The 144,179-nt window shown below is 43.7% G+C and overlaps 3 protein-coding genes across 8 annotated transcripts; 2 read left to right on the top strand and 1 right to left on the bottom strand.

Moving 5' to 3' along the window:
• The first annotated feature begins 246 nt into the window (after positions 1 to 246).
• On the top strand, positions 247 to 40,713 carry cdip1 (cell death-inducing p53 target 1). 5 transcript variants are annotated; one of them, XM_078558366.1, is made up of 6 exons: positions 247 to 327; positions 9,680 to 9,742; positions 26,920 to 27,013; positions 28,098 to 28,241; positions 30,215 to 30,497; positions 39,216 to 40,713. In XM_078558366.1, exons 3-6 carry the CDS (start codon positions 26,929 to 26,931, stop codon positions 39,325 to 39,327), a joined length of 624 nt encoding a protein of 207 aa, XP_078414492.1. In that variant the 5' UTR covers positions 247 to 327; positions 9,680 to 9,742; positions 26,920 to 26,928; the 3' UTR covers positions 39,328 to 40,713. The 5 variants fall into 5 exon arrangements, with proteins under 5 accessions (XP_078414492.1, XP_078414495.1, XP_078414493.1 ...); XM_078558369.1 differs by having other exon boundaries at positions 311 to 327; positions 9,680 to 9,747; XM_078558367.1 differs by lacking the exon at positions 247 to 327 and adding an exon at positions 334 to 693 and having other exon boundaries at positions 9,680 to 9,747.
• Positions 40,714 to 45,214: 4,501 nt separating this feature from the next.
• On the bottom strand, positions 45,215 to 54,121 carry polr3k (polymerase (RNA) III (DNA directed) polypeptide K). Its single transcript, XM_078558373.1, has 4 exons — positions 53,991 to 54,121; positions 50,001 to 50,088; positions 45,423 to 45,623; positions 45,215 to 45,286 (listed from the first exon to the last, which is right to left on the bottom strand). The coding sequence occupies exons 1-3, from the start codon at positions 54,099 to 54,101 to the stop codon at positions 45,496 to 45,498; spliced, it is 327 nt and encodes a 108-aa protein (XP_078414499.1). The 5' UTR covers positions 54,102 to 54,121; the 3' UTR covers positions 45,215 to 45,286; positions 45,423 to 45,495.
• Positions 54,122 to 54,292: 171 nt separating this feature from the next.
• On the top strand, positions 54,293 to 102,808 carry snrnp25 (small nuclear ribonucleoprotein 25). Of its 2 annotated transcripts, none has more exons than XM_078558372.1 (7): positions 54,293 to 54,409; positions 66,402 to 66,611; positions 82,933 to 83,023; positions 84,389 to 84,494; positions 91,453 to 91,527; positions 93,510 to 93,569; positions 102,550 to 102,808. In XM_078558372.1, exons 2-6 carry the CDS (start codon positions 66,423 to 66,425, stop codon positions 93,565 to 93,567), a joined length of 519 nt encoding a protein of 172 aa, XP_078414498.1. In that variant the 5' UTR covers positions 54,293 to 54,409; positions 66,402 to 66,422; the 3' UTR covers positions 93,568 to 93,569; positions 102,550 to 102,808. The 2 variants fall into 2 exon arrangements, with proteins under 2 accessions (XP_078414498.1, XP_078414497.1); XM_078558371.1 differs by having other exon boundaries at positions 54,299 to 54,425.
• The last annotated feature ends 41,371 nt before the right edge of the window (positions 102,809 to 144,179 follow it).

Below are 144,179 nucleotides of genomic sequence, written 5' to 3' on the forward strand. Positions count from 1 at the left end.
ACATCAATGCATTTTGTTTTCAGAGATATACCTTGTTCGTAAAATTGGTAAAAGTACACGACATAACAATTCAAATTGACATTACTTGAGTGCAATGCGGTTCAATTTCTTTCAATACGGCATGTGGCACTTTTTGGTGCCTCACTGCGCTTACAATTACAGGTTATATTTGCAGAAACATTAATGCTGCATTTTGTAAGCGAATGCATCAGTATTTAAGGAGTTGCACATGAACAATGTCATGCAGGTGGGGATTTGTGGGCGCATGCGCGGACAGCACATCTGCGGCTCCAGAGTCTCGGACGCTGAGGGCAGGAGAGCGGCTCGGTGAGGAAACTTAGACTGTAGGGAATATGAAATGACTTTCTTTAAAAAAAAGCACATAATCGTTTGGGGGTTCTGTTCCTTTTATCATCGGGACCAAGATTACCAAAAGAGGAACCGTTAACTGGAATGAGCGGCTCATAACCGTGTTGGGTTCCGTAAGTGTTTTGCTGGCGGTGTGTTCTGGGGGTTGTAGTCCTCGGTCCCGAGCCTCTCCGTAACTTTCTGCGGCCAGGGGCGGCCGGGAGAACTACAACTCCCAGAGGGCCCCGCGCCGCTGTACCCAGCCAGCCGGGGCCTGCCTCCTCCTGCTGCCACTAGTTCGATTCCTGAGGCCCCGGAGGAAAGAAGCGGCTCTCGGAGTAGGAGGTAAATAATTCCCGTCTGTTGGTGCACCAAGCTTCAGCAAAGCGACCTTTATCCTTCTGGAGGAGAAATGTAGCTGCATTACTTCATTAGTTATACAGGAGTGTTCAATATCTTGTACACCAGCCCTCAAATCAACACCAATGGGAAGATTTTAATCGATGAAATGCAAGTTAAAACCTCTAAAGCAAATTCTCTAATTAGAATAATTAAATGTCAGATTTTTAGGTGTAATAGGTGTAAACAGGATGATGTAGTAATGCAAAATTGGTCATTTGCTGGTGTTTGTAAACAAAACATGTCTGCCAGTACTTTTCCGTGAAAACAATACCCCTTTAACTTGATGCAGAATTTTATATTTCTGGTTTTGAGTACTGTAGGTTGATAGCCATAATATCTATTTCTAGATCTTTTTTAAAACCAAGTATAGCAGAGGCTTGGCTTTTTATTGTACGTCTATGCGTATTTCATGTCTAAATTAATGTGACTGACTACTTTTCCATCTGGCATTTTCAGTTGGGGATGTACACCTGAATGTAAAAATTGGATGAACATGTGGAATTGCAATCTCTGTGTGAAATGGATTTTCTTTGTGGATATTGTAGTTGATTTTGAATGTTTCAGTTTTAAAGGTTGCTACGTATTCTAGGACATTTCAGAGGTTTGAATCAAAATTGTATAGATAGCTGCCCTTATTCTGTTTTTGTCACTTACATGTTGGTTGTTCTTCAAGCCTTTAAGATTCTTGGTAAATGATTTGCATAAATACATTTTGATTTACAGTATAAAGTTGTTTTCGAGCTGAATAGTTGCTACTTAATGACATATTACCCTTCAGTATTGCTGAAGAAAGACATTTTGTCAAAGCTTTTCATCTTGCACTCATCAAGACAAGAATACCAATGTCGGGAAGCAACAACTTTTACTGCATGAGAAGAGAGTGCTGATTGGTTGGCAAGTGGACTCTGACTGGTAGAGGCATTGCCTTGGAGAATGCACCAGTTAATGGTGACTGACTGTTAACTGCCAAGCATTGTTTGAAATTTAAACCAGGCAGCTTGACTCTGATTGGTCAAGGCATTGCCCAGAGGAATGAACCAGCGAATGGCTATCACTTGTTTTGTTTAGCTGAAACAGATGCAATGTGTGTACATGTTTTTTCTGTTTGCAAAGAGTAGGGCCCTGTATACTAACATGTGTAGCTTCCAGTACATGCAAATATGCCACACTGCACAATCACAATCTTAAATTGGTTGTCAGTGTAATTTTTAACACAGGATTATTTAGCAAATGTTGTCCAATCGCAGAACCACATCTAATGTTGGACACTGTGTTTTGAGTTTTGCAAGCGCAGTCTGGTTGGGTACAGTCTGTTACTGCCTGTTACAAACAGCGGAAGGGACATGCTGTTTGATACGATCTGCCAGTTTTTGGGACGTACGGTTACTACATACCTAGCATCACGCTGGTACTTAAATTCATATATCCTTCAGCTTTAAATTTTTCATCCTCATTTTCGAATCCCTCCATGGCCTCATTTCCTCCATATCTCTGTAACCTCCTCCAGCTCACTAAGATATCTGTGCTCCTATAATTTGGCCTGTAACGCATCCTGTTTTGTTTTGTTTTTTAATTACTCCACCATTGGTGGCCATACCTTCAACTGCCTAGACCCTGGCCTGAGCTCTGGAATTCCCTTCCTAAACGTGTGTCTCTCTCTTTCCTCTTTTAAGATGCTGCTTACAACTTAGCACTGTGACCTCCTGTCCGAATAGCTCCTTATATGCCTCATTGTCCAATTTTGTGTGGTAACACACTTGTGAAATGTCTTAAGTTTTGCTACATTTACGGTACTATATAAATGTATCATAATGTTGCACATTTGAAAAGAAAGACTTACATTTATATAGTGTCTTTTTATGACCACAGGAAGTCCCAAAGAGCTTTACAACCAATTAATTTTTTGAAGTGTGAATATATGTTGTAATTTGTTATACTTCGAAAGTACTGTAAAGTGCTTTGGAATGTTCCAAGGTCTGTTGCTGCTATTTAAAAGCAACTCTTGTCTGTGTTGCACCTTGTGTCCATCCCAAATTCACAATCGTTTAAGTACTTTTGATTAGCAGTCATTAACATGTAGGCAAATGCAGCAGCCAGTTTGTGCAGGGCAGCGACTAAAATATGTAAACAGTGAATTAAAGATTCATCAATTTATCTGTGGAGAAAAATTTGCTGTTCAGGACTCTTAAAAGCCTCTCCACTATCTACAAAGCACAAGAAAGAGTATAACAGAATAGGGATGACATTATAGTGTGGGAAAGAGAGGGATACCCTTGAGAGGGCAAGGACAGAATCCATTTGGTCAGAGCTGAGAAGCAAAAAGGGTGTGATCACACTACTGGGTCTGTTCTGTTGGCCCCCAAGTAGTAAGAGAGAGAGATAGAGGAGCAAATCTGCAGGGAAATCAGATATGCAAGATCTACAGAATGGTGATATTGGGGGACTTTAATTGCTTAAATATCTAATGGAATAGTGTTAGAGTAAAGGGCAAGGAGGGGGAGAAATTTCTGAAATGTGCTTAGGCGAACTCCCTTGACCAGTATGTTCTCGGCCCAACTAGGAAGGAGACATTGCTGGATCTCGTACTGGGGAATGAGGTGGACCAAGTCTCAGTTGGGGAGCACTTGGGTAAGAGAGATCATTGTATCATAACTTTTAGACTAATAATAGAGGAGTGCAAGGAACAATCTAAAGTAAAATGTGTAAATTGGAAGAGGGTTAACTTTTTAATAGGGTGAAAGGGGAGCTAGCCAAGGTAAAATGGAACAAAAGACTTGCAGGCGAAACTGTAATGGAACATTGGGTGATCTTCAAGGAGGAGATGCTTCATATACAAGCTAGGTACATTTCAATAAGGATGGAAAGTAGAGGAATTAAAGCCAGAGCTCCTTAGATGATGAGGGAGATAGAGAATGTGATTAAATAAAAAGAGGGCCTATGATGCATGCCAGGTGAATTGTTCAAGCAAGAACCAGGTCAAATACATCAGCTTGAGAGGGAAAGTGAAGAGGAAAATAAGATTAATAAGAGAGAATATGAGAATAGAATGGCAGTCAACAAAAACGGGAACCCAAAAATCATCATCTGAGGTGTAAATGGCAGGCATCAGTCCACCTCGGGAGGCTATGGTGTATGTCACTTCTGGATTGAACAGGCTGACTTGAATGGCAGTCCCTTCTGTAGATGGCACAGGTGAATAATGTTGAGCCAAGGTCGACTGATGTTTTTTCTCTCTTTTCTGCCATCTAGTTGTTTCTTTTGTCCTCTGCTTTTTCCATGCCCTTCTTAACTGCTTGCCTCCAGGCACTCTGGTCAGCAGTGAGGACTTCCCATGCATCTTTCACCTTGAGGTCTCACTTGCAGGCATCCTTAAATTGCAGATGTGGACAAATTGTTGATCTCATGCCGAAAGCAAGCTCACCATAGAGCATATCTTTGGGAATGCGGCCATCATCCGTTCAGCTCATGTGACCCAACCAACAGAGTCACGAGTGACTTGAAGGGCAAACATGTACTATGTCCTGCCAGAAGATGCCCAATATTCATTTGAGGCAGTGGATTTGGAAGCTGTATCATGGCTTGCATAAATTGTCCATGCCTCGCTACAGTAAAGAGGGTGCTGAGAACCCAAGCCTGGTACACACGGAACTTTGCATTTTTGTTTGTTTGCTGTTGGTCCACACTCGCCATCACAACTTTGATAAGACAGCTGTGGCCTTGGCAATCCTGGTGCTGATTTTTGGCATTGAGGGACAGGCTGCTGGCAATTGTTGATCCAATCTGTCAACGACCGCCAGAGTGAGGTTGTCATTGTTGATGGAAGATAGAGTCCCTAAGCTCTGGCCCATAACTTTTCTCTTTCTGACACTGATTGTCAATCCAAGCTCCTTATAGGCATGGAAGAACCGATCTACAAGCTGCTGCAAGTGAACTTTAGTATGGGAAGCCACAGCACAGTGTCATCAGCAAACAGCAACTCATGGACTAGGACTTTATGCACTCTGCAGCCTTGCCAAGTTGAACAACTTGTTGTCAATTCTAGTATGCAGATAGACACCCTCATTTGAGTCACCGATAGCTTACAATAGCAGCATGGAGAAGAACTTGCCAAAGAGAGTTGGCGCCAGGGTCCAACCCTGCTTTACCCTGCTACTGATCTTGAAAGCATCTGATACAATGGAGAAATAACTACTGGAACTGTGCATGTTCTCATGGAAAGTGGAAATGATGCTCAGGAGTCCAGTTTTTCGCAGCAGTTTGAAGAGTCTGTCTCTGCAAGCTAGGTTGAAGGCCTTGAGGTCCATGAAGTCAATGTAGAGTGGTCTGTGCTGTTTGCAACACTTTTGCTGTAACTGCCAAAGTGAGAAACTCATGTCTACTGTTGATCGGCCAGCTCTGAAACTGGACTGAAACTCAGGATAGATGTGTAATGCCAGGGTCTGCAATTTGGTCGGAGCAATGCAAACAAAGGCCAAAGAAGAGTCATACAGACTCAAAACGTTAACTCTGTCTTCCTTTCCACAGATGCTGTCAGACCTGCTGAGTTTTTCCAGCAGTTTTTGTTTCAGATTTCCAGCACCCACAGTATTTTGTTTTTAAAGTTCATGAAGATGTGGCAGTGCTAGTTTTCCATTTTTGATTTCGGGTGGAATGTCATCATTTACTGGGCTTTACCAGTGGCCTTGTTGAGCTCTACTACACTGCCAATATTCATTTGAGGCAGCGGAGTTGGAAGCAGGAAAGTCTGGAATGGTGCTGAGAACTTCTTTAGTGACAACGTTCTCTGTTGCGTAGAGCTCGAGGTAGTGCTCCACCCACCTTTCCGTCTGCTTGCTAGGTTCAGTGATAAGCACCCCTGTGTTTGTCTTGAAGAGAGCTGATTTGATTGCTGCTGGATCTGTTGCTTTCATTTGGTAGAAGGAATAGGGGGAGGCAATGTCGACTTAATGGCACCATTCCGGAGTGTTCAGCGGCAGAGAGACCTGGGGATGCATTTGTGTAAATCTTTGAGGGCGGCAGAACATAATGAGTGTGGTTAGTAAAGCATATAGGATCTTGGGCTTCATAAAAAGAGGTATCGAGTACAAAAGCAAGAAAGATATGCTGAACCTTTACAAAGCTCTGGTTAAGCTAGAGCCACACTTTAGGAAAGATGTGAGGGGTTCCAGAGATGAGAGATTTTCGTTACAAAGTTAGGCTGGAGAAGCTGGGGTTGTTTTCCTTGGAGCAAAGGAGATTGAGGGGAGATTTGATGGTGTACAAGATTATGACGGGCTTGGATAAGGTAAAAAAGGAAAAACTGTTCTCATTAGCTGATGATACAAGGACTAGGGGCACACAGGTTTAAGGTTTAGTGCAAGAGCTGCAGGTGGAATGTGAGGAAGAACTTTTTTATGCAGCGAGTGGCAATGATCTGGAACTCGCTGCCCACAAGGATGATGGAAGCAGAAACAATTGATGGCTTCAGAAGGAAATTGGATGGGCACTTGAAATACACTCGTAGGGCAACAGAGACCAGGGGAATGGGACTTTGTGGTTTGATATACAGAGAGCTGGCATGGACTTAATGGGCAGAATGGTTGGACAAATATTTGGACCAAGGCATCTGGACCATTTTTTACTACAACCATTGCCACTTCCTTTGCCTTTTGTTCGATGACATCATTGCCATTTAATCTCTCCTGCCCTCTAACATACCCCTGACCTTTCCTGTAGTTGGCTTGGTACCCCATCCACCAGATGAAACATCCATTCCCTGCACAATCACCATTCTGTAGTTACTTTCTACACTTTCACGGGATCCATTGTGGCAAGTCACCAATGCTTCTTCAGATTTTGCCAAACCTGTGACCTGCACCACCAAGAAAGAAACACTTTCATTTATATAGCTCTTTTTTCATGTGCTTTGTGATGTATTAAGATCTTTACAGCTAATGAAACACTTTTGAAGTGCAGTTATTGTTGTAATAGTGTAGGAAGGGCAAGGACTGAATTTGCATGGGAACATCATCCACTCCAAGTCACATTGTGTTTTCTTCATCGTTGCGAGCATTCTCTTCCTAATAGCATTGCGAGGTCACCTTCACCTTCCGGAAGGAGGGGTTGGAGTGTAAAAGCAGGAAAGTCTTGCTACGACTGTACAGGCCATGGATGAGACTACATCTGGAATACTTATGTACAGTTTTGCTCTCATCATTTAAGGAGGGATATACTTGCGTTGGAGGTAGTTCGGAGAAGTTTCACTGAGTTTATTCCTGGGGTGAAAGGGTTGTCTTTTGAGCAGGTTGGCCCTATACTCATTTTAGTTTAAAAGAATGAGAGGTGATCTTATTGAAACATGTAAGATTTTGAGGGGGCTTGATTGATTTGAGGTGGTTACTGAGAGGATGTTTCCCCTTGTGGGAGTAGCTAGAATTTGGGGGCACGGTTTCAAAATAAGGGGTCTCCATTCAAGAGTGAGATGGGAGGAATTTCTTCTCTGAGGACCTTTTAGTCCTTGGAATTCTTTATCCCAGAGAGCAGTGGAAGCTGCATCATTGTCTAACTCCACCTTGAATATATTCAGATTTTTGATCTACAGGGGAGTCTAGAATTGTGGGAATGGCGTGGGAGGGAAGTGGGTGAGGAGGCAGGCAGGAAAGTGGAATTAAGCCCTCAATCAGATCAGCCATAATCTTATTGAATGGTGGAGTAGGCTTGAGGGGCCAAATGATTAGTGCTGCTTCCATTTATTACATCTTTATGCTTATGAGATCTTTTACATTCACTTAAAGAGGAAGTTTAACATTTCAAAAATCTGTGGCAAATGCAGCACTCCGTATTGCACTGAAGGGTTAATACAGAATATGTGGCCATGCCCTGAAGTTCAGCTTTAGAGAATGATATTAACCAAGTCAAACTATTTTAAAATTATTACATTTAATTTGGAAGCTAGAAATATAATTCCATGTCTATTAGGACTCTCCAGCAGTCAATTGGAAACATTACTTTCTGTGATAGAGCAATTAATGATTTCCACTTTTTTTATGTTCATATAAAAGTTTATTTATTTTCTAAGGTTTATACTATGGGCTTCCCAGAGTTGTAATTCAGATTATTTATGTGTTGTTTATCTTGCCAAAATTGCATCTTGTGTGATCTGAATCACTTGCTTCACTGTCTCTGATAACTCTCTGAAGTCAAGCAGAAATAAGAACAAAGAAAAGTACAGCACAGGAACAGGCCTTTTGGCCCTCCAAGCCTGTGCTGATCATATTGCCTGTCAAACTAAAACATTTTGCACTTCCGGGATCCGTATCCCTCTATTCCCATCCTATTCATGTATAAAGAACAAAAAGATCCATGGTGAAGCTGCTGCACTGTTTGTATTTGGCCAATTACTTAAAATCTACCACAGATGTGATTATACAGCACAAACATAAATAGGTTATAAACCGAACTCCCAATAAACATCACTTTTGCAATTATGTAATGTGAGCAATTGACAGTGTTCATAAACAGACTGCCTCATGAACGGCATGTAAAAATTGGCAATTTGGTGAGTGTAGAACTTGGTGGTAAGTAGTAGGTCAGTAGTCTCAAACTGAAATTTAGTTTAACCTTTTGAATTTAACTTGGAACTTCAACAACTAAAAAGAACTGCAAGTTAACATTTGACAAACTGCCTGTCATGGCAGTAAAGAGTTCAGTTGATCAGGTGTAAGTGCTTGTCGAAATGGGGGCTAGATTGGGAAGCTGTGTGAGCACTTGTAAGTTGGGTAAGGCTCAAAGTGTATAAAAATAAACATTATCTGCTGATACAGTGTACATGAATGAAGTACAGTGTATAAAAGTTGAGAAATAAGAGGTGAAAGGGGGTGCAGCTTTTTGCCTCATACTTGTGGTTTTGTATTTAATCTGCCTGTAACTTAAATTAGAACAAGTAATTTGTTAAAAGCTAAATTGATTACATACACAAACTTTAATTAAATGAAACAAGATTGAATACAGATAGCAGTTCAGGTGGTGTGCTGCAAATGCAGCATGTGGATATTTGTGGAGAGCATTACGATCCCACACGACCACCTTTTTCATCTTGAACTTCACCTCAATGTTGCTGTAGAATCTTTAGAATAGTTGCAGCACAGAAGGAGGTAATTCAGTCTGTGGAATCCACGCGAGCTCTCTGGAAGCATAATTCAGCTCGTCCTACCCCCTGCACTCTTTTTCCTGTAACCCTGCACATTTTAAAATCAAGTGCTTATCTAATTCTCCTTTTTAAGCGTCACAATTGGCCCTGCCTCCTCCACCCCCTCAGGCAGTGCATTCAAGATCGTAACCACACTGCGTAGAAAAAAAAATTGTTTTAATCTTGTCATCTTTGGTTTGTTTGCTAATCTCCTTAAATCAGTGGTCCTCTGGTTCTCCATCCCTCCACCAATGGGAACAGCTTCTCTCTTATCTACCCTGTCCAGATCCCTCTTAATTTTGGACATCTCTAAATCTCCTCTTGATAAGAGGAAAAATTAGAATGAGAGTAAGCTAGCAAGAAATATAAAAAACAGATTATAAGAACTTCAAGTATGCAAGAAGGAACAGCACAGTGAAAGTAAATGCACACCCCTTAGGGATTGAGATGAGAGAAATTGGAATGGGAATAAGGAAATATTGTTTGTCTCAAATCAAGATCTTAAGCAGTCACTGGAATATGTTAAAATTGCAATTCTCTCTGAAGGCTGATTCAACATGCTCTATGTTTAAAGACCTGGTAGTTTTTTTGTTATTGCTATAAACTTGTGCAACTTTGTATATGTTCTGCTTGCTAAACTTTTATAAATAGAGCTCAACTGAAGTGTTGTATACTGCTATCAGCGGCTGGAGGAGAAATATAGTGCAAAGGGCACTGCAAATCTATGATTTTGAAATCCTAAAACATATATCATCTCTGCAGGGGTGAAATACGACAGCACAGAAGATTCTGGTCCACAGAGGGCACTACGTCCACTTACGGGAGGTGAGGTGGGACTGTTACAAGAGGAAACTGTTCACTAAAGTGACATCACACAGGGTGGCTGCGAGCTGTGTCAAATACTGCAGTTGATGATATCATAATGGAAGAGTCGAGGCCTCAAGCACCTTAAGCTGATCACAAAATGACATACGACTATTTTCCATTTCCAAAACTAAAATATGTTTTGCAATCGCGTATGCTCGTGAAATGATGTTCTTTTCAAATAATGGCAGAAAACCTTGTTCTTTTTAACCAATTTGGATGGATAGTTTTTGTTGTATATCATTGGACATTTTCAGGAAAAATCTGTTTATTGGATGGAAATGCCAGTAAATTTGGCAGAAATGTGAGTAGGTTATCTGTTTTCCTCTTGACTGCAGAATGTTACCTTTGGAAAGGAGGAGAACAGTGAGGAAGTGGGGTAAATGCAGCTGTCCCTTAGTGTAATGTTTTGAAAACTTGTAGCATTGTTCTGGAAAAATGTGCTGCGTTTGTCCAGAAGGCAGTGAATCACCATTCATAATTTGGAGCTAAAATGATAAGACCTGTATTTCATTCTGCTGGAGTTGACTATCATCTTCAGCTACAGCTCTCAAATAGGTTTAAGCAAACAAATTTTACTTAACGCTTTTTAGCACAATCTGCATTTTTTGGATAATTTTTGACAGTATAACCATAGTTATTTGGATATTACCAATGCTGAGATTAATCATAGATGTTAGTGCTTATATTTACAGTTTTTAGAACATTGAACATTGAATGTTGCAAAAGTCATGCTATAAATAGATCTGTGACATGCTCAGCTTTTAAATAGCTAAATGTATTGGAAAACCAAGGGTCCTAAAGGACCCGATGTGAAAACCTAACTTACGCACAAGGTAACCAAGCACACATGACCATAGGAAGCAAATGTGTTGATACATGTTAATTAACCACTTGAATTGCATTGCAAATAAACAAGTCAGCGTGGAATTTTGCTGCAATGAATAGTTAAGGTGCTGTATTTATGCTGTATCCCACTGTCATAATTTGCTTAAACGACTGCAATGCTGAAGTGCCTATTTATAATATAGAAGCAAACGGGTTAGCTCCTTTCTGAAGACACTAGCTTAGTAACTAAATCTTCATCACTGAGATCAGGAATAAATTGAAGATTAATGCCTTGCATTTAGGATGGTTACTTTAAAGGGCACGGATGATTTACAAGGGGATTTGGATATTAAGCAGGATTTGGAAGACGTTTTAGTGTGAAGGCTGCTGGTTGAAAGAGGTAATTTTGCAGACTTTTGAATGTTGGATTTAGGAAGAAATGTGAGAGCAGCAACGTGATGGCTGATGGAGGAAGGGAATGCGCACTAAACCAGAAGGAGCAGAAGGTGATAGCTAGTATGTAGGCTTGGAAGATGTTTCACAGATTGGGTGGAGTAAGATGTCAAATTTGTTAATTTAGCCAAAAGTAATGAAATCATTGTACTGGTGGCAGAGAGCCAGTCAGAGATGGTATGCTAGCAGGAATAATATAGCCTAGGATAAAGGCAGTGAACAGAAAAAGAATACAGTTGGTTGGTAAAACTTCCAATTTAATTGATAAGCATTTACATGGTCTTCTGGGGGAAAAAAGTTGAAATCATTTAAGATGCTGCTGAATACTGTGATGAGTGGTTGTTTGAGGAGTCACAGATTTTCTTTCTGGATGTATGAATTTGGATGGGCTGCATGGCTTGTCTCTATCTTGTGATGTTGATTACGAAAACATGAAATACAGAAAAATTCATGTTGAACTACTGTAGGATTGGAGTACAATAAATTTCTCATGCACTCCCTGGTCATTATCTCTTGCACAATTTCTCTCTTGTGTACATGTGCTTTCCTCATTTCTTTTTCTATCTCTCTCCCTCCCTCCCTCACGCACACCTTATTTCATAAAAATGAATGGAAGTACAACATGGAAATAAACGGCCTATTTGTGTTTACCCTCTGCAAGTAAGTAGTTCTAATTACATTTACCCATCCAAATTCTTTCAACTCATTTTCCTTCGTGCACCAGTCTAATCTTGAATGTAGACAGTTTCAACTTCAACCATTAACCATTAACCTTGGAAATGAATTCCACAAGTACTTGAAACAGTCTGCTTCCATCTACCTTGCTCACGCCTGTCAGAATCTGACAAAGGGCCTACAAACCTGAAATGTTTTGCCTGACCTAATGACCTGCTTCTGTATTAACAGTATGACAAAAAAGGAAGTCTATGCACCTAGATGCTTACAAGTAGGGTATCTATCAGGGACTTCAAATTATTAGCCAATCGAGCTGATTCTCAACAGGAAATACTAAATAACTACTGAAAGTGATCCTTTTTAGATACTTGGATGGGCAATGGCAGATAGCTTGTTCTGAAAAATCTATTCAATTCATATGTTGCTATGTAATCTTAGTCATGTACTGTACCCTAATTGATAGCATTGTTGCACCACGTATACAGTAAGTCCCTGCTTTAAGTTATTTCAGTTAACGTGATTCCACTTTAATAGCACATTTATAATGGAGCTGGTGTGCGCCCTGAAAGTTGGGACATTCATGTTAGGCCTTATGTAGCGTCTTGTGAACTGATCCGCGTCATCTTGGAGCAAGAACGAGTGAAAGGCATTTGATCGCATTCAAGGGAACAACGGCCTTTACTGAAAATTATAGAGTATTGTGCTGTACAAAGAAACACTATGCCCACTGTAGTTTCCTCAGGGTAAAGTGGAAGTGTGGACTGTTAACTTTTGTGCATTGCAAGTGCAGTTCCTGACTCTGCAATCCACTTTAATTTTGAAGCCCCCAGGTGTGCCTACTGTGGTACTCTGCTTGCATCAGGTGAGGCAAGAGGCCATTTTAACATTGGTGAGAGAGGCATTTGCTGCAGGTAAAATTGTTTTCCTTCGCTTGGATGATTAGTTTGGGCAAAAAATACAGTATTCGTTACTTGCCGTTTAGGAGCTTGCTTCTACAATCTTATGATTAATTTTGGAGCTCGTAAGTGTGACACTTGTTCAACTTTGCATTGGGTGGAGGCAGGGAGGCCATTGTAAAGTCATTTGAAATTGTTTCCAGCTTGTGACTTAGTGTTTCAATCCCTAGGAATCACCCTCAAACATGTGTCCGAGATACCCAATAAGTGATGGTAGTGAGTATGCTGCTGCTGAGAAAACAAGAAAAACTATCACTTTAGAAAGGAAATTCGAGGTTTTAAATTGTTTTGAGGCCAAAGAATGAGCATTCAGTTTTGGTATAGCACTTGTTTTTTTTAATTCGTTCATGGGATGTGGCGACGCTGGCTAAGCCAGCATTTATTGCCCATCCTTAATTGTCCTTGAGAAGGTAGTGGTGAGCTGCCTTTTTGAACCGCTGCAGTCCATGTGGTGCAGCTACACCCACAGTGCTGTTAGGGAAGAAGTTCCAGGATTTTGACCCAGCGGCAGTGATGGAACGGCGATATTTTTCCAAGTCAGGATGGTGAATGGCTTGGAGGGGAACTTGCAGTTGGTGGCGTTCCCATGTGTCTGTTGCCTTTGTCCTTCTATATGATAGAACTCCTCCAGTGAGTTGTTTAATTGCCCACCACCATTGATGACTGGATGCGACAGGACTGCAGAGCTTAGATCTGACCCGTTGGTTGTGGAATTGCTTAGATCTGTCTATCACTTGCTGCTTATGATGTTTGGCACGCAAGTAGTCCTGTAGCTTCACCAAGTTGGCCGTGGATTTGGAAGATGCTGTCTAAAGAAGTTCCTGCAGTGCATCTTGTAGATGGTACACACTGCTGTCACTGTGCGTCGGTGGTGGAGGGAGTGAATGTTTGTGAATGGGGTGCCAATCAAGTGGGCTGCTTTGTCCGAGATGGTGTCAAGCTTCTTGAGTGTTATGGGAGCTACACTCATCCAGGCAAATGGAGAGTATTCCATCACACTCCTGACTTGTGCCTTGTAAATGGTAGACAGACTTTGGGGAGTCAGGCGGTGGGCTACTTGTCGCATGATTCCTAGCCTCTGACTTGCTCTTGTAGGAACAGCTTGGCTAGTCCAGTTCAGCTTCTGGTCAATGGTAACCCCCAGGATGTTGATGGTGGGGGATTTCGCCATAGTAATACCATTGAATGTCAAGGGGCGATGGTTAGATTTTCTCTTGTTGGAGATGGTCATTGCCTGACAATTGTGTGGCACAAATGTTCCTTGCCACTTGTCAGTCCAAACCTGGATATTGTCCCGGTCTTGCTGCATTTGGACATGGACTGCTTCAGTATCTGAGGAGTCGTGAAAGGTGCTGAACATTGTGCAACCATCATTGAACATCCCCACTTCTGACCTTCGGATGGAAGGAAGGTCATTGATGAAGCAGCTGAGGGTGGTTGGGCCTAGGACACTACCCTGAGGAACTCCTGCAGTGATGTCTTGGAACTGAGATGATTGACCTCCAACAACTACAACCATTTTCCTTTGTGCTAGGTATGGCTGCAACCAGCAGAGAGTTTTCCCCTTGATTCCCATTGACTCCAGTTTTGCTAGGGCTCCTTGATGCCACGCTTGGTCAAATGCTGCCTTGATGTCAAGGGCAGTTGGTCTCATCTCACTTCTGGAGTTCAGCTCTTTTGTCCATGTTTGAACCAAGGCCAAGCTGAGTGGCCCTGGCAGAACCCAAAATGAGCATCGGTGAGCAGGTTATTGCTAAGCGAGTGCCACTTGATAGCACTGTTGATGACTCCTATCACTTCACTGATATTGGAGAATAGACTGATGGGTCGGTAATTGGCTGGGTTGGACTTGTCCTCCTTATTGTGTACAGGACATACCTGGGCAACTTTCCACATTGCCAAGTAGATGCCAATGTTGTAGCTGTACTGGAACAGCTTGGCTAAGTGTGTGGCAAGTTCTGGAGCACAAGTCTTCAGTACTAATGCTGGAATATTGTCAGACCCCATAGCCCTTATAGTATCTGGTGTCTTTAGCCATTTCTTGATATCACCTTGGAGTGAATCAAATTGGCTGAAGATCGGCCTGTGAGATGCTGGGGACCTCTGGAGGAGGTCAAGATGGATCATCCAATCATTCTCCTCCACTGAAAATTGTTGCAAATGCTTCAGCCTTATTTTTTGCACTGATGTGCTGGGCTGAGGATGGGGATATTTACGGAGCTGCCTCCTCCAGTGAGTTGTTTAATTGCCCACTGCCATTGACAACTGGATGCAACAGGACTGCAGAGCTTGGATCTGATCCATTCGTTGTGGAATTGCTTAGTCTGTCTATCACCTGCTGCTTATGTTGTTTGGCATGCAAGTAGTCCTGTAGATTCACCAAGTTGATACCTCATTTTTTAAGTATGCCTGTTGCTGCTCCTGGCATACCCTCCTGCACTCTTCATTGAACCAGGGTTGTCTTGGTGGGAATGGTAGAGTGGGGGATATGCCAGGCCATGAGGTTACAGATTGTGGTTGAGTACAATTCTGCTGCTGCTAATGGCCCACAGTGCCTCATGGATGCCCAGACTTGGTTGCTAGATCTGTTTGAAATCTATCCCATTTAGCAAGGTGGTAGTGCCACACAACATGATGGAGGGTATCCTCAATGTGAAGACAGGACTTCGTCTCCACAAGGACTGTGTGGTGGTCACTCCTACTGGATACTGTCATGGGCAGATTCATCTGTGGCAGGCAGGTTGGTGAGGACGAGGTCAAGTATGTTTTTTCCCTCATGCTTGGGCTTCTCCCTACAATGGTGAGAACAATCCATGGTAATGCTGATGGAATCAAACAAGATGAAATCAAACAAAATGCACAATGTGTTACACTTTTAACTGCTGCAGGGTAAGCCAGACTAGAAGCAGCATCATGGAAAGCTTGGAAAAACTCTTGGCAGCCTGTATCAAAGACCAAAAGCAAAGCAAGTCGCCTCTAGTTTGATGGTCATCCAAACAAAATATATGGGCTTGTATGACAACTTGCAGAATGAGAAGGGCAAGAGCTCACAGCTTCAGTGCTAGTTGTGGTTCATTTAAGCGTTTCGAAAAACGTTGCTACTTGCAAAACACTGAAATAACCAACAAAGTGGCAAATGCTGATACTGAAGCAACTGACTGATTTTCTACCTATTTGAAGAAAACCATTGAAGAAAATGGTTACTCACTGAAAGTCTTTGTTGATGGCAGCTTCATTGGAAGAAGATGCTACAGAAAACGTACATCTCCAAAGAGGACGTGGTGCTGCCAGGATTTGAACCTGCCAAAGATCACCTGACTGTTCTGCTTGATGGGAGCACTGCAGGAAATTTCAAATTTAAGCCCTTGGTGCCTCAAACTGTTACACCACTAAGGGCTTTGATGTGTTATTCCAAGGAACATTTTTGCCTCATTTACCATTTTAATATCGCCTTCAAAATATTTCTTCACTTAGATAATACCCAGGTCATCCTATCAACCTTGATGACTTTTCTGAAAATGTGAAGGTAATTTTCCTGCCACCCAACACGACTTCATTGCTACAACCCATGATTCAGGGGACAATAGCGGCACTCAAGGCTGACTGCCTGTGCTGTACCTTCTCCCAGCTCATCAAGGCAGCAGATGGTGAGAATGCACCAACAGTCAGAATTTTGGTGTGCCAACAACATCCTTGAGGGTATCGACAATATTGCTGTTTCATGGGATAAAATTACATCATTGTGCATGAATTCTGTGGGGTAAAGCCTGGCCCGTGTGTGTTAGCAACCAGAGGAGCTCTCACAATGCTGTCCCTGAAGTTGAGCGTGAAATCAGCCTGGCAAGTGAAGTTGGCTTTGAAGTGGAGGAGGGTGATGTGGTGGAATTGCTCGAGCCCCACAGAGTGGAATTGTCCAATGAAGATTTAATGCAGCTAGAGAGTCAACAAGCTGAAGAGGAGGATCAAACTGAAACACCACCCCCTCGGATTTTGCCAATGAAACGACTGTCAAGAGCGTGCCAACACATCGGAGAGGCAATGAAAATCTTCACTGAGGATGATCCAAACAGAGCGCCGTGCTAAAGTGAACAGGTTAATTGATGATGGCATTAACTGCTACAAGGAGATCTACCAGCAGAAGGAAAAAGAAAACCACCCAGCTGTCCTTGATACATTTTTCAAGGTAATTGACGATCCTGGCCCTTCGTCCCATTAACTCCACCAGGAGCAAACTGTTCACCCTATACCACCTTAAATCAAAACCAATCCAATTTCAGTCATTGAGCTCCTGTATGCAGCAAGTTCTTGATTGTGAAGTTGAAAGTTTGAGAAAGTGGGCCTTCCACTAAACAAGTGGAGAACGAAAAGGTCTCTTTCAACCAGCTCCCACAGAACAACACCTCCACCTTTTGATTTAAGATCAGTGGCAAGCTTCTGGAAAGTGTGGACCATTCTCCATATCTTGCAAGCTGCATCTTGACAAAGGCAAATGTCGACAACGAAATTCATCATTGTCTCTGTTGTGCCAGCTCAGCCTTCAGCCAACTGAGGAAAAGAGTATTTAAGGACCAGGGTCTGAAACCAGAGACTAAGGTCATGGTTCACAGGGCAGCAGTGATCTCCACACTCCTACCTATATTTCTGACACATGGACAATCTGCAGCAGGCACAGAAAAGTACGACCAGTGGTGCCTTTGCAAGATCCTCCAAATTCAGTGGAAAGAGCAGCTCCACAGCCAAATCCTATCTCAAGTCAACATGCTCCGCATCGAGGCGCTAATCACTGAAATCCATCTCCATTGAAATGCTTTAGCATTTAAAACATCCCTGAAAAGGTCAAACATCCCCACCAACGCGTGGGACTCCCTGGCTTGTGACCGACCAAAATAGAGAAAGTTGATTTGGGAAGGCACCGAATGCAGAGACTTTGACAACATGTAGACGCAAAGTCAAGGGTCGGAGAAAGTGCATAAAGCTCCAAACAACTCAACTACCTGAGCCCCCCAAGTAACACGTGCCCCACGTGTGGCAGAGTCTGCAGATCGCACATTGGACATCCTCAGAACTCATCGAACTGGAGTGGAAGCAAGTCATCCTCAACCCAGAGGGACTGCCTAAGAAAAAAGAGAGGTGAATGTTATCTAATTTGGATTTATACAGTATTTCTTTTATATTTTATTTTAAAGGTTATTTCATTTGGGAATATACTGTACAGTATTTCAACTTGTGATTAGTTTTTCCAGAAGAGAAACGCCCAAAGGAACCTAACTCCTGCTTACACATTGATTCCTATGGGAACCTCAGATTCACTTAAAGTTGTGATTTTAAAGAACACAACTAGGACTTTTAGTTAGGAGTTACTGTACCCCATTTTCATTGCAATGCACTGCATCTAGTTGAAACCGTGCAATCTATAACAGTTTGCTGTAATTTGTATATTAAATTAAAAATTTGTACTAAAAATCAATTTATTATCAGGTCCCTCTTAATTCAAAACTACTCTAACCATTGAACTTCTGAGAACTTTCATATGCCTTATCTATTCAGTACTTCTGGTATTTTTAAAAATTTCCTGTGTGACTTCAGTTCACACTTCATTTCAGCTACTTTTGCTAGATATTGTTTTACAAAACATATTGTGTTTAAGTTAACAGTTCTATCTGAAATTATTTTGTTTCTGCAACTAAAGGTAGTATTGCATATGCTACCTAATGCTGGCTATTCCCAATTTTCAACAATAGCTTTAAACTGCTATCATCTGCTTTTTTTAATATCCCCCCCCTCCCCCTGCATTAGAAATTTTTGTGTCCATGTTTATAAAAGAAACTGTAGTTATACTAAAATAAAACAACATGCTGGAAAAACACAGGTCTGACAGCATCTGTGGAGAGAGAAGCAGAGTTAACATTTCAAGTCCGTATGACCCTTCAGAGCTAAATAGAAGTAGAAATGTGATGAAGTTTATACTGTTAAGGGGGGTGGGGCAGGTGAAGCTCAATAGAAGGCCAGTTATAGGTGGGGGCTAAGGAGAGATTGACAAAGGTGTCATGGACAAAAAGCCCACCAACTCCTAGAGCTACCTCGACTACAGCTCCTCACACCCTACTTCCTGTAAGGACTCCATCTCATTCTCTCAGTTCCTCGCATCCGTCGCATCTGTTCTGATGCTGCCACTTTCCAAAATGGCACTTCTGACATATCTTCCTTTTTCCTTAACCGAGGTTTCCCACCCACTGTGGTTGATGGGACCCTCAACTGTGTCCAACCCATCTCCCGCGCCTCTGCCTTCACACCTTCCCCTCCCTCCTAGAACCATGATAGGGTTCCCCCATCCTCACTTTTCACCCCACCAGCCTCCGCATTCAAAGGATCATCCTCCGCCATTTCCGCCAACTCCAGTATGATGCCACCACCAAACACATCTTCCCCTCACCTCTTGACAGCATTCCGTAGGGACTGTTCCCTCTGGGACACACTGGTCCACTCCTCCATCACTCCCAACACCTCATCTTCTTACCATGCAATCGCAGAAGGTGCAACACTTGCCCCTTTTACCTCCTCCCTCCTCAATGTCCAAGGACCCAAACACTCCTTTCAGGTGAAGCAGTGCTTCACTTGCACCTCCTTCGATTTAGTCTACTGCATTCGCTGCTCCCAATGCGGTTTCCTCTACGTTGGAGAGACTAAACGCAGACTGGGTGACCGCTTTGCAGAACACCTTCGATTTGTCCGCAAGCATGACCCAGACCTCCCTGTCGCTTGCCATTTCAACACCCGATCCTGCTCTCATGCCCACATGTCCGTCCTTGGCCTGCTGCAATGTTCCAGTGAAGCCCAATGCAAACTGGAGGAACAACACCTCACCTTCCGATTAGGCACTTTACAGCCTTCTGGACTTAACGTTGAGTTCAACAGCTTCAGACCATGAACTCTTTCCTCTATCTTCACCCCTTTTTTAATCCCTTTTTTAAAAAAAAAATTTATTCATTGTTTATTTTTTTTAATCCCTCTTCTATCCCTTTTCCCCCAACCACTGCTTCCTCCCCCACCCCACCCCAATAGGGCCATCTGTCACTTGTTCCATGTTATTCTTTCACAGAGTACTGACCCTTGTTCTGCTATTAACACATTCTGCTTTCTTACCTTTATGCCACTATCAGCACCTTCTTCGGCCCTTACCACCACCATTAACACTCCCTTTGTCTTTTTGTCCATGACATCTTTGTCAACCTCTCCTTAGCCCCCACCTATCGTTGGCCTTCTATCCAGCTTCACCTGCCCAGCTCCCCTTAAACAGTATAAATTTCATCACATTTCTGCTCCTATTTAGCTCTAAAGAAGGGTCATACGGACTTGAAACGTTCATTCTGTTTCTCTCTTCACCGATGTTGTCAGACTTGCTGAGTTTTTCCAGCATTTTTTGTTTTTATTTCAGATTTCCAGCATCTGCAGTATTTTGCTTTTATCTGTAATTATACTAATCCTGCTAATGCCATTAGAGAGTGACAAGATAACACTAGCACTTTTTGTTATAGATTGGACGTAGGCATTTATATTGGAAAAAGGTGACTGGAAGTAAAAGGGAAGTTGAAACTAAATGTAGTCTTTAATGACCAGGACAAAGAGAATATTGCAGCAGAGGCCAGAAGAGATCTGGAGTGAGTAAGCAGAGTAGTATGGGAGTTGAGAGAGAAAGTAGAGTGGGGTTGCAGGACAGGAGGCAAGGTGGCACAGCGTTAAGAGGCTTGGGTTGAGAGGCAGGAAGAGTACAGTTAGTAACTTAGGGAGGAATGGGAAGGATGAGTGGGGTTAGAACTCAGGAGAAGATGGAGATGAGAAGAGTTTCAGAAGGGGTAGAATTAAAGGTGCTGAAGCTTAGAGGAAGTGCCACATTACGCTGTGCTCACTGGTGCACAGTAATTCTGGCAGGGGTGGGGGTCATATAGAGGACAGGAGAAATGGAGGGGGATGATGGAAGAGTGGCAGGATGGAAAAGTGAAGGCAGAGAGGCCACTGAGACTGCAGGGGAGGTAGGGCAATAATGGAGGAGAAGTGGGAAATGGGTGAGGGGAGGTTGTGGATTTGAGCCTCACTACTCCTGTGATTTGAGCACACAATTTCTAAGCTTGTATTTCAAAGGACAGTACAGAGAGAGTACTTCAGTTTGAGGTGTATTGGGTCTAGGTGGCTGGAAACAATCGCCAGTAGTGGGACAAAGGGAGCTAGGAGGTGAGAGTACAGGAGGACGGTTGTTGGGATGGAGCTAGGAATCAAGGCCATGGGAAGATTTGAGTACAAGAATGAGAATTTTAGCTCCATCATCAATGCCTCATATTTAATGCAGTTCAACAAATTAAGGTGTGATGTGCTAGCTGAATTGGTGTGGGGTAGATGCATCAACAGAACTTTGGACCAGCTGAAATTTCTGGAGGATGGAGGTCAGCATTGGAATAATCGATTGTGGAGGTGACAAAAGCATGGTTGAAATTTTCAAAGGCTATTGGCTAAGATAGGTACAGAGTAGGTTGTCCTTGTAATAGAGTGGCTGTAGAGTCAGAATCTTGGCTTGGGATTGAGCAGGGCGTTCAAATTGCATTTACTTTGCTTTAGCCTATAATATTGGCCAGGAAGGGGAGTAAGTTTTATGCAAAAGGTGCTTCAGGGAACAGAACCTCCAGAATCATAATATCTGGATTACTTCCAATGCCACATGCTGAACCAGACAAGTAGAAGAAGATTAGTATTACCAATGTGTGGCTGGAAGCATGGTGTAGAAAGGTCAGGAGGGTTTAAGACTATGGGACATTGTTGGGGCCAGGGAAGGCTGCATAGACCTGATGCTCTTCATCATCTGTGTTCTTGCCAAAAGGGTAAATAGGACAATAGGGAAAGATTTAGACCAGGAAGGTGGGAGGGAAAATCCACATTGCATGAAATTAGGAGAAAAAGATCAACAGGACATGTGGGCTGTTTAGGGACAGTAACCCAAGCAAGGGTTCTGAAGGAAATGCACATAGCTCAAGAAAAAATACTAGTTAACTTGAAGCAGGAATTAAGCTTAAAGGGTTTGCTGGAGTGGCCATTAGAGAGACCTGGCTACAACGTGGGTGTGATTTTAACTCATTCAAAACCCATCCATTTGCAAAGTTAAAATCGGGCCCCATGATCGAGAGCTAAATATTCCAGACTGTAGGATCTTTAGGAAGGGTGGCGATGTTACATGAAAAGAGTGGACGTAACTATTGCATAATCACCGAAGTGGAAAGAAGGGATTTCATTAAACATAATTGGTGAGTGTAATCAGTGAGTCAAATTAAGAGATAAAAAAGGATGCAAGTCTTTGGTAGGAGCTGCCTGCTGACCTGATCATATTGATGATATGGGGGGATATTCTAGAGATTGCGTAAGTATGTAGCAAAACAAAATGGTTATAATACTTTCAAACTGGAAGAAGCAAAGCAGATTGTCATAAATGTATGGAATGTATTTAGATCATTTTTCTAGAATAAAGGAACATGGTTTACATTGAATTTAATGATGGGTAACAAATCGTAGTTAGTTAACAATCTGATGGTAAGAGAGCATCTTGCAAAAGGCAGCCTCAGGAGGACTGAATTTGATATTGAATTTGAGAAGAAAGGGAAGGCACAAACCAAGGTTTCAAACTTAAGGTAAACGTTTAAGGTATGAGACTGTTCATGGGCAAACCCACACACTGGGAAGTATTCAAATCAATATTGGTACGTTACAAAGAGCAGCTTGTTTTTATATAACATCAACATAATCAAGCACCCCAAGGTGTTTACAGAGGCACCATAAAACAAGATATGACACCCAGCCACATGAGATATTGGAGCTGATGGTCAAACAGGTACCGTAAGTTTTAAGGGCATTTTAAAGGAAGAAAGTGAGACAGAGAAGCAGAGGTTTATGGAGGGAATTGCAGAACTTGGGGTCTTTGCAGCTGAAGGCACAGCCACGAGTGATGCGGCGATTAAAACCAGGCATGCACAAGGGGCTGGAATTAGAAGAGCGTAGATAGTTTGGAGGGTTGTAGCGCTGGAGGAGCTTACAGAAATAGGAAGGGGCTAGGCCCTAGGCCCTAGTGGGTTTTGAAAACCAGGATTAGAATTTTAAAATCGAGACATTGCTTAATTAAGAGCCGGTGTAGGTCAGCATGGATAATGGATGAACAGGATTTGGTGCAAGTAAGGTTATGGAGAACAGAGTCTTGAGTAACTTCAAGTTTATGGAAGGTAGAAAATGGGAGGCCAGCCAGAGGTGTGTTGTAACAAGCGAGTCTGGAGGTAGCAAAGGCATGCAGCAGAAAATCTGAGGCAGGGGTGGAGTTGGACTGTATTATGGAGATGGAAATAGGCAGTCCTAGTGATGGCATAGAGACGTGGTTGAAAGATCAACTCTGATAAATATGATATTGAGGTTGCGGACAGTCTAATTCATTCAACCCAACAGTTGCCTCGAGCCAGTGGCAAGGGAGTGAAATTTGTGATGGGGACCAAAGACAATGGCTTTAGTCTTCCAAATATTCAGTTGAAGAAAATTTCTCTTTATCCAGCTTGATATCAGGCAAGTAGAGAGACAGTGGAGGGGTTGAGTGAGGTGGTGAGGTAAAGCAAGGCACTGATGGAAACTGGAGTGTTTTTTGATGAGAGGCAGCATATAGATGAAAAGTAGGAGGGGACCAAGGATAAGACCCCTGGGAGATGCCTGAGTTAACTGTGCAACAATGGGAAGAGAAGCCATTGATGGCAATTCTCTGGCTGCAAATATTTGGATAAGAATGGTACCAGGCAAGTTCAGCCCCAACCAGCTGGATCAGTGCGGAGAGGTACTGGAGGATGATGGTGTATATCAATGCAAAATCAGTACCCTAAAAGGCAAAGGTTCAAAATATGTAGTTCAGCACCATGAGACAGTTATGGAAAAAAAACTTGAGATTTATTAAACCTAACAGCAAACGTTTTGTAACCCTCTATTACTCTCTCAATATAGTTATGTGGACTGATTAAAAATTAGTATGTGAGACTATCTTGGCCAGGTAAAAATGAGAGACTTGTTAAATTAGTCCTTTGCATCTGGTTTCATAACGGAGACAGAGAACATAGTACCAAGGTATGGGCCAAGGGCAAGAAATTGGTGAATTTAACGAGTTTTCTTTTAAAAATGGTACTGGGGAAAATAAATAGGACGAATCTTAAGGGCCTGATGATTTCCTCATCAGGGTATTAAATAGATGAGGGAATTGCAGGTACCTCAGCCAGAATTTTTCATCACATTCTAGATTCGGGAATTGTACCTCTGGATTGGAAATGAAATGATTATACTTCAAATGTAATTCATTGGTTTCAACGTGTTCAAGGATGCCTTAAGGTCATTTAAAGTTGCTACATAAATGCAAGTTTATTTTTTCTCTCTCTCTCTCTCTCTCTCTCTCTCTCTCTCTCTCTCTCTCTCTCTCTCTCTCTCTCTCTCTCTCTCTCTGCCTCCCTACCACTCAAGCACACGCGCAGGCGGGCCCTCTGCCAGCCTCCAGTGGGACCCCCCCACCACCACCACCTCTGGGTCCCCCTCCCCTGCAACCAATGACCCTCCAAGGCACGCCGCCCCCCCCCCCCCCCCCCCCCCCACCCTGCACCTCACTCCTCCCTCGCCCCCTGGCTCCTCCCCTGTCGCATCACAGCTAATTAGCTGTTGTATAGAATTGGAGGGAAGTGTGATAGTGTGTAATCACCTCGCATGTAGAAGTTTACATGTACTGCTAAGACTATTGATATTCTGCATGTTTGAAGATATTCCTGTCCTGTTGCTCAAATCCTTCTGCTCTCTTAGTACCTATCCAGGCTGAACAGCTATTCACATTTTCCAATTTCAACATGGCACTTCTTCTGAGTGGTTTGTAATAGTGATAATAAACTGTTAAACCCCAACATATCCACATGTTGTTCTTATCCTTTGTTAATGAATCAAAGTAGGCTTAATGTGAATGTTAGCTTGATCCTGTGGCAGATAGTATTTAAATAAGAGAAGTGTGAAGCGGTGTGTTTTGAAGGGGAAAAATAAGAGACAGTATAAATTAAATAGTACAATTTTAAGGTAGATGTAGGAATAGAAGGAAAGAGACCTTTGGGTGTACAAACACGTCTTTGAATGTGGCAGGACAATTTTGATGAGGCTGTTTTCTTAAATGTATACTAGAGCAGGACGCTCTATATATAGACATAGAGTACAAAAGCAAGGAAATTATGCTAAGCGTAGGTAGGCTCACCTCGGGTATTGTGTCCAGTTCTGGGCACCAACCTTCAGGAAGGATGTCGAGGCCTTGGAGATGGGCCAGGGCAGATATATCAGAATGGTACCATGGTGAGGGGCTTTAGTTATGTGGAGAGACTAGAAAAGCTGGTATTGTTTTTCCTTGGAACAGAGCAGGCTATGGGAGATTTAATAAAGTGTTTAAAATTGGGGGATTTTGATAGAGCAGGTCAAATGGCCTCCTGTTCTTTATGAACGTGTATGACGTGGTGTCATGAAGCTATAAATGTATATAATATTATTGGAAATTATTTTTCTTTTTAAAAACAGGTTTAGTCTGTGGATGTGTCTTAATTGGATTAAAGCCAGCTAGGTGCTTTGATGTGTACTAGTTTTGAGATGCAAACAGAGAAGTAGAGGTATATTTGCATTTTGTTGAATAGAGCATTCAAGAAGTGGGGTGAGTGGCACCTAGCTAGCAGAGGCCAAGAAATATGTTCATATTACTAATAAAATTGGTACTATCACAGAATCTCACAGTGCAGAAGAGGCCCTTCAGTCCATCGAGTCTGCACCGACACATGAGAAACACCTGACCTACCTACCTAATTCCATTTACCAGCACTTGGCCCATAGCCTTGAATGTTATGACGTGCCAAGTGCTCATCCAGGTACTTTTTAAAGGATGTGAGGCAACCTGCCTCCAACACCCTCCCAGGCAGCGCAATCCAGACTGTCCCACCCTCTGGGTAAAAAGGTTTTTACTCACATTCTCTCTTTTCCCCCCCCCCACCCCCCCCCCCCACCAAACCTCCTACCCCTCACCTTGAACTTATGTCCCCTCGTGACTGACCCTTCAACTAAGGGGAACAGCTGCTCCCTATCCACCCTGTCCATGCCCCTCATAATATTGTACGCCTCGATCAGGTCACCCTGCAGTTTTCTCTGCTCCAACGAAAACAACCCAAGTTTATCCAACCTCTCTTCATAACTTAAATGTTTCATCCCAGGTAGCATCCTAGTGAATCTACTCTGCACCCCTTCCAGTGCAATCACATCCTTCCTATAATGTGGCGACCAGAACTGCACACAGTACTCCAGATGTGGCCTCACCAAGGTTCTATATGAGTCCAACATGACCTCCCTACTTTTGTAATCTATGCCTCGATTGATAAAGCCAAGTGTCCCATATGCCTTTTTCACCACTCCACTAACATGCCCCTCCACCTTCAGAGATCTATGGACACACACGCCAAGGTCCCTTTGTTCCTCAGAACTTCCTAGTGTCATGCCGTTCATTGAATACTTCCTTGTCAAATTACTCCTTCCAAAGTGGGTCACCTCACACTATGAAAGGGGTTTATTGTTAGAAGAGGTGGAGTTCAAAGAGGCTGGTGATACAATGAGAATTTGCATTCAATGAGATGTGCTGGATATAACTGATAGCAGTTATCATGTGTTCAGGGCAGAGGAAGATCAAAGCAGCTGTAAGCCTCCAGCTGTCTCCGTGGGAACCAAACTGAAAAGAACCTGGTTTGAATTTGTAAGGTGAAAATGCTTTGCCCGGTGTCTGGTTAAGCCTATGGGTGCTGTTACCTTAATGGAGATTAGTTTGGGAATTTGTTAAAAGTTATGATAGTAATTTGTAACCATGTGTATATACTTGTGTAAATTACTAAATGTCTTATGTATTTTAATATAAAACCTCTTGAGAACTGGTGGTCTGATTCCTGAATTTAGAGTTGCATCTCAAACATACCAATTAAAAATATAGGTTATGACAGTTGTTTAATGTTTCCCTCTGGGATTTTTAAATAACTCAGCTTTACCAACTGCTGGGTCATAACTGGTGGTTACCTATATAAATTTGAGAATCCTTGTTTATAAGGACAGAACTGTAACCTAAAGTCTACAAGATTTTGGTTTCCTGGTTAATTTATTTACTTTTATCAACAGTGCTGAACAATGTCGGAAGAACCGCCTCCTCCGTATCCTGGGGGTCCTTCTGCTCCGTTACTTGAAGAGAAAGCCAGGCAGCCACCATCAACAGGTAGAAACAACGTCTTGGCTAAAATATTTCATGGAAATACATGCTGAGAACCATATGCTGAAAACATCTTTAATCAAGACTTTCGAAACTTAAATTGTTTTGTGTGATCTGAATTATTAATGTTATCAACATTCTTTACTTTGTTTACAATATTTTCATTTACGAAGTATAGAAATCAATGCTAAAATGTATAGGTTAGACCTAGAGTACAATTAAAATGTGTTACAAATTTATTTTATGATGGAAGCTTACTATACCTTGCAAATCTATATTGTGTATTTAAATTTGTTTATTTCATGTATTTAAATGATTTTAAGGCATGCTGAATAACCGTCCATGTATAGTTTTTAATTTATTTAAAGTCTTGTTCAACGTACAATCAACATGTTGTTCAATGTTCAATGCAGAATGGTAGCAACTCAGTAGAGGCAGAAGGAAAATAAAAATTAAAAGCAAAGCAAATTGCTAGAAAACTATTACTGGGAAACAATTAGACATCCAAAAGCCATAAATCCAAAATGATTTTACAATTTTTAAAAAAAAATCTTGAATGTAATTAAGAAAAATGTTGATTTTTCTCAGTAAATGAAAATGCTCATAAATTGCGGTTTTAGACAATATAGAAGGATCAAAAATATTTTACAATATTGGTCCACTTAATTGATTTAAAAAAAAAATTCTTTCATTTCAATAATTCCACCCAGAACAGTAAATGTAGATCCTGCAGTTTGAATGTGTGCATTGTGGCCAATAGGTAGGTGGGAGATGAGTGGATGGAGGGGTTACTGTTTGTTTCCAAAGTATGTACTTCTAGCTTAACCTAAATCTCAAGGCAAGAATCAATCTCTCAAAAGGTATGGGTAGTTGGGATTCACTCACAAATACAATAATCTTGGTTGCATGTTTTATTTTTTGGTTCTTAAGCAGAACCTGAGAGACAGAGACAGACAGACAGGGAGATTAGAGTTGCCAACAGTATTTCTCCTTGATAAACAAGTACTTCCTAAGTTCATAGTTTACACTATTATTTGTATCAGTTGTACTTTTGTTACAATGTAGAAAATATTTTCCCTTGTTTCTTTAGTGTATGTGCCACCTATTACCACTCCACCTCAAGGATATTCCATCCCACCAGATGGTGGACCACCTCCTTATGAGCCAATGGCACAACCAGGATTTGTACCTCTTCACACGCCAGCAGAAGGTGGTATACCCATGCCACCACATGGTAATTAAACTTCAAAAACATTGGTGTGATTGCTGAATTTGTGGATATAACTTGACTGCTGATCGTCATGCCCATGTAAATATTAAATGATTTTGGGTGTAAAATGGGGTCATTTGCAGTTGATGTATGTAAGGTTCAGGTGTTGCTGTTCAATGAGAACTTGGTCATAAATGTTTCTGTGGAATGATCCTGCTGCTTTGTTTGAATCCAACCTTGTGTTGACCAGAAATAGAATTAATGAAGAGCAAAGTACTGTGGATGCTGGAAATCTGAAGTAAGAGAAACAGAGTTAATGTTTCAGGTCGGTGACCCTTTGTCAGAACTCTGTTTTTCTCCTCACAGATGTTACCAGACCTGCTGAATATTTTCAGCATTTCTTTTTGATAGGATTAATAATTTTAAGAAGAAAATCATTCCTGCATCATTTTTAAAATATGCATTGGCAATATTTGCTGTGTCATTGACTAGATAACGTGAGATCAATTAATTTGTTTTCTGGCACTCCAGCCTCATCTCTTGTAATATGTGGAGCATGCACCCGATCTGTCAGGTGCTGCAAATAAATTATTGACTACGTATAACTCCTGCACTTTCCTTCAAGCACTCGGCAAGGCATTGGATTATGTGGTTCTGGTGTTTGGGATAGAATTCTGTCCAAACCAATGGGATGACAGCTGTAGAGTTCCTATGTAAAATGAATAATCTCAAGCTAATTCCATGCACTCATAAATCCGTAGCATTGAGTTGGTCCTGTTTCAGGGCAGATTGACACTATGCAAATTCACTCAGATTGGCTGTTGTATATCAGATGTACAACACAGAAGGGGGACATTTTATTCCAGAGTCTGTGCCAGCTTTTTTGAAGAACAATCCAGTTAATCCCACTCTTCACTCTTTTCCCATATCCCTGCAATTTTTTTTCTCCTTCTGGAATTTATCTAACTTCTTTTTGAGGGCTACTATAGAATCTGTATCTACCACCCTGTTGGTTAGTACATTTGAAACCCAAGCCACATTTTACATAATTCTTTTCCTCATGTTGCCCCCAGTTACTGTGACAATCACAAATGACTGCCCTTCAGTTACTGACCGTTCAGCTTTCGGAAATAGTTTCTCTTTATTTGGTCTATCTCAGCCCTTCTCCAATTAAACGCCTCTAACAAATCTCCTACCTACCTTCTCACCTTGAAGGAGGAAAAACCCCAACTTCTGCAATCTATCCAGGTAACTGTAATCCTTCATCCCTGGAACCATGGTGCCCAGAGTGAGACAAATTTTAGATGCAATTGCTGTTGAGAATTATCTGTTGCTCCGTGCCATACACTGGTTTCTTTGAACCCATCTTGTGGCCACATCTCAGGCAGCACCTTACTTCATGGTGCCTTTTGCTGAATACAGCTGTAATGTTCTGCCTCAATCTGTACTGCACAATCACACTCAACCTGAAATAAACTAAGTATCCTAGTGAAAAACAAGCCACAACTCATCATTATTGTGGAAAAGGAATTCTGGAAGGCAGTAGGCCATCCATAGCTATTCTAATGGTTTTATTTTTTGTAAACAGTAGTGTACAAGGATAACAACACTAACATAACTAGTTTCCCATCAGTGAGCAGGTATGGGCATTTTAGAATGTCAATGTTGTTAACCTTGGGATTTCTTAATTTTTTTGTTAATCTATTGTATTTAATAATATGCAAGTCTGTAGACGACCATTGTGGTTCAAGTAAGTTCAAAATACCACCTCTTCTATACCTCAATCACGTTTCACATTCATGTTGGTTGTGTAGATATAGGAATGTAAGCATCTCCACAAGATTCAGAAAGTTACAGTTTTTAGTGTGAACTGAGTCAGAAGTTTTTAATTTATTGCTTAAAAACATATTTGTGCAAAGAAAGATAATAGAAATTCAGTAGCCTTTAACATGTATTGACAACTTTGTTTTTTTTTTTGTTTTTGTATTCCCTGACAGGTTACTATCCATCAGCTGGACAGTACCCACCTCCAGGCCATTATATACCCCCAGGGCATTATCCCCCCCCTCCCGGACACTATGCTCCTCAGAGTGGTCAAACAGCGACTGTTATAGTTCCCCCAGGCGCTGCAACAACAGTGACAGTGCTGCAAGGGGAGATGTTTCAAGCAGCACCGGTGCAGACCATGTGCCCTCACTGCCAGCAGACCATCACAACCAAGATCACCTATGAAGTAGGCTTACTGAATACTTTATTCTGCCTCTTCTGCTGTTTTGTGGGGTAAGTAGCTGCCACAGCAGCATGATATGAATGAAAGCTTATGGAAATATCTTGGTTTGTTTAGTTACAAAGAAGTCTGAATTAAATTGAACATTATTAAATTTCATGTGCAAATTTGTGGCCCATTCCACTATCATATTAACGTAGTCTTCGGTCCTCCAATTATTTACCATGCCATCTATTTTAGCATTGTCTGAAAACGTGATTGGCGTTCCTTTCAGTCCTATATCCAAATCACTGGACACAATAATAACCAGAAGTGGTCACAGGACAGAATCTTGTGGGACACTGCTCGTATTTTCCACCACTCTTTAGATGCTCAGGGCAGTTTCTCACTCTATTTACTCCCATCTAACCATTTTTTAATCCTTGCCTTTCTGCTAATCCTATACCAGTTAATGTTCTCCAGTAGTCTCCTATCAGGTACCTTTTCAGCCATTTTCTGTGCACATCCACCGTCATTTTCCTCATTCAACATATCTATCATATCATCTCAAAGAGCTCAACATGTTTGCCAAACAATATCTTCCATTCTGAAATCTGTGTTGGCTAATTCTAATTATTTTCTCCATTTAGATATTTAGTAATTTCCCCTTTAATTAAAAAATTCCAAAACTTCCCCTCCTACAAACGGTAAAATAATTGATGAAGGATTCAAAATGGTGATTATATTGGCCACAATACTCTAAATAGAACACCTGAAGTATAATTTCTAAGGCTTCTGGTATATCTCCCGGTTCCCTCAGGATCCTTGGGTGTATCCCATCAAATTCTGATACTTATTCCTCCTTTGGCTTAACTAACCATTAGGATACTTTTCCTTTTATACGGTCTCTCCTCAAATTTTCAACCAAGTCAGTATTTAGCCTCCTTCCCTAATATTCTTCTTGATTGTAAATGCTGAAGTGAAGTAGCTGTTAACTATAATAAAAGCAGAAAATGTTGGAAACAGCAGGTTAGGCAGCATCTGTGGAGAGACTGTTAACATTTTGTGTCAATAACCTTTCATCAGAACTTCTGAAACTTTGACTGTTTCTCTCTCCACGGATACTGCCTGGCCTGCTGAGTATTTCTGACATTTTTCTGTTTTTATTTCTGATTTCTAGCGTGTGCATTATTTTATTTTGTTTTAGTTAACAACACACATCCCTTGTCACTTATCCTGCTCTTGGGGTTCCTGTTTTAACAATTCTCTTTTTATCATCTATATCTGCCAAAAATTTTATTGTCATTTTGAGATTCTTAACCTATCTGCTTATTTTATAACCTCTTATTTTTATCATTTTGTTCTTGCCTCAGGCATCATTTGTCCTTCTCTTCAATTTTCATTTACTTCTAATATATTCATTTATCCATTGCACTCTGGGACTGGAAGTAGTCATTGAGTAGTAAATATTTATTCTGCAACTTTAGAATATCCTTAAAAAATATCTCATTAATGATCATAGTCCTATCTGCTAATTTCTCATTCCACTTCAATTCACCTGGGGGTAAAATCTACCCTGTTCCAAACTGGCAGCTTTTGGTCTGAGGGTTTTCTCCTTTCCTTTTTGGACCAACCTTTATCATCATTACTGCCTCTGAGACTGTCACCCACACTTGTTTATATCCTCTCCCTGATCTATTTCATGACTCATAACTGCAGCAGCAGCAATCACTCTCATTTCATAGGAATTTGGGCACGCTGCTCAAGTCTTGAATGCATTTAGGATTTCCATTTCTTTCTGTTAATTCCCTCACAACACAGTCAATGAGTACACAGAGTCACAGCACAGGAGGTCATCATTCAGTCCATTGAACCTGTGTTGGCTCTTTGCAAGTCCTATTCACGCCATTTCTTTGTAGTCCTGCAATTTTGTTCCCTTCAGGACTCATCCAATTCCTTTTTGAAGGCCAAGATTGAGTTTGCATCTGCCACTTTTTTTTTTGCCTTTCTTCTTAAACATGTGCCCTCTTGTTCTTGATCTTTTCATCAATGGGCACAGTTTATCTCAATTTGCTTTGTTTAGATGCCTCATGATTTTGAACACTTCTATCAAATCTCCCCTCAACTTTCTCAAAGGAGAAAACTACAGCTTCTCCAAACAAACCATGTAACTAAATCTCTGGAACTGTTCTCATAGACCTTTTCTGCACCTTCTCTAATGCCTTCATGTCCTTCCTAAAGTGAGTTGCTCAAAATTGGACGTAATACTCCAGTGTTTTATAAAGGTTCATCATAATTTTCTTACTATTATCCTCCATGCCTCTGTTTATAAAGTACTGTCTGGGAAATAGCCATTCACCGCTGCACACTGTTTCCTGTCACTGACCAACTTCGTATTCATGCTGCCACTGTCCCTTTTATTCCATGGCCTGCAACTTTGCTGGCAAACTTATAATGTGGCACTTATCAAACAGCTTTTGGAAGTCCATATTTACCACATCACTCTCATCAACCCTGATTCTTACTTCATAAAAAAAATTCAGTCAAGTTAGTTAAACACAATTTGCCTTTCACAAACCTGTGTTGGCTTTCCTTAATTAATCTACACTTGTCCAAGTGATGGCAAATTTTGTCCCGTAATTTCCCACCGCTGAGGTTACACTGACTGGCCTATAACTGGTGGGCTAATCCTTACACACTCTTTTGAACAAGGGTGACACATTTGTGGTTCTCCAGTCCTCTTGCACCATCCACATATCTAAGGAGGAGTTGAATGTTATGGCCAATGCTTCTCTCAGCATCCTTGGATATATCCCACCTAGTCCTGGTGAGTTATCAACTTTAAGTGCAGCCAGCCTTTCTAAAACCTCTTTATCAGTATTTAACCATCCAGGATCTCAACTACCTCACTATTGCTTTGGCAATATCATCTTCCTTAGTAAAGACAGATGCAATGTGCTCATTTAGCACCTCAGCCATACCTCCTGTCTCCATCCGCTGGTCTCCTTTTTGGTCCCTAATTGACCCTCCCCCCTCCTTGTACTGCATTTTCATTTAATTATATGCCTATAGAAGACTTTTGAATTCCCTGTTAAGTTAGCTGCCAGTCTCTTCTGTCTTTGCCCCTCTTATTAACTTTTCCACTTCCCTCTGAGCTTTCTATATTCAGCTTTTTCCTCACTTGTATGAGATGTCAGGTTGATAATACGCCTCCTTTTTCTGCTTCAACTTATTCTTTCCTCATTCAGGGCACTCTGGCTTTGGTTGTCCTACCTACCCCCCTTCATGGGAATGTATCTTAACTGTACCCAAACTATCTCCTTTAAAGCAAACCCATTGTTCAGTTAGTTTTGGCTGTTAGCCTTTGATTCCAAATTACGTGAGACTGATCCATTCTCAACCTGTTGAAATTGTCCCTCCTCCAATTAAGTGTTCTTACTCTACATTAAGCTCAGGTAATTAAAATCTCCTGGAACAATTATTATTTCTTATTCTTTTCTCTGATTTGTCTACACATTTACTGCTCTACAGGGAGTCCTCACGATAAGTGGTGGTTGTGTTCCTGCAAATCGTGGACTTGAAGTGAATCATGGGTTCCCATAGGAATCAATGTTCAAGCCAGAGTTGGATTCCTTCAGGCATTCCTCACCCAGAAAAACCAATGTTCAAGTTAAAATACTGTGCCTTACATGTGCAGCACTGTGCATTCCTAGGTGAAATAACTTTCAAAATAAAATAAATCACTAAATATAAAAGAAATAACATACATGATATAATTTTTAAAAATTCCACTCACTTCAGTAGTCATTTCAGATTAACCAGGCTCCATCTAGTGGCAGATGTTGGACGGTGCAGGAAGCTGCTGGAATCCTGGGATAATCTGCACCGATTTAACTTCTGCCACGGGATGGAGCCCAGGAGCTTCAATTCAGAACCAAAGCTAGCAGCGAAGTCAGGAGCAGACAGCTGAAAATAGCCCTTGGTAAAAGCAGAGGACGGGAGGTAAGGCTGGAGAGCAATGCAGGCGGAGTGTGTGGGGTGGGGCGGGGTGGGGGGGGGGAGGAGTGGAGGCCCGACAGTAACATTGGAGGCGAGGCGAGGGGCTGAGGGTGAGTGTGGAAGTGTTGTGGGAAAGATTTTGTGTACATGCAGGACACATGAGGAAGCCTGTGGCAAATGGCTTTAAACTGGCAGCGTTAAATTGATGTACTGACAGTACTTTGTTAACAACGTTAAAGTGAAACAGCATTAAATGAGTGAACATTAAGCAGGGACTTGCTGTCTTTTCCCACAGTTGGGGAAGAATTAAGAATATCACTTTTTTATATAACTTTAAAAAAAATTTTGCTCATGGGATGGTAACCTCGTTGGCTAGGCCAACGTTTATTGCACATTCCTAGTTGCCCTTGAGAAGGTGGTGGTGAGCTGCCTTCTTGAACCGCTGCAGTCCATGTGGTGTAGGTACATCCACAGTGCTGTTAGGGAGGGAGTTCCAGGATTTTCACCCAGCGACAGTGAAGGTACTGTGATATATTTCCAACTCAGGGTGGTGAGTGGCTTGGAGGGGAACTTCCAGGTGGTGGTGTTCCCATGCATCTGCTGCCCTTGTCCTTCCAGGTGGTAGCGGTCATAGGTTTGGAAGGTGCTGTCGAAGGAGCCTTTAGTGAGTTGCTGCAGTGCATCTTGTAGATGGTACACATTGCTGCCAATCTGCGTCGGTGGTGGAGGGAGTGAATGTTTGAGATGGTGGGATGGGGTGCCGATCAAGCAGGATCAGTATTATTCCACCAATACAACAATTGCTATATATTTAAGATAATTGGTAAAAGAACCAGAGGGGAAATGAGAACTTGCTTTATGCAGCAAGTTATGATGATCTGGAATGTACTGCCTGAAAGGCAGAAAACAGAATTGAACAAATACCTGAGAAAGAAACATCTGTAGCACAATAGGGAAAGAGCAGAGTGCACGACTAATTAGATATTGACTCAAGCTTTTTTTAGGAAACCCGTGTTCTCTGTAGCATATATTTTTCTTCAATATAAATTATAACCTATTTATTTTCCAGTCATTTCCAGTTTCTATTAGTGCTATTAGATCCATATCTTCTTGTGACATAATTTCTGCTAATTCTTGGTTTATTTCCTGCACGTTGTACATTACAATACATGCACTTTATTTTTCTTGTATTTAATGCTCTTCCTTTTCCCTTGGATGTTGTTTTGTCCTAGCTAGCATCTTGTCCCTTCATCCCTGGTTAAATGGGTTTTCCACCTGTATTCCTTTTTATTATTTCTGAATTACTTAATTTAATCCTACTTTCTCCTTGGTATTTCTGGTTGCTTTTGTTTTACCTGTCCTCATTTCTTGTTTTAAGTGACTGTTCACTTCCCTATTTATACCTGGGTTGCTAATCCATTAGCTCCCTCTCTGTCCAGATGTAGTCAAGGGAGTAAAAGGGAAGTCCTCTTTTTGACCCACCCTTTCAACCGTGTTGGGCTTCCTGATCTTCCTGTCTATCTCTATTCTAGCACATTGGAGATTATCAATAGTTTAACATCTTTTAAGCCCCATTTTGTAATCTAAACTCCGTTTGCAGAACTTTGGGTCTTTTGTCTATTGTTGGCTTTCATGTGAACTCACAAAGACATATTGTTCTGGAGCCCTTTCCATGATCTTTTCCAGCCTTTCTGAAAAGTCCCTTGCCCCCTCACTTTAGATTGCAGAAAATGGTGCTGAGTCCTCTTAACAATGAAGTCTTCCAATTTTACTGCATTCTTAACCGATTTGCTGATGAGCCTCACCAGCATCCTCGAGGCATGTCACGTTTGTTGGTGCTATTTTAATCCATTTGATGGCCCTGCCTAGAATTGCCTCCTCCACAGAAAGCCAGTGCTGCAAGTATGATAGAGAAGATAATGTGCTCTGGACATTTAATCTGTCCCACCTCACTTTCTCTGTGAATGGCCACTGCAGCTTCCTCCAGCACTGCAACTCCGCAGTGGGGATGACTACCTTCAAACTGTTGCCTCATAACTCTCACTTCGCTCCATGATATGGTAGATTATCTACAACTCTACCTCAAGTTGAGTTCTTGAGTTTAAGTAATCTCAGTTGCAGACATTTCCTGCAAATATGCTTGTCTAAGTTAACATCTGCTACCTGATACTTCTCTCATCCTACAGGAGCCATGCACCACTGCTCCTTTCTGTGCTGTGATATCTACAATAATTGATAGTTAAGTTGTTATTTTTACCTACTTTCAACTGAATGACTTTGTTCCCCCTCCCCACGGCCCTACTTTAAATTCACACTCAAGTCAGATCTCCATTTTCATTTGGTCGCCCTCCATCAATTAGCAGCGTATAACTTCAATCACAAATAATTGTACCTAGTAATGATATCTGTTTTTTAAAAAAACAGCCAATTAGCTCAGTTGGCTAGTGTGTGGATCAGATTAATGTCAATAGCACAGGGTCGATCCCCATTCCAGCTGAGGTACACTAGGGGCCTGCCTCTGCACCCTACCCATAATAAAGAAAAAAATCACACTGCTTTGCTGTGGTTTGCCTAATAATCGCCAAGGACCAGCAGAGAACTCAATAAGAAAATTAAATAGGTATTTGTTCTTGCCCAGTTTGATTTATTATTGGTTTGTTAATGCTCATCGGAGATAGGTTTAGACCCACTATGTAACTGGGCAGAAAATGAATTTTACACATTGATTGGAAAAATACGCAACACATAAGAAATGAAAGGGAAACTTTGAGTGTGATGAGTCTATTATTCTAGGTCCAATTCTATGTAAAGTAAATATGGTGAAACAATTTTTTAAAAAATCAAATAGAATTCTTGGGTTTGTTCAGTAGAAGACCAGTAGCAGAGGATATGTCACACCTGAAGCACTGTTTGATTTTAGCAACCATTGATGACAATGATGTATTTGAAGGGGTGTTGCAGAAAAAATGATTGAATGTTAAAAATGAAGTATAGGAACAAGTTAAGAGAAGCTTAAGCTTGAAACAATTAGTGAAATACAAAATAGTGTAGCTGAATATTACTTTAAAGTTAAGTCCGACCCATTGGACCAAATGGTATAAGTTTACTTTTGTGGAAAGTATTTGAGATTTTGTTTTGCTGTGAAGGATAATAAATGTGTGGAATTGTTTCCTAGATAAGGTAGCAGAGAATGTATTATTTAGAATGTAGTTAGATGCCTGGCTGGTGAAAGTTGGACGCTGGGGGGACAGGTTTGATGTGTCAGCTACTTCTTGGACTGCTCAGAACAGTATCCATCACATTTATGAGGTGTACAGGATTAAAATATTGGGACCTTGTGACAAATGTAATTGGGGAATATATATATAAATTTGTTTTTCTCAGTTTAAGCGAACTGATATTTAGGGGAAATTCTAAGCAGATTGTTGAAGCGAGCTCTGCTTTTATGAATTGCTATTACTGTCATTCTTTGGTTGTGGCATGGGAGCCTGTTAATAAATGTTTGTTATAATGCAGTTTATCACAGACCCTCAAAAACCAAGTTGTCACCACCAAAATGTAACAATGGAAAAAGTACCCATGCATTAGCTAGTAGATGGAAAGCGGCCTCGTATTACTAAAACTGGCGAGGTACCTTTTTAATCTTTACATATCTTGCTGCTATGATGGAGCATTTAAAATATATTTTCATCCTTAAGAAAAAATTGTAAAATAAAAGTCAAAAATTGGGTGGGGTTGGGTCTCGGGGGAGGTCGGGTTGGGCCAGAAGGGAGCTGGTTGGGCCTCGGGGGTCGTGTTGGGGGGGGGGGGGGGGGGCAGGGGCAGGGAGGTTGGGCCGGGCCTTGTTGGGGGGCAGAATTGGACCTGGCCCGGGGTCAGCGGGGTTGGGGTTAGGTGGGGTGCGGGTGGGGTGAAAGTCAGGCCTGGCTGATTGAGGGGTGAGGGTACTTTAATTTGCAAACTTTGGATGGCTCCAACCATGTTCAATCAATAGTTACCCAGAAATAATTAGAAGAATTAAACTATTTCTTTACAAGACTGATTTATCTCTGCATGCCTATCTCATTGTATGAAGTCAACACCACCAGAAAAGTGAATTAACCAGCGTTGGTTTTTCAGCCCACCGACCTCCATGAAGGAATACCTTATTGGACTTTGATTCTTGACTCTGGAACTCACATGAAACACTATTTCTTTTCTCTGTGGTCTCTGCACTGTAAATCTTTCTTTTCACTATCCCTCTTTTACTGTATAAATACAAAGGAGGCAACTTTGCGACCCTGCTCCCGTGTTTTGTGTACACAAATAAACTAACCCTTTGAGTTCACCCTATCTCAAGTTTGCTGTGGGGTTATTAATAGAAATTGGATCACACCAAAACCGAGAGGTTGGGAAATACGCCACCGCTTGTAAAGGGGGAAGCAAATCAAAAACACCTTTGTTTGCAGATGGGTGGTGAGAGGAGAAATTAGTGCTGTTTAAATTAGCCCCCCTCCTGTCCATAACAAATAGTGTGTTGCTGATTTTTAGTGTGGCTATGCCTACAGAATAGGCCAGTAACGTGATGTTTTTAATTTGTTAATTATACTACACAAAAGTAACGGATTTGTTTTGAACTCTGAGGCATTCCAGCCTACAGTTCTAACAAGGCTGAGAAAATTACAGGCGCAACTGATAATGCCTCTGCTTCATTTGCAACAACCTTTGATGGTACCACTGTTTGATCTGTAACAGATTAAGCCGTAGAAATATGGTTGCATAAAATTTTTACCAACTTCTTTGTTTTAATCTAGGTGTGACTTGGGCTGCTGCTTAATCCCCTGCTTAATAGATGATCTGAAGGATGTGATGCACACTTGTCCAAACTGTAAAGCCTACATATATACATACAAGCGGGTATGCTAACAGCAGTCCTGATCCTGCCCAAGTAGTGTTGGGATAACCTTAAAATGGCAAACTTAATGTTCACTTTTTATTTTAATTTACATGTTATATCCAAATGATTGTAATACTTGCAGCATTGTACTGTGCTGTAATTACAAGCAACTGTGAATGCCTTACTTGCAGAATATATGATTCAGTTGAAGAATTTATTTATGTACTAATTCTGTGTAAACAGTATAAATGTCATACCCTAGCTAACAAATCACTTCAACTTTTGAAGTTCCCAGTACAGCAAGACCTGTGGATAGTTATCTTTAAAATGGCATTCAGTTTAGAATCCTGAGCCATTTATACATCTACATTTGATTATTGTGCTGAATGGTGTTTGGGAAGTAAGGGAAAATAACTGGTTTAGGATATCTTTCAGCAATCTGCCTTCAGGCCCTAAATGTTGCACACTGCAGTGATATTTTTGCGATGCATTTGGTTTATTTTTCAATATTCAATTTAATAATTCATTAATGTGCTGTGTAGAAAATCAACACAGAAGTATGTGTGTATATGTAAAACCCCAGGGAAATTAAATGTTGTTGTCTTACACTCCTGATGCTTCTTCATGGGAGCATATATGCATGAATTTGTTCTGTATTATTTGCATTTCTGTAATAATTGTAAAACTTGCATCTTACTGAAGTATTCTGTTTTGTTCAGAAGCTGACCCTGGTACAGGTCTCTAAAGGCCACATTTCCAAAACTGATATGTAGATTGTTCAGAAAGGTACCGAGGTGGTAATGAGGGTATGTTTTAGAACAGCAGTATTTATTTTGATGAGATGAAATGTTTTGCTAAAATATGAATTTCATGCTTGTCAGTTGGTTGATGCCACACTGATGGTTTCAAACGAAGAATCAAAAAAAGTTCCGAGCTATGAAAAATGACTTTTATTGTGTTTATAGTGCAATCATAAGTCAGTCAAAAAGTCCTTTTTAACCCATATAATGGAGCTTGTACAGCAGGTAGTTTCTAAAAATTACAAATCCAATGTTTAAAAGATGAATGATGCATAGCTTATATTTTGTGCATCCATGGAAGTTTTTAATTTTTTGTCAGTTACAATACAAATAACTGTACTGGAATCTCCTGATATGTTCTTTATAGTAGTGTTTTGAAATATTGTACAGTGCAGAAATCTTGGATATATATTCAAAATATAAGTGTAATAAAAATGCTCTGATGCTTGTGCAATTTTCGGCAGCTTGCAGGTATTGCCTTTGCTGAGAACTTATGCAGCATATGTGAACTTCCACTCTGCTCTGATATTATTCGTACTGTACAACCTGCATTATGAAATTGCAAAGAATTGTTACAAAATGTATTCCGCTTTGAAAATAAGTGAATGCAACACACAAGAAATTTAATGACAGATGTATTTATCTTTTGAGGAGCAGAAGAATCTACGTGTGCCGAATCTCCATCCAGCCTGCTTTGTTTTAATGTGCCTATTACTTATGCATCAATTTAGTGCTAAAGGTAACCAGTATTATTAGACGTAGCATTTGTTGATGGTTAGGAAAACGGAAATTATTTTAGATATTAGCAATGTTTCAACCAATCTTGGTCCCTCTGTTCAGATTGCTAGTAAGTCTAACAGCAGGAGTCCAAAACATTATTTCCTCCTTTCTTAGAAGATACAACAGGAGGCAAAAGTATTGGACATAAGCAGCCTTTTCTAATTCTACCTTGTAGTAACGGTGGCATTGTCAAAAGAATGACTAGACACTTTCATGACTGCTGTAAATGCAATATATCCAGTTCCCCAATTCTATTTTGTTAATTGAAGTGAATCATTGTGAAAGGATGCCATGCAAGTCATTTTCACACATGGACTGCATTTTATGGCACTTACAAAAAAATATCTTCTGCTGTAAATTGGAGCCTTGCAGTTGAAGACTGATGAAGCTAATGGCATTTTGACAAAAGTAAAACATTCTAAGTGGGCCTCCTCACATTCAGAGAACATTTGTGAAAGCTATCGGTTATTAGAGGAAAAACAAATCATGTTTATTTACCCCAAAATTGCAGTTTAATCATCCTGATGGGTACAGGGGCACCAGATCTTTTTTACTGTGCTGGAGACCACATGGTGGGAGAGTTAATTAATCATCCGTTAATTTTTCTAACAGTTTCACAAGAATGTTGCCTGGGTAACTGTAAAATACTGGATTCCTTTTAAAAATAGGTCTACTTGGGACCATCTACTTTTTGTGGTTATATAGCAATCTATTCCTTAATGTGAAGCTTTTAAGTGCTTCTACACCAGATTATAAGTTTAGTTTAAAAATTCCACTTAATTAACTATTACTTTCTATATATTTAAGTACATCTGGCAGTACAAACTACAATTAAAGCCACAAACACAGATGGCAAATTGTTTTGCACTCTTTTTCTTTAATGCCTATCTTTTCTTTGCACACCTGCAAAGCTAACATGAATAATTTACTTAATAATTCACCCTTCACGTGGAAACGGAGGAATAATTCACCCTTCACGTGGAAACGGAGGAAGATTTGAGTATTGATGATATAATAAATGCCTGACTGCAGAACTTGGGTTTAAATCTTAACATGATCATCTTGTAGTATCTATTCACTTTTGGTGTTTAAGTGATACATGGCAGTGTTGGAAACCTGTTCCAAAAGCATTATTTGTGCTAGTTGAAGAAAGAGGCAGTATGTATAAAATGCTGAAGTTCTTGCTAGAAAGATCTGTGGCCTAATGGTTATTTTTTTATAACTCAAACCATTATTGGTTGAGTCAGCTTATGCTGTGTGCAAGCTAATTATTTAAGCATTCTATACATGTACATGCATTATCTCTTATCTAATGTACAAATGGGTATCTGCAACTTGGAAATTAATAAATGTTAATGGCACAATTGTGTTGTGAAGCTCATTCTGATGTTTTCTTAATTCAATAACAACTTATTTAGAATCATAGAATGGTTCCAGCAGTACAGGAGGCCATTTGACCTGTCTCTAAAAGCAACCCAGCCACCCCCACTGACCTTTTCTCTGCAGATGATTATCCTATTCTCTTTCCACAAGTGAATCTGCCTCCATCACACTCTCAAGCAGTGTATTCCTTTGTTCCATAATGTGACTGTGAAGCACCTTTACTATGTTAAAGGCGCAACATAAATGAGCAAGGAAAGAAAATCCTGAGCCAGCAACTTGTCCAAAACTCTATTGTCTGTGGTATTCTGTCCTGTTCGCAACAGAAACTTCTGGGTGCAGATTGGCCTTAGGTACCCACTGGAACCCTACCAAACCACCCAAATAATGTGGTCATCTTTGCCTCAAAGAACGAACAAGATATAAGTTGCAAGATGCAAGTTGTTATTTCTGCAACATTTATTTAAGTAGAAATTTTTTTCATTTAAGCCATTGTCTACATTAAACATTATCTTACAGTAAATGTGGACAATATGAAGTTCATCTTTAATGTAATAAAACATATCGAAGTGCATCGTAAAGCAAATTAGACACTGAGCCACATAAGGTGATATTAGGGCAAAAACAAAAATACCTGGAAAAACTCAGCAGGTCTGACAGCCTCTGCGGAGAGGAATACAGTTAATGTTTCGAGTCCGTATGACTCTTCACCAGAACTAAGGAAAAATAGAAAAGAGGTGAAATATAAGCTGGTTTAAGGGGGGGATGGGACAGGTAGAGCTGGATAGAGGGCCAGTGATAGATGGAGATAGCCAAAAGATGTCACAGACAAAAGGACAAAGGTGTTGATGGTGGTAATATTAGCTAAGAAATGTGCTAATGGTGACATTAAGGGTAGAAAGCAGGACGAACAAATGACAGATAGCCCTAGTGGGGGTGGGGGGAAGGGATCGAAATAGGCTAAAAGGTAGAGATAAAACAATGGATGGAAATACATTTAAAAATAATGGTAATAGGTGGGAAAAGAAAAATATATATAAATTATTGGAAAAAGGGGGTGGGGATGGAGGAGAGTTCATGATCTAAAGTTGTTGAACTCAATATTCAGTCCGGAAGGCTGTAAAGTGCCTAGGCAGAAGATGAGGTGCTGTTCCTCCAGTTTGCGTTGAGCTTCACTGGAACATTGCAGCAGGCCAAGGACTGGCATGAGAGCAGGGTGGTGTGTTGAAATGGCAAGCAACAGGGATGTCTGGGTCATGCTTGTGGACAGACCGAAGGTGTTCTGCAAAGCAGTCACCTAGTCTGCTGTTGGTCTCTCCAATGTAGAGACCACCGCATTGGGAGCAGTGAATGCAGTAGACTAAATTGAGGGAAGTGCAAGTGAAGTGCTGCTTCACTTGAAAGGAGTGTTTGGGCCCTTGGACGGTGAGGAGGGGGGGGGAAGTAAAGGGACAGGTGTTGCACCTTCTGCGGTTGCATGGGAAGGTGCTGTGGGAGGGGGTTGAGGTGTAGGGGGTGATGGAGGAGTGGACCAGGGTGTCCCGGCTCAAGTCCAGAATTAAATGATGTTATGGCATAGTGGATGGTAAATGGCGAGCTGCTTAAATCCCAGAGGGAAACTTGAAACAGCTGCCAAAATGATTTTTGCAATTTGTATAGAACAAGGAAATGATGTCCCCGACTACTTGTAATGATTTTATAGTAAAAATTAAAAGAATAAAGAAAAACAAATAAAACACATTTACACTTAAACACATGAATGACTTCACACAGTAAAATGTTTTATAAAACAGTTCCATAAATCTTAACTACCCTCAGAGCTAACCTTCCCCTTTTCTGTTCAACTATCCTTATAGATTTTGGAATCTATACCCCCTTTGAACTGAAACAACTTAAAGCAATGACAGGAATAGTTTTGAATCATGTAAAATTCTGACTGATATTCCTCTTGGTTCATTAACATATCATGTGCCTGTAAAATATAAGATTACCAACTCTAATAAAGACCCCTTTTGTAGTATAGTGAGGTAGGAAAATGTAGAAATTGGGCATAATATAAATTGATGCCAAAGTTTAAAAAGACGCTTACTGCAGCTGAAAGGTAAACCTTGAAACTGCTTGTGTAAGCTAATACAGGGGCGTTTGTCAAATAAATGGCAACAGGATGTAGCAGCCTTGGTAAGGAATAGAACAATGAATACACAGAACAAGACATGTTAAGATTAGCATTTCTCACTTAAACTGTGGATACAAAAAATTTACTCGACTAGGTGAGGCTAGCATTGCTCATGTGAACTGTGTCTGGGCACAGGGAGGGGTTAATCGTATAGTAGCCAGGATGAAAAAGACTCAAGCAGAGGAGGAGGAAAAACCAAAACTGAATAGACAGCACAGAGACCGAAAGCTGCAAGATTTGCTTTGCGCTCTTCCGTCCAGAATAATACAGGAAGTGTATATCCCGTATTAGACTGTAAATCACCGGCTGAATTTTTTGCTATCATTTATGAAACTTGTTCCAATTTTATGTCAGTCTCACAACTAAGCTTCGTGGCCAGTCCATTTCCATAACCGTAAAAGGGCTCAGGGCCGTCAAGACTACAAATATTTCATAATTTTGTTTCATATTCCTTGATAATTGAATTTCTTAGTTCTTTTCTGCCTTTCTAATTTTTTTATCCTGCATTCTATGTACTTAATGCCTCTTTCCTAACCCTCAATTGTTCCCTTATGTCTTTATCATCCATGGAGTCCCACTAGTGTTTAGTCGCTTTCATTTCAGTGGAATATATTTTCCTTGCACTCTGATGAACACCATTTTAACTATTTCCCATTGTTCTACATCATTGTTACCAATATTGCTGCTCATTTTAATTTCCCAAGTTCTATTCTCAGCCCCTCAAAATCAATTTCTAAATGCTAGCAGTTGTTCTGATCATGAGAAAAAACAAAGACGACATCCAATCAATTTCTTTTAATATACATAAAAGTAGCTTCAAAAAAGCATTTTAGAATGTTATATGGCATTAATCTCCTCCCACCAATTACAAGATGAATACAATTAACGTCTAAATTCCACTGCCACTGGATTAAAACTTCTCCAGAGAAAAAATGAAAACAATATATATACTAGTTACAAATCCAGCAATTTCAATATACTGTAGTACAGCATACGTCTTTCAACCATCACCAGTAGTTGACATGCATTCATAATTATCTGGATTCAGTGTGTTAAGAAACTTAATCCCTCCAGCGATGCCCACATTCTGGATTGCAGCACTTGTAGAATGTTGTCATAGGTTCATCAGCAGATCTGGTTTGTATTTGCATGAAGTATGCTCGAGGATGTTCACACTTGGGACAGGTTTCTGCATAAATACAGACAGGACAAAAAGTCATAACTTAAAGGATTGAAGTCTATCTCCAATTAGTACAACTAATAACCACTTCCATATGAATTATATGTAACGTAAGTCACAAATGGTGTACGTGTACAAATTTTCTCCATCCAAACTGATTTCGCCAACACGATTTTATTGTAATGCTCAGACAATAAACATTTATGCAGCACCTTTAATGTGGTAAAATGCCCCAAAGTGCTTCACAGAAGAGTTTAGAGCAAAACTAGACACAAGCCACACAAGACAATATTAGGGCAGAAGACCAAAATCTTGGTGAAAGAAGGAGATTTTAAGGCATATCTTTAAAGGAAGGTGAAGAGGTGTAGGGAGGGAATTCAAGAGCGTAGGCCCTTGACAGCTGAAAGCATAGCCACCAATGGTAGATAGATTAATGCCAGAGACTGGCATTAGACTGGGGGGGGTCTGGAAAACAAAGATGAGAAATTTTAAAATCAAGGTATTGCTTGAGCAGGAGCCAATGTAGGTCAGAGAGCATAGGGTTGACAGATGAACAGGATTTAGTGCGAGTTAGGACAAGAGCAGTAGTTTTAGATGACCTAAAGTTTATAGAGGGTAGAATGTGGGAGGCCAGCCAGGAGTGTGTTGAACATTCCCACTATGCCACCATCTCGGGGGAAAATGGTGGTGTACTGGTAATGTCACTGAATTCAGAAGCCCAGGCTAATGCTCTGGGGGCATGGGTTCAAATCCCACCACAGCAGCTGGTGGAATTTGAATTCAATTATTAATCTGGAATTATAAAGGTAGTCTCAGTAATGGTGACCATGAAACTATCATTGATTGCTGTAAAGACCCATATGGTTCACTAATGTCCTTTAGGAAGGGAAATCTGCTGTCCTTACCCAGTCTGGCCTACATGTGACTCCAAAAAAGTAGTCCAAAAAAAACAAAGGCATAGATGAGGGTTTTTAGCCAATGAGCTGAGGGGGGAGCAAAGTTACCGAAGTGGAAATAGACAGCCTGAGTGATGGCGCAGCTATGTGGTTGGAAGCCCATCAAATTCAAACATGACAGCAAGGTTAACTTTTATTCTTTCAAAGGATGTGAGAAATGGCTGGGCCAGCAATTATTGCCCATCTCTAATTGCCCTTGAGAAGGTGGTGGTGAGCCACCCTCTTGAACCGCTGCTGTCCATGTGGTGTAGGTACACCCACAGTGCCGTTAGGAATGGAGTTCCAGGATTTTGACCTAGTAACAATGAAGGAACAGCAATATGGTTCCAAGTCAGGAAGGTGAGTGGCTTGGAGGGGAACTTGCAGGCGGTGGTGTTCCCATGTGTCTGCTTCCCTTGTCCTTCTTGGTGGCAGAGGTCGTGGGTTTGGAAGGTGCTCTTGAAGGAGGCTTGGTGAGTTCCTGCTGTGCATCTTGTAGATGGTACACTGCTGTTACTTTGCGTCGGTGGTGGAAAGAGTGAATGTTTGTGGATGGGATGCCAATCAAGTGGGCTGCTTTGTCCTGGATAGTCCAGCTTCTTGAGTGTTGTGGGAGCAGCACTCATCCAGGCAAGTGGAGAGTATTCCATCCTAACTTCAGCCTTGTAGATGGACAGGCTTTGGGGAGTCAGGAGGTAAGTTACTGTTTGCAGAATTCCCAGCCTCTGACCTGCTCTTGTAGCCACAGTATTTATACGCTGGTCCAGTTCAGTTTCTGGTCACTGGTAACCCCTGGGATGTTGATAGTGGGGGATTTAGCAATGGTATTCCCATTGAATGTCAAGGGGACATGGTTAGATTCATTCTTGTTGGAGATGGTCATTGCCTGGCACGAATATTACTTGCCACCTATCAGCCGAAGCCTCAATGTTGTCCAGGTCTTGCTGCATATGGACACTGACTGCTTCAGTATCCGAGGAGTTGCTAATGGTGCTGAACATTGTGTAATCATCATCGAGCATCCCCACTTCTGACCTTATGATGGAAGGAAGGTCATTGATGAAGCAGCTGAAGATGGTTAGGCCTAGGACACTACCCTGAGGAACTCCTGCAGCGATGTACCAGGGCTGAAATGATTGACCTCCAACAAGTTTGCAACCAGTCTGATTTAATTTCAGACACTTGTCAGGGAAAGGGATAGAGTTGGTAGCTAGAGAATGGAGTTTGGAGTGGGGACTGGAGATAATAGCTTCTTTCTTCCCAATATTTAATAGTAGGAAAATTCTGCCCATGCAGTACTGGATTCCAGATAAGCAGCTTGACAATTGGGAAACAGCGGAGTAATCAAGAGAGCTGATGATGAGATAGAGCTGGGTGCCATCAGCAAACATGTGAAAACAAGGTTCGAAATACACATGGTGGTGGGTGAATTCGTCCTGCAAAAGTCACAGATAGCTCCTAGAAAACTCAATGACAGCGGCAAAAAATTCAAGGTCACCCCCTTGTACTTTGATTAGAGGGGCAATTAGCACAGGAGGCAGAATCTATGAAGAGGTGCTCTTCCAATCAGATTGTTTCTCCCATGATGCTGTTTGATTGGAGGGATTCAAACCTAGAGTTCTGGCAAAGATTTTGGAGATGGCAACATGTTAAAGGAGAGAAAAGGAAAGCTGGGAGGTGAGGCAGTAGTTTGCAAGGATGGTGGAGTCAAGGTTGAGTTATTGAGAGGGATGATGACAGCAAATTTAGAGGAGAGAGAGAAGTGAAAGAGAAATGTTAACAATATCAGCTAACATGGGGGCCAGGAGAGGAAGCTGAAAGTTCAGCAGTTTAGTGGGAATAGGATTAAAGGAGAAGGAGTTAGTCCTCATGGATAAGATGAGCTGAGAGGGGGCATGAGGGGAGACAGGAGAGAAACTGGAGTAAGATGCGAGTTCAGGCCAAGGCAGGGGGATAAACATAAGAGGAAGTTTGGCAAGATGGGCTAGTGGGAGGTAAGGAAGTGGCAGAGGCAGTGTTCGTATGGTCTAGAGCTTCATGACAAAGAAGTCCATGAGCTATTGTTGGACAAGTTAAACTCAACATTCTCCATCTATTGACTAGGATGATTGGAAAAACATGATAACACAACTAATTGCAGCAAAACTGCAAAAAAAAAACACCTATTGACAAGAGTAAATAAAATCCAGCCCATACCAGGAGCATCAAGGGATAAATATTGTCCAGGTCACCAAGAAGAGTTCCCTGTTGTTTTTCAAATCATGCTCAGAGGTCTTTTATATCCACACAGGATTTAACTTCTAAACTGAAAGATGGCACCTCTTACAAGGCAGAGATCTCTCAGTATTCTATGAAAGTGTCAGCCTAGACTATGTGCTTCCCTGAAGTGGGACTTGAAGCCACAACCTTCTGACAGAAGGTGAGTACGCTGCTACTGAATCAAGACAACTTTGTCAATCATTGTCATGTCATTTAGCCTGCTCACATGATCCTCAAAAGAAAATTAAATCCGCTATTACATTTTGTAATACTTTCCACGCAAGAATCCCAATCCTCTGGTGTAATACATGCACTTGTCTTCATTTATATATCCGAAACATCAGGCATTTTAGAACTGTAAATTATGCAATTTTAAGTAAATTTTCCAAAAGGGAAGGGAAAAAAAACTATAACTACAATGCTTTGGAATAGGAAGCTGCTATAATGAGATTTGGACTTCTGTCCTTTGGATTAATGTTGCCCATTGAGGTTTAAAAGATTGCTATATTTTGGGACTGTATCTTCAAATTTAAGATAAGGACAAAGGAAGAGAGTCATGTGACCTGTTCTGCAGCCTGCCCAGATCCGGGAGCAGCAAGAAACCAAAATGTCTCTATGGGTTACCATGCAGGAATGAGGGTGGGAACTTGCACTCGGGTGATAAAGATCAAATTCATGGGAGTCAAAACAAGGTTGGAAGTTGCCTAGCTTGTGCTAGAGGGACAGTCCCCAGGAAAAGAAAACCTCACTGTGAAAGATGGTTCTAAATTTCAAGTTATCAGATTAGAAAAGAACAGAAATAAATCCTTAGGAGCTAAGAAGCACTTTGGATTGATTCTGGAAGGGGGTGGGGTGGTTGTGTGTGTGTGGGTGGAGTGGAGGGCGATTCTGTCTTGTGGTTTTAAAGTTTGAATTCCCTACAAAGATAGTGTTTCGTCAAAAGTGGTTTTAGTCATTTGTTACAGTAAACGTCTTAAAATGTGAAATCTTGATGAGTCAGTCTTTCAGCTATTAATTAGAAGTTTGGATTTCTTTTTAAAAGTTATCGATCTCCAGGGAGATCCTAACACCATGACTACCACTACCATACAAGCACTACCCTATTATTGTAGAACAGTGCAACTTATGGTGTAACCTATATTCCCATCTTAAAACAATGCATGGTCATTTGAGAAATTAAGTCATGCCATACCTGCAGTAGAGTCAACATTTTCCCAAGCAGCAGCTCCACCCAACACATCGTCAACTTCTTTTAGTTTGGGGTATTTTCTGTTTGTTACCTACAACACAAAGGAAAAATCACCCATTATTTAGCACACAAAGTCCTTAGTTCACAGAGGAAAATTGCCTTGTACACAATTAATATCATTTTTTCCAATATATGTTAGTTTCCAGTATTCTACATATGAAAGTTATTATGGCCAATTTTAATTAACACACAAAATTACAATAATCACTGACATACTCTCTGAAGGGTATATCTCATCTGATGAAAGTTCACAGACCTGAAGCATTAACTCTCTTTTTCTGCCCACCGATATTGCCTGACCTGCTCAGTGTTTCCAGCAATTTTTGTTTTGGTTTTTATTTCAGGTTTCCAGCATCCTCAGTATTTTGATTTTGGGTCTTATCAATTGGATTCGACATGTCACGGAGTACAACACAAATCTGGCATCAAATATTTCCTTAAAACATTCAGAGACATATGGGCATTGCTTAGTGCAGCAGAAACAGCAAGAGCAGCCCATTCTATCAGATCATGGCTGATCTGTAACTCCAATGTTTCACTTTTGCTCAACAAAAAACAACCTTGCCTAACAAATATCTAATAAACCTGAATTTTGAAAATTTAAACTGACACAACCTCATGGGGGAATTCCAGATTTCCACTAGCCTTGGTGTGAAAAAGCACTTCTTAATATCATTCCTAAATCACCCCCCCTCCCTCTTGCCCCCCTACCCCTTGACCCCTCTCCCCCCTTGCCACCCCTCCCTCCTTCCACTCCTTTCCTCTCCCGCACCCCCATCTCCCCCTTTCCTCTCCCGCACCCCCATCTCCCCCTTTCCTTTCCCACCCTCCATCTCCCCCTTTCCTCTCCCGCACCCCCATCTCCCCCTTTCCTTTCCCACCCTCCATCTCCCCCTTTCCTCTCCCGCCCCCCATCTCCCCCTTTCCTCTCCCGCACCCCCATCTCCCCCTTTCCTCTCCCGCTCCCCCATCTCCCCCTTTCCTCTCCCGCTCCCCCATCTCCCCCTTTCCTCTCCCACTCCCCCATCTCTCCCTTTCCTCTCCCACACCCCCATCTCCCCCTTTCCTCTCCCACTCCCCCATCTCCCCCTTTCCTCTCCCACTCCCCCATCTCCCCCTTTCCTCTCCCGCACCCCCATCTCCCCCTTTCCTCTCCCACTCCCCCATCTCCCCCTTTCCTCTCCCACTCCCCCATCTCCCCCTTTCCTCTCCCGCTCCCCCATCTCCCCCTTTCCTCTCCCACTCCCCCATCTCCCCCTTTCCTCTCCCACTCCCCCATCTCCCCCTTTCCTCTCCCACACCCCCATCTCCCCCTTTCCTCTCCCGCTCCCCCATCTCCCCTCTTGCTCTCCCGCTCCCCATCTCCCCCTTTCCTCTCCCGCTCCCCCATCTCCCCCTTTCCTCTCCCGCCCCTCCATCTCCCCCTTTCCTCTCCCGCTCCCCGATCTCCCCCTTTCCTCCCCATTTTCCCTTTCCCCAAACTCCCCCTTTTCCCCTTTGTTTTTATTCCTTTTCCTCGCTGCTCCCTCCCTCCCTACCCCCATCTCCCCCTTTTCTTTACCCCCCACCCCCCTTTTCTTTACCCCCCACCCCCCCTTTTCTTCCTCCCCATCTCCCCTTTTCTTCCCCCCATCACCCCATTTCTTTCTTCCCATCTCCCCCTTTTCTTTCCTCCATCCTTTCTTCCTCCGCCCACCCCCTTTTCTTCCTCCCCCCACCAACCTGCCCCCCTTTCTTCCTCCCCCACACCATCCTGCTCCACCTTTTCTTCCTCCCCCACCCCACCCTCCACCCTCTCCCCACCATCCCTCCATCTCCCCCCCTCCCCAGCTGCCCCTCAATCTCCCTCCTCCATCTCCCCCCACCCCACCACACCTCCATCTCCCGACCACCCCTCCATCTCCCCCGCCACACCAGCCCTCCATCTTTCCATCTCCCCCCACCCCTCCATCTCTCCCCCACGACTCCTCCCCCATCCCTCCATCCTCCCCTTCATGCCTCCTCCCCCACCCCTCCATCTCCCCTACCTCCCCCCCACATCTACCCCCTCCCCCACCTCCCCCCCACTCTCCCAACCCTCCATCTCCCCCCAACCCCACCACCCCTCCATCTCCCCTCACCACCCCTCCATCTCTCCCTCCCCACTTATCTCCACCCCTCCCCCTTCTCTCATCTCCCCCTTCCCCTCATCTCCCCACCTCCCCCATTCCCTCAACTCCCCCCTTCCCTCATCTCCCCACTCCCCCCTTCCCTCATCTCCCCACTTCTTCCCCCTCCCCCTTCCCTCATCTTGCCCCCTCCCCTCATCTCCCCCTCCCCTTCCCTCATCTCCCCCTCCTCCTTCTCATCTCCCTCCCTCCCCCTTCCCTCATCTCCCCCCTCCCCTCATCTCCCCCATTCCCTCATCTCCCCACCTCCCCCCTATCTCCCCTTACCCCCATCTCCCCACTTCCCTCATCTCCCCCCTCCTCCTTCTCATCTCCCCCCCTTATCTCCCCCTCCCCCATCTCCCCCCTCCCATTCCCTCATCTCCCCACCTCCCCCTCATCTCCCCCCTTCCCCCTCCCCTCATCTCCCCCTCCCTCTTCCCTCATCTCCCCGTCCCTCTTCCCTCATCTTCCCCCTCCCCTCATCTCCCCCTCCCTCTTCCCTCATCTCCCCCCTTGCCCCTCCCTCATCTCCCCCCTTCCCCCTCCCTCATCTCCCCCCTCCCCTCATCTCCTCCCTCCCTCTTCCCTCATCTCCCCCCCTTCCCCCTCCCCATATCTCTCCTTCCCTCATCTCCCCCCTCCCCTCATCTCCCCCCTCTCCCCTTCCCTCATCTCCCCCTTCCCCCCATCTCCCTCCTCCCCTCATCTCCCCCCTCCCCCCATCTCCCTCCTCCCCTCATCTCCCCCCTCCCCCCATCTCCCTCCTCCCCTCATCTCCCCACCCATCCCCTCATCTCCCCCTCCCAACTCCCCCCCATATCTCCCCCATCCCTCCACCTCCCTCCATCTCCCCCACCTATCTCCCCCCCCACATCTCTCTCCCCCTCATCTCTCTCCCACCCCTCTTCCCACCACCCCTCCATCTCCCCCTCACCTCAATCTCCCTCCTCCCCTCAATCTCCCTCCTCCATCTGCCCCCACCCCACCACCCCTCCATCTCCCCACTACGCCTCCATCTCCCCACACCACCCCTCCATCTTTCCATCTCCCTCCACCCCTCCCCCACCCCTCCATCCCTCCCCCACCCCTCCATCCTCCCCCACCCCTCCATCCTCCCCCCAACGACTTCTCCCCCATCCCTCCATCTCCCCCCACTCTCCCACCCCTCCCTCCCCCTCCACCCCTCATCTCCCCCCTCCCCCCATCTCCCCCTCCCTCATCTCCACCCTCCCCGTCGCTCATCACCCCCTCCCCCTCATCTCCACCCTTCCCTCCATCTCCCCCACCTATCTCCCTCCTTCCATCTCCCCCACCTATCTCCCTCCCTCCTCCATATCTCCCTCCCTCCATCCCCCCATATCTCCCTTCCTCCAACCCTCCCCCCCCATATCTCCCTCCCGCCCCCCATATCTCCCTCCCCCCCCCCATATCTCCCTCCCCCCCATATCTCTCTCCCCCCATATCTCCCTTCCTCCAACCCTCCCCAAATCTCCCCCCCCATATCTCCCTCCCTCCCCCCCATATCTCCCTCCCTCCCCCCCCATATCTTCCTCCCTCCCCCCCCATATCTTCCTCCCTCCTCCCCCCATAATCTTCCTCCCTCCTCCCCCCATAATCTTCCTCCCTCCCCCCATATCTTCCTCCCTCCATATCTCCATCCCCCCTCCATATCTCCATTCCCCCTCCATATCTCCACTCCCCCCCCCATATCTCCCTCCCTCCCCCACCCCGCCATATCTCCCTCCTGATTTCTTGCTGAAAAGTTTCCTGGTTTTTCTCTCACTTTCCGGGTGATGTTGTGAACATAGGGACAGGTGTTACAGGCGAACCGGTAACATTTCTGTCCTTCCTCCACGATCAGGACATTCCCACAGGTCGGACAGAAGAGGAGCATCGCCGGAAACCGCAGCCTGGCTGCTCCCCCCAGACGCACAACTCCCGGAGACTCGTTCCGGCCCGGGTCCCGCTCGGTGTGGGCCGCGTTTCCGGCCCGGGTCCCGCTCGGTGTGGGCCGCGTTTCCGGCCCGGGTCCCGCTCGGTGTGGGCCGCGTTTCCGGCCCGGGTCCCGCTCGGTGTGGGCCGCGTTTCCGGCCCGGGTCCCGCTCGGTGTGGGCCGCGTTTCCGGCCCGGGTCCCGCTCGGTGTGGGCCGGGCTGTGAGGAGAACCTCCTCTCGGAACAACAGGCCCCGTCTGTCCGGCTGAGTAATTGACTGACTGAGTGAGTGAGTTGGCGCTGATGGTGGGGGTGATTTATTTTTCGGTTACACAGAGGGTGTCTTGTTACAGATGCTGCTTAACAGAGGGAGAGACAGAGAGAGGGAAGGAGCTCCGGGGGGGGGTGACAGAGGGACACACACAGGGTGAAAGAGAGGTACATACACACACAGACCAGGGGGAGAGAAACTTTCAACATCCTGGGGGGGTTACGTGTAACTCATCTCCTGACTCCCCAAAGCCTGTCCACCATCTACAAGGCACAAGTCAGGAGTGTGATGGATACTCCCCACTGGCCTGGATGACTGCAGTTCCCACAACACTCAAGAAGCTCAACACCATCCAGGACAAAGCAGCCCCGCTTCATTCGCACCCCATCCACAAACATTCACTCCACCTCCACCACCGAGGCAAGGTAGCAGCAGGTTTGAGGCATTTACTAAGTGGGGAAGAGCAGTTAACTTATTTAATGTCATTGCATTTACCTCGACCAGGCTTGTCTGACCTTTGTGCGTGAGGGGCCACATTTCCATTCTTTTCTCACTCAAGGGGCCATTGAGCAAATTTTGGAAAGATAAGGTTTGGCTCAACTTTAAACATGAATTTCAAAAACACTTAAGGTATGAAGAAAAGAAACAGCTTGAAATTTCAAGGCAATAAATTGATCATTTACAAAATGAGTAATTAATGAAGGTGACCATTAGTGTGAGAGGGTCAGAGTGTGCACGTACATCTCACTCTCAGGCAGCTCACTCACTCTCACCTACTGCGTGAGTGGGTCTGAGTGTGTGTTGGTCTGTGGGGATGAGGGTGAGTGAGCATCCTGAGACTGGACATGAGCCGGATGCACACGCACACACACACAAACAAACACTCTCAGTGTGCACACATACATTTAACACTCTCTCACAGATATACACACTTTCACAGATACACACTGTCACACACATACATACACACACTCAGACTATCTCACACAAACTCTCCCTCACACACTCTCTACATACAAACACTGTCTCTCATACACTCTTTCACAAACACACTTTCTCCCTCACACACACACACACTCCCAGACACTTTTTCACTCCCACACACACACACTCAGACTATCTCACAGGCGCCCTCCCTCAAATACACACACACACTCATACACACAGTCCCTCTCTCTCACACACACTCTCCTTCACTGTTGTGGCACAGCAGATGGTAAATGCTAAGCCGCTCAAATCCCAAAGGGAAACTCGAAACAACTGCCACAACTGTTTTGCAATTTGTATATTTAATTCGAGATGCGTGCCTTGAATTCAGTAGTAATAAATCCACCGATTCTTAGAGGGTTTTTAACAAAACTAAATTAAATATTAATAAAATAAATAATTTTAAGCACATACATAGGTCTACAAATTACTACTATGATAACTCCTAACTTTTCTAATTAATCTACACCTCCGTTAAGGCAACAGTAAAAACAAAATAGATTTTAACAGACCCAACCAAAGCAACACACAATACCCTGGACAGGGCTGTTCAAAGTGAGTTTTCTTAACTTCAATTCTTGGAGACAGCAATTTGAGCACCGAGGCTGGAGGCTTTTCACATTTGTTAGATCTTAGAATGCCTTCCTGTTACACATAACCTCATCTCCTTTATACATGTTCCTCCCTTTTTAATGTAAATCCCATTGTTTTGATATGTCTTTGGACTTTACCTTTCTAATAATAAAAATCTTTCATAGTACCAATTTTATCAGTAAGCATTGGGAAAAGTAAACACACTGTTTGGCTTCTTCTGGCTAAGTGTAACATTTCACCCTCTCTTTGAAATTCACGACTACTCTGGTTTATCTCAAAATGCAAATTTTCCTTTTACACCTCACATTCTAAATCTTTAACCATATTTACTCATTTAGCATTTCAAACCTAGCTTCTCTTCTGACACATCAAAGCCTTCAGACCAGCGGTCTTTAATTCATTTAAGTCCCACACACACACGCACACTATCCAGACCCCACTATTCCTACTTTACAATAAACCCCAATAACATCGGGGAGGATTTTCCCCTCATCGAACAGGCGCGGTGGGCGGGTTGGGGCTAGGTCGCGAAATGGTCTGCTGCCCGCATTCGGACCACGATTTCATGATGGCTGGGTGTGGTTGGGGAGGAGGGTGAGCACGGAAGGCAGCGCATACACGCGGGTGTGCTCACAGAAAGCTCCCTGAAGGCACAGAGCTGCCTCAGGGAGCTGAAGATTTTCACATTAAAAATAATGTTTTTTAACAAAGGAAAACATGTCCCCTCATATGACTCTGACACATGAGCAGGGACATGTTGAGAATGAGTTCTAAAAACTTCTATTTTTAATCAACATTGGAAACCTCATCTCGCCCGTGGATGAGATTTCCTCAAAATTCTAAAGGCTGCTTCGTCTATTTGTCCACCCGCCAACCATAAGGTTTGACAGGCGGGGAAAAGTTCAATTTGATTAATGGGCTTAACAGCCCTCTTAATTGTCGATGGGTGCGCTGCTGACTCTCATGTGCGCACACCGACCAAAATATCGCAAGTGCATGATGACGTCGGGATGCTCATGCATATATCGCGCAAAAGCCAGCCCATTATAAAAATTATTATATTTTCATGACACTTACGTACCCTCAGACACACACTCTGTCTCACACACAAAAACACACACACATAAAAACATACTCTCTCACACACACACTCCCTCAGACACACAAAAACACACACATTTTCTTTCTCAGACACATTCCCTCCCTCACATATTCCCCCTGACGTACACACACTCCCTCAGACACACACACACACACACAAAAACACTCCCTCTCTAACGTACAAACGCACTGTCTCAAACACAAACAGACGTTCTCACACAATCTCTGTCAGATACATACTCCCTCTCTCACACATTCCCCTTTCAAGCACTCCCTCACACACACACACTTCCCTCTCTCACACACACTTCCCTCTCTCACACACACACACACACACTTCCCTCACACACACACACACACTTCCCTTATACACACACATACACACACTTCCCTCACACACACACATACACACTTCCCTCACACACACACACTTCCCTCACACACACACACATCCCTCACACACACACACACTTCCCTCACACACACACACACTTCCCTCACACACACACACACACTTCCCTCACACACACACACACTTCCCTCACACACACACACACTTCCCTCACAAACACACACTTCCCTCACACACACACACTTCCCTCACACACACACACTTCCCTCACACACACACACTTCCCTCACACACACACACTTCCCTCACACACACACTTCCCTCACACACACACATACTTCCCTCACACACACACATACTTCCCTCACACACACATTTCCCTTACACACACACGCTTTCCTCACACACACATGCTTCCCTCACACACACATGCTTCCCTCACACACACAGTTCCCTCACACAAATGCTTCCCTCATACACACACTTCCCTCACACACACACACTTCCTTCACACACACATACTTCCCTCACACACACACACTTCCCACACACACACACACTTCCCACACACACACACACCCCTCACAAACACGCACTTCCCTTACACACATACTTCCCTCACACACTCACACACTTCCCTCACACACAGTTCCCACACACACACACACACTTCCCTCACACAAAAACACATTTCCCTCACACGCACACACATTTCCCTCACACACACACACATTTCCCTCACACTCATACACACACTCTCCCACACACACACTTCCCTCACACACAAGCACACTTCCCTCAGACACACATACGCACACTTCCCTCAGACACACACACGCACACTTCCCTCACACACACGCACACTTCCCTCACACACGCACACTTCCCCCACACACATTTCTCTCACACACACACTTCCCTCACACACACACTTCCCTCACACACACACTTCCCTCACACACACACTTCCCTCACACACACACTTCCCTCACACACACACTTCCCTCACACACACACACACACACTTTCCTCACACACACACTTTCCTCACACACACACGCACACACTTCCCTCACACACGCACGCACTTCCCTCACACACGCACGCACTTTCCTCACACACACACGCACACACTTCCCTCACACACACACACACACACTTCCCTCACACACATACACACTTCCCTCACACACATACACACTTCCCTCACACACATACACACTTCCCTCACACACATACACACTTCCCTCACACACATACACACTTCCCTCACACACATACACACTTCCCTCACACACACACACACACACACTTCCCTCACACACACACACACACTTCCCTCACACACACACACACATTTCCCTCACACACACACACACACACTTCCCTCACACACACACACACACACTTCCCTCACACACACACACACACACTTCCCTCACACACACACACACACACTTCCCTCACACACACACACACACACACTTCCCTCACACACACACACACACACACACACTTCCCTCAAACACACACTTCCCTCACACACGCACACACACTTCCCTCACACACGCACACACACTACCCTCACACACACACACACTTCCCTCACACACATACACACTTCCCTCACACACATACACACTTCCCTCACACACATACACACTTCCCTCACACACACACTTCCCTCACACACATACACACTTCCCTCACACACACACACACTTCCCTCTCACACACACACACACACTTCCCTCACACACACACACACTTCCCTCACACACACACACACACACACTTCCCTCACACCCACACATACACACTTCCCTCACACACACACACACTTCCCTCACACCCACACACGCACACTTCCCTCACACACACACACACAGACTTCCCTCACACACACACACAGACTTCCCTCGCGCACACACACACACACACACACACACACACACACTTCCCTCACACACACACACTTCCCTCACACTTACACACTTCCCTCACACTTACACACTTCCCTCACACACACACACTTCCCTCACACACACACTTCCCTCACACACACACACTTCCCTCACACACACACACACACACTTCCCTCACACACACACACACACACTTCCCTCACACACACACACACACACTTCCCTCACACACACACACACACTTCCCTCACACACACACACACACACTTCCCTCACACACACACACACACACTTCCCTCACACACACACACACACACTTCCCTCACACACACACACACACACTTCCCTCACACACACACACACACACTTCCCTCACACACACACACTTCCCTCACACACACACACTTCCCTCACACACACACACACACTCACTTCCCTCACACACACACACACACTCACTTCCCTCACACACGCACACTTCCCTCACACACACACACTTCCCTCACACACACACACTTCCCTCACACACACACACTTCCCTCACACACACACACACACACACTCACTTCCCTCACACACACACACACTCACTTCCCTCACACACGCACACTTCCCTCACACACGCACACTTCCCTCACACACGCACACTTCCCTCACACACGCACACTTCCCTCACACACACACTTCCCTCACACACACACTTCCCTCACACACACACACTCTTCTCTCACACAAACATACTCTCCCACGCACACACACACACTTCCCTCACACACACACTCTTCCCTCACACACACACTCTTCCCTCACACAAACATACTCTCCCACACACACGCACAGTCCCTCACACACACTCTCTCATATGCTCTGTTTTACACACACATACATACTCACTCTCTCACATGCTCTCTCTCACATACACACTCTCACACACTCACTCTCACACATTTACTTACTCACACACACGCACATGAGCGTGCGCGCACACTCTCTCTCTCTCTCTCTCACAAATGCTCTGTTTCTCACACACACGCTCTCTCCCACAATCTCTCACTAACCCAATGGCAGTATCTCTCTCCCCAAACCCACAACCCTGCTCTGGCAGGGTCTTCCCCACCCCTGGCCCTGGCAGTGTCTGCTGCCCCAACCCCCAGCCCCGGAAGGATCTCTTCCCCTCCCTCTCCCACCCTGACCCCGGCAGGGTCTGTCTGTCTCTCTCTCTGTCTCCCTCCCCTCCCTGAAATGCTCTCTTTGTCCTGAACACACTCACCACTGCCACTGTTAGCTGCTCCTCTAATCACAGCCTATGAGCAGCAAACATGGGAGTGGAACGGTCTGTGATTGGAGGAGCAGCTTGTTGGAGAATCTTCTAATCCACTTACCTGTCTTACCGGCATTTTGGACAGTGGCTGTGCGGGCCAGGATAGAGAGGTATGGCGGGCCTGAATAGAGAGGTATGGCGGGCCTGGATAGAGAGGTATGGCGGGCCTGGATAGAGAGGTATGGCGGGCCAGGATAGAGAGGTATGGCGGGCCAGGATAGAGAGGTATGGCGGGCCAGGATAGAGAGGTATGGCGGGCCAGGATAGAGAGGTATGGCGGGCCTGGATAGAGAGGTATGGCGGGCCTGGATAGAGAGGTATGGCGGGCCAGGATAGAGAGGTATGGCGGGCCAGGATAGAGAGGTATGGCGGGCCAGGATAGAGAGGTATGGCGGGCCGGATTTAGCCCACAAACCAGGGTTTGAACAAGCTTGACCTAGACTGTCAAATCATGTGTGCTAGCCTAACGCCCAGTTCATTGTGGAATTGGGCCGGGTCGGGAGGCATTTAAAAATCCGGTGGGACCGGATACTGGGATTCCTGCCCCTATTCTTGTTTCTGGCAATTATCTCCAGAATGGTATAAGGGTGCAGTTAGCGGGCCCACACAGACTGTTTCTCCATTCGGTCCTATGAAGCTGCACTGCCATTCAGTAAGATCATGGCCAATATGGTTGCGGTCTGAACTCCACTTCCCTGTCTGCCCCGCATAAACCTTGACCTGCTTGACTGTCAAAAATTCTATCTAACTCAGCCTTGAGTAAATTTGAAGTTCCAGCCCCCAATGCTTGCTGGGAAAGAGAATTCCACAGACTAACAACCCCCTTAGAGAAAAAGAAATCTCATCTCTATCTTAAGTCTGGAAGGCAGAGAGAATGTAGGCTAGATAAGAAAGAAGTGAGTTTAGCAAGGCTAAATGGAATGTATTTTAATGCAAGGAGCCTGAGGAATAAGACAGATGAGCTAAGGGCACAGATAGGCACGTGGGCGTATGATATCATAGCTATGAGCGAGTCTTGGTTATACGAAGGGCAGGATTGGCAGCTCAACATTCCTGGTTATAGGGTATTCAGACGAGGTAGAGAGGGGGATAGAAGAGGAGAGGGTTCGCAATATTGATCACGGAATCAATTATAGCAGTGAGGAGGGATGATATATTGGAAGGATCATCAAATGAGGCCATGTGGCTAGAAGTAAAAAACACAAAAGGGGCAAACATGCTGTTGGGTGTGTACTATAGGCCCCCAAACAGTCAGGGAGAGATAGAGGATCAAATATGTAATCAAATTTCAGAGAAGTGTAAGAATATTAGCGCAGTAATAGTGGGGGATTTTAGCTACCCAGATATTAACTGGGATAGTTTTAGTGTGCAAGGCAGGGAGGGAGCAAAATTCTTAAGTTGCATCCAGGAGAACTTTTTTAGCCAGTACATAGACAGCCCAACAAGGGAGGGGGCAGTTCTGGACCTAATATTTGGGAATGAGCCTGGGAAGGTGTATCAGTAGGGAAGCATTTTGGAGATAGTGACCATAACTCAGTTAGATTTAGGATAATTATGGAAAAGGATAAGGTTGGGCCGAGAATAAAAGTTCTAAACTAGGGAAAGGCTAATTTTACTAAGGTGAGATACGATTTGGCCCAGGTGACTGGGAGCAGCTACTTGCAGATAAAATTGTCAGAACAGTGTGAGGCATTCAAGGAGGAAATAGCGAGAATACAGGGCAAATATATTCCCGTAAAGACAAAGTGGTGGAGCAAGTCCGGAGAATCCTGAATGTCAAGGAACTTAAAGGTTAGGATTAAGGAAAAAAGAGAAGCTTATGGCAGATACCAAGGGCTCAGAACGGCAGAGTCCCTAGAGGACTATAAAAAGTGCGGTGGGACCTTAAGAAGGAAATTAGGAAAGCTAAGAGAGTCCCTGAGAAATCATTGGTGGGTAGAAGAAAGGAAAACCCAAAGGGGTTTTTTAAATATGTAAAGAGCAAGAGAATAACTGGGGAAAGAGTAGGGCTAATTAGGGACCATAAAGGTAATCTGTGCGTGGACCCAGAAGATGTGGGTACAGTCCTCAATGAATTCTTTGTGTCAGTCTTCACAATGGAAAAGGATAATGCAGGTATAGACATCAGGGTGGTGGACTGTGAAATATTAGAGGAAATTAACATAGAGAGAGAGGAGGTACTAGCAGATTTAGCGGCTTTAAAAGTGGGTAAATCCATAGGCCCAGATGAGATGTATCCCAGGCTGTTGAGGGAGGCAAGGGAAGAGATAACAGGGGCCCTGGCAGTAATTTTCAAATCCTCTCGGGCCACAGGTGAGGTGCCAGAGGACTGGAGGACTACTAACGTTGTCCCATTATTAAAAAAGGGAGGAAAGGATAGACCAGGAAATTACAGGTCAGTCAGTCTAACCCCGGTGGTGGGGAAGTTACTAGAAAGAATTCTGAGGGACAGAATATATCTGTACTTGGAGAGACACGGATTAATCAGGGATAGTCAGCATGGATTTGTTAAGGGAAGGTCGTGTTTGGCAAATTTGATGGAATTTTTTGAGGAGGTAACCAGGAGTGTTGATGAGGGAAATGTATTTGATGTGGTCTGCATGGACTTTAACAAGGCTTTTGATAAGGTGCCTCACAGCAGACTGGTCAAGAAAATAAGAGCCCATGGGATCCAAGGCAAAGTGGCACGTTGGATCCAAAATTGGCTGAGAGGCAGGAAGCAGAGGGTGATGGTAAAGGGATGGTTCTGTAAATAGTGAGGAGGATAGCGTAAACTGTAGGAGGATATCAATGGACTGGTCAGGTGGGCAAAGCAGTGGCAAATGGAATTCAACCCGGAAAAGTGTGAGGTAATGTACTTGGGGAGAGTTAACAAGGCAAGAGATTACAACATGAATAGTAGGACCCTGGAAAGTACTGAAAGAGGGACCTTGGTGTGCATGTCCACGGATCCCTACAGGTGGCAGGGCAGATAGATAAGGTGGCTCAGAAGGCATATGGGATACTTGCTTTTATTAGCCAAGGCATAGGTTACAAGAGCAGGGAGGTTATGCTGGAACTGTATAAAATGCTGGTTAGGCCACAACTCTAGTACTTCGTGCAGTTCTGGTCACCACATTATAGGAAGGATGTGATTGCACTAGAGAGGGTGCAGTAGAGGTTTACCAGGATGCTGCCTCGGCAGGAGGGTCTTAACTATGAGGAAAGATTGGATAGGCTGGGGTTGTTTTCCTTGGAGCAGCGAAGGTTGAGAGGGGACCTGATAGAGGCGTATAAGACTATGAGAGGCATAGCTGGGGTGGATAGGAAGACACTTTCTCCATTAGCAGAGGAGTCAATAACCAGGGGGCATAGATTTAAGGTAAGAGGTAGAAGGCTAAGAGGGGAGTTGAGGAGAAATGTTTTCACCCAGAGGGTGGTGGGAGTCTGGAACTCTCTGCCTGAAAGGGTGGTTGAGTCAGAAACTCTTGTAATGTTTAAGAACTATTTAGATTTACTTGCTTTGCCATAACCTCCAGGGCTATGGGCCAAGTGCTGGAAAATGTAATCAGATCTTTGTTGATCAATGCAGACACAATGGGCTGAATGGCCTCCCGTGCTGTAAACATCTATGAATCTAAGAGGGAGACCTCTTATTCTTAAACTTTGTCCCCTCGTTTTAGTCTGCCCACAAGAGGAAATATCCTCCGAATATCCACCTTATTAAGTCCCCTTAGGATGTTATATGTTTCAATAAGATCACGTCTGATTCTTCTAAACTCCGATGGGTATAGGCACAATCTGTTCAACCTTTCTCCATAGGATAAGCCCATTATCCCAACCATAGCCATTCTTAGGATCAATGATAAAAAGTTATTATCTGCTTCACACCCCTTAATCTTGTGTAAGTAAACACACAGGCATTGAAAAACCAGACCTAAGAATAGAATAACTTATTACAAGGTGGCAAAGATATCAATCAAACAAAATGCGCACTCCCCTGTGCAACTGTGTCAACATTGCCTACTGAGCTAAGTGGATTAGTGATTCTGGGAGCTCACCTAAGCATACATAATGAGGCCATCAGGCAACTGTACCCACAGAAGCAGGGAGCACAGATGGCCGCATTATTTATGCTTGGCTGAGCTCCAAGAGTGGATAAAGCACTTAGCCCAGCAGGCAATGTTGACACAGTTGCTCATGGGAGTGCAAGCTTTGTTTAATTGACATTTTTGTTACCTTTGTAATAGGTCATTCCTTCTGCATGGTTTTTCAATGCCTAAATGTTTATTTACACAAGGTTAAGCGGTTTAAAATGGACAATAGCTTTTTGTCATTGATCTCATGAATAACTGTCGTTGATTGACAATTTTTTGGACGTCAGAAGCTGAGTAGTTTTTTCACAGTAGATTTTCAAAGCGTCCGTGCTTATTGTGCCTGTTTCACAAGCATTTCAAAGACTTGTCCGCCTTGCAAATGACTCATTGGTTCTGTACTGGACACTGGGAGAGTAGGTATGGGGGATACATGGGGGGCATGACAGAGATGGGCGGAATGATGGGGGTATGGGAGATATGACAGGTTATGGAAATAGCTTGGGAAATATCAGGGAACATGGAGGGGGCATTTAAGGTATGAGGACTTGTAAGGGGTATTGGTGATATGAGGGAGCATAGAAGGCATGGAGGAAACATGGGAGATGTGAAGAGGCATGAGGGGTGAGTGGGCTTGAGGGTTTCAGGGGCTGACAGTCATGACAGTCCATTAGGAAAGGAAGCCTGCTGTCCTTATCTGGTCTGGCCTACATGTGACTCTGGACCCACACCAGCAATGTGGTTGACTCTTAAATGCCCTCTGAGCAAGGGCAATTAGGGATGGGCAATAAAATGCCGGCCTAGCCAGCGATGCCCACATCCCACACAATGCTATAGATTAATATAAGACAAGCCCAGAGAATTGGTGGCTCTGTGTTGGCTCCTCCACTTCAACCTGCTGGTTTGCTGATCAAGTTGTTTCTTGTCTTAATTTCAATGAGCTCTTGGTATGATGTTCCTTCAAAGTCAAGGTAGGGTCAAATATAATACCCAGATATTCAGGCATCGGATCCTGGCCCAGCCTGTGTTAAAGAAGATTTTTGTTAGCTTTGTGTGATGATTTTGATGAAAAAAGCTGCCATCTTGGCAGCTGTTTTAAGTTTCCATCTTTTTTAAACCAAAGCGGTTTTCCACATTGCCAGGAGGGTTCCAGCACTAGCTTGGCTAGTTTTGAAGCACAGGTCTACAACTGAGACATTACTGGAGTCCATAGCCTTTTTTGTGCCCATTGCACTCTGCCATTTTTTGATGTAATGTGGTGTGAATCAAATTGGCTGAAGACAGTCATTTGTTATAAGTGGAAACATTTAATGCTTTTTTAAACTTACTGTGCGTCATTAATGTTTATGAAGTTAAAAAAAGTGACGTATTTTATAGAAGCAAGAATTGAATTGTATTTTGTGGTTATTTGGAAAATGTTACTTGAAGGTTATATCCAAAAGTGTTGACTTTGTATACATTATTCTAATTCAAAGAATCACAAAATGGATACGGCATAGAAGGAGGCCATTCGGCCTGCTGTGTTTGTACTGGGTCTCCGAAGGAGCAATTTACCGAGTGCCACTCCCAGCCCTCTCCCCGTAACCCTGCAGATTCTTCCTTTTCAGATAATAATCCAATTCTCTCTTAAATTCCAGTTAAAGATTTAGTGATTGAAGATGACTGAAGACATTAAAAAGGAATCGCCGTCCATCAGCATTAAGGAGGGAGAAAGTTTTGCAGTAGACAATCAGGAAAAAGCTGCAGAAGAGGAGGAAGAGTTGTCGCATGCAGAAATCTTGGACCTGTTTCAGGAAGGTCTGGCCATGATAGTCCAGGATCCTTTGCTGTGCGATCTGCCTATTCAGGTGCGTAGGATTAGTTTTTTGTTTCATTTTAATCCTAACATTTGTGCATACATAATACTGTAATCATATTTTATTTGTGACAATGTTTAATATAAATGAAAGTAAACACTGCTTGATCAATGGAAATCTTATTCTGACACATTAAGAACTGCAGCAACGTATCTTTGTGCCTGTAATCTTTGTGAAGGATATAAACTTTTGATATAATCTAGTCAGAATTGTTTTAACTAAACATTGGAAAACACTTTCTTCGTAGATCTTTTGTATAGATTAGTAATCATATTAAATGTAAAGATCAGCACTAGCAGAGACCATTTATAATTTGCATATAATTTTAGATATATATGAAGAATGAAGAAAAAAACCTTCTTAAAAAATACAATTGAGAAATAGTATCATAAGAAGTAGGTGCAGAAGTAGGCCATTCGGCCCATCAAGTCTGCTCCGCCATTCGATCATGAAGTTCACGCTTCTCTGGATTTGATAAAACCTCATATGCAAAGCTTATTTCTTTAAACTTGTCTCCAGCGTTTGGATTTTTATCCGGATGGTATTCTTTAGCCAATTTGCGGCATGCCGCCTTGAGTTCGATCTCTATGGCTCCGGAGCTGACTCCGAGGATATCGTGATGAGATAATGGCTGACCTGATAATCCTCAACTCCACTTTCCTGCCTTTTCCCATAACCCTTGATTCCCTTACTGATTAAAAATCTGTCTATCTCAGCCTATATATACTTTAATATACTTAATATATACTTAATGACCCAGCCTCTACAGCCCTCTGCAGTAAAGAATTCCACAGATTCACTACTCTCTGAAAGAAGAAATTCCTCCTTATCTCTGTTTTAAATGGGCAACCCTTTACTCAGATTATGCCCTCTGGTTCTAGACTCTCCCACAAGGGGAAACAACCTCTCAGCATCTACCCTGTCAAGCCCCCTAAGAATCTTATATGTTTCAATAAGGTTGCCTCTCATTCTTCTAAACTCCAACGAATATAGTCCTAACCTACTCAACCTCTCCTCATAAGAAAATCCCCCCATCCCCAGGATCAACTGAGTGAACCTTCTCTGGACTGCCTCCAATGCCAGTATATCTTTCCTTAGATAAGGGGACCAAAACTGTTCACAGTATTCTAGGTGTGGTCTAACTAGTGCCTTGTATAGTTTTAGCAAGACTTCCCTATTTTTATACTCGATTCTCTTTGAAATAAAGGCCAACATTCTGTTTGCCTTACCTATTACCTGCTGATCTTGTATGCTCGCTTTTTGGGATTCATGCACAAGGATCCCCAAATCCCTCTGTGCTGCAGCTTTCTTCAGTCTTTCTCCATTTAAGTAACATTCAGCTCCTCTATTCTTTCTGCCAAAGTGCACACCCTCACATTTTCCCTCATTATATTCCATTTGACACGTTTTTGCCCATTCACTTAACCTGTCTATATCCCTGTGTGATTCTTTGTGTCATCCTCACCACTTGCCTTCCCATTTATTTTTGTGTCATCCGCAAACTTGGCAATAATACATTCATTTCTGTCATTTGAATCATCAATATATATTGTAAATAATTGTGGCCCCAGCACTGATCCCTGTGGCATTCCACTAGTTACAGGTTGCCATCCTGAAAATGTCACCGTATCCCAACTCTCTGTCTTCTATTAGTTAGCCAATCCTCTATCCATGCTAATATACTACCCCAACACCATGGACTCTTATCTTATTAAGTAGCCTTATATGTGGTACCTTTTCGAATGCCTTTTGGAAACCCAAATATATTACATCCATTGGTTCCATTTTATCTATCCTGCTTGTTACCTCCTTAAAGAATTCTACTAAATTTGTCAGGCATGATTTCCCCTTCATTAAACCATGCTGACTGCTTGATTAGATTATGTATTTCTAAATGCTCTGCTATTACATCCTTTATAATAGACTAACATTTTCCCAATGACAGATGTTAAGCTAACTGGCCTATAGTTACCTGATTTTTATCTCCCTTCCTTTTTGAATAAGTGTGTTACATTGGCAGTTTTCCAATCCTCTAGGACTTTTCCAGCATCTAAGGATTCCTGGACAATTACTACCAGTGCATCCGCTATCTCTGCAGCTACTTCCTTTAATATCCCAGGATGCAACCCATCAGGGCCAGGTGACTTATCCGCCTTTACCCCCGTTAAGTTCCCTAATACTTTTTCTCTAGTGATAGTTATTGTATTTATTTCCCCCCCCCTCTTTTGCTCCATGATTATTTAGTATTTTTGGTATGCTATTAGTGTCTTCTACCGTAATGCAAATTATTTATTCAATTCCTCTGCCATTTCCTGGTTCCCCATTTTATTATTTCCCCAGCCTCATTCTCTAAGGGGCCTATATTGACTTTGGCCTCTCTCTTCCTTTTTATATATTTAAAGAAGCTCTTACTGTCCATTTTTTTATTGCTTACTAGTTAACACTCAAAGTTTATTTTCTCCCTCTTTATTATTTTTTTGGTCATCTTCTGTTGGTTTTTAAAACTTTCCTAATTCTCTGGTTTACCACTAATCTTTGTCACATTGTATGTTTTTTCTTTCACTTTGATACTATCCTTAACTTCCTTGGTTAACCATTGTAGGATTGTTCCTACAATCCTTCTTCCTCACTGGGATATATCTTTGTTGTGAGTCATGAACTATTTTCCTAAATGTCTTTTCTGCTAAACTCCTTTCCCAGTCCACCCCAGCCAACACTGCCCTCGTTCCTTTGTAATTGCCCTTTTTTAAGTTTAGCACGGTTGTTTCCACAAAAATTGGTGGGGTGGTAAATAGTGAGGAGGATAGCCTTAGATTACAGGAGGATATAAACGGGCTGGCCAGATGGGCTGATCAGTGGCAAATGGAATTTAATCCAGATAAGTGTGAGGCGATGCACTTGGGCAGGACAAACAAGGCACAGGAATACACGATGAATGGTAGGACCCTGGGAAGTACCAAGGATCAGAGGGACCTTGGTGTGCATGTCCACCAGTCCCTTAAGGTAGTGGGACAGGTAGATAAGGTGGTTAAGAAGGCATGTGGGATATTTACCTTTATTAGCCGAGGCATAGAATATAGGAGCAGGGAGGTTATACTGGAACTGTATAAAACGCTGGTTAGGCCACAACTGGAGTATTGCATGCAGTTCTGGAATCTGCATTATAGGAAGGGTGTAATTGCACTAGAGACAGTGCAGAGGAGATTTACCAGGATGTTGCCTGGGTTGGAGAGTTTTAGTTATGAGGAGAGATTGGATAGATTGGGGTTATTTTCCCTAAAGCAGAGGAGATTGAGGGGGAACATGATTGAGGTGTATAAAATTATGAGTGGCATAGATAGGATAGACAGGAAGGAACTTTTCCCCTTGGTGGAGGGATCAATAACCAGGGGGCATAGATTTAAGGTAAGAGGCAGGAGATTTAGAAGGGATGTGAGGAAGAATTTTTTCACCCAGAGGGTGGTGGGAATCTAGAACTCACTGCCTGAAAGGGTGGTAGAGTCAGAAACCCTCATAATATTTAAGAGGTATTTGGATGTGCACTTGCGATGCCATGGCATACAAGGCTATGGGCCTAGTGCTGGAAAATGGGATTAGAATAGGTAGGTACTTGTTTGACCGGTGCAGACTCGATGGGCCGAAGGGCCTTTTTCTGTGCAGTAGACCTCTATGAATCTAAGCTTCTCACTCTCAAACTGATTGCCAAATTCCACCATATTATGATCACTGTTTCCTCGGGGATCTTTTGCTCTGAGATAATTTATTAAACCTGCCTCATTACACTTTACCAGATCCAAAATAGCCTGACCCATGGTTGGATCCACAACATATTGTTCTAGGAAACAGTCCCGAATACACTCTATGAATTCTTGCTCATGGCTACCTCTGCCAATTTGATTTTCCCAATCTACATGCCCTCATTATCTCATGATTTATTCTCTGTCCTATAGTATATCTAAACACTAACTAGAGACCTTAATTTTAATCTAAAGACTAGAAATACTCACCAATCCAACTCGCCAATCAGCTGCTCTCCATGCTCTTTTTAAATGAAGCCTCCTCGCTCTTTGTTTTAAATAAAGTCCACACACTCACCCACTCTCTGTTTTAAAAAAAGTCTACACACTCACCTGCTCTCTGTTTTAAATAAACTCCACACGCTCACCCGCTCTCTGTTTTAAATAAAGAGAAAAAACTATCTCAGTCATAAAAGATGGAAAACTTCTAAACCATTAACGTTGAACAACCTCCAATATGGTTGAATAAGCAATGAAGATAGGAACAATATAAAGCCGACTAGATAAAACAAAGGAATTAACTTTTGTCACTTTTCTAACTTTGTTTCTAAGTGCTCTTTTTATCAAAACAGAACGTTATGCTTGGCATCTTTAGCTTTCTTTACCTCTAAAATTTCCTTTGTGTTGCTAATATTCCTTTAATCCAGATTTAACAAATTCTCATACTTCTCCCCAGATCTCTACTCTTGCCTTACAAATAAGTTGCAGCAGCATTAGTAGGGGGTGAAAAAAAATCAACATGATTCTGCCAGGGCCACTCAGCTCCTGACCTCCTTGTCCAAACATAGATAAAAGAGCTGAACTCAAGAGGTGAGGTGAGAATGACTGCCCCTGACTTCAAGGTAGCATTTGACTGTATGTGGCATCAAGGGGCACTGGCAAAACTGGAGTCAGTTCGAATCAGGGGGATAACTCTCCACTGGTTGGAGTCATACCTAGCACAAAGGAAGATGGTTGTGGTTGTTGGAAGTCAGTCATTTCAGTTCCAGGACATCACTGCAGGAGTTCCTCAGGATAGCGTCCTAGGCCCAACCATCTTCAACTGCTTCATCAATGACCCTCCCTCCATCATAATAACAGAATTGGGGATGTTCGCGGATGATTGCACAATGTTCAGTACCATTTGCAACTCCTCAGATACTGAAGCAGACTGTGTCCATATGCAGCAAGACCTGGACAATATTCAGGCTTGTGCTAAGAAATGGCAAGGGACATACATGCCAAACAAATGCCAGGCAATGATATCAACAAGAGAGAACCTGACCATTTTCCCTTGACATTCAATGGCATTACCGTCACTGAATGCCCCACTATCAACATCTTGGGAATTCCATTGACCAGAAACTGAACTGGACTAGCCATATAAAGACTGTGGCTACAAGAGCAGGTCAGAGGCTGGAAATTCTATGGCAAGTAACTCACCTCCTGACTCTCCAAAACATGTCCACCATCTACAAGGCACATGGAATTTTCCCATTATCAAACTAAGTGCGGTGACGGGCAGTTTCACCAGTACCCAGCCCGCTGTCCATAATGGCGGCAAGTTGTGCCTGATTCTGCACTTCGAGCCTCAGGTGCGTATTGGTCCAAATGACCTGGCGGGTCAGGAGCTGATTCGTCCACCCGCCGTCAGCCGGTGGGTTCGAAGGTCTGGGCGTCATATTTAAATGCCAATCCAATACACAATCTCACTCTCACAGCCCACCAGGGATGTCTGATAGCCAGAAGTGAAAGGCCGAGAGCCTGAACAGGAAGGCAGAACTCTGTTTCATGCACCAGGCCTTGATCAGAGGATTGTAAGCGCTCTATATCCCAGGGATGGCTGCAGGAAGCACAGCAGCCTCACCTCTCCAGCCTGGGAGACTGTCGCAGAGCAGGTCAGCACAGCTGGCAGCCGTGCCTGAAATGCCATCCAGTACAGGAAGAGGATGAATGATCTCATCCGCTCCGCCAGGGTAAGTCATCCTTCAACTCCCTCCAATATCAGACTCTCATGATGGCATCATGCACTCAAACAGCTATTCTCTACAGGAGCCTCAGGCAACCATTAGCGAGGAACAGATATCAACAGTCATTCTCTCAACGAGACTTTCACATCACCACCATCTTACCTGTCATGTTGCTCACATCTTCTGGCCCTTCTGGGGAGGGCTCACCACACACGGGATGTGCATCTCACCCAACCTCTGCTCCATCCCTCCTCATCACCTGCCTTTTTTTCTTCTTCATACAGGCCAAGCTGGTGCACAACAGGCGCGAGAGAGCGCAGACTGGGGGAGGGAGGGCCGACATCATCGCCCTCAGTGAGTTTGAGGAGGCTGCAACTGAGCTGACTGGGGAGGACAGGGATCAATCCTGTGGGGAAGGAGAGATCACCCTCTCCCACCCAACCCAGTATGGATCCCAGCTCCATCACTTCATCAAATCCTGACATTCACAGTGAGTCATGTGCAGTCTTATCTAGCTGATGCTCATTAACTGAAACTCTATTTTCTACGCACCAGCAGATCGAGGTCCCCAACCCAGTCCAGCACCAGTGCGAGCCCCCAGACTATGCCCGAAGAGAAAACTCCGGAAGAACCGTCCCGGCACTCACACACACCCTCCACCAGCTCAGAGACACACACGTCGATGGGGCTCACTTTCTGGGGAACACCTCACTGACACGTCCCCGCAGCAGTCGGAGGCAGGGAGAGCCCAGATCTCTGGCACTCGGGGGGCTGCTGGAGACCAGCCACCCACTCAGTCCAAGTCAGATGATGAGCCTCTGGAAGCAGCCGACAACTCAATGCTGGAGATGCAACGACAGGCGGTGGAATATCAGGCAGAGATTCAACAGTCACTCAGCAGACTAGAGCGAACGATGGAGGAGTCCATCCGTCTGATGTCGTGGCTCCAACATGCAAACGCCTCGAGGTCACCACGGGAAGGCTGGTGACCACCATGGAGACCTTGGTCCAACAGCTCTTGCTGGATTTACACTCGGCCCTGCACTCCATGGCCACACACCCTGGGGGGCACCATCAGGATGTAGGTGACATGGCGATGAGGCACCTTGACACCCCCCTCCGAGTGCACCATCTCCTGCAGGAGTCAGGCTGGGGCCCTGGGGCACCCACAGGGAGGATGAGCATCAGCCGAATGCCCCAGGGGCCTCCTCTCAGGACACTCCAAGGGTGTGCAGCCACTCACAGCCCCCTCTGCCTGTCACCCCATCCATTCCAGCTGCTCAGGCCACCGAGTGCACTTCAGTCCCTGAGCAGGTGACTCTTATCAGGCCGGGACCCTCCAGGCCTCGGGCCACCAGAGAACATCCGCCAAAGTCATCACAGGCATCAGGACGTAGCAGCCAGCAACTGCCTCCAACTCTGCTGCGGGTGTTGGGGCTGCACCCAGGAGTAGCGGCAGAGTTAGACAAATTGATGGCACTTTTAGATCATGGGTGTGCTAGACATGTAAATACATTGCACTTTTGTTAATACATTTGATAGTTATGTGAATGTTCCTGTCAACAGAAGGTTGATTTTGTACTTTGGAACCCTATTATTTTGAGGTTTAGCCTTCCTCCCGCTCAGTGATAGTATCCCACTGTGAGATTCACATTCCTGTGATGTCAGCCTCAGTTGAATTAGTCTCCACACCCTTGTGTGATGTCAGGGAGATGTGTTTAAATCTTTATTGGAAGTGTGTGATGTAAGAGTTTCTCACCCTTCCTCAAGGAACAGCATTGAGTGAGGGCAGCTCATCAGCGTTGATAATCTAGCGGCATGTGTGTCTCCTCAGTGGTAGTGGCAGAAGAAAAGACATGCACAGGAGGAGGATATCCCTAGGCATGTGCACATCTCAGTCACAGCAGTGTTTGCATCATGAGATGGTGGCGAAGGCGCCAAGTCTTCTCTCACATCGCTCTTGTTCCGAAGTGGACTCTCAGTTCCCAGACTGAGCTCACTCACAGGGCCCCATGGACCAAAGCAAAAATTGTGGCCTGGCGATTCAGGGTCAAGTCATGCGCAAGTGTGAAAGCGGGACTCGTTCTCACTGCAAGTGGGTGGATATCCCCTGAGTTGAAAGAAAATGGCATTGAGGGCTAGGAGAGATGTGGCCATATTCCTTCACTTAACTTTACTCTTCCTGGAACCTGTCAGTGATTAATGTTTCACGGGCACGTCTCCCACGTCTTCCTTCCTTCATGGTGTGATCGCGCTCATACTGACCCTCAGCAGCCTCCTGAGGTTCTTGGGCCTCTGGATCTTCATCCTCCGATGAGCTCTCATCTTCCTTCAGGTCATCCTCTGGCAGGGGTAAGAACGTAAGGACATAAGAAATAGGAGCAGGAGTAGGTCATTCAGCCCCTCAAGCCTGCCACGCCATTCAATGAGATCATGGCTGATCTGCCCCAGGCCTCAACTCCTCTTTCGTGCCAGCTCCTCATAGCCCTCAACTCCCCAATATTTCAAAAATCCAACTACCTCCTCTTTAAATACTTTCAGTGATCTAGCCCCCACAACTCTCTGGGGTAGAGAATTTCAGGCATTCACTACTCTCTCCAAGAAGAAATTTCTTTGCATCTCAGTTTTAAATGAGTGTCCCCTTATTCTGTAACTATGTCCCCTAGTTCGAGATTCCCCCACTAATGGAAACATCTTCTCAACACCTACCCTGTCAAGCCCCCTCAGAATCTTGTACATTTCAATAAGATCACCCCTCATTCTTCTAAACTCTAATGAATAAAGGCCTAACCTGTTTAGCCGTTCTTGATAATTCAACCCCTTCATCCCAGGAATCAGCGTAGTGAATCTCTTTTGAATTGCCTCCAATGCCAGTATACCCTTTCTTAAATACGGAGACAAAACTGTACACAGTACTCCAGGTGCGGCCTCACCAACACCCTGTACAGTTATAATAAGACTTCCCTATTTTTAAACTCCAACCCCCTAGCAATACAGGATAAAATTCCATTTGCCTTCTTAATTACTTGCCGCACCTGCATGCTAATTTCTTGTGTTTTCAGGCACAAGAACATCCAGACCCCTCTGTGCTGCACTTTTTTTGCAGTCTCTCTCCATTTAAATATAGTCTGCCTTTTGATTCTTCCTACCAAAATGCATGACCTCGCATTTTCCTACGTTAAATTCCATCTGCCAAGTTTTTGCCCACTCACTCAGCCTATCTATATCCCCTTGCAGATTCCTTGTGTCCTCATCACAACATGCCCTCCCACCTATTTTTGTATCATCAGTAAATTTGGATACAACACACTCTGCCTCCTCCTCCAAGTCATTAATATAGATAGTAAATAATTGAGGCCCTAGGACTGATCCTTGTGGCACTCCACTAGTTATGTCTTTCTAACCTGAACAAGACCCATTAATCCTGACTCTCTGTCTTCTGTGTGTTAACCAATCCTCAATCCATGCTAATACACTACCCCTAACACCCTGAGCTCCTATCTTGTGCAATAAGAGGTTTGTCCAGTCTTGTCCAATAAGAGGTTCACCTCTTTGCATTTCCAGATTGTGAAGAGCACAACACACTGTGATGATGTGGGAAACCCTGTCGGGAATGTATTGTAGTGAGCCACCTGAGCAGCCCAAGCATCTGAAGCACATCTTCAGAAGCCCTTTGGTCTGCCCTATAAGGGAGCGTGTGGATCTGTGAGCAGCATTTTACCTTTCCTCAGAATGACTTTGAGGATGACGAACCAGTGGGTACCCCTTATCCCCAAGCAGCCATCCCTGCAGGTGTAATAATCACTCGAAAATCTCAGGCACCTGGGAGTGACTCAGGATGTAGAAGTCATGGCAACTCCCAGGGTAAAAGTGCAGTATGTGCTTCCGGTGATCACACACCAGTTGTACATTGATGGAATGGTAGCCCTTGTGGGTTATAAACATTAAGGCCTGCTGCCATGGAAACCGCATAGCCACATGGGTGCAGTCTATTGCCCCCTGCACTCTTGGGAAGCCTGAGATGGCGGTGATGCTGGTGAATCTCGCAGCCTGGCTATCGTCATCCAGAGCAAACCCGACATAATGATGGGCCTTCCTGTAAAGGGCATCCTTTATGCATCATTATGTTGTGGACTGAGAGATGCTGCACAGGTCCCCTGTTGATCCTTGGAAAGAACCAGAGGCCAAAAAATTGAGTGCAACGGTCACCTTCAAAGCCACTGGCAGGGGATACCCTCCAACTCCACGTGGCATCAGGTCTTCACAAAGAATGTGGCATATGTGATGTACCAGATCTCAGGACAAGTGCAGACGTGCACGGCGTTGCCCCTCACTTGTTTCTAAATAGGAGACTCTTTACAATAAACCCCTAGGTCTGGTGATTCACTTCCATTGTCTGAAACGCTCTCCTGACCCTCCTGTTCATCCTCTGGCTCCACTTGACCATGTCCCTTCTGCTGGAGCTGCGCACAGAGTCACCTCTCCCTCCTTCACCTCCTCCATTGCATTAGGACCCTGACAAAGGCAGCATTGAGTCCTGGATCCATATGTGCTTTGCCTTCTGTCTGAAAGGAAACATTGAAGACATTAATGATTCAAGGGGCAAGAAAGTGAAGCTCAGAGGATGACACAATTGGAGACTGTCGGGGTCTGTAGTTTATCCTGCCCTACTTGCATGGTGACTGATGCTGCCTTGTCCCTGAGACACTGGCACACACATCAAGGTGACCAAGATGGCATCGCAGATATGTAACATCTTGAGCCCTGCGTGGGATGCTAAGGTTTAATTGAGATGAGTAACCCAACCTATCTCTGTGCTCCAATCTCTGATGTGGCATATTAATGACCAATCAGATGCTCATGGTCAGTCATGCCCTTTGGCCCATTAGGAGTGTCACATCTGGTGAACATGTGACAGGCATTCATTGATGGAATGCCATATATTATACAGCTTTGCCTTCTTCACTATTGCCTGCAATCCCAAATTCTACATTACTATGTGTTACCGTTGAGGTGAAGCAACTGTGACGTGAAGCCATTGAGTTCTGAATAGCCCTTTAACAGTGCTAATGAAGTCATTGGCCTTCATCGCAAGGAGGTATTCCTCCTTTCTTTCGAAGCAGACTCCTGCTTGTTCCTGTGGCAACAAGAGGTTAGAGAGCAACCCCAGAAAGGTTCCCATAGTGTTCGCCCTTCTCCCTCACTGCCGTTCCGCAGCCTTCCCTCCCCATTGCCCTCATCGTGTTCATCAACTTGACCCTCGCCTCACAGCGTGCCCCCCGGTTGAAGTGCTAGACTCTGAAAGCGGAGGCCTGCATGAGTACCACAGCACAGTGGTGTTCCTTGGGACAACGAAAGCAAAGAGAAGGAGCAGTCCAACCCTACAGCCCCAACAGAGTGGCGTTCATCTCAACGAGACCGGCGCAGCACAATGGCAGGTATGATCCACTCACCTTGAAGTTACCAGCGAGCTGAAGTCCAACTTGTGCACGCCCACCCCCCCTCCCCTTTTCAGACGGATTTGAGGCCGACATAACTTCCCGCTGGAAGATTGGAAGGCGTGGCAAGATTCTGGCGAGCAGCTGTTTTAATGAGCATTCTGACATGCTAGTGAATGCAAATGGTGTTTGTGCCACTAGTCGGCGGCGGGATAACCGGCCTGCCATGAACACACTGTCGGGAGAATTGCGACTTGTTTTTACGATGACGGATTTGTGACTTTTTGCCTGCCGCTGGATTCTCTGTTCCCGCCCGCCATGAAACCCACTGCAGGCAGGATGGGAAAATTCCGGCCTATATCATGACCACATCCCAAAAAGGTTTCTCTTGAATTTAAATATGCCACAAAGGCCCATTTACTAATATTTTAAAAATAAAATGCTAAATGCGAAGAGTTTGAATCCCTTATTTATTTCAATTATAAAGGAGGCATCTAGACCCCAAATATCTCAATTTCTGCCCAGTTATCCAGTCCGCTCCACAAAAAGAATAAACACTTATTTCAACTCATTCACCTGCATTTTCCCTGATGGATCAATGAACTAATTTACTGAGTAGCTGAGACATACTGGGGCCGGGAAGATTCCATTTTCAGTCCTGAGCTGATCACAGGTTTGGGGTTGACAGGAGTATTACAATTGATCTCAGTACCATAGTTTAAGGAGAGGACTAACAGCCACATTCTCACTCTCCTGATTGCTACCCACTGACTCTTACTTGAAGTTCATTTGTCTTGATTTCAGAAGGGGACAGAATCAGACATGACTTTCATGACCTGTTCTGCACCACTCAGCCATTAAAAAGCAACACAGATGCATTCCCAAAATATATAATGCCAGTACCTATTTCCACATTATTATGAAAAAGTAACATTTAAAGTGCAATTTAAAATATCTGTTCACATACACTCACTTTAATCATGCCTGATAATGCAACTGGTGCATGTGTTTTTCATCATTCTCAATCATGCATTTATGCATGTATTCATACCCTACCTTATTTACATGGAGGCCTTGTGGTGCAGTGGGTAGTGTCCCTGCCTCTGAGCCAGAAGCTCCAGGTTCGTGCCGCCCCCCCGCCCCAGGACTTGATGAGCAATGAAGTTGCGTTCATAATGCAGTCAAGCAGGTTGATGTCAACTTACAAATCCTCCCAACAGATGTCAGTGACAAGCAGTAAGAGTGGAAAGATTTCTGGTCCACCAACTGTCACTATCCATAACTCCAGATTACAATATGCATGTAAAAGCATGTTGCCACAGCAACCCAGACTCCCTGAGTGAACTATAATACACCACCACCATCTCCTTATTTATACCTTGTATCTTGACCACAATTACAATACAGTTGTGCTGCCATTAAATCCCCAGATTAAGATGTACCATTACAGTAAAACCTTCAGGGACCTTCTTTTAAAACTTAAACACTATTAGTAGCTATTAATAACTTAGTAATAGAGAATAAAAGGCAAACTTCTTGTAACCAGCCTACATCCAATATTGACTGATCTGATTTGATTATGGTCAAATGGTATAGAACAATTTGTCGCCCTTTGTGATATATTGATCCAGTCTAGCATTTTATCAGTTATTAGTGTTTTATAAAGAAATTGTGTAATCTTCTAATTTGATAAAATGGAACTAACAGAACTTGGAAGATTAAATGCCATTAGGACAACATTGTTCCACTATATGGATCATAATATTAACAGAAAAAGTTCTTTTCTTACTAATAAATTTGGTGGGACATAATAAATGATTGTGAATTAATCGTGAAGCTAACATGGCACTGCTTTATTTAAATGTTGCATGAGGATTTCTAGCTCAACGCTGCAGAGATTTCTAGTTGACTTTATTTGAACTTTAAGGAAGAAATTTTCCCTTGAATTTTAGGTTTTGAATAGCCTACAGTATCCCTATTCTACTGTATTTTCATTCAGGACAGTCGGCATAGAGAATACCTCCATAGTTTCCATCAGTCCCCAAAGCAGGACTGCAAGTAAAGTAGCACCTTGTTATGTGAAGTAGGGCTTTATTTTTTCCCTCTGAAGGTGTAGTGCTCTCTAATGCATTTTTGTGCATGCAGTAGCCATGCTGACTTACTGAGGATATCTTGAAACTTGCTGATTTTCCTGAGGTGAGGTGTAATAAGATGTCTTCGCGTGTATCTAAACAGAGTAGGGGATTGAGCACCCATGATGACGTTTATAGTAAAATGTTGATGAGTTAAGACTAGAGATTCAAATGACAGGCTTAAACAATTGCAACTACTTCAGTAGAACTGTGTATACATTGGGATATCCAATGTTAGAGCTCCATGGATTACAAAGGAACTAGAGGTTAAAATTAAACAGAAAAAAATTAGGCTTATGATAATTGTCAGGTACCGAATAAAATGGCAAACCAGGGACAACACAGAGTGCAGTGAATTACAAGAAGGGCAAAAAAGAGAATGAGAAAAGATTAGCTGGGTAACAAAAGGGAACCCAATTTTTTTTCTAAACACATAAAAATTATAAGGGCAGTTAAAAGAATGGTGGAGCCCAGAAGGCAAGTTCTAAATAGATTGGTATCGTTCAAAGTTAGCAAGTCACCTACTCCAGATGGACCTGATGTTGTTGAGGGAAGCTAGGATGGAGATAGCAGAAGCTCTGACCACAATCTTTCAATCCTCCTTGGGATGGTGCTGAGGACTGAAAAATTGAAAATGTTACACCCCTGTTCAAAAATAGGGAGAAGGAATATCCTGGTCACTATGGGATAATCAGTCTGTCAGCGGTGGGAAAAATACTCTGCCAGGGTGGAAATTAATTTTCAGTTGGAAAAGCATGGGTTAATAAGGGACAGCCAGAAGTTAAAGACCTAAGAGGTAAAAGGTAAATCATAAAAGCAAAAAACTGCAGATGCTGGAAATCCAAAACAAAAATAAAAATACCTGGAAAAACTCAGCAGGTCTGGCAGCATCTGCGGAGAGGAACACAGTTAACGTTTTAAGTCCATATTACTCTTCAACAGAACTAAGTAAAAATAGAAGAGAGGTGAAATATAAGCTGGTTTAAGGGAGGGTGGGACAAGTAGAGCTGGATAGAGGGCCAGTGATAGGTGGAGATAGCCAAAAGATGTCATAGACAAAAGGACAAAGAGATGTTGAAGGTGGTGATATTATCTAAGGAATGTGCTAATTAAGGGTAGAATGCAGGACAAGCAAGGTACAGATAGCCCTGGTGGGGGTGGGGTGGGGTGAAGGGATCGAAAAAGGCTAAAAGGTAGCGATATAATGGATGGAAATACATTTAAAAATAATGGAAATAGGTGGGAAAAGAAAAATCTATATAAATTATTGGGAAAAAAAGGGGGGGATCGGAAAGGGGGTGGGGATGGAGGAGAGAGTTCATGATCTAAAATTGTTGAACTCAAAATTCAGTCCGGAAGGCTGTAAAGTGCCTAGTCGGAAGATGAGGTGCTGTTCCTCCAGTTTGCGTTAAGCTTCACTGGAACAATGCAGCAGGCCAAGGACGGACATGTGGGCATGAGAGCAGGGTGGAGTGTTGAAATGGCAAGCGACAGGGAGGTCTGGGTAATGCTTGCGGACAGACCGAAGGTGTCCTGCAACGCGGTCACCCAGTCTGCGTTTGGTCTCTCCAATGTAGAGGAAACCGCATTGGGAGCAACGAATGCAGTAGACTAAATTGAGGGAAGCGCCAGTGAAATGCTGCTTCACTTGAAAGGAGTGTTTGGGTCCTTGGACGGTGAGGAGAGGGAAAGTAAAGGGGCAGGTGTTGCACCTTCTGTGGTTGCATGGGAAGGTGCCGTGGGAGGGGGTTGAGGTATAGGAGGTGATGGAGGAGTGGACCAGGGTGTCCCGGAGGGAACGATCATGTCTAACTAACTTGATTGAGTTCTTTGATGAACTAACAGAGAGTGTTGATGAGGTAGATGTTGTATATGTGGACTTTCAAAAGGCATTTGATAAAGTTCCTCACAACAGAGTTATTTGGATAATAGAAAGAAGCACATGGCATAAAGGGTGCAGTGGTAACTTGGGTATATAATTGGCTAAGGGATAGGAGGAAGGGAGTGCTGGCGAACGGATGTTTTACTGACTGGAGGGAAGTATGCAGTAGGATTCCTCAGGTGTGAGACAGCTCTTTCAAAGTAAGCCACAGGTACAACAGGGCAAATGACCATCTGTTGTGCTATAAAATTCAATGATTCCAGATCAAATCTCCATTTCATCAATCTATTATTTTTCAGCTGTGTTTAAAGATGTGGAATACAAATTCAGAGCCACTGTCGATACCTTCCCTGGGTTGTGATGTGGGGCATTCCTGTAAACACTCTGAGCATTTTACTTTTATGTAACTACCCAATGTTTGTCATACAGTAGTATGACTCAGGGTTGTAACGATATTGTCTCCTTATGTTTGCTTCTTTCACTCGTCCTGAAAACATTTAGTGAGATGATGCCTATGAGCCTAAAGGATGCTTTAATTCATAGTACAATGAACGTATAGAATGTCGCTTAATTCAAGCAGTAAAACATGCTCACAAATAAAGAAGTTGCCTTGCTTCCCCATTTCACTATGTTCTCTGACGACTTAAACTAGATCATTTCAAACTTGCTTCAGTATTTCTGTTCTCTTAGTCTTGAAAAATACCTAGCAGCTGTCTTTTAAAATTGCCATTGCCTTCATAGCTTTCCCATTTCAAAATCTTCTCCTTGCCGGTTTATATCCCAGTAACAGTCTTTTCATCTTTTGCTGATTTCAGGCAGAAAGTAGAAACAAATACTTTCCAATGAATTGGGTGTGAGATGTTGTCTGGGGCACTCTAGAAAATTATTTTACATTCTGTGAGGAAATGCCATCAACACTGTCTTATTAGTATCTTAATTAATGTTTCCACATTTTTATAACGTGTCTGAATGTGCTGTGTTTTTAAAAATCTAACATTTAAAAGTAACTTTTGCTCCCAAATCCTTTCTATGGAACAAAATGGTAGGCTGAGACAGTGCAGATATAAGATGAGCTTTGTCAGTACTGCTAACTTAGATTTTTTCTTATATTTAGGTTACTTTGGAAGAGATAAATTCTCAGGTTGCTCTTGAGTATGGCCAGGCAATGACTGTTAAAGTGAAGAAAGGAGATAGTGAAATTATGCGTAAGTGCAATTTTTTTAGGTTTTCATCATTTCAGTTGCCTCTGAAAATGTTAGATTGTTCTAGTTCTACATACAATACAACCTTATTACGAACTGTACGGTCCTCAATCGTTCAGTATATCTGTCTATTTTACTTATGATCGTTACATCTTTCCTGTTCTGGTAGTTTGAGAATAGGGGCTGGATTTTCGCAGAGTTAGGACCACTCCTGAGACCTTTAAAAATGGCGGGCAGGACCCGGATGCGGAAATCCCATCCCCATTGTATCCCATCCCCTTTATATCAAGGTGGATCTGCCAAGTCAGAAGATTTCTCGTCTTGAGCTACCAGCCTCGATAGTGAAAATCTGGCCCTAAGATTCTGGTCATTAATGAAACCAAGGAACTTGTTAAGACTATTGGAGACGACAGAAAGTTAGTATCATAATAGTGACTATGAAATTACCTGATTATCATAAAAACATATCCATTTACTAATGTCCTTTCGGGAAGGAAATCTGCCGTACTTACTCAGTCTGATCTGTATGCAGTTAATTGAATATTAATTGTGTTTAATTGTACGCAGGTGGTGGGCATTAACTGGGGATTCACTTGAATCCTTATAAATAAATACAGACTGAAACTGTGGCTATTGGGTTAGGAGGTAAACACCTGTAATCTGTAACTCTGTAAGTAAATATAAAAGTGTGTAAATGCTGGCTCCAGTTTTATCCTTCATTAGCTGGCTTTCTTGTGTATAACATATGTGATTCACGGTAATGCAATTGATTCTGAACTGTTATCCGAAACAGCCTAGCAAGCCATTGAGTTGTAAAAGGATGGAATAAGAAATGATGGCCTTGCCAGCACTGCCCTCATCTCATGAATAAATAATAAAACGTCTACTTTCTATTTGTTGATTCATCCTTAACTCCAATAGTACCTCCGCACAAAGAGGATAAAGATGGAAGGACTCGCCTTCTGTGAAGCCTAACACATTGAAGCCTCATCAGTAGCTACCTAGCACCAGCAAAAACAGAGAGGAGTGTGTTAGTGCTTGTCAGCAACCTACTTTGTAAAACTCCCACCTTGTTGCTATTACAGCAACAAATAGAAGGGCGAATGTACAAACAGGGGGTGAATGCAGCCGTTGAGTTTCCATGAAAGTAAAATACTGCGGATGCTGTAAATCTGAACTAAAAACAGAAAATGCTGGAAAAATGCAACATGTCTGGCAGCATCTGTGAAGAGAGAAACAGAGTTAACATTTCAAGTCCGTATGACTCTTCTTCAGAACTTCATTGGATTCCCATGTTTTGCATCAGTAATCTATACTGTAAAAGTCTGTCTTTTATGCAACTCCATAATTAATGCTGTCTCTCCTCAGCTGTTGTTGTGATTCAAAATGACACTGTCCTGGATCTGAAAAAAGCCATTCAGAGATACGTGCAACTGAAGCAAGAACGTGAAGGAGGAACACAGTACATTAGTTGGTAAATTATGTTTGATGTTCATTATGTTAATATCTTAAAGTAGCACTGCTATACACTTCATAGGGGATAGGTTGAAATGAAAGCAATGAGCTGTTAATCCTTTAAGACAAAGCTAAAGTTTTCAATGTCTAATATTTATTTAATTATTATCATGTTACTGTGAACAGTTTTGGTCCCCTTATCTAAGGAAAGATATACTGGCACTGGAGGCAGTCCAGAGAAGGTTCACTAGGTTGATCCCGGGTATGGAGGGATTTTCTTATGAGGAGAGATTGTGTAGGTTGGGCCTGTACTCATTGGAGTTTAGAAGAATGAGAGGCGACCTTATTGAAACACATAAGATTGTTAGGGGGCTTGACAGGGTAGATGCTGAGAGGTTTTTGCCCCTTGTGGGAGAGCCTAGGACAGAGGGCATAATCTCAGAGTAAGGGGTCACCCATTTAATCTGTGGAATTCTTTACTGCAGAGGGCTGTAGAGGCTGGGTCATTAAGTATATTCAAGGCTGAGATAGACAGATTTTTAATCAGTAAGGGAATCAAGGGTTATGGGGAAAAGGCAGGAAAGTGGAGCTGAGGATTGTCAGATCAGCCATATTCTCATTGAATGGCGGAGCAGACTCGATGGGCTGAATGGCCTATTTCTGCTCCTACGTCTTACAGTCTTATGGTCTTAATTTGCCTGGAATAGATAAGTATAAAATATATCGTATTTCATTGAACACTGAGGAAAATGTACTAAACAGTGCCAATATTTGATGGTTCAGTGTCGTAAATTTGAAGGGGTAGAGTTTCTGCTTGGAGCATAATTGATGATCTCGATGCAAATTGCACCCAAAATTGTGCTCATTTTGAAGAGTGCTTTGCCTCTCAAGTTTTCACTCAAGCATATATGCCTATCACTGAATTTAAAGTCTGTCATGAACCAGGACAATCCGGCAGCATTTTAGAACAAATAACCCATGATATATTTAAAGTGGTAATTTGGTGCAGTTTGATTGACACAATGAAAGTCACAAAAAAAAAGTATTTTTAATGAGTGTCTAGTCTACGACCTGCAAGTAACCCCATTTTAAATAACTGAAAATGACTTTGAAAAACAACACAAAATCATTTATTAGTTAATTAATGTACAGTTATCAGTTTATTAATCTCCACAAAGACCTGCAATTGGTCATAATTCACAGTGGGCCAGATGGTGGTGTAGTGGTAATGTCACTGGACTAGTAATCCAGAGGCCCAGGCTAATGCTCTGGGGACAAGGATTCAAATCCCAGCGTGTGATGATTTTTCAAACTAGTGCAAAAGATTGCAAAAACTAGAGTTGCAATGAATGTAATTTACACTTAAAATTCCACAAACTTTTGCATTGGTAATGTTAATTCCAGGCAAATTGCACCAGACAAACATTGAAACCAAGTGAGGACTCCAGTCCAAAATGTTTATAGCTGTAGGTTTTAATAATTTAATGTAGGAATGTTTTGTAAAGCAATGTTCAAATGACGCATTGTAATATGGAATATAAACAGAAAATGCTGGAAATACTCAGTCGGTTATGATGTATCTGTAAAGGGAGAAACAGTTCGCCTTTCATCAGAACTGGCAAAAGTTAATGATCTAACAGGTTTTAAGCAAGTACGGTGGCATGGTTGGGGTGGAGGAGTGTAAAGAGAAAAAGGGAAGGACTGTGATAGGGTGGAAGGCGGGAGTGATTAAATGACGAAAGGGTTGATGGTGCAAAGCAAGAGGAGATGGTAACTGGTAAATAAAGAAACAAAAGATGGGTCTGGTGAAGGTGTAACTGGGATAGCAAAATCATTACCAACAGCTGCCGTCTGACGTAATATGGGGGCTGAGATTATGATCTGAAATTGTTGAACTCAGTATTGAGTCTAGAAGCTTGTAAAGTGATTAAATGAAAGATGAGGTGCTGTTCAGCGAGCTGATATTGGGCTTCATTGGAACAGTGTAGGAGGCCGAGGTCAGAGGGGGAGTGGGGCAGAGAAATCGCGGAATTGAAAGAAGTAACAAAAAACACTGTTAGATCATTAACTTTCACCAGTTCTGACGAAAGGCCATCGCCCTAAAACGTTGGGCAGAATTTTACGAGTTGGTGAGTGGGGGCGGGGCCCGCTCGCCAATGTGTAAAATGACACGTGGGGACGTCGGGGGGAACTCCCGACGTCACCGCGCCCCATTTAAATTTTCAGGAAGGCGGGAGCGCAGCAAAATCAGCTGCGCGCCCACCGACCTGTCAATGGCCAATTGAGGCCATTGACAGGGTCAATTAAGTAATTAACGGACCTGCCTGTCCAACCTTAAGGTTGGCGGGCAGGCCAGGAGCCCCAGTGGGAACTAGAAAAAACATGAAACCTCATCCACGGGCGGGATGAGGCTTCATGTAGGCTTTAAAAAATTTTAATAAAGATTTTGTAAAAGTTATGGACATGTCCCAATTCATGTGACATTGTCATATGAGGGGACACGTAAGGGAAATTTTATTTTTTTATTTTTGTCTTCCTTACATTTACAGACGATCTCCCTGAGGCTGCACTAGCCTCAGGGAGATGAGTGTGCTCTTTCATGCACATGCACAAAAGAGCGCACCCTCGATTTTGGGATCCCCCCCCCTCCCGCCTGCACAGGGAGCACATAGCACTTCCGTGCAGATGTCATGCTGAGCAGAGCTTAATTGGCCCGCCCACGTAAAATGGCGCCGCGCCTCCAATGGGGGTGTCGATCGGAAGCACGCCTGTACGCGCCCGCCCATCAACTCCCCCCCCCCCCCCCCCCCCCCACCCCCGACGGGGGGAAATTCAGCCCATTAACTCTGTTTCTGTCTCCACAGATACAACATGACTTACTCAGTATTTCCAGCATTTTCTGCTTATATTTCACATGACAATGTGTAAAAAGAAATAATTGTTTCACCTGGAAGGAGTGCTTAGGATTTTGAGAAGGGAGGAGGTAAAGGGATAGGTGTTGCATCTCCTGTACTTGCATGGGAAGGTGTGGGAGGCGGAGAATGTTGGGGATGAATGAGGAGTAGTCCAAGGTGTCAGAGAGGGAACATCCCTTCAAAATGCTGAAAGGGGAGGGGAGGGAAAGGTGGGTCTGGTGGTGGTGTCACGCTGGAGGTGGCGAAAATGGCGGAGGATGATCTGTTGAATTTGGAGGCTGGTGGAGTGGATGGTGAGCACAAGGGGAACCCTGTCCTGGCTCTGGGAGGGAGAGGAAGGAGATAGGGGAGAAGAGTGGGAAATGGAATGGGCACAGTGGTAGACCCTGTCAACCATGGTGATAGTGGGGAGTCTTCGGTTGTATAGAAACGAAGACATAGTGGAAGCACTGGTATGGAATGTGGCAATTTGAAATGGCATTTGTAAATATCCTATGCTCTGATTTCAGTTACAGTCCTAAATTTTCCAGTAGAAAAGCTTTTCAGAAATTTAAGTTTTTGGATTAATATTGATCCAACAATCACATTAAAAGATTTGAAGAAATCAATGGACTGGTCAGGTAGGCAGAAAAGTGGCAAGTGAAATTCAACCCAGAAAAGTGTGAGGTGAGGCATTTGGAGAGGTCAAACAAGACAAGGGAATACACAATAAATAGGAGAGTACTGAGAGGTGTAGAGGGACTGAGAGGCCTTGCAGTGAATATCCACAGATCCCTGAAGGTAGCAGCACAGGTTAATAAGGTGGTTAAGAAGGCATGTGGAATCCTTTCCTTTATTAGCCGAGGCATAGAATATAAGTGCAGGGAGGTTATGCTGGAACTATATGAAACATTAGTTAGGCCACAACTTGAGTACTGTGTGCAGTTCTGGTCACCTCATTATAGAAAGGTGTAATTGCATTAGAGAGGATACAGAGGAGATTTACAAAGATGTTGCCAGGACTGGAAAATTGCAGCTATGAGGAAAGATTGGGCTGGTGTTGTTCTCCTGGGAACAGAGGAGGCTGAGGAGAGATTTGATTGAGATGTACAAAAATGTGAGGGGCCTGGATAGAGTGGATGGGAAGGGCCTGTTTACTTTAGCAGAGAGGTCAATGACTCAGGGGCATAGATTTAAAGTGATTGTTAGAGAGATTAGAGGGGAGATGAGGACATTTTTTGTTCCACCCAGAGGGTTGTAGGGGTCTGGAACTCACTGCCTGAAAGGGTAGTAGAGGCAGAAACCCTCAACACATTTAAAAGGTGTCTGGATTTGCACCTCATGTGCTGTAACCTGTAGGGCTACGGACCAAATGCTGGAAAGCGGGATGAGGCTGGGTGGCTCATTTTTCAGCCAGTGCAGGCACAATGGGCCAAGTGACTTCTTTCTGTGCCGTAAACTTTCTATAATTCTATAAAGCAAGAAATGACCTGTAAGCATTTCAGCTAAAGAGTAATCCATACAGTACAGCAGAAACTTTAGAAACAAAAAAAAACGTTGTGGTTTCTGGACTTGAAGGGCTGTGGTCCAGCTTGCATATGAAAGAGGATTATGTGAAAATGAATGAGTAGATACCATAGTAATGAGGTTGATTATATTTGTCCTTACCACCACTGATTAGAAAGGATGTAAACTTGGCCATGGTGGAGAAATCCTGCTGATATGTTCTCTTGTAATGATCTTGTTATGTACACCCAGAGGGGCAATTCTTATGTTTGTGGGGTTAGGGAAAAGTGGTTTTACTTGACAGTTTCTATTCTTACTGAGCAGCATCATTGGAAATTTCAGGTAGGAAAACTGCTACTGTGTAAATGTAGGCCAAACTTTATATGAACGAGGACAGTGAGTGTATTTACTAAAGGATAAAAGAATAAATAATTATTGTATTTCTGAACAAATGTATGCTGCCTTAATAATTTATATTAAAGGTATCCTGTCTAACACTGGTTTCTTTTGTAGTGTAGTGCAGCTATGCTTTTGCAGATAATAGACTACCATTAGCTAAAACCAGTAGCGCAACTGTATTGCACCAATGGTTTCACCATGATAGGACTTTGAGAGCTGTGAATGCCTGGATGATGTGCTGAATGAAATTATCCTGGTTTTTATTGCCCTCAAACTGGGGAAAAGATAGCCCTTCATATTTGAACCTGTACAGAGCCTTGATTGCTCTGTTGACCATAAATGGTAATTTTTTAATGTTAGCAAAGAGCTAACTATCTGGTCAGCATCTTACTAGTATTAACACTTTAAGGAAGGTCCGCTGGAGCATCAGAGCACTTTGAAGCATTAATGTTTAGAAAACTGGCTTTGCATTGGTTGTAGTTGTGTTCAAGTGGGTGTGAGATTGATGTGGTATATTTTTTTCTCTTTGAGGTGGTCTTGCACTGAGTATTAAATCCCAGACTGTGTCCAGTTTCTTGCAAAAAAGCTGCATATTTTGTTTCAGAAATTACATTGAAATGACAACATTGAAACAGCTTCTACAGTTCACATTGGTATTTATCCTGCAACAGCCCTAACCCCGTTCGTCTGTTCTGTTCCCATAACCTTTTATTCATCTTTCCTTCAAACATCCATCAAACCTGTTCTTACATGTTGACCTGCTCTTGGTTTCACAAGAATACAAGAAATAGGAACAGGCTGTTCGAGCCTGCTCTGCCATTCAATACGATCATGATCCGATAGTTCAATCATCAACTCTACTCTAAAAAGCTTTCCCTTGCTCTTTGTCCTCAATCTCTTGCACTTAATCTTATGCCTATGTACCCTTGTTCTAGACCCCTCAATCATCAGGAACAGTCTGTTTGTATATATTATGTTCCATTAGAGCAGTTTGTCTAATCCCACACTCCTAATTGCTTCCCATAAACCTTGATGTTCTTCTTTATCAACCAACTTTCTTCAAAAATGATTTATGGACTTTGCTTTTGCAGCTATTTGTAAGAAAGATTTCCACATTATCTGTAAGCGATCGTTTTTCTAAACACTTTAATTCTGACACTTGTGTTTCTTGTGAATGTCTCACTGAGCTTTGGAAAACTATTTACTGTATCATAACTCTACCTCGGGTCTATGGAAAAGAGTCCTGACTTCTAAAGTTTCCGTAATCCCTAATCCTGGAAAATGCTAGCAAATCTGTGCTGCATCTTTTCATATCAAACAGAAATACATTTTGGAAATCCAAAACAATCAACAAAGTTTCGAGCCCCAAGCTGCTTTTTTTAGTATTGCACTAAATGCCAATACAATGTCAGAAGATCTGCTTTACACTTTCACTGATTTTGACAGCTTGTTTTGCTTTGGTAAAGATAAATGCAAAGTACCTCTTTTGTACCTCAGCCATGCCCTCTGCCTTCATGCATAAATCCTCTTTTATCATCCCTAATCCCCACACCTCATTTTACCATGCTTTTACTATTTATATGCCTATAGAAAATGTTGGCATTCCCTTTTATGTTAGCTGCCAGTCTCTTCTCATATTCTCTCTTTATCCCTGATTTTCTTTTCACTTCCTCTCTGAATTTTTTTATATTCAGCCTGGTTCTCACTTGTATCATTAACCTGCCACCTGTCATCGGCACCCTTTTTCTGCTTCATCTTCCTCTCTAACTCGTTCATCATCTCTGGCTTTGTTCGTCCTACATTTCCTTATTATAGAAATATACCTCGACCCTCTCCTGTTTAAAAGTATCATCCCATTGTTCCATTACTGTTTTGGCTGCCAGTCTTCGATTCCAGTTTCCCTGGGTCAGATCTCTTCTCACCCCATTGAAATTGGCCCACCCCCAATTTTTACTCTGGATTGCTCCTTGTCCTTTTCAATATGTAACTTAAACCTTATGATACTATGAGCATTTATGAGACTCTGATCATCTCCATGTTCTTTCACCCTTATTCTAAGCTTTTTTCCCATCAAGTATTTATCCAATTCCATTTCTGTTCTATTTATAAATAATTGAATGAGATCAATTCTGTGTAATGTTATAGAATGAAATACAAGATTTTCTTATTTCTGTATAGGAAATATATCTGGAGGACCTACCATCTGACATTTAACGGAGAGAAACTGACTGACGATAAAATGAAACTCAAAGAGTAAGCATTAACAAGTTTATGGCATGTGATTTCCCTGTTTAAGACCTCCCAATCACCAATAAGTGGCTTTATATCAATCTTCTGAATAAAACTGTAAAAATGCATATATATGTCCAAAGGTCATTTGATAGAAAATGTATGTTAAGCTGAAAGACTCAAAGAATATAAAAATAAAATTTTGCAGATAATGGAAACCTGAAAGAAAAACTGAAAATGTTGGAAATTCTCAGCAGGTCTGGCAGCACCTATAGAGAGAGAAACAAGAGTTAACCTTTCAGGTCGATGACCCATTCATTAGAACTGGGAAAAGTTAAATATGTAACTAATTTTAAGCAAGTACAGAGGCAGGGGAAGGGGGTAAAGAACAAAAGAGAAGGCCTCTGATAAGGTGAAAGACAGTGGAGATTAAATGACAAAAAGAATAATGGTATAAAGCAAAAGAGGATTGTAATCAGACAAGTAAAGAAACGAAAGATGTGTCTAGAGCAGGTGTAAATGGCAGTAGCAGAATTATTACTAACGACTTCTGTCCTAAAAAAAATGGGAGCAGAGGTTATGACCTGAAATTATGACTTGCAATTGTTAAACTCATTGTTGAGTCGAAATAACTGTAAATTGCCTAATCTCCTCGAGCTGCCATTGAGAGTAAAATAATACCTCTTGTATTGCTAGATAAATGTTGAAATTCTTCAACAAAGTACCAGAAGGTGGAATATGTTCTCGGGACATGTTGGGAAAAGGCTAAACATTTAAGGTTTCTTCAATTTGTCTCTTCATAATATTTTCCTGCTTGTTCTAGTACCCGCCCAAGAGATGGAGAATAAAATAGAAAAATGACAGGAGACTTCTTAGCAGACTGGGTAAAGCTAAACAGACAGGAAAAAGTAGAAAGAAAATGAAATGATCATAAGTACCTGAAGTTGCGGAGTGGCATCACCATGCTAAGAAAGTTCAAACCAAACAATTTAAATTCAGGTCAACAAGAACCGAGACTTGGGAATGCCCACCTTATATGTAGGGTTTCTGCTGGAGTTTAACCAGCTGAAGCCCACAGCTTCTCAGTTCAGAATATGAGTAAAGCTGGACTGATTATCCAACTAGGACTACCCTACCTTTTGGGGCATTAGGTTATAAGGTTATCTTGATGTGAGTGAGGATGATTCCAGCCCACAATGGCAGATCTATTTATCAGGTTGGTTATCAGGTTATCAGTCATCAATGAGCCAAACTAGCTAGAAAATCATCAATTGTGTCTGGCATACTGCAAGCCTACTTGGGTTACTGAACCTGCCATAGAGGATTAACTGTTCCAATCTCTGAAAATAATTAACCTGCAAGAAAATATGCTTTCTGCTTACCTTCCCCCTTTTATTCATCATTATGCGTAGCTCAGAAGGTATAGTTGTTGAGTTTTAGTAGATAATTAGCAGGGCCATTGAGTAACGCTAGCCAATATATAGCAAAACTTAAAATTGTCTGACAAGCAGATGTTCTCTTATTATATATTAAATTTTCTGTTCTTACAAAAGTAAGAGGATTGAAGACAAATATAAAGAAAATTCACGGGCTTCAAAACCAAAGGTAGATCAGCTGAGCTTTGCTTCAGTTGTTTGATGTTATCTAAATTACATGGTTAAATAACTACTAGGTTTCAATGTTATCCATAAACCTCAATGAATCAAAATCAAACCTTTTTATTCACGCTACATTTTGTAATTTGATAGAAACTCCCAATTATTTACACAATGATGTAGGCTTAAGACTAACTGTATTGTCTTGTTTACTTTGTCACGCAGCTACCAACACTTGCATTGCTGTAAACAGTGATATGTAGGTACAATATGTTGCATGGTATCTGCGGCTGGTTTCCTGTTGGCTCTGCAATTAAAGCATAAACTCATATAATTATTAGCTTTGGAAGGGAAAACTTGCAGAGCAGGAAATGATTACTTGATTCTAAAGTGTAAACTTTTCACTTGCAGTTATGGTATAAGGAATCGAGATGAAGTTACCTTCATAAAGAAACTTCGAAAAAAATAAAGGTTGGTATTCCTGTCGGTAGTTTGGGAACTTAATTTTTTACTTGTAGTCTAAGCAGAAAATTTTTATCGTACAGCGTCTCTGCCCCATGTCCCATCCATGCAGTTTCCCTTCTTGTTCATAACCAATGTTTCTCTGAACATGTCACATCCCAAAGGACAGGGCCAGTAGGATATGTTCAGCTAATAGCCATGGTTGGACAGTAAATGTCTTCATTAAAAAAAATCCCAGTTTGAAGCAGTCAGCATTTAATTGTGGCTGAATGCCCATCATTATAGGCCGTGAATCGGAAGGTAATAATTTCATAATAATCTCATAAACACTAAAGAGAACTGCCTCAGGAGCTCAGTGAGTTCATCCAGTGTGCGGCTCAAGCATACAGAAGGTCCCAGGTTCTTGGTGTGGAATCTCAATCAGGGGGGCAGTCAATGAGGGTTATTATGGCTCATTGCTTGCTCGTAGAATGTGATGCCCCTTCAAATGCTGCCTGGTCCAGATTTAACATCTGTAATTATGGGTGACTTTAATCTGCATATAGATTGAGCAAATCAAATTAGTAACAATACCATAGAGGAGGAATTCCTGGAGTGTATACAGGATGGTTTTCTGGACCAATACGTTGAGGAACCAATTAGGGAACAGGCCATCCTAGACTGGAGAAAGGAATAATTGGTAATCTAGTTGTGCGAAGCCCTTGGGGATGAGCGACCATAATATGATAGAATTCTTCATCAAGATGGAGAGTGACGTAGTTGACTCTTGAGACTAGGGTCCTGAATCTTAATAAAGGAAACTGTGATGGTATGAGGCGCGAGTTGGCAATGATGGATTGGGAAACGTTACTTAAAGGGATGATGGTGGATAGGTAATGGCAAACGTTCAAAGAGCGCATTGGTGAACTGCAACAATTGTTTATTCCTGTCTGGCGCAAAAGTAAAATAGGAAAGGAAAATAGGAAATAGGAAACCATGGCTTACCAGGGAAATTAGAGATAGTATTAGATGCGAAGAAGAGGCATACAAATTGGCCAGAAAAAACAACAGACCTGAGGATTGGGAGCACTTTAGAATTCAGCAAAGGAGGACCAATGGATTGATTAAGAAGGGGAAAATAGAGTACAAGAGTAAGCTTGCAGGGAACATAAAAACTGGCTGTAAAAGTTTCTATAGGTATGTGAAGAGAAAAAGACTGGTGAAGACAAATGTAGGTCCCTTACAGTCTGAAACAGGGGAATTTATAATGGGGAACAAAGAAATGGCTGACCAACTAAATACATACTTTGGTTCTGTCTTCACAAAGGAGGACACAAATAACACACCAGAAATGTTGGGGAACACAGGGTTTAGTGAGAGGGAGGAACTGAAAGAAATCAGTATTAGTAGGGAAATGGTGTTGGAGAAATTGGTGGGATTGAAGGCTGATAAATCCCCAGGGCCTGATAATCTACATCCCAGTGTATTTAAGGAAGTGGCCCTAGAAATAGTGGATGCATTGGTGGTCATCTTCTGAGATTCTATCGACTCTGGAACAGTTCCTACAGATTATAGGGTAGCTAATGTAACCTCACCATTTAAAAAGGGAGGTAGAGAGAAAACAGGGAATTATAGACCAGTCAGCCTGACGTCAGTAGTGGGGAAAATTCTGGAGTCCATTATAAAAGATTTAGTAGCTGAGCACTTGGAAAACAGTTGCAGAATCGGACAGAGTCAGCATGGATTTATGAAAGGGAAAACATGCTTGACAAATCTACTGGAATTTTTCAAAAATGTAACCAGTAGAGTTGATGAGGGGGAGCCAGTGGATGTGGTTTATTTGGACTTTCAGAAGGCTTTCGACAAAGTCCCACATAAGAGAGTAGCGTGTAAAATTAAAGTGCATGGGATTGGGGGTAGTGTATTGAGATGGATAGAAAACTGGTTGGCAGACAGGAAACAAAGAGTAGGAATAAACGGGTCTTTTTCCGAATGGCAGGCAGTGACTAGTAGGGTACAGCAGGGATCGGTGCTGGGACCCCAGCTATTCACAATATATATTAATGATTTAGATGAGGGAACTAAATGTAATATCTCCAAATTTGCAGATGACACAAAGCTGAGTGGGAGGGTGAGCTGTGAGGAGGATGCAGAGATGCTTCAGTGTGATTTGGACAAGCTGAGTGAGTGGGCAAATGCATGGAAGATGCAGTATAATGTGGATAAATGTGAGGTTATCCATTTTGGTAGCAAAAACAGGAAGGCAGATTATTATCTGAATGGCTATAAATTGAGAGAGGGGAATGTGCAACGAGACCTGGGTGTCCTCGTACACCAGTCGCTGAAGGTAAGCATGCAGGTGCAGTAGGCAAACGTTTTGTTGGCCTTCATAGCGAGAGGATTCGAGTACAGGAGCAGGGATGTCTTGCTGCAATTATACAGGGCTTTGGTGAGACCACACCTGGAATATTGTGTGCAGTTTTGGTCTCCTTATCTGAGGAAGGATGTACTTGCTATAGAGGGAGTGCAGCGAAGGCTTACCAGACTGAATGCTGGGATGGTGGGACTGACATATGAGGAGAGATTGAGTCAGTTAGGATTATATTCGCTGGAGTTCAGAAGAATGAGGGGGGATCTCATAGAAACCTATAAAATTCTAACAGGACTAGACAGGGTAGATGCAGGAAGGATGTTCCCGATGGTGGGGGAGTCCAGAACCAGGGGTCACAGACTGAGGATAAGGGGTAGTCCATTTAGGACTGAGATGAGGAGAAATTTCTTCACCCAGAGAGTGGTGAGCCTGTGGAATTCGCTACCACAGAAAGTAGTTGAGACCAAAACATTGTATGTTTTCAAGAAGCAGTTAGATATAGCTCTTGGGGTGAAAGGGATCAAAGGATATGGGGAGAAAGTGGGAGCAGGCTATTGAGTTGGATGATCAGCTATGATAACAATGAATGGCGGAGCAGGCTTGAAGGGCCAAATGGCCTACTCCAGCTCCTAGTTTCTATGTTTCTATAACATGAATGGGATAGCAAAATGATATTCATCTTTTTAGCAAGTTGGAATTTAACTCAGTAGCAAAGGGATCAGGTCCATGTTGTTCTGCAACTGTCTAGGTTTGTTCTTGTGATAATCATCGTCCATTTGGTTCACATCTGTTTCGCTGGTGTGAAAGAAAATCTGATATTTATACCCAATGTTGACAAATTTAACAGTGACCCAGATGCTTGCAACTTTCCTATTATGTTGATATCCTGAAATTGAAGTACACTTAAAATAAATGGAGCAAGTGAAGCAGATTCATCATTCTACGAATGTCTGTGTGTGCATTGGTTAGAATTCTACAGAAGTATCCATGAAAATTGTTTGAAGCCCAGCTGTGAGCTTATTGAAAGCACGGCTAATGGCAAGATGAGTTTTGTTATATTTAGCCTCTTGACTTTAGCTGGAGACTGTAAACATTTTCAAGCAATGAAATCTAGCTTCTGCTTCTGAACTAAAATGAAAATATTTTGAATGATTCAATTCATAGGATCTCAATAATGTGTTTGTGTTTCTGTTGTCAAGCTTGTTAACTAAAGTCTAAGGAAATGCGCTCTTAATGGTAAAAAATATGTGAAAAATAAGGATATTATTTTATTTTAAAAAGGCATTGGCCATAATTTTCTCGTCAGCATGCGGGGGTGAGCCCCACACGCTGATACACAAAATGACGTGCGGTGACGCCAGGTGAGCGTCCCGACGTCACTGCGCGTCATCGTGATATTTCGGTGGACAGGCATGCAATGATCTCCAATACGCGCCCGCCATTAATTAACGGGCCACTTAAGGCCCTTGAGGCAGCAATTGACAGCGATTTTTCAGGGCCCGTGTGATCTTCAGGTCGTCGCACGGGCTACGTTTGTATAAACCTCATCCACGGACAGGATAAGAGGGGTGAGTGGGGTCGCAAATGTTATTTGTCAGACATTTACTGCTTAAAGTTACTGTTACTTGCCTGTGTGAGCAGGAATACTTCAAAACTCTTCACAGCTGCTTGGACAGGAGTAACGGGCTTCAGGTCAGGACTCCGAGTAAACATCATTTCTGGGGCCTTGTTGGTTTCAGGAAGCCTTCCCTTAGCCTGGGAATGGGAGTTGTGCTCTCCACTGGAGGCATCTCCTCTGAGGACGAAGAGAGGGCCAGAAGGGGGATGAGGCCAGGAGTCCACATTCAGCCTCCAGGGGAGCCACCTTTGGAGGAGAAGCTCAGGCACAAGGGGTGCAGGGCCAACAGGAAGTCCAGGGTGGAAGGGGCCGCAGAAGACACTGCTATCCTGCTGCCAAGGTATATAGGCAGTGAAGCAGCTACCTCAATATTTCTGAGGTGCAGTGCTGAAGGAGGCTCCGCCTCTCAAGGGAGACAGTCACCTCCATCTGTCAGATGATTGGCCCTGAGATCTCCGCTAACTGTGTGGGTGGACACCCCATGCCAGTGGCGTTGAAGGTCACAGCTGCCCTCAACTTCTATGCCTCCGGCTCTTTCCATGGGTCGGTGGGTGATCTTTCTGGAGTCTCCCAATCAGCTGTCCACACTTGTGTCAAGCAGGTGACAGACACTCTGTTCAAGCGTGCATTAACTTTCATCCACTACCGCTGGAACGAGGCCAGCCAGACACAGCGAGTCTGAGGCTTTGCAGCGATTGCTGGCTTCCCCCGTGTGCAATAGACTGCACACATGTGGCCATCAAGGCGCCAGCAGGTGAGCCCGGTGCCTTCATCAACAGGAAGGGATTTCACTCCATGAACGTGCAGATAGTGTGTGATCACAGGATACTGATTCTGCAAATCTGTGCAAGGCACCCAGGCAGCTTCCATGACGCTTACATCCTGAGACACTCCCAGGTGCCGAGGATCTTCATTGCTCCAGCCCGGCTGGATGGATGGCTGCTGGGTGACAAGGGCTATCCCCTCAAAAGGTGGCTCATGACGCCTCTCCGCCATCCAAGAACAGAAGCTGAGCAGCGGTATAATAGGAGCCATGTCTCCACAAAGGTGGTGGTAGAGAGAACCATTGGTCTTCTCAAGATGCGCTTCCGATGCCTGGACCATTCAGGGGGTGCACTCCAATACCTGCCAGATCGTGTGTCGCTGATAGTGGTTGCATGTGGCGCTCTCCACAATCTGGCGCTGGAAAGGGGTGGATGAGGAAGACGTAGACACAGTTGCTCCGGATGCACACAATGAGTCCAGCAGTGAGTCCGAGGATGAGCACACACAGGAGAACGCTGAGGGGTGGACGCTGACCCGGGCATACTCCAGGGAGGCAGGCACACCCGGAGGCTTTAATCCATTGAACCTTCAGCTAGCACACCGCAGATGAACCTCCAACACACGCCAGGGCTGCAGGCTCCATACTTGATACCTGAGTGCTAAATCTGCCTGGATAGGAACATTAACTAAGGGCCTTGTCAATAAAGCTTAATGTCAAACAACTCACTCATAACATCATGGGTTCCCGTCCACCTGCAGAAGTAAGGAATCATCCTGAGGCATGATCACATATCAAAATTTAATGATTTAACAAAATGAAGCACAAAAATAATAATTGCAAAGGTGTTACACATCACACCGAGTGGGGCAACATAAAATCACCAGTGAGAAACCCACCGAGTGCCTAAGGTGCCCTAAGTTTACGTTTCCTAGGTGCTATGTCTAGGTGCTTCCCTCCTCGCTGGCACTGGCATCTGAGACAGCCTGCTCACTGTGCTGTCCTGTTGGCCTCGATGACCCTGGCAGGCATCCTCTGGCCCGTGGAGCCTTTGATGGCCCCACCTGGGAAGGAGCTGCTAGTTCCACAGCTCATCGGATGCCACAGGCACTGGCAGAGGGGTGGAGGAGCTGCTGCCCTCATCCGGAGGAGCCCTCAGAGAGGAGAGGCAGCTCCGGCGCCAATGTGAGGTCGCTTCGGACCTCCCTGCTCACCATTAATGGACGGGCTCCTAGCTGGGATACTTGGTGCCCAAACCATCTCCCACACTGGCACTGACCAGCTGAGGTCAATGACACTGTGAGAGCTCGCAGGTCTGAGCAGAGCCTCAGGAGGCCCTGATTGTTCTCCTGGAGGAGCCTCTCCATGAAAGTTGCCACTCTCTCCATGGAGGAAGCATGGCGCTCGGCCATGAGGCTCATTGCACTGGTGATGCTCCGCGTGGACTCCTCCAGCACAGGCATCATGCCACGCATAGCCTCATGTATCTCCGCCAGATCCTCCCGCATACCCTGCTACACTTCCAGCGTCTGCTGCCTCACTGACGACTCCAGAGGCACATCATCAGCCACTGACTGAGCATGTGCCTGGTCCCCAGCAGTCCTCCGACTGCCGGCGCCCTGGGCACTCTCTCTCTCTGTCCGCACCTCAAGTGAGTGTGAAGTGCCCTCATCGCTGTGCCCTGGGACACTAGCTGATGATCTAATTCCCACCAAGGTGCTAGTATCTGCGCTGGTGCCTGCCTGGCAGAGATGGTGTGACGCTGGTGAGTCCAATTGTTTAGGGCCCTCAGGGTTGAGAGGGGGCCCCTCTGCCTCCTCCTTCTAGCCCTGCTCCGTTGATGCTGAAAGGAAGAACAAGGACATTTGATTAGTTACAGTGGAGATAATGTCAATGTGCACGCCTGTCCCCTGGATCAATATGCGCTCCGCCTTCCATAATCGATGGTCAACCCACGTTGCAAGCTTCAATCACTGAGCATTCAGCAGTGCCATGGCTGCTGGAACACACACACTGACCTCAGTGCTTGGCAAACATACCTCCCTGTGGCACCCAGCCTCACCGCCACCGGTGGACCTGGGCACATGGCGCCTCTCCAGATCCATCGCCTCCTGCTCGTATCTGGTGACAATGGCCAACTGGGCTTGGCCTCCGCCAGTCTGCATCCGCTCAGCGGTGTTGTGTGCCGTCTTCTCCTGTAAAGGAGAGAGGAGCATTGATTAGTCCACCCTGTACCTGGATTCCCATCGTATCCCTGTCACCCCAGCCAGAGTGGGGCATTGCAGGGCTCCAGTGATTCATCACCCCACAGCTGCCGCATACTCACACCAAGAAGCCTGGGCTGACCCCCCGCTTGCCCACATGCTGCCTCCATCACATTTGCAAAGCAAGGAGGCACAAGCACGTGGAACACCAAGGGCAGCAGATGGACTGGTGCCCCACCACCTGGAAGCTCCTCTCCCAGCATTAGCAGCAGCCTGACTTTGACATGTTTCGCAGTTCCAGCCCTGTGCCTAGGTGCAGATCCTTGAGGTTGCCCCCAAAACAGAACTCTGGGTGTCAGTGTCACACATGTTGCGGGTACAGAACCCATCTCAGCACTGCCCACTCAGGGTGAACTAGGTATGGGCAATATCTGCTGGCCCACCCAGTGAGGGATACATGCCGTGAAGGATTCAATGCTGTAACTGCACTCAGAGTTGTGGGGGGGCTTGGGGGGAAAGCCTACCTGCTGTGTTAAGTGACCTCTGCCAACATGGTACTCACCCTTCCCGAGCGCAAGAGGTCATTGAATCGCTTGCGGCATTGGACCCATGTGCTTCGCACCACGTCATGGGAGCTGACGATGTCTGCCAACTCCTCCCAGGCACATTTGATCAGGAGGAGGGGGGCCTTCACCTTCCATCTCTTGGAAAGAGGACCTCCCGCCGTGCTGCCACCTCCTCCTCACTCATCAGAAAACCGAGGGGCACACTGCCCCGCTGCCCTACCCTCCTGCCTGGCCTGCTTTCCAGCAGTGCTCTGGGGAGCCCTTCTACTGACCATGATGAACAGCTGCCAGCGCTCTATTTGAACAGCCTGCCGGGACGCCATTGGACCCAACGGTCATTGGGCTCCCGCCGCCACCCGCACACTCCCGCTACCCTCGGGAGCCACGCTTCACGCTGGGCAGGCCTTAAATGGCCCACCCACATAAAATGGCAGCGCGGAGCTGATCACGGGCGGCGATCGGCCCCGTGCCCATTCCCAACCGGCCAGCCCAATGGGGAGAAAATTCTTCCCATAGGAGCATTGGAGAAAACACAAAAATATTTCTAAGGATGGTACAGAATAGAGATTATAGCTATTGGAACAATTAAACAGGTTGGGACTTTCTTCAGAAGATAGAGGTCTTAGTAGAGGACTGATAGAGGTCTTTAAAGTTATGAATGGGTTTGTCAGGATAGGTGTGAAGGAAATATTTCCACTTATGGACGAATCAAAAATCAAGGGGTATATCAATGCAACATAGTTACTAATAAATCCAGTAGGGAAATATGGAGCAAGGTCTTTACTCTAGAGAGTGATTAGAATATGGAATAAAAATAGAAAATGCTGAAAAAAGCTGGAAAAAACTCGGCAGGTCTGACAGCATCTGTGGAGAGAGAAACAGAGTTAAAGTTTCAGGTCTGTATGACTCTTTGAAGGATGAGGAAATTTGAGGTTGAGTAGCTTGCTAAAGGCCACTTGGGCAAAGTACTAGACGGTGAGCAACACCTATGGAACTACACCCCAGAAACAGTAAACACCTTCAAAAGGAGAAAAATGGGCAAAAAAGGGACTAACTTGATTTACTTTGTTAATGTTTAATTTTGTAGTGTTGACCTATTGCTTTAGTTTTCATACCATTACCATTACATGTTGATCACTGGCATCAAGCAGGTGAAAGACTAAGTTATGACATAAGGTTTTAAAATATGGAATTGCATGTTTGGTACTGTGATTTTAGCAGAGTTTGCTCGGAAACTGTGGTGGTGAATTTCCTCAGAATTCCTCTCACTCGACCACTATAAATTCAGTAGAAACCCTGGATATCTTCAAATCCCTGCAGCAGTCATTGGTAGCTCTAGGTTCACTTTCACATTGTCAGAAGTTTCAAGCAATTACAGTTTTATGACTCTCGATGAGGCACCTTTTTTATTTCTATATTCTTCGACTTAAGTGAAAAAGCTAAGCGCCACTTTAACACAGCTGTTTTTCTGTTTATTCTTCCTTCCAGATTTGTGTACCTGTTAGAATGGCCTGAGGGGAAAATCTGTTCTGGAGAGAGATATCAGTTCCCGTCTCTCTCCTGATAAAACTCTTCATCACACCATGGTAAAGGAAGGAAAGAAGCACACACAGTTGAATCATTCATTAGAGTTTTAAAGATCAAGTAAAGAAACATGTTTAAAATTGTCGCTATTTGTAATTCTATGTACGGTATTCTTTTGGCAGAATTGTTTTTCAGCAGAATAAAATGTTTATTGAATAGTTCAGTGTCTAGTTTAGAAATTAGCTTTTATTTTTGCAATCTTATTCATTATATCAAATTCCATTATGTCTTAAGTGTGTTCAAGTACAAGAATATCACACATCAGATTAGAGTTGTACAGATGAAAATCATAATAGAATTTATCTACAGCTTAAGTATTGGCAGAGCACTATAAAGGTACCATGCAGTACACAAAACTAAAATATCTACTTAAAACCAGTTATGCTTTCAGAGTTTTTCTATTAGTAGTGTTCACAAGGTAACATTCAAATTAGGTTGTGTGTATCATGAATTCTGTTCACCCTTCCATTTTTTTCTCTTTCCTCATTCAAAAAAGATCACCGGATAATTAGGAATCAGTAAGGCCATTTGACACACCTTGACTCAAAGATTGATCGCTCATTATGTAAACAATGATTTCTGGGTAACATTGTTTTAAAAATATTCATTCACGGAATGTGGGCTTCGCTGGCTGGGCCAGCATTTATTGCCCATCCCTAGTTGCCCTTGAGGGTGGTGGTGAGCTGCCTTCTTGAGCCGCTACAGTCCATGTGGTGTAGGTACACCCATGGTGCTGTTAGGGAGGGAGTTCCAGGATTTTGACCCAGTGACAATGAAGGAATGGGAATATATTTGCAAGTCAGGATGGTGAGGGGCTTGGAGGGGAACTTCCAGGTGGTGCTGTTCCCATCTATCTGCTGCCCTTATCGTTCTAGATGGCAGTGGTCATGGGTTTGGAAGATGCTGTTGAAGGAGCCTTGGTCAATTCCTGCAATACATCTTGTAGATGGTACGCAGCTGCTACTGTGTGTCGGTGGTGAAGGGAGTGAATGTTTGTGGATCTGGTGCCAATCAAGTGAGCTGCTTTATCCTGGACAGTGGATCAATCAGTTGGAGCTGCACTCATCCAGGCAAGTGGGGAGTATTCCATCACACTCCTGACTTGTGCCTTGTCAATGGTGGAAAGTCTTTGGGGAGAGAGGAGGTGAGTTACTCACAGAATCACAGTGCAGAAGAGGCCCTTCGGCCCATCGAGTCTGCACCGACACGAGAAACACCTGACCTACCTACCTAATCCCATTTACCAGCACTTGGCCCATAACCTTGAATGTTATGAAGTGCCAAGTGCTCATCCAGGTATTTTTTAAAGGATGTGAGGCAACCCGCCTCCACCACCCTCCCAGGCAGTGCATTCCAGACCGTCACCACCCTCTGGGTAAAAAAGTTTTTCCTCACATCCCCCCTAAACCTCCTGCCCCTCACCTTGAACTTATGCCCCCATGTGACTGACCCTTCAACTAAGGGGAACAGCTGCCCCTCATAATCTTGTACACCTCGATTAGGTCACCCCTCAGCTTTCTCTGCTCCATTGAAAACAACCCAAGTCTATCCAACCTCTCTTCATAACTTAAATGTTTCATCCCAGGCAACATCCTGGAGAATCTACTCTGCACACAGTACTCCAGCTGTGGCCTTACTAAAGTTTCATACAACTCCAACATGACCTCCCTACTTTTGTAATCTATACCTCGATAGATAAAAGCAAGTGTCCCATATGCCTTTTTCACCACCCCACTAACATGCACCTCTGCCTTCAGAGATCTATGGACATACATGCCAAGGTCCCTTTGTTCCTCAGAACTTCCTAGTGTCATGCCGTTCATTGAATACTTCCATGTCAAATTACTCCTTCCAGAGTGTATCACCTCACACTTTTCAGGGTTAAATTCCATCTGCCACTTATCTGCCCATTTGACCATCCTGTCTATATCTTCCTGTAGCCTAAGACACTTAACCTCACTGTTAACCGCCCGGCCAATTTTTGTGTCATCCGCAAACTCACTAATCCTACCCCCCTACATAGTCATCTATGTCGTTTATATAAATGACAAATAATAGGGGACCCAGCACAGATCCCTGTGGTACGCCACTGGACACTGGCTTCCAGTCACTAAAGCATTCTTCTGACATCACCCTCTGCCTCCTACAACTAAGCCAATTTTGAATCCACCTTATCAAATTACCCTGTATCCCATGTGCATTTGCCTTCCTTATAAGTCTCCCATGTGGCACGTTGTCAAAGGCTTTGCTGAAATCCATATAAACTACATCAACTGCACTACCCTCATCTACACACCTGGTCACCTCCTCAAAAAGTTCAATCAAATTTGTTAGGCATGACCTCCCTCTGACAAAGCCATGTTGACTATCCCTGATCAAACCTTGCTTCTCCAAGTGGAGATAGATACTCTCCTTCAGAACTTTCTCCAATAGTTTCCCTACCAATGACGTGAGACTCACTGGCCTGTAGTTCCCTGACTTATCTCTACAACCTTTCTTAAATAGCGGAACCACATTAGCTGTTCTCCAGTACTCTGGCACCTCTGCTGTGGCCAGGGAGGAATTAAAAATTTGTGTCAGAGCCCCTGCGATCTCCTCCCTTGCCTCCCTCAGCAGTCTGGAACACAAATCATCTAGACCTGGAGATTTGTCCACTTTTAAGCCTACTAACACCTCCAATACCTTGTCACTCTGTATATCAATTTGCTTAAGAACCTCGCAGTCTCTCTCCCCAAGTTCGATACCTTCATCTTCATTCCCTTGGGTGAAGACAGATGTGAAGTATTCATCCAACACTCTGGCGATGTCCTCTGGTTCCATCCTTAGATTGCCCCCTTGGTCCCTTATGGGCCCTACTCTTTCTCTGGTTATCCTCTTCCCATTGATATACTTATAGAATATCTTGGGATTTTCCCTACTTTTCCCAGCTAGGGCTTTCTCATATCCCCTCTTTGCTCTCCTAATTGCTTTCTTAAGCTCCACCCTGCACTTTCTGTACTCCACTAATGCCTCTGCTGATTTGCTTCCCTTGTACCTGCTAAAAGCCTCTCTTTTCCTTCTCATCGTAACCTGAAAATCTCTGGTCATCCATGGTTCTCTGGGCTTGTTACTCCTTCCTATCACCCTAGAGGGAACATGTTGAGCCTGTACCCTCCCCATTTCCTTTTTGAACACCCCCCACTGCTCCTCTGTAGATTTACCCACAAGTAATTGTTCCCAGTCTACCTTGGCCAGATCCTGCCTTATTTTACTAAAATCCACTCTCCCCCAATCCAAAACATTTTTTTGCAACTTGCCGATTTCTTTGTCCATAACAAACTTAAACTGTACCATGTTGTGGTCACTATCGCCACAGGATTCCTAGCCTCTGACCTGCTCTTGTAGCCACAGTATTCATATGGCAAGTCCAGTTCAGTAGGAGGTGGCCTGACACACAAAGTAAAGCAGGTGAGCTTAAACTCTGCACCAGAACTGGCTGTCTTCAATTCTGCCTTGATTTCCTCGATTGACCCCTCTGTGTGAATCAAATAAACAGAACTGGCCAAATGCAAGCACTCAGGTACGATTCTGGAAAACAGATTTGACTGGGAGACACATCTACTATGTTGAAAGTATAGTTTCTGAGCAGTCGAGGCTACTTTGTAAGACTGCCATCTGTGGAACTTTGCAGGTTGGGCAAAGGCCTGAATGAAGAGATCCTTCCTCCCATCTTAATTTGGGAAATTAGCACCGACTCTGTCAAATGGTGCCTAGGCTTCTGTGATGGAAATAATTCAGTAAGATCTAATTAGCACTGTATATTTTGGATACTTTTAAAAAATAAAATCTGCACTTTTCAAGTTTTTTTCTTTCTACACAACCTTCATCCTACACACGTATGAAAGTAAACCACTTTCTTTGTACACAATTCGAAAACCAATAAATCATTTCTTTTTAATATTCAATGTTTCAAATACAGAGGAGTATCTTAATAACCGACTCCAATCCTCCCTTTCAGTGAAGGATTTTCTAGGTAAATCATACTGCACCATGCTTCAGAGGCATGTCTCGCGAAAAAAAAGATACAAAGCAATAACTAAAGTGGCCCTCCTAATGTTTGACTAGCTGCTATATTGATCTCGTGAACAGCCACCAGGGGTCTTCCTCACTTCACGTCCAACCTCCCTCATTGCATTAAAGATGCTGGTTTTGGACTCCTCGATTTGCCCCATTATCAACACCATGTTAATGTGAGACCAATGCTCCTGAAACATTGCTCTTTAACAGTCTAGATCCATGAGACATAAGGACAAAACACTGCGGAGGCTGGAAATCTGAAATAAAAACAAAGAATGCTGAAAATATTCAGCATGTCAGGTAACATCTGTGGAGAGAGAAATAAAGTTAACCTTTCCAGCTGTTGTCAGAACTGGAAAAAGTTAAGAGATGTAACAAGTTTTGAGCAAATTGCATCAGCAGAGTTTAATTTGCTGAACTGCTGGAATACTTTTCTTCAGTTTTCAGCAATTTCTTCATGGTTGTTTATCAAAATTATTTAATGAATAGCTGCAAGATAAATTTCCATCTTTTTATTTCAGTAATGTTTTCTTTTTAAACAGTAAGGCTGTATGTATCTGCGTGTGTGAGATAGAGAAAAAAACATGTCAGGATGTCACTCCCAATCGCATTGGAATGCTGGAATTCTTGGAAAACTTGGTCTTATTAGAAAATAGAGGTGTGTGAAATCACACTCTAGACAGCCAGAAAATAGCTAATTAACACTTGTACTACAAGTGTCAAAAAGCTCTTTAAGTACCATCCTCAGAGACCAATTAATACATTAACATTTTTTGGAAGCCCAACATTGGGATTAAATAAAAGGGACTTTAAAGAGATTAAAGGAATGACATAAAATGCTGGAAAAACTCATCAGGTGTGGCAGCATCTGTGGAGAGAGAAACAGAGTTAACATTTCTAGTCTGTATGACTCTTCTTTGATTCATACAGACTCAAAACGATAACTCTGTTTCTCTCTGCACAGATGCTGCCAGACCTGCTGAGCTTTTCCAGCATTTCCTGTTTTTATTTCAGATTTCCAGTATCCGCAGTATTTTTCTTTTATCAAAGGGATGACATTGGTTCTCCAGCTCTACTGATTGGATGACCAAAGGTTAAAAAGTAACTTGGTGGTCTGGTTTTTGTTAAGATATTTGAAATTTGTCCATCATCTTTTCAGACACATATCAATTTAACAGACTGGACTTCTGAGAAAATACCAAAGTATTGAAGATAACCCTTTATGATTGGGCATTTAAATTTAATTTATTGGGGACAGGGATTTGTCTCAATCAAAACTGAGATACATACGCCATATTCCTCCTCCAGTCCTGCCTTTAAAAAATCAAAAGGTAGAACAGGAGAAAAGGATCAGGGCACCAACAACCTCTTGGTGGCCCACTGCTGCAGTGAGCTCATGGCGCCAGTGATGGTCTTCAGGGTTGCCTTAACACCAGTCACCCACTGCTGCGGCACATCCAGGAGGGGGAGAGTTACCTGGATGCTTTGTATCAGGAGGCGGTCACACCCGGTAGATTAAGTACCTTAAGTCCGGTCAGTGGTCAGGGTCAGCAGGGTGTGACTGCAAGAGAGGCAGGTAGAGGGATCCTGTGTTCAGGAACAGAGGAGACTCAGCTCTTGACCTTGTCCAACAGGTACGAAGTACTTGCTCCCTGTGTGGATGAGGAAGAGGGCTGTAGGGAGGATGAGCCAGCTGACCACGGCACCGTGGCACAGGAGGCCATTCAAGAGGGGGGAGCAAAAAGACAAGTGGTAGTTGTAGGGGATTCTATAATTAGGGGAATTGATAGCTTCCTTTGTAAGCAGGATCGAGAGTCCCGCATGGTATGTTGCCTGCCCGGTGCCAGAGTGAGGGACATCTCTGACCGGCTTGAAAGGATATTGGAGATGGAGGGGGAGGATCCAGTTGTTGTGGTCCACGTCGGGACAAATAACATAGGTAAGACTAGGAAAGAGGACCTGTTTGGGGATTATCAGGAACTAGGAACTAAATTAAAGAACAAGTCCTCAAGGGTTATAATGTACGGATTACTACCCAAGCCACGTGCAAATTGGCATAGGGACGCGAGAATAAGGGAAGTAAACACGTGGCTAATGGAGTGGTGCGGGAAAGAGGGGTTCCATTTCGTGGGGCACTGGCATCAGTATTGGAACAGGAGGGATCTGTACCGTTGGGACGGTCTCTGCCTGAACCGATCTGGGACCAATGTTCTAGCGAAAAGGGTAAATAGGGTGGTCAACGGGACTTTAAACTAGAAAGTGGGGAGGTGGGGGGGGGGGGAGGGTAAAACTCCAAGAAGTATGACTAATGGGAAACAAAGCAGCAGGTTAGTGTGTGGGGGGGTGGATTCAACTTCGTGGAAAATTATGCAAAAACTGAAAAGAAAGGAGAGCCCAGGAGAGGCTATTAAAGTCTCCAGAACACAAAATAGGACAGAGTGTTTGGAAAAGGCTAGGAATCTAACTTCAAGCACATCAGATAAAGGGACGACAGTGAGAAAGGGGACAGGAAATACAGGACTGAAGGTGTTGTATCTGAATGCACGCAGTATACGAAATAAGGTAAATGAGCTTGTGGTGCAGATTGAAATTGGCAGGTATGATGTGGTGGGCATTACGGAGACATGGCTGCAAGGGGGTCAGGACTGGGAGCTAAATATCCAAGGATATACACCCTATCGAAAAGATAGGCAGGTTGCCAGAGAGGGTGGGGTTGCTTTGTTAGTAAGAAATGAAATTAAATCGATAGCAAGAAATGATGTAGGGTCAGATGATGTAGAATCTATTGAGGAACCGCAAAGGTAAAAAAACCATAATGGGAGTTATGTACATGCCTCCGAACAGTAGTCAGGATGTAGGGCACAAGATACAGCAGGAGATAGAAAAGGTGTGTAAGAAAGGCAAGGTTACAGTGAACATGGGGGATTTCGATATGCAGGTAGACTGGGAAAATCAGGTTGGTAGTGGATTCCAAGAAAAGGAATTTGTGGAATGTCTACGAGATGGCTTTTTGGAGCAGCTTGTGGTGGAGCCCACTAGGGACCAGGCAATTCTAGATTTAGTGATGTGTAATGAGGCAGATTTGAAAAGGGAGCTTAAGGTGAAGGAACCCTTAGGAGGAAGTGACCATAATATGGTAGAATTTACCTTGCAATTTGAGAGGACAAAGCTGGAATCAGATGTAACGGTATTACAGTTGAATAAAGGCAACTACAGAGGCATGAGGGAGGAGCTGGCCAGAATTGACTGGGAGATGAGCCTAGCAGGAAAGACAGTGGAAGAGCAATGGCAGGAGTTTCTGGGAGTAATTTGGGAGACACAGCAAAAATTCATCCCTAGGAAGAAGAAGCATACTAAAGGGAGGATGAGGCAACCATGGCTGACAAGGGAAGTCAGGGACAGCATAAAAGCTAAAGAGAAAGCATACAATGCGGCAAAAAGCAGTGGGAAACCAGGGGATTGGGAAGCCTACAAAGACCAACAGAGGACAACTAGAAAAGAAATAAGGAGGGAGAAGATTAAATATGGGTAAACTAGCCAGTAATATAAAAGAAGATTGCAAGAGTTTTTTAGATATATAAAGGGTAAGAGAGAGGAAAAAGTGGACATTGGGCCGCTGGAAAATGACACTGGAGAAGTAGTAGTGGGGAACAAAGAAATGGCGGAGGAACTGAATAGGTACTTTGCGTCAGTCTTCACAGTGGAAGGCACGAGTGACATCCCCAAAGTTCAAGAGAGCCGGGGGGCAGAGGTGAGTATGGTAGCCGTTACCAAGGAGAAGGTGCTAGGAAAACTGAAAGGTCTGAAGGTGGATAAATCACCTGGACCAGATGGATTACACCCCAGAGTTCTGAAGGAGATAGCTGAAGAGATAGTGGAGGCGTTAGCGGTGATCTTTCAGGAATCACTGGAGTCAGGGAGGGTCCCAGAGGACTGGAAAATCGCTAGTGTAACCCCCCTGTTTAAGAAGGGAGTGAGGCAAAAGACAGGAAATTACAGGCCGATTAGCCTGACCTCGGTCATTGGTAAGATTTTAGAGTCCATTATTAAGGATGAGATTTCAGAATGCTTGGAAGTGCATGGTAAAATAGGGCAAAGTTAGCATGGTTTCATCAAGGGGAGGTCATGCCTGACAAATCTGCTAGAATTCTTTGAGGAGGTAATGAGTAGGTTAGACAAAGGAGAGCCAATGGATGTTATCTACTTGGACTTCCAGAAGGCCTTTGACAAGGTGCCACACAGGAGGCTGCTCAGTAAGATAAGAGCCCATGGTGTTAGAGGCAAGGTACTAGCATGGATAGAAGACTGGCTGTCTGGCAGGAGGCAGAGAGTGGGGATAAGGGTGTCCTTCTCAGGATGGTGGCTGGTGACAAGTGGAGTTCCGCAGGGGTCAGTGTTGGGACCACAACTTTTCACTTTATACATTAATGATCTAGATGAAGGAACTGAGGACAACCTGGCTAAGTTTGCAGATGATACAAAGATAGGTGGAGGGACAGGTAGTATTGAGGAGGTGGGGAGGCTGCAGAAGGATTTGGACAGGTTAGGAGAATGGGCAAAAAAGTGGCAGATGAAATGCAATGTGAGGAAGTGTGAGGTCATGCACTTTGGTAGGAAGAATAGAGGCATAGACTATTTTCTAAATGGGGAGAGAATTCAGAAATCTGGAGTGCAAAGGGACTTGGGAGTCCTAGTCCAGGATTCTCTTAAGGTTAACTTGCAGGTTGAGTCGGTGGTTAGGAAGGCAAATGCAATGTTGGCATTTATTTCAAGAGGACTGGAATATAAAAGCAGGGATGTGCTGCTGAGGCTTTATAAGGCTCTGGTCAGACCACATTTAGAATATTGTGAGCAATTTTGGGCCCTGTATCTCAGGAAGGATGTTCTGGCCCTGGAGAGGGTCCAGAGGAGGTTCACGAGAACGATCCCAGGAATGAAAGGCTTAACATATGAGGAACATTTGAGGACTCTGGGTCTATACTCGATGGAGTTTAGAAGGATGAGGGGGGATCTGATTGAAACTTACAGAATACTGAAAGGCCTGGATAGAGTGGACGTGGGGAAGATGTTTCCATTAGTAGGAGAGACTAGGACCCGAGGGCACAGCCTCAGAGTAAAGGGAAGAACATTTAGAACAGAGATGAGGAGAAACTTCTTTAGCCAGAGAGTGGTGAATCTATGGAATTCATTGCCACAGAAGGCTGTGGAGGCCAGGTCTTTGAGTGTATTTAAGACCGAGATAGATAGGTTCTTGGTTGGTAAGGGGATCAAAGGTTACGGGGAGAAGGCGGGAGAATGGGGTTGAGAAACTTATCAACTATGACTGAATGGCGGAGCAGACTCGATGGGCCGAATGGCCTAATTTCTGCTCCTATGTCTTATGGTCTTATGGTCCCCTGGGCCTGCCTCTCCAAGGCCGTCACTCCGTCTCCATGGGAGAAGCGATGCTGTCTCCTACCTGAGACATGGCAGAGATCATGCTCTGGAAGGATTCCTCCATTACCTGCACATATCTGCTCATAGCCTGAGGCAGCTCTGCTAGATTCTCCCCATTCACCTCTGCAACTCCAACAGGCCGAGTGTGGCCTTCATCAGAGGCCCTTCATCAGGTGGGGCTGCAGCAGGGGGCTGCCCTCCAACAGCCCTTCGACTGCCAGTGGCCTCGCCTGTCACTGCCTTTCCCATCTGCGTCAGCGTGACTGCGGTCCTCACCAGATTGTAACCCGCGGCCGATACGTGCTTGACTCACGACCAAGGTGAGTGTATCTGCGCTGAGTTCAGGGGACAGATGTGAGGCTGCGCCCTGAGACACATCCGGACTGTCACCCTCTGAGGAGGTGTCATGTCGAACACATGGGGGCTGCTCCCGACTCTCTGTGGCAGTCGACCCTGAAAGTGAATTATGAAAACAATTCCTGGAGTGGTGGTGTTAAGGGCCACTCCCATTCACTGCCAGAGTAGCCAGAGATGATGGATAAATGCAATTCTTCCTCACTTTCCATGTCCGCCAATCCAAACTCAGCGTCAGATGTGGACTAAGTGCCCTGCTCCTTTGCCAGCTCCTGGGCTTCCATCTCCACCTCTGTCAGTGAACGAATCTTCACTACTCCTCCCCCCGCCAGTCTTGGATCTCTCCATGTTGTTGTAGGCCCTTGGGTCCTGCAAGCATATGGGGAGAGAAAGTGAGGTTTCCAGTGATTTGAGGAGAATCCCTTATTGCCAGACTGCCCCCATGAGGTGGGTAAGGCATAGAGGAAGATGCAGGTTCCAGTGATGCACACACATGCAGTAAATGCAACTATGGAAGCTGTTGAAGGATACACTTTACAATTCAATGCCTAGCCCTTAACCATTCAGTGCAACTACATTTCCCGCCCACCTTTCATCCGCTTCTTGACAATATTAAACTCAAACTCACCCTCGCAGCGCAGTTGAGGTTACTCATCCTTTTTCAGCATTGGACCGAGTCTCTCGGATGGAGCCAATGGCTGCTCACCTCCACGGCGACCTCCATCCAGGCCTCCTTAGTCATTCGTTATGGCCCTCTGTGGCCATCAGCTGGACATAGAGGACCGTACGTTCCACAGAGTGGCAATCACAGTCAGATTGCCACTCCATTCCTAGTTACTTACCCTGAAATGCAGCTGCACCTTTCTCACCCGACCTTCCGACTCGGGCCAGGTGAGAATAGTGCAGTGCAGTGGGTTCCCAAGGCCTAGCATCAAGTGCAGGCGAGTCAAGGTAAGGAAGCCACGCCCCCTTTACAGCACTAGCTGCCATAAAGCAGGTAGGTTTAAAGGTCCAGCCACTTTGAGAAACCAGGGAGAAGGTAAGTTTGTAAGGTAAGTGGGTATGATAGGGATGGGGTCGGAGGAGTGGTAAAGAGTGGGTTGGGTGGTTGGTGGTCGGGGCAGATCAGGTTGTCAGGTGAGTGGTCAGTGTGATGGTCAGTGTGGGTGTTTGGGTGGTCAAGGAGTGGTTAATGGGGGGTGGGGTCGGCTGGTCAGTGGGGATTGGGGAATGTAGTCAGGGGTTGGGTGTAGTTGGGGGGTAGTCATGGGGGAGTGGAGGGTAGTCGTGGTTCCCGTGGGGGGCTCGGGGTGGCGGGGGGGCATCAGTGCTATAGTTACCCAGAAGCTAGAAGTGAATTTAATTCTTCTAACTTTTTCTGGGTAACTGTTGCTATCAGGCAGTTGGAACCATCAGAGTATTGGATGGTTCCCAGTGGAGGCCAATTGCCCACTGGAAGTTTGAACTTTCCGGGAAATTGCCATGTAGTCCTTACCTGGGAACTTGCGGGGCCAGTATCACTCTGTGTTCCTGAACAGACTGGAGGGGGGTCACACACCAAGCTCTCGCTGAACTGTGGAGTGATGCCTTTGGGTGGATTGTGATATTTCCAAACAGCTGAATCCATTGATATCATGGACTGAACTTTCACAAAAATGTAGACTTCTACCAAGAGCCACAAAAGTTTTCTGCTGCGACATTCACACATCTGACAAAGCTGTTCAACAATAATCCTCTCACAGAAAGGCTGCATGCAGAATTTCAGCTGTTGCACTGAGCTATCTACCTTTTAAATATGGTGCCTTCTCCTGCATGGGGATCGGGCGACACGGGTTTCCTGTCATCAGTACTGCTCCCACTCCGTGATCCGGCGGCAAGTCCGCGTCTCCCATATTCATGGGCCAGAATCTTCGGGTCAGCGCCGACGTGTAAAATGATGCACGGTGATGTTGGGCGTGGTTCCCGACGTCACCGCACGTCATTCAGATCTTCAGTTCAGCGGGCACGCACCAGAGTCGGTTGTGCGCCCACCAAACTGTCAAAGGCCTATTAAGGTCATTTAAATATCAATTTAAATAATTAACTGAGCTGCCCGTCCAACCTTAAGGTTGGGGGGGCAGGCGAAGAGCCCAGGCGGCCTTCACATTTAACATGAAACCTCATCCATGGGCGGGATGAGGTTTCATGAAGGTTTTTAAACTTCAATAAAAAATGTTCATAAAATTCATAGATATGTCCCAGCTCATGTGACACTGTCACATGAGGGGACATGTTTTAAAAATGTTTTTCTTTCTTTATTTAAATTTTTAAAAATCAAAGTAATCTCCCTGAGGCAGCTCTGTATCTCAGGGAGATTCCTGCATTCTTTCTTTCTTCTGCGTGAAAGAGCGCAGGCCCCGACTCAGCCTCCTCCCTCCCCCGCCCCCACAGGGAGCGCTCAGCGCTTCCAGGTGCACGTCACACTGGGTGGGCCTTAATTGGCTCGCCCACGCAAAATGGTGACGTGCGGCCAATCACGAGCGGCGATCGGCTGCGTGCCCACCAGCGACCCCTCCCACCCAACCCCCCCGACAGGGAGAAAATTCTCCCCATGAGCTTGACATATCCTTCCCACACTGGATTCATAGAAACATAGAAACTAGGGGCAGGAGTAGGCCATTTGGCCCTTCAAGCCTGCTCCGCCATTCCATATGATCATAGCTGATCCTCTATCTCAACATCATATTCCCGCTTTCTCTCCATATCCCTTGGTGCCCCTCATATCCAAAAATGTATCAATTTCTTTCATGAATACATTCAGTGACCCAGCCTCCACAGCCTTCTGTGGTAGAGAATTCCATAGGTTGACCACCCTCTGAGTGAAGAAATGTTTCCTCATCTCAGCCCTAAATGATCTGCCCCGTATCCTGGGGCTGTGGCCCCTGGTTCTAGACTCCTCAATCAGAGGAAACATCCTCTAGTCTGTCCAACCCCGTTAGAATTTTATACGTTTCAATCAGATCCCCTCTCATTCTTCCAAACTCTAGTGAATACAGGCCCAATCTCTCCTCATATGACAGTCCTGCCATTCCCAGTATCAGACTAGTGAATCTTCGCTGTACTTCCTCTATGGCAAATATAACCTTTCTCTCTTCACATATTTAGAGAAACCTTTACAGTCAGTTTTTAGGTTCATTGCAAGTTTACTCTCATACTCCATTTTCCCCTTCTTGATCAATCTTTTTGTCCACTTTTGCTGAATTCTAAACTGCTCCCAATCCTCAGGCTTGCTGCTTTTTATGGCAATTTTATATGTCTCCTCTTTGGATCTAATACTATCCCTAATTTCTTTTGTAAGCCATGGTTGAGTCACCTTTCCTGTTTTATTTTTGCACCTGACAGGAATGAATAATTGTTGTAATTCATGCATACGTTCCTTAAAGATTAGCATTGCCTACCCACTGTCAACCCTTTTAGTAAGGTTCCCCAATCCACCATTGCCAACTGGTGCCTCATACCCTCATAGTTCCCTTTATTTAGATTCAGGACCCTAGTTTCAGATTCAACTTCTTCACTCTTCATCCTAATGAATGATTCTATAATTTTATGGTCACTCTTCCCCAAGGATTAATTAATCCTTTCTCATTGCACGATACCTAGTCTAGCATAGCCTGTTCTCTAGTTGGTTCCTCAATGTATTGGTCTAAAAAACCATCATGTACACACTCCAGGAAATCCTCCTCCACAGTATTATTGCTAGTTTGGTTTGTCCAATCTATATGTAGATTAAAGTCACTCATGATTACAGTTGTACCCTTATTGCATGCATCTCTGATTTCTTGCTTAATGCCTTCCCTTACATCTCCATTACTGTTTGGGGACTTATTGGCAACCGCCATCAATATTTTCTGCCCCTTGGTGTTTCTTATGTCCACCCAAACACATTCACATCATGATTTTCCGAGCCAATATCCTTCCTCACTATTGCATTGATTTCCTCCTTTACTAACAATGCTACCCCACCTCCTTTCCCTATTTGTCTGTCCTTCCTAAATACTCCTGGATGTTCAGTTCACCCTCTCCCTTACCTGAGTATGAATTATAAAAGCAGTGATTTTGGAAATATAAAATGTTTTTTTCTTATGACACTTTATTGTACACTATTAATAATTACATTATTATTTAGCCAAATGCACTAAGTGAAGGATAGCTACCTAATATAAATTAGATGTATAAAGTCAAACCGAGTTACTTACAGAATTGCTAGACTCCAGGTGTGCTTGCTGGGCGAATTTCCCAATCATTTCCATTATGGCCAGATTATGTCGCCACTAAATGGAGCCTTTAATATTGGGCATGAGGACACGTGTCTGTAGAGATGCAATAAAGGCATCTTCTATTTTCTATCAGCAAGAGAAGCAGAACCCTACCATTCAGATGGACAGAAGTCCTTCCCCACCAGTCCTTAGACGATGAATCGAGGGACTGGGGGGGCGGACTCAGGGAAAAGAGCCCAGAGAGGAGGTAAGGGTCCTAGTTTACAGTCCCATCATCGAGGGACTGGACTGGGGAAGACTCAGAAGAGTTCAGGAGGGGAAGGGCCCTTGGCCACAGACATGGTGTCTGACTGTCCCAGGGCCTTCCCCTCTCCTCCCGGCCTCATCCCTAAATCCCAAAGTCCTCCTGAATTAACATTTCAAAAAAATATGAATTATGTTTCCCTATGCTTTTCCCAGTTTCCTTCTACATTTAAAGTACTAAGGTTGCAAAAGGACTTTAAAAGCAACCTGAGTGCACTTCGATTAAAATATTCACAATGCAGAACTAATCTAATCCTCTATTAAAACATAATCCAAAGGATTTGCACAATGCACATTCATAACCCCTTGCAATTGTACGCATTCTGTGTTTGCAGTAGCAACAATTGGCCCAAATCCTCAGCTTCCCCTTTTAACACAATAACGCCGGGCAGATCTGACACTCCCATTCTGCTTCACCAATAGAGATCTTCAGAAAAAGTTGCCTGAAGTTCCAGGGCTACTTAAGCCTATTTTCCACCCATTTCTAATTCATTGCAGAAGTTCTCATCTTCCTGGACAAAGTTTGGGTGATTGAGGTAGAAAGATCTCTTTTGCTTGTAGTTCATGTACTGTTACCGGAACAAATGATTCTATTAACGGTCTAAATGATATCAGTGATGTTAGAAATTGTCACTGCTTCTAAATGTCATCTATCTACATTTTCTAAGATGTGCAATGATGGAACGTACTCGGGTTATGGATTTTTGCATCTTCTGCTTTCTTGGATTTTATGTGAATTTCGGATTTTTAAAACAAAAGCAGATTAAAGCAAAACTAGCAAACCAGGTTCATCGCTTGCCTCCTTGCAGCTAGTTTGGTGAATGGTGAAAGATTTGAAGAATATCGAGGGTACGCTGGGAGAGAGATGGCATCTTGTACAATTGGATCATTGGGCTCTTTAGGGAAGAATTGGGTTAAAACTGTCCAAAACTGCAATTACTGGTGGATTTCTGTGCTTGATTTGTTGGTTAAACTGGGCGGGTTGATGATGAGTTTGTGATATTCTGAGATTTTGTGAAAATTGGACATCGATTGATGGTAGAATGATTTTCTCTTGGAGTTTGCAAAGCAAAGTCCATCTAGCCAGTCAACCCTCCCAGGCACTCACACATACAGATAGAGACACAAACCCATACTCATCCGATCATAGATTATTGTATACATTTGAATTTTGGACAATTGTATCTAATATATTTATGAACATAAAAGTAGTGCAATTCAAATACATTTACTCCTGTTTCTAAACAGAGATAATACAAAGTATTCAATGCTGTGTTTCTGCATCAAATGTGTGAAGGGTTGAAAGTTATGATTGGTGCAGGTTTTTGGAGACAGGTTAATTTTGTCAGTGAATGTATGGGGGGAGTCACCAAAGTGGTTGAATAGTTATTTGGTAGCACAGAACCTGAGTAATGCTGAAAAAAGACATTTTGCCAAAGCTTTTCATCTTCCACTCATCAGGACAATGCCTAGACCAATCAGAGTCAAACTGCCTGCTTTAAATTTCAAACAATGCTTGGCAGCTAACTGTCAGTCACCATTAACTGGTGCATTCTCCATGGCAATGCCTCTACCAATCAGAGTCCACTTGCCAACAAATCAGCACTCTCTTCTCATACAGTATAAAGTTATTGCTTCCCCCGACCTTTGTATTCTTGCGATTGTCCTGATGAGTGCAAGATGAAAAGCTTCAACAAAATGTCTTTTTTCAGGGATACTCAAGTGGGTGAATATTGAATGGAATCTTTAAATATTTCCTGCCTTTGGGACTAGGAGCAGTTCCTGCCAGGCCTTCTGCCTGCACAATTTTATCGGAGGCGGGTGGAACAGGTACCCGCCTGCAAATTGTTCTTTCCCAAACTGGTTTGGTATTGAACTTCACTGGTCTTTGAGTGTCCTGATTAGCCAATCTGTCAGAATGCTCCAACTGGGGGATTCCAGGGACATGCTCAGTTTAAACACAATGGAATTGAGTTTCCTGTTTGGAAAAATCATTTGATTCTGGTGCTGAGAGTGGAAATTTGTGGAAGTCACATGGGTTAATTTTTTGGCATCTGCTGGAATAATATATAGGAGTAAAACAGGGAAGTGGGAAAGGAGGGAGTGTGAGAGAGACAGAGTGAGAAAGGGGGAGAGAGAGACAGGGTGAGAAAGGGGGAGAGAGAGACAGGGTGAGAAAGATGGAGAGAGTGAGAGAGACAAGGTGGAAAGTCAGGAAAATGAGAGACAGAGTGAGAAAGGGGGATAGAGTGAGGGAGACAGAGTGAAAGGGGAGAGAGTGAGAGAGACAGAGAGAAAGGGGTGAGAGAGAGAGGGGCAGAATGGGAAATCAGGAGAGAGTGAGAGAGACAGAGTAGAAAAGGGGGAGAGAGTGGGAAAGGGGGAGAGAGTGAGCGAGACAGAGTGAGAAAGAGGGACAGAGTAAGAGAGAGGACGGGAAAGCAGCAGAGAGTGAGAGACAGTGTGAAAGAGGGAGAGAGTGAGTGAGACAGATTGGGAAAGGGGAGGGACTGAGAAAGATAAAGTTGAAAAGGGGTAGAGAGTGAGAGCGACAGAGTGGGTAAGGAGCAGAGAGTGAGAGAGACAGGGTGGGAAAGGTGGAGAGAGCGAGAGGGACAAGGTGGAAAGGAGGAGAGAGTGAGAGAGACAGTGGGTAAGGAGGAGAGAGTGAGAGAGACAGGGTGGGAAAGGTGGAGAGAGCGAGAGGGACAAGGTGGAAAGGAGGAGAGAGTGAGAGAGACAGTGGGAAAGGAGGAGAGAGTGAGAGAGACAGAGTGGGAAAGGTGCAGAAAGTGAGAGAGACAGAGTGGCAAAGGGGGAGAGAGTGAGAGAGACAGAGTGGGAAAGGGGGAGAGAACAAGAGACAGAGTGGGTAAGGAGCAGAGAGTGAGAGAGACAGAGTGGGAAAAGGACGAGAGACGGACAGAGTGGAAAAGGGGAAGAGAGTGAGAGAGACAGTGGGAAAGGAGGAGAGAGTGAGAGCGACAGAGTGGGTAAGGAGCAGAGAGTGAGAGAGACAGAGTAGAAAGGGGGAGAGAGTAAGAGAGACAGTGGGAAAGGAGGAGAGAGAGAGAGAGACAGGGTGGGAAAGGTGCAGAGAGTGAGAGAGTAATAGCGCAAAGGGGGAGAGAGTGAAAGTGACAGAGTGGGAAAGGGGTCGAGAGTGAGAGAGACAGTGGGAAAGGAGGAGAGAGTGAGAGCGACAGACTGGGTAAGGAGCAGAGAGTGAGAGAGACAGAGTGGAAAGGAGGAGAGAGTGAGAGAGACAGTGGGAAAGGAGGAGAGTGAGAGCAACAGAGTGGGAAAGGGACGAGAGAGAGAGGGACAGAGTGGGAAATGGGAAGAGAGTGAGAGAGACACAGTGGGAAAGGGGGAGAGAGAGAGAGGGACAGAATGGGAAATGGGGAGAGAGTGAGAGAGACAGGGTGGGAAAGGGGGAGAGAGAGAGACAGGGTAGGAAAGGGGGAGTGAGCGAGAGGGACAAGGTGGAAAGGAGGAGAGAGTGAGAGAGACAGTGGGAAAGGAGGAGAGAGTGAGAGAGACAGAGTGGGAAAGGTGCAGAGAGTGAGAGAGACAGTGAGAGAGACAGAGCGGCAGAGGGGGAGAGAGTGAGAGAGACAGAGTGGGACAGGGGGAGAGAGTGAGAGAGACAGAGTGGGTAAGGAGCAGAGAGTGAGAGAGACAGAGTGGGAAAAGGGAGAGAGTGAGAGAGACAGAGTGGGAAAGGGGGAGAGAGTGAGAGTGGCAACGGGGGAGAGAGTGAGAGAGACACAGTGGGAAAGGAGGAGAGAGTGAGAGAGACAGAGTGGGAAAGGGGGAGAGAGTGAGAGAGACAGAGTGGGAAAGGGGGAAAGAGTGAGAGTGGCAACGGGGGAGAGAGTGAGAGAGACACAGTGGGAAAGGGGGAGAGAGAGAGAGGAACAGAATGGGAAATGGGGGAAGAGTGAGCGAGACAGAGTGAGAAAGAGGGACAGAGTAACAGAGAGGACGGGAAAGCAGCAGAGAGTGAGAGACAGTGTGAAAGAGGGAGAGAGTGAGTGAGACAGCGTGGGAAAGGGGGAGAGAATGAGAGACAGTGAGAAAGGGGGACAGAGTGAAAGGGGAGAGAGAGAGACAGAGAGGGAAAGGGGCAGAGGGTGAGAGAGACAGAGTGGGAAAGGGGCAGAGAGTGAGAGAGACAGAGTGGGAAAGCAGGAGAGATTGAGAGAGACAGAGTGAAGGGGGAGTGTGAGAAAGACTGTGAGAGAGACAGAGTGGGAAAGGAGGAGAGATTGAGAGAGACAGAGTGGGAAAGGAGGCAAAAGTGAGAGAGACAGAGTCAGAAAGGGGAGAGAATGAGAGAGACAGAGTAGGAAAGGAGGAGAGATTGAGAGAGACAGAGTGAAGGGGGAGAGATTGAGAGAGACAGAGTGAAGGGGGGGTGTGAGAAAGACTGTGAGAGAGACAGAGTGGGAAAAGAGGAGAGATTGAGAGAAACAGTGTGGGAAAGGGGGAGAGAATGAGAGAGGCAGAGTGTGAAAGGGGGGACGGTGAGAGAGACCAGTGTGACACAGCAGATGATGTGTGGCAGGAGGATCAAATCCACAAGGGAAACCTGATCACACGGTCACAATGATGTTTCAATTTGTAATTTATTTTTGAGATTCATGCCCTAAATTGAGAAGTAAAAAGACTACACGACTTCAGAGATTTTAGGAAACTAAATTAAACATTTATGAACAAAAAAAAATATTCAAAGTACATACATAGTTATAAATGTTACTACTATAATAACACCTAAAACCCCTAATTAATGTGGCTCCCAGTTACACCTCTGTTAACGCAACAGTGAAAACCAATAGATTTAAACAGACCCAGGCAAAGCCACTCAATACCCTGGACAATCAAATTCTTAGTGAGTTTTCTCAGCTTCAGTCCCTGTAGACAGCAACCTGATGCACAGAGGCTGGAGACTTTTCATACCTGTGTTAGATCTTGGAATGCCTTCCCTTCTGACACATTGCCTCATCTCCTTTATACATGTTTCTCTCTTTTTAATGTAAATTCTATTGTTCCAAAATGTTTTTGCAACTTTACTTTTCTCACAATATAAATCTTTCAGAGTACTCATATTATCAGTAACCTTTGGGAAAAATAAACACAGTGTTTGGCTTAGCTTCTTCTGGCTACGTGTAATATCTTACCATCTCTTTGAAATTCAAACTAACCTAATTTCCTAATTTATCTATAAATGCAATTTTTCCGTACACCTCACATTTTAAAACTTCAGCCATGTTTAGGTATTTAGCATTTCAAACCTAGCTTCCAAAGTCTCCAGACCAACTGTTTCCAATTCAATTAAAACCTGCCCCCCCTACACACAAACTGTCCAAACTCCACTATTAACCCACTTTTACAATAAATCACAATAATATTATGAGATATATTATATTTTCATGACAGAGACAGAGTGGGAAAGGGGGGAGAGTGAGAGAGACACAGTGGGAAGGGGGTAGTGTGAGAGAGACGGATTGGGAAGGGGGGAGAGTGAGGGAGAGTGAGTGTGGGAAAGGAGTGAAAATTACAGTATTTCTTCATGGCCACACATGCCAACATTGTGAAGGTAGATCCCCTCAAGGCGAGATACCCTTTGTGTGAAACAAATGGTAGAGTGATGTAAATCAACTGGTAACATTTAGAGATTTGCAACTCACAGTATATCTCTGATGCATTTGTGCATTAATAATGGTGTGATTTGTTAGCATGGGAAGTTTTGTCCCTAAAGATTGTAAAGGTCCTTGATGACCTAGCTGGACAATTTCAGCCCTCTACACAAGGCCTCTGTTTTCAGGTATTGGATCTAACAAGCTAAGGTCTAAATCTTATGCGTGGAGTCAGATTTTTTGAATCAAATGAAGATGGTGGTCAATTTTATGGGAACAATCATCTCCGCACTGTTTAGCTTTTTTAACACTATTGAACTACAAATGTTTCTTAAAGAATCAGTATGGCCTATTGTAATAAGGTTGACACAATAGAAGGATGTACGAAAATGAATGAGGAATGTTCCAAATGCAATGGCAGGAAATTAAAAAACAAAATTAGTGGAAACACCCTGGTACTTGACTGTGCTTGGACAAGAATTTATGCCCCAAAATAATGACAATAGCACCAAGTAAAACTGATACTAATGTATCTCCAAATGGCACCACTGTCAAATGTTTGGCTTTCTGATGGATTTGTATTTCTTGAAAAATGAAAAGAATGTAAATGTCTTTCATTTTTTGGATGGGATTGTGAAAACCAAAATGAATTCTCTTGACTCAGAGTTTGTCAAAAATCCTTTCGGGACAATTAGCATCTCGATCCTTCCAAATATAATTGATTTTAATCCAGCAACATAAGAGACAAATGTATGTAATTCTTATTAACCTGATGTGTAGCAAAGCTTCTCTTTCTACTGCTAGTACTTCAGCAAGGTATAGGGTAAAATACCACTTTTGGTGCAGCAAAGATTATTATGCTAGTGGCAGTGGTCAGCATGTAATGTTCTAGAGGCCCTGCGGGAAGAGGAGATGGTGGATCCTGTTGGATGGTTCCCCGAGCAGACTGTCAAAGTCATTAGGCAGAATACCTCATCGCCAGAGCTTTCATCGCCAGCACCAAGATGTAGCTTGGCTGGTGGTGAGAAAGGCCCTCCCCATCAGATCCTCCTACACGCCCTCGAAGTGGCTGTGGCGGGGAAGAGACCATTGTTCACCTCCTTGTAGATTGTGCCTTTGCAAAGAAGATCTGGAGAGAGATGCAGTGGTTTTTGTCGAGGTTAATCCTGAGCAGTTCTGTGACACAGGACTCTGTGCTTTACGGGCTGTTCCAAGGGACACACACCGAGACAAACATCAACTGCAGCTGGAGGATCATCAACTCGGTGAAAGACACTCTTTAGTCTGCCCGAAACTTGTTGGTCTTCCAGCGCAAAGAGTTGTCCCCGACCGAGTGTTGCAGACTGGAACATTCCAAGGTCCAGGACTACGTGCTGAGGGATGCGCTAAAGCTTGGGGCAGCCGCCGCAAAGGCGCAATGGGGAAAGGTCGCTGTCTAAGACCTTTCTGCCATAGTGCACCGAGGGGCTGGGAATTGTGTAGACCCCTCGGGCTGTCTGACTCACAATGAATGTATCCTGTGAATACTACATGTATCACAATTGTATTGAAGCACCTCAGAGTGCAACATGATCTATGTAGATAACATAAATACCATTGCACTGTCTGACTCTCTGTAATGACCATGTTGAAATGGCTGTAATGTTCATTGGTTGTATTGAAACACCTCATGGTCTATGTGGAAAAGTTGAATCTGATTACACTTTTTGTGATGGCCATTTTGAACTGTTTTGTAACGTTCTTTCAGATATTTTATGAATAGAGTATATTTTTCAAAAAAAATAATTATGCTAGCATTTAGTTTGCAAATGGGGTTTCTATTATGACAACAGACGAAAACCCCACCCGTGTTTTATCCTAGTAAGGGCATTGCACAGTGAAGCACATCTCAAATACACCAACAAGGTTACATTTGCTCTTCTCAACACCTTCTGAGTAGCTACAGGCTCAGGGTCCTGTCGTGCAGCTGCACAAATTGAATTAGGAATGATGGTGGTGCAGTGGTATATCGTAGCCCATCTAATGCTTTGATGGGTATGGGTTCAAATCCCACCATGGCAACTTGTGGAATTTAAATTTGATTACTCCAATTAATTAATAAATCTGCAAATGAAAGTTAGTCTCAGAAATGGTGACCATGAAACTGTCATCGATTGTTGTAAAAACCCATCTGGTTCACTAATGCCCTTTAGAGAGGGAAATCTGCCATGCTTACCTGGTCTGGCCAACATGTGACTCCATACCCACAGCAATACAGGGCAGAAATTTGCACTGAGCGCCCAACCTGACATCATCGCGCACTCGTGCGATATTTCGGTCGATGGGCATGACTGTCGGCAGCGCACAGACACTGTTTAAATTAGAAAGAATAATTTGCATTTCGAGAAGTATGGGATTATCAAAGAATGTCAGCAGAGAATTGTTGAAGGCAAAACATGTTTGAATAACTTGATTGAATTGTTTAAAGTGCTTGACAAAATACCACATAATAGACTTGGTAGGAAAATTGAAGCCCATAGGATTAAAGGGACAGAAAGTAAGGAGAAATGCTGAATGGTAGTTTTAAGACTGGGGGGATATATACAGTGGTCTCCCCAGGGGTTGTATTAGGACCAATGCTCCTCCTCCTTCAGGGACATGTCCTTATTTGTGCAGGAAGTGTTGCTGCAGCTTGAGCTCCGGGTTTCAGAACTTGAGCAGCAGCTAATATCATTGCAATGCATCTGTGAGACAGAGCTTTGTGGATAGCACATTTATAGATGTGATCACTCCGCTGTTTAAGATTATGCAGGGAGGGAGGGAATGGGTGACCACAAGGCAGTCAAAAAGTATCAGACAGGCAGTGCAGGATTCCCCTGAGTGCACCCCATTCTCCAACCAGGATTCAGTTCTGAATACTGATGAGGGTAATGGTTGACCTGGGGAGTGCAGCCAGGGTCAAGTCCATAGCCCCGCTGGTGGCTCAGCTATACAGGGAGTGCAAGGAAGACTGGAAGTGCCAATGTGATAGGTGACTCAATAGTTAGGAGAGCAGATAGGCATTTCTGTGGCCGCAAATCTGATTCCAGGATATTATGCTGCCTCCTTGGTGCCAGGGTCAAAGATGCCACTGAGTAACTGCAGAGCACCCCAAGGGGAAGGGTGAACAGCCAGCAGTCATGGTGCACATCGGAACCAATGACACAGGTAGAAAGAGGGATGTGGTCCTGCAGTTAGAATTTCGGGAGCTAGGTAGAAAATTAGCAAGCAGGACCTCAAAAGTAGTAATCTCCAAATTATTCCCAGTGCCACGTGCATGTGATCAGAAATAGGAGGAGAAGACAGGCGTGTGGCTGGAAAGTTGTTGCAGGAGGGAGGGCTTTAGATTCTTGGGACATTGGGGTCGGCTCTGGGGGTGATGGGACTCGTACAGTCCGGACGGGTTGCACTTGAAGAGAGCCGGGGTTGAGTTCCTTGCAGAACATTTTGCTCATGCTGTTGGGAAAGGTTTAAGCTAGTTTGGCAGGGGGTTGGGGACCTGAGGGTAGATTCAGTCAGGACAAAATCAGAAATGAAAATGGAAGGCAGAAAATCAGTGGATGAGTCTGGAAGGCAGAGGAAACAAAGGTTAGAAATTTTTTTTAAAAGTGTTTGCCAGTGCTCTAGGGTGTCTACTTCAATGCAAGGAGTACAGAAAATAAAGCAGACAAGCTGAGGGCACAGACAGAAACGTGGCATTGTGATATCCTAGCTATTACAGAAACATGGCTTAAAGAGTGACAAGAATGGCAACTGAACATTCCTGGCTAAAGGGTTTTCAGATGAGATAGAGAGGGGATAAAAAAGGAGAGGGGGTTATTTTGGTCAAAGAAACAATTACAGCTTAGAGGAGGGTTGATATGTTAGAAGGATCATCACATGAGGGCATATGGATTGAGCTAAGGAACAAAAAAAGGACAGTCACATTGCTGGGAGTGTACTATAGACCCCCAAACAGTCAGAGGGAGATAGAAGAACAAATGTGCAAGCAAATCTGAGAAGTGCCTAAACAATAGGGCAGTAATAGTAGGAGATTTTAACTACCCCAATATGAACTGGGATAGATTTAGTGTGAAACGAATTAAGGGAGCATAATTCTTGAGGTGCATTCAGGAGAACTTTTTTGGCCAATATGTAGCATGTCCAACAAGAAAGGGTGCAGTTCTGGACTTAGTTTTAGGAAATGAAGCTGGGCAGGTGGAAGAAATGGCAGTGGGGGAGCATTTTGGTGGTAGTGATCATAATTCAGTTCGTTTTAACATAATTATGGAAAAGGACAAAGATAGAACAGGAGTTAGAGTTCTAAATTGGGGCAAGGCCAATTTTACTAAGCTAAGGAGTGATTTAGCAAAAGTGGACAGGAAACAGCTACTTGAAAGTAAATCAGTGTCAGAGTAGTGGGAGGCATTCAAAGGGGCAATTCAAGGGGTTCAGAGTAAACATGAGCCCACAAAGAAAAAGGGTGGGACAGCCAAATCTGGAGCCCCCTGGATGTCAAGGAGCTTACAGGATAAGATAAGGCAGAAAAGCAAAGCTTATGTCAGACACCGAGAACTCAATACTACAGGAAGCCGCGGGGGAGTATAGAAAGTGGAGGGGCGAAATCAAAAAGGAAATGAGGAAAGCAAAGAGAGGGCATGAAAGGATATTTGCAAGCAAAATCAAATATAACACGAAAGGGTTTTATCAATATGTTAAAGTAAGAGGATAACTAAGGAAAGAGTAGGGCCCATAAAAGACCAAAAAGGTAACCTATGTGTAGAGGCAGAGGGTGTGGGTATGGTTCTTAATAAATACTTAGCATCTGTCTTCACAAAAGAGGGAGATGATGCAGATATTGTAGCTAAGGAGGAGAAGTGTGAAGCATTCGATGTGATAAACATAGAGAGAGCCAAATAATTAACGAGATTAGCATCTTTGAAAGTGGATAAATCACCAGGACCAGATGAAATGTACCCCAGGCTGTTAAAAGAAGTCAAGGAGGAAATAGCGGAAGGTCTGATCATCATTTCCCATTCTCACTGGATGTAGGTGTGGTATCAGAGGATTGGAGATCTGCTAACACTGTACCTTTGTTTAAAAAGGGAGTGAGGGATAGACCGAATAATTACAGGCCAGTCAGTCTAACCTCGGTGGGCAAATTATTGGAATCAATTCTGATGGACAGGATGAACTGTCACTTAGAGAGGCATGCATTAATCAAGGACAGTCAGCATGGATTTGTTAAGGGAAGATCGTGTCTGATGAACTTGATTACATCCTTTGAGGAAGTAACAAGGAGGATTGATGAGGGTAGTACAGTTGATGTGGTCTACATGGATTTTAGCAAGGCTTTTGACAAGGTGCCACATGGAAGACTGGTTAAAAAAAACCCATAGGATCTAGGGGATACAAAATTGGCTCAATGGCAGGAAACAAAGGGTAATTGTTGATGGATGTTTTTGCGACTGGAAGGCTGTTTCCAGTGGGGTTCCGCAGGGCTCAGTACTGGCCCTCTGCTTTTTGTGTGGCATATAATAATGATTTGGATGTAAATGTAAGGGGCATGATCAAGAAGTTTTCAGACTTCACAAAAACTGTCCACGTAACTGATAGCGAGGAGGATTGCTGTAGACTGCAGAAAAATATCAATAGACTGGTCAGGTGGGCATAAGAGTGGCAAATGGAGATCAACCTGGAAAGTGTTGGGTGATGTATTTGGGGAGGTCAAACAAGGTAAAGGATTACACAATAAATGGGAGAACACTGAAAGGTGTAGAGGAAGTGAGGGACCTTGGAGTAAATGCCCCAGATCCCTGAAGGTAGCAGGACAGGTCGATAAGGCTTAAGAAAGCATATGGAATCCTTTCCTTTATTAGCCGAGGTATAGAATATAAGAGCAGGGAGGTTATGCTGGAACTATATATTTTTAAAATTCATTTACGGAATGTGGGCTTTGCTGGCTGGGCAAGCATTTGTTGCCCATCTCTAAATGCCCTTGAGAAGGTGGTGGTGAGCTGCCTTCTTGGATCACTGCAGTCCATGTGGCATAGATACACCCACAGTGCTGTTAGGGCACCCACAGTGATAAATCATTAGTTAGGTCACAACTTGAGTACTGTGTGCAGTTCTGGTTGCCTCATTACAGAAAGGGTGTAATTGCATTAGAGAGGGTACAGAGGAGATTTACAAGGATGTTGCCAGGACTGGAAAATTGCAGCTATGAGGAAAGATTGGGCTGGGGTTGTTCTCCTGGGAACAGAGGAGGCTGAGGGGAGATTTGATTGATATGCACAAAATTGTGAGGGGCCTGGATAGAGTGGATGGGAAGGGCCTGTTTACTTTAGCAGAGAGGTCAGTGACTAGGGGGCATAGATTTAAAGTGATTGGTAGAAAGATTAGAGGGGAGATGAGGACAAATTGTTTCTACCCAGAGGGTGGTAGGGGTCTGGAACTCACTGCCTGAAAGGGTAGTAGAGGCAGAAACCCTCAACTCATTTAAAAGGTGCCTGGATTTGCACCTCAAGTGCTGTAACCTTCAGGGCTATGGACCAAATGCTGGGAAGTGGGATTGGGCTGGGTGGCTTTTTCAGCCAGCGCAGGCACAATGGGCCAAGTGGCCTCTTCCTGTGCTGTAAACCTTCGATGATTCTAGTAGGAATTGGCAACCATGAAGTCAGTGGTTTGCCATTGCCTTCTGCAGCATGGCTGACCAGGAACTCTCCCAATCTTTCCACCTGCTAGCAGGTATATTAGAAGGATTTACAGGCTGAAAAAAAAAAATCAATCTGTTTGGCCATGTTACGAACACCTCTGCCAAGGTCATCAAGTCCTGAAGTGGGACTTGAACCCAGAGCTTCTGGCTCAGAGGTAGGGACACTACCCACTGCACCACAAGACCTCCTATTATTAGGACCAGTACTTTTTATGATATGCAGTAAGACTGCTATAAGCAGTCGTCGCATCCTTGAAAATGACCACTTTAAGCGAAACAGCTTTATCAGCAGAATTTAATGCTGGCGGGCTTTTACAGTCCCGCTGAAGTCAATGGACTTTGAATGGCTCACTGCATTTTACAGCCCCAACCCCCAATGTGAATCATGATTTCCCATTGGAATCAATGTTAAAGCTGGAGTTAGGTTCTGTTGGACATTTCTCGCCTGGAAAAAAAAGCAATGTGAAAGTTGAAATACTGTACCATACGTGTGCAGCATTGTGCATTCCTAGCTGAACTAACTTGCAAAATAAAATAAATCACTAAATATAAAAGAAATCTGTAAGAATTCAATCAGATAACACTCACCAGTCTCTCTCTGTCTTCTTAGGCAGCCCCTCAGGTTCAGGAATGATTTACATCTACTCTGGCTCAATGGGTTGGGGAGATGTTTTATCTCTTCAGGGATGCTTTGAGGAAATCCCTAAAGTGTTTCAGTGGAGGTGGCTTTGAGTGATTCCAGGGCCTGAATGCTGGGCATGTTGGCTTGAGGGAAGACCTGGCTGTTGCACTGTCACGGGTAGCCCAAGCACTCGAGCAATATCACCTGCTCATTCTCCAACCTCAAGACTTGTTAAACATCCAGTTCCACTGCTGGGCTGAAGGCTTCACTTGTTTCCTTTGCAGCAGCTGGCACACGACCACCACTGACTGGGCATTTCTCACTCATGTTTAAAAGCGATTAAAGATTCACCAATGGCAAAACTCCAAAATTTAAATCTTCCAACTTTTTGTTTGAAAAAAAAAAACAACTTTAAAAGTCTCACCCAAAACTCTGGCTTTGGATGTTCTGTTTCTTTAAAAATAAATTGATGTTGCCTCAAATACAGCTCCACACTACAGCACAATGGCGCTGAGCCGACAGGGCCCAATGGGGCGCGAAACGCGATGATGCGCGAAACGGGAGAAAACGTTATCGCAGAGATCGGCACTAATCATGAGGAAACAGAACATAAAACAAACACCACTTTACAGCAAATCCATTTATATCGGGGCACCTTAAGATGAGGATTTTCTGTATATTAATCACTGGACTCAGGCACCACAGGGCAAAATTTCAAAGTTTGCAGGTGATCTGAAATCAGAAATGTACTGAGCAATGAGGTGGATAGTAACAAACTTCAGGAGGACAAAGAGAGACTGATGAAATGGGCAGGCAATTGGCAGATGAAATTTAATGCAGAGAAGTGGAAAGTGATGCATGTTGTTAGGCAGCTTGAGGAGAGACAATATAAAAGATTCAATTTTAAAGCGGCTGCTGAATGTTTCCCCATGTCACCACTGTGTTGGTAACTGGAGGGCACAAAGATATAAGGTGTCTGGCAAAGAAACCAGAGGCGCCATGAGGAAACATTTTCTTACACAGTGATCAGGACTGCACTGCTGAAAAGGAAGTAGAAGCAGATGAAATGATAACTTCCAAAAGAGAGTTAGCTAAATACTTGAAGGAAAAAAAATACAGGGCTAAGAGGAAAGTGCAGGGATATGGGATTATTTGGAGAGCTCTGCCAAATTAAGAGGCATGAAGGGCCAAATGGTGCTCCATCGTTCTGTGATTGTAAGATTGTAAATGGGAGGGATAGATCCCTAGAAAGGGAAATAAATTAAATGAGAGTGCACAGGGATATAGGAAGGGAATTAAGAGAAAAGCACAGGAACAGTGGCAGAGAGATTGAGATGTAGCTTTACGAAATTTTGATTTTGCATTTTGCTATTAGCTCTTTTCTGCTGTTCTATGAATGCAACTTGAAACTTGTTTTTAAATGAAATGGCATCAGTCCAACGTTTTAATCACAAATCTGTTAAATAAACAAGGTGCTTGTGCACATAGCAACCAGCCATAAACCTGAGACAATGCCTGAGCAAGACTAAGGCACTCACACAGTGAGGGGGTCAGCAGCTGTAACCAGGCAAATGCGGGTTAATTTTCACATACTGCTGCTCTGCCATGTGCTGGACCACAAGTATATTCCCTAAATCCAGTGTGGGCCACTTTCCTCACTCCCACCTAATTAAAATATGCAGCACAAAAAATATTAGGCACCTGAAAATGTCTTTCGAATAATATTAAGTAGCAATTTCTCTTTCAAAGTTATATTATTGGCACCAATGAAGCCTCATCCTTTTCTTGAAGTAAAAAAATGTTTCCAATGGCAAGTGTGCGTGAGACATTCCCCTCCCCTTCGCCGCGCCCCCCCCACCCCCGACATAGCCCTATGATAAAGGAACGGGAACAGGCCAGCTGGAATTATTACAAGACAGATCCAGCAGTGGTGGTGGCACAGTGATGTACAGTCGGGAGGGAGCTGCCCTGGGAGTCCTCAACATCGACTCTGGACCCCATGAAGTCTCGTGGCATCAGGTCAAACATGGGCAAGGAAATCTCCTGCTGATTACCATGTATCGCCCCCCCACCCCCCACCCTCTCAGCTGATGAATCAATGCTCCTCCATGTTGAACGCCACTTGGAGGAAGCACTGAGTGTGGCAAGGGCACAGAATGTACTCTGGGCGGGGGATTTCAATATCCATCGCCAAGAGTGGCTCGGTAGCACCACCACACAATGAGCTGGCCGAGTCCTAAAGGACATAACTGCTAAATTGGGTCTGCGGCAGGAAGTGAGGGAACCAACAAGAGGGAAAAACATACTTGACCTCATTCTCACCAAACTGTCTGCCGCAGATGCATCTTTTCATGACCATATCGGTAGCAGTAGCCACTACACAGTACTTGTGGAGACCCGTCTTCACATTGAAGATACCCTCCATCGTGTTGTGTGGCACTACCACTGTGCTAAGTGGAAATAGATTTCAAACAGATCTAGCAACTCAAGACTGGGCATCCATGAGGTGCTGAGGGCCATTAGTAGCAGCTGAATTGTACTTGAGCACAATCTGCAATCTCATGGCCCGGCATATCCTCCACTGTACCATTACCATCAAGCCAGGGGATCAACCCTGGTTCAATGAAGAGTGCAGGAGGGCTTGCCAGGAGCAGCACCAGGCATACCTAAAAATGAGGTTCCAACTTGGTGAAGCTACAGCTCAGGACTGCTTGCATGCCAAACAGCTTAAGCAGCAAGTGATAGACAGAGCTAAGCGATCCCAATAAATGGATCAGATCTAAGCTCTGCAGTCCTGCCACATCCAGTCATGAATGGTGGTGGACAATTGAAAAACTCACTGGAGGAGGAGGCTCCACAAATCTCCTCATTTTCAATGATGGAGGAGCCCAGCATATCAGTGCAAAAGATAAGGCTGAAGCATTTGCAACAAACTTCAGCCAGAAGTGCCAAGTGGATGATCCATCTTGGCCTCCTCCAGAGGTCCCCAGCATCACAGATGCCAGTCTTCAGCTAATTTGATTCGCTCTGTATGATGTCAAGAAATGGCTGAAAGCACTGGATACAGCAAAGGCAATGGGCCCTGGCAATATTCCGGCAATAGTACTGAAGACTTGTGCTCCAGAACTTGCTGCGCCCCTAGCCAAGCTGTTCCAGTGCAGCTACAATACTGGCATCCAGCTATGTGGAAAATTGCCCAGATATGCCCTGTACACAAAAAACAGGACAAATCCAACCCAGCCAATTACTGCACCATCAGTCTACTCTCAATCATCAGTAAAGTAGTGGAAGGTGTCATCAACAGTGCTGTCAAGCGGCACTTGCTTCGCAATAACCTGCTCACTGACGCCCAGTTTGTTCCGCCTGGGCCACTCAGCTCCTGACCTCATTACAGCCTTGGTTCAAACATGGACAAAAGAACTGAACTCCCGAGATGAGGTGAGAGTGACTGCCCTTGACACCAAGGTAGCATTTAACCGAGTGTGGCATCAAGGAGCCCTAGCAAAACTGGAGTCTATGGGAATCAAGGGAAAACTCTCCACCTGAAAACTCTCCGCTGATTGGAGTCATACCTAACACAAGGGAAGATGGTTGTGGTGATTGGAGGTTAATCATCTCAGCTCAGGACATCACTGCAAGAGTTCCTCAGGGTAGTGTCCTAGGCCCAACCATCTTCAGCTGCTTCATCAATGATCTTCCTTCCATCATAAGGTCAGAAGTGGGGATGTACACTGATGACTGCACAATGTTCAGCACCATTCGTGACTCCTCAGTTATTGAAGCAGTCCATGTCCAAATGCAGCAAGACCTGGACAATACCCAGGTTTGGGCTGATAAGTGGCAAGTAACTTCACGCCACACAAGTGTCAGGCAATGACCATCTCCAACAAGAGAGAATCTAACCATCACTCCTTGACATTCAATGGCATTACCATCGCTGAATCCCCCACTATCAAAATTCTGGGGGCTACCATTGATCAGAAACTGAACTGGACTAGCCATATAAATACTGTGGCTGCAAGAGCAGGTCAAAGGCTAGGAATCCTGTGGCAAGTAACTCACCTCCTGGCTCTCCAAAGCCTGTCCACCATCTACAAGGTACAAGTCAGGAGTGTGATAGAATACTCTCCAGCTGGATGAGTGCAGCTTGCTTGATTGGCAACACATCCACAAACATTCACTCACGCTACCACGGATACACAGTAGCAGCAGTGTGTACTATCTACAAAATGCACTGCAGGATTTCATCAAGGCTCCTTAGACAGCATCTTCCAAACCCATGACCACTACCAACTAGAAGGACAAGGGCAGCAGACACATGGGAACGCCACCAGCTGGAGGTTCCCCTCCAAGCCACTATATTTATCCCTCCCTAACAGCACTGTGGGTGTACCTACACCACAGAGACAGCAGCAGTTCAAGAAGGCAGCTCACCACCACCTTCTCAAGGGCAATTAGGAATGGGCAATAAATGCTGGCCTAGCCAGTGACACCCAGATCCCATGAATGAATTAATTTTAAAAATAGTGACAACATTGTGCCTCACCCATGTACATCTCTCTCTCATAAATGTTGGATAAGAAATACAAGAGAAGTTAAAAAGACCATTAAAGCACATTTCTCTGTTACACAGGCTCTTCCATGTTGACTGTTTATGCCTCTGCCACACTAACCAGCAACTTATTTAAAAAGTATCACTGAGTAAAGAAGTTCTTTGTAATATTTGATTTAAATTTAGTTTTCACTGAAGTTAAATTTATGCCCTTTGAGCAAATCTCTCTGGAAGTGTTTAAATGGCTCCTGTTCTTCCAGTCTCCAGACTGTCCAAGACTGGGCGTACCCCCAAAGTTGCACTTCAAGACCCTGTGAAAGTCCCAACACAATGACTCTGTTGGAATTGCCCGGGAAGTTTGAACTTGTGCTGGACAATTCCCTTGCTCACCGGGACCCCCCCAAAAACGTCTTCGACTCTGAGTTAAATTCAGAGATTTCGGGCAGTTCTGACTCACTAACCTCGACAGTTACACAGGAAATGTTAGACAAAAAATCCTAGAGTCTAACTCCTAGGCAACCATATGACTGATACCCCTGAGTCCCCCTTTCACACTCCCTATCTGCCAACTACCCCCTGACTGCCCCACAACCTGACCTGACTAGCCCCCACCACCCAATTCTCCCCTGTTTCTTTGCTCATGTGAATACATCTGGAATTCCATGGGTCTCCCCCATGTGTCAGAGTTAAGATAGAAGACTGGGAAACCTGTGGAGAATTTCAGCACCATGGAGAGCTTATGCAAGTAATTTAAGTGTCCACCATAGGAGAGGGGTGACAGTTTGTAAGTTAAATACAGTATTATGAAAAGTAGATTGAAAGGTTCAACATAGTATAAGGTAATGCTAGTCAACATGAATGCCAGTATATATAAGTAGTTCCATTCAGTATTTAAGTTGCAATACATCGAAATATATTATTTGAATTTGCAATCATCAGCTTATATGCATTGAAGTTTATTCCAGCACTCATTGACCATCCATATACGTATAAACAGGAGCTGGATATGAATCTATCAAGTAAGGTTTATCAGATAACTCAATTAGCCTGCTTCGGAACTCTCTTACACACCCAGTATAAAGGGTGATGAATGTTTGCAGCCTTCTGTGTGCTGGTCAACAAGCAAGAATTCATTTTCAATGGATCTTAATTACAGTTAAGTGAATCACCACGGAACCACACTGCAACACTGAGTGGAATGAGGTCACTTCTTGCAAGGATCATCAATTCAGGCACAGGGATGTTTTCCACAATGGCATTTCTCCATGAATGCTGTGCCCTGTTATTTTCCTTTTGAGGGAGAGATGGCCTTGTTAAAAGGAATGTGAGTGGCATTGACATTTGGGATTCCCCATATTAGCTCATGCATCCCAGCATGATCAGAGGTGCATGTGCACTACCCTTTTAAACAAAATGGTTTTGAAAAATAGTCCATGCCATTCCTGACAGGTGATGTGAGGTCAGAGTGGTTGTGAATGCTTGTGTGTTTGCAAATGTTGCATTTAGAACACAGGACCAGGAGTAGGTCATTTAGCCCATCAAACCAGTTTGGCTAGTCGATTATATCCCAGCTGATCTGTATCTTTATTCCATTTACTCCATTTGGTTCCATATCCCACAAAAAGCTTTGCCCAACAAAGATCTATCTGAAGAAGAGTCATATTTGAATCAGAACATTAACTCTTTCTGTTCCAACAGATGTTGCCTGACCTGCCGCGTATTTCTAGCTCTTTCTGTTTTTATTTCAGATTCCCAGCATCCACCATATTTTACTTTTATTAAAAGTCTTTCAGTTATGGTTTTGAATTTCTCAATTGGGCACAGTCTCAACAGCATTTTGGGGGAGAGAGTTTCAGATTTTCAATGCCCTTGGTATGAAGTGCTTCCTGACATCATCTCTGAACAGCCTAACTTTTAAAGTTATCTCCCATTGTCCTGGACATTGGGCCAGTGAAAATAGTTCCTTTCTAATTACCCTATCAAATCTTTATTCATGTTAAACACATGAATTAGGTCATCACTTAATCTCCTATACTCAATGGAATACAAGTCTACTCTATGCAACCTATCCTCATTATTTAGACACTCTGAAATCCAGGCAGCAACTGAACAAGACTATGAGGGGTAAGGGGGTGAGCAAAGGCTCTATAATGCTACTATGGTACAAGACTTGGATCGGCAACAGTGTCTTGACTTACCTTGGCTATTGCTGCAGGTGCATTTAATGGAGTAAAACATCTCAAGGCACTTCACAGGAATGTTAGAAAACAAAATTTAATTAATTTAAAAATCTACAATAAGATCTGATGAGTGTGTTATTCAGCTGCCTCTCAAAGAGAAGGTAGCTCTCGAAAGGAACAGGGTAGAAGCAATTGTCAAAGTAATCTATAAATAATGGGTTCTATCCTGGGCACACTTTGCATTTTATCTTTGTCCTCTGCGAAACATTTATCACAATGTAGGGAGCAAGCACGCCTCCAAAAACAGTCTACATTGCAGAAGCCAAAAATCCCCTCGGCCTGAATATTACACTCCCTCCACTGGCAGGTTTGTGGGCAGGGAGTGAGTGTAAAATTGCTTTGGATCGGCTTCCCACTGGGTTCCTGCCCACCCCGACCTCTCAGCAAGATTACGCTGGGCTGGGTGAGGCCTCAGCCCCAAATAAGGTCCTTAAGTGGGCAATTATTGACCACTTAAGGGCCGTTTCCCATCCAGCCTCATTTTTTTAGGCTAGCGGGAGGAGTTCCTGAGTATGTGGGAAGCCTGAAAATAATTGGGTTCAGGCCTCGGGTGGGAAGGTGGGGGTGCTTCCATCAGAAGCCCTCTTTTAACTTTGGAAGCCAACCCGCCACCCCCCTCCCACTTAATGTCCGGTAACCCCAGGACCTCCCTCCCACCCGCAACCGGCCTATCCCACAACACCCAAATCCCCCACTATACACCCACCCAAGCCTCCCCTACCCTCCCCATCCTGAGACCCCCTGAACCTACCTCTTCCTGGAATCCCAGGACTTAGGCTCCAGGGACTGCATGCAGTCCCAGTCCCAGTCCCAGTTCACCACAGCTTCTGGCGCTGCAGGGTCTAGAGAGTTGCCGGCCAATCAGATTGGCTGGCAGCTTTCTAAGGTGGTACCTCCTCCCGATGGATGGGTGGAAGTCCCGCCTGCAGCCAATTAACACTCGTGTGAATTCGCTGCGGGGCAGATAGTGTCGACAGGAATGTATTCTTTGGATGGTGGGACAGGAAACCCCACCATCCTAAAAATCCTGGCCCTAGCACTAAAAGGATAAAAGTGAACAAAATGTGACAGCTAACCTGCTTGTTCACAGGGATGTTAAAGATCTCATTGTACTGTTCAAAAAGAGTAGAATGCTCCTCAGACTTCCTAGATAACACATTTTCTTCAACCAAAACCACCATAAAAGAGATTAACTGGCTTTTCATCTTATTTACTGATATCTAGGCTTAGGTTTGGAGTAGTTACATCGAAGGACAAAGAGCTTTCAATAGCTCCTTGAAGGTTTAATTGGGAACTATATTCTCTGGAGTTGAAATGGCAGGTTTATATCTAATGGCTCGATATTATTTGAGGAATAAATACTCTGTCTCCTTGAAATCTGCCTGTTATAATTTCAGTAACTATCATCAAAGAAAACAGCTTCCTAACGACCAATCTTGTTCCATGACAAAGTTTTTGTTTAGGATTCAAGTTTCATAGCAACATAATAGCTGCTCCTTCCTTGAATCTGAGTTTGTGCGATGGCAGGGCCATTGAAGATAGAGTTATAAAACTCTGGAGGATATAGATTGTTCTCATCTTCTTCATCTTTAGAATCAAACCTGAGAACTTTTCCAAAACCTTTTCATTCAAATCTAGTGAACATTCATTTTTAACAGAAAGAATAGCTTTTGAATAATAAGTTATATCAAAGAACTGTCTCCACCATGTTGCCACACTTAGCCAATTCCATCATCTCATTCACCCCTCCCATGACATCTCTCCCATGTCATTCCCTCTCTCCCATGTTGTTCCATCCTTCCCATACCATCCCTCTCTTGCCATCCCCATCCCTCCCATCAATCCCATCCCTCACAGAAACAATCTCTCCTGCCAGGGTAGCTTTGTTGTTGGGCTCCCCTTACCTTCTGCTGCTGTTGTTCTCCACTAACTAAACCCCGCCCGCCCCCCCCACCCGACCCTGTCACACGCTCCAGTTCTCTGTGCATCCATGTGCAGCAGCACTGCCCAGCATATATACACTACCCATCAATAGAAATGCCCCTAAAAATGACCAATCAAAGGGTGCAGAAGGACAAAAACTGAGTATTATTAATAGTAGGTACTCAGAATATGAAAGTGCTGCATGTGGAGAGTATTTTAATAATGCTTTTTAAAAAACAGCTATTTAAGCAAAGATAATTAGATGGGTGCACCTGCTCCTCACTGCAGAGTCTGCCTATACTAGGCAGCATGTTGGACCAGGAAATCGATTCTTCAGTGTAGTGTACTAGGCTCAAATATCTTCAGCTGCCTCATCAATGACCTTGCCCACAAGTTAAGGTCATATGTGGGGGTGTTCACTGATGATTGCACCATTTCAGTACCATTCGAAATTCCTACTGAAGCAGTCCATGTCCATATGGAGCAAGACCTGGACAACATTCAGGCTTGTACTGATAAGTAGCAAGTAACATTCTCTTCACACAAGTGCCAGCCAATGACTGTCTCCAATAAGAGAGAATCTCCCCTTGACATTCAGTGGGATTATCATTGCTGAATTCCTCACCATCGACATTCTGTGGCTTAGTATTGACCAGAAACTTAACTGGACCAGCCATTTAAATATTGCGGCTCCAAGAGCAGATCAGAGGCTGGGGATTCTGTGGATGGTAACTTACCAACTGACTCCCCAGTGTCTGTCCACCATCTACAAGGAACAAATCAGGAATATGATGGAATACTCTCCACGTGTCTGAATGTATGCAGCTCCACAACATCCTACTTAAATATCACCCCATCCATCACCTTGAACATTCACTCCCTCCACCAGTGACGCACAGTGGCAGCAGTGTGCACCAGCTACAAGGTGCACAGCATGAACTTACCAAGGCTCTTTCAACAGCACCTTCCAAACCCGCGACCTCTACCACCTAGAAAGGCAAAGGCAGCAGACACATGGGAACACCACCACCTGCAAGTTCCCCTCCAAGTCACTCACCATTCTGACTTGGAAATATATCGCTGTTTCTTCACTGTCGCTGGGTCAAAATCCTGGAACTCCCTCCCTAACAGCACTGTGGGTGTACCTACACCACATGGACTGCAGCAGTTCAAGAAGGCAGCTCACCATCACCTTCTCAAGGGCAACTAGGGATGGGTAATAAATCCTGGCCTGGCCAGCAATGTTCATATTTCATGAATAAACAAAGATGCCCAGAGAGAGCAGGATTCTGGGTAGAGCAGAGAACCGAGAAATTATATCATTCACACATTAATGTAGCCAAAATGGCCAATCTTCAAATCAGCATGTTGAAAAGTATTTGTCTTTGGGGACATGGAAAACTAAAAGGAGATGTCTATCATTTTGTTATAATTATATCATTTGAAAATGGGTTGATTAAGGGGTGATTTCACTGTTATCTTAAAATTACGAACAAATGAAAAAGACAAACTAGGCCATCAGGTCCACCCCACATTCATGATGGCTGGTGAATCATGACTAGACCCCTCATTACCCAGCTCCTTGACCCCTGTATCCCTGCAGCAATGTAATGACCAAGGTTTTATGATCAGCAGCAAAGGAACACTACTTGCCATTCTTTTTGCTAAAACGGTTCACAAAGTTTGAGTGGGCTCTAGAGTTCAGTCTTTCTCTTTTCCGCCTTCAGTTTGAATTTGGTGTCTTTTATCGGAGGATCTGTGGAGTGCAGCATTAGGACGGGCAGCAAGGGAGACTAACATATCAGTCAGATTACAGAACTTTCACAGACACAAAACAGGAAATAAAAAGCAAGAAATATAAATTGCATTTGAATCATTGAACAGAAAGTGAAATAAAGATTAGGGCATACATACTTAGGATTAAGGGACAAACTTAAATAGCAAAATGAAAACTATAAAAAAAGTCCTACATCTTTACAAAAGTTGTAACATTTAAATTTTCTTCTTTGGGAATGAGACTCCAAACTTCCAAAATTAATTTTTCAAAGCCAGAAATGTTGTACATTCGATATTATAACATAGTGTGTTGGTAAAAGCTCAGTTACTCCTGCTTCAACAAGGCTTAAATTTTTCATCAATCTTTATAGCAGGGCTTCCCAGACTGTTTGTCGTGGCCCCCAGTGGGGTCACGAGAAGAGATTCTGGGGTTGTGAGCTCTGAAGCAGCAATTCTTTCTGTGGAGCTCCGACTGAATGTTAACAGTAACAAGTAACTAAATCCTCATGTTGTTTTTAACGGTGGACATAGCCTAACTGACCGATCTTTGAAGCCTAATTCCTGCTCCAAAAAGCCAGTGAAAAGGTAGGTTTTTGAAAATTATTGAAGATTAAACGTTACCCCCTGCCCCTCCTGCTCCTACAGGCCTTCACCCACCCCCCACCCTCCCCCCACTTTCAGGGCTTCCACTGAAGGGTCATAGCAATTTTCAAGCCTTGTAAAGGAGTCACAGTGGGAAGAAGTTTGGGAAGCAAAGATTTATAGCAAGATTAGTGGGAAATTAGTTTGAGTTCATGTCAATTCAATTATTGTGTGTTGATTCCATAGGTGAAGACTGTTATGATGTGGCAGATGATGTGTGCCAGGTGGACCAAATCCACAAGGGAAACTTGGTCATGCTATCACAATGGTTTTGCAATTTGTATTTATTACTAGAAGATGTGTGCACTAAATTCAGAAGTAATGAGCCCACTAAGACCTTTAGAGATTTTAAAAATTAAGTTAAAATATTTATTAACAAAATAAAATATTTCAAGCACATAAGACTACAATTATTAATACTATAACAACTCCTAAAATTCCTAATTAACCTGAATCCCAGTTACACACCTCCTTAAAGGCAGCAGTCCAAAATAGATTTTAGATTAAAAAAAACAGCAAGTTACCACAGTACCCATTTGACAGTGGAATTTCCAAATGGCTTTCTCCAACTTTAGTTACTGGGCACAACAGACCTATGCACAAATGACTGGAGGCTTCTTCAAGGCTGTTTCACACACTTCTGTTAGATCTTTCATGGCCTCCACCACATAGCCTTTCATTCTCCTTTATATATGTTTCTCTCTCTTTGATATGTAAATTCCATCGTTCTGTATATCTTTGGAAATGTACTTTCCCAAAATATAAACATTTTCATGTTACCAATATTGTCAGTAACCTTTGGGAAAAATAAACACACTGCTTAGCCTTGCTTATGTGGCTAGTTGTAAATATACTAACATCCATTTGAAATCCAAAGCATCCCTTTACTTATCTAAAAATGCAAATTCCCTTCACACCTTACATGCAAAGACAACATCCATGTTTATTCATTAGCATGTACACTTCTACACCTAGGGCAGGGTTTTCGGGTCGTTGGGCGGGCGTAGTGGGTGGGCCAGGGAGTGGCCAGGAAATGGTCTGCCATCTGCGACCGACCCCAGACCACGATCTCGCTGAGACGCTCAGCGCTGCCAGGGTGGGGGCAGGAGGAGGGCAAGTGCCAAAGTCTGTGCATGCACGGCACAGCACATACCGAAAGCTCTCTGAAGGCAGGGAGCTGCCTCAGGGAGCTGAACAATTTTAAAATAAAAAATGAAGCTTTTTAAAATCTGAAAAAATGTCCCGACATGGGACTCACAATGACAAACAGAATAAAAATTCTGTCTAAAACTTTATATTTATTTTTTATTTAATTGTGGAAACCTCATCCCGCTCATGGTTAATCAGAGTATCTCTGACAGCAATTTCCAGATCTGCCTTTTTAATTGCACATATGCAGATATGTGAAGTTACTGTCAGTTTTACCCTGTAATAACAGCGAACACTCTCAGTCTTGCTATGATTACCATTGCAAATTCTGGGCCATTATATCTCTGTCATTTTTTTTAACAAAATGCCATGGTGCCATATTTTAGCATATGTGTTAAGCCATTTCCTCTAATGAGCTAATGAATGAATTAAAATGGTGTGTGGAGGAATTTCATATCAACAATTTCTTTGTTAAGATAGCAGTGAGGTTCCTTCAAACTTGAAAGCTGTGTATTTGTAAGAACATTTTTAAAATTCCAAACATTTATTTCTTCTTCACCTGAAAGTGAATTTTTGATACAGAAACTGCAACCTGGAGATGTGAAAAGAATGGGAAAGCCCATTATTCTGTTGCAACAAAATATTACAATATGTAATATCTTTTAATGATTCTAACATTTTTTTCATCTCCTTGAGGATCGTCCAGGAAATCCACAAGATTGCAAGAGATGAGTTTCACTCCAGCACCATTGCAAGGACCAGGGCAGCCACCGACTGTGATCATAAATCAACATTTTGGAGGGATTCCTTCTTTAGATAGATAAGGTAGCAAAGATAACAAAGACTGTGTATATAATATTAAATATTTTAACTTGGAATCTATAAATAAGATTTTTAAAATTAATTTATTGTAAATAAATCTCCCAAACATATCAGGATAGTGACTTCCAGAAGTCCAACTGTACAGCAAGGGGAATACACACAAAATAATTCTGCAGGACAAAGCCAACCATCAGATAACAAATGGTTTAAATCAGATATACTTCACATTTCAGTAATTGTTTTTCCAAGTAAATGCACCTTCTCGTATGACCATCCATGCTTTAATGAGACATAGATTGGAACTCCTTAGCACATTAAAGACCCATTACACTTTATAGAGATGGTTAACTTACCAAGAATACCCACCAATGCCGTACTTATTGCAATGACCATTGAAAGTCTATACGCAAAGATAGAAACCCACAGAGGTATGCTGGTTGTTTGGAATATCTTTATTAAATTTCTCCAGCCTGACAGACCACTCGAAGTTAACCCAGTTACTGCACTTTAACAGAAACAGGACACAAGCAACTCTAAACTAAAGTGACAAACAATGTAGAAACATACAAACACTTAAAATCTGAAAAATTGTACAAAACACGAACACAGGGTAAACCACCTTTAAAAATCAAAATATTACATATGAACAATGCAACGTAGTCTATGCAAACTGATATAAACAGTACCAGATCTTTTATATAACAGGAACTACTTTAAGGACTACACTTACGGGACACCTTGGAACAGGGAATGAGGACAAAGCTATCAATAGGCATTTCATGCAACAGGGGCTTCACTCCATGGAAATTATGGGGTTTGAAACGAATATGAACTGGACACCAGCACAAAGGAAAAGAAAAGAGAGAGGGTGGATTGCAAAATTAGCTTACCAATGGTTTGAGTCAAGTATAAGGCAGGACAGTTTTCATCCAGACTTAACACTGAAAATACCCATAAAAATCCCCTGCCTGACAGGACTCTTAATACTTATAGTATGGGTATATGAGCGTCAGCCAACTACTAAGGTAGAGGAAAAGAGGTAACATGCC

Source organism: Cetorhinus maximus, chromosome 15 (assembly GCF_964194155.1).
Source record: "Cetorhinus maximus chromosome 15, sCetMax3.hap1.1, whole genome shotgun sequence".
NCBI lineage: Eukaryota > Metazoa > Chordata > Chondrichthyes > Lamniformes > Cetorhinidae > Cetorhinus > Cetorhinus maximus.

Excerpts from the sequence above, each read along its gene's own strand:
- cdip1 (XM_078558366.1), top strand. The coding sequence starts at position 26,929 with ATGTCGGAAGAACCGCCTCCTCCGTATCCTGGGGGTCCTTCTGCTCCG. Across the intron at positions 27,014-28,097 it reads CAGGCAGCCACCATCAACAG|TGTATGTGCCACCTATTACC; the intron begins GTAGAAACAACG and ends TTGTTTCTTTAG. Across the intron at positions 28,242-30,214 it reads TATACCCATGCCACCACATG|GTTACTATCCATCAGCTGGA; the intron begins GTAATTAAACTT and ends ATTCCCTGACAG.
- snrnp25 (XM_078558372.1), top strand. The coding sequence starts at position 66,423 with ATGACTGAAGACATTAAAAAGGAATCGCCGTCCATCAGCATTAAGGAG. Across the intron at positions 84,495-91,452 it reads GGAACACAGTACATTAGTTG|GAAATATATCTGGAGGACCT; the intron begins GTAAATTATGTT and ends ATTTCTGTATAG. Across the intron at positions 91,528-93,509 it reads GATAAAATGAAACTCAAAGA|TTATGGTATAAGGAATCGAG; the intron begins GTAAGCATTAAC and ends TTTCACTTGCAG.
- polr3k (XM_078558373.1), bottom strand. The coding sequence starts at position 54,101 with ATGCTCCTCTTCTGTCCGACCTGTGGGAATGTCCTGATCGTGGAGGAA. Across the intron at positions 50,089-53,990 it reads TTCACAACATCACCCGGAAA|GTAACAAACAGAAAATACCC; the intron begins GTGAGAGAAAAA and ends TTTGTGTTGTAG. Across the intron at positions 45,624-50,000 it reads AAATGTTGACTCTACTGCAG|AAACCTGTCCCAAGTGTGAA; the intron begins GTATGGCATGAC and ends GTATTTATGCAG.